The sequence below is a fragment of the Scomber japonicus genome, chromosome 10 (genome assembly GCF_027409825.1).
Source record: "Scomber japonicus isolate fScoJap1 chromosome 10, fScoJap1.pri, whole genome shotgun sequence".
Lineage (NCBI taxonomy): Eukaryota > Metazoa > Chordata > Actinopteri > Scombriformes > Scombridae > Scomber > Scomber japonicus.
The window spans coordinates 3,353,847-3,495,747 of NC_070587.1; the positions used below are offsets into that span (position 1 = coordinate 3,353,847).

Below are 141,901 nucleotides of genomic sequence, written 5' to 3' on the forward strand. Positions count from 1 at the left end.
TTTTCTTGTCAAAAAAAGCTCCCTTTTCAACCTACCTGAGTGTGTATAGAGATGACGAGCAGCACTATGAGCCCACTTTTCTCTGCTTCTATTTGTATTTACAGTTTAGACAGCTCAGGTTCAGCTGATAGCCAGCTTTGCTTCATTTCAAAGGAGCTGTATACAAGGTTTCAGCTCAGGTTTTGATGGCTCATGCTGATATTTTTTGCAAAGAGGTTGCCCATAGAAAACATTTTACACCCAGACAGAGTCAATAAATGTTAGAGTTTTCTCAGTGTAATGGTGGAAAAGTACCCGGAGCAGCTTTAAGACTGGGCACAAAAACTCTCTATTGCGAGGCAGAAAGGTGCTTTTTAGATGTGTTGACAGCTTTTAAAGGCTGAATTTAAGATTGAGTCAGTAAATAATATATGTCATGTCAACAAAAACAAATATTGTCCCCAATGTGAACAGGTTAGGTGAATAATACTGCTTAAGTCCACCTGCATATCAGGGATGGTAAAATAACACTTACCTGTCATACTGACGGCCTAACATGCAGATTTCACAAGTACAGAATGAGTGTGCTATGCAAACCAGCAAAAAGTCAAAAAGACCCTTGTGTCCCGTGAGCCTCAGCACCTCGAGTGCTGGCAGGCAGGGAAACACACACACACACACACACACACACACACACAAACCGTACACGACAGTATCGACGATAAACAAACTATATTTAGCTGCTCATTTGCAGTTTTGAATAATAAATGTTGCTTTATGAGGCTGTCACACATGCACAAACATAAGCACATCCATACACCCTCACACTTAACAAGTCGGTAATGGGGTGGAGTGTGTGTGTGTGTGTGTGTGTGTGTGTGTGTGTGTGTCTTTTGGGGGGGTGGGGGGGCACCAAAGCAAAGTACCACAATGAGAGACAGATGGTAGCGGAGCTCGCTTGTGGAAGACAGACAGAAGACTCTGCTGGATACTCCATTAGCATTATCCAGTGTATTTTAGAGTTCACTGACAAGAAGCATGCAGGAGGTAGACACCACCACTACAATGTGTGTGTGTGTATGTGTGTGTGTCTGTGCGTGTTTGTACGTCGTGTTGGCAATGTACAGTGGTGTGCAATCATCCTGTGTAGGAAGGAGGGAGGGGAGCCAGTGGAGAGAAAAGAGGGAGAAAGAAGGACAGCCCAGCGGGAGTCATAAATATTAGCGATCACACACTGAGCCGGATGAAAGCAAACGACGTGAGTGAGTGTAGCACGGATGAGGCAGCCTAACCAGCACAAAGCCAGCTAAGTCCATCAGCAATGTGGCTGCAATGGCACTGAGCAGACAGGAGAAGGGGGCCCGTCAACTAGCCTCAAGCTTTAAATGCAATTAAGGCTTCAGCACCACGGACAGCGCCTTCACTGCTCCAAAACATTGCAGTTGCTGCAAGAAAAAAAATCCACCTCCACCTAGATTGTTACATACACACTGTCTACTTCTTGGTGTGTTTTTATTGCCGGAAGCTGCAATGGAAAGGATTCATCTGATCCATTCCCACACCAAACACAGGACACACACTTCATTTTTTCTGATGCTATTTTAAGCTCTTTGCAGGGCCACACGGGGCACATGCACACATAGACTCAGATGCTGTATTTTGTGCATGGCTGAGCATGAACTATTGAGACGTGAGGGTCACAGTAAGGGTGCCACCAACCGTATGCTGCCGGTAGTTACTTGTCGGCTGTTGACGAGGGAATCCGTGATGGCCTGTAGAGGAAGGCCGACCAGAAGACGCTCGCCCGTTTAGTCCCCATCTCAATGGGTCTCAAAAGTAGCGTCTAGAATATAACATGTCACCTCCTTACACCGGCTGGATGCTGTTTTAAAAAGGTGCACATTATCCTCCTGGTATTCTCTCTTTCTGAAGCGTAAAAAGGTTTAAGTGCTGACAGGATTGTGGTGGTTTCTTACAAGAGGGAACTCAAAACAAATCTGGCCTGTGCCCATCGCCAATGAATGGCCCATGCATACATAATGTGGAACGAATTTGGCATCCGTCTAGATTATCTACATGGCAAATGGAGCAATTTCTGAATAGATGTAGTCTAACATTGCGACCTACAGTAATAGTAGCATATAGCCCCCCTGAAGCAAAGCTGTAGCATGTGTACTTACTATTAGTTTCGATGCGCTCAGTCAAGATAACAGTACGTCCTCCGGGTGGAAAGATCAGTGACGGATTATTTGGTAGAAAATATGCATCTTTGCAACGATTTTTTTTATGGCTGTATTAATATGGCTATAAATGTGCAAGCTGCTCCGTGCGTAAACAGACTGTTAGAAAAACCAAAACGTATCTTATTCGGGATCTTTCCACGTATTGCAGTTACGCATGGCAAAGGTAAGAAATGACAAAAATCCATACAAAAAATATACATGCACTATATACAAACGCATCCCCGTAAACGACGAAACACCGATTCACCACACTCTCCTCCTTTTTTTCCTCGTCCCCCCCTCCCTCTCTACAATCTTGGGCTAATTCACGACGTCATGATGGAGACGCACCGTGCGTAACAGTCCCTTGCTCACGCATTTATCTGTTTTTTTTCTCTCTCTCTCTCTCCCCCTCCTCCTCCTCCTCCCTTCTTCTTCTTCCCCAAGATGAAACACGCACAGGTCTAAGCTCACAACAGCGGAATATCATAATGAATCTGAAGGAGTGGAAGCTTTGGATTTATGATAAGCTTGTGGATTGATCCCACCGTGAATAATTATATCACGGCAGGAAGACTAGACACGGGTGGAGGTGCAGATATGGCGTTGTAGTATTAACAGTTACTACATTGCAAAGCCCTTTTCTAAAGCCCTTTGGAGCTTAAGTCAACGAAGCAGCAATCAGTCATTTCTACAACACTGTTCATCTATTAATTCAAAGCCTATCTACTCTTTTATCTCCTCTTCCTGTCTTTACCACCATTCTGCTGCTCTGCCATCTATTGAGATCAGCATCCTGCTTCATATTTATATATCTGCTGAATAATTGAAACAAGGCTGAGGAATACATAACCTCTCCCTCTGCCTCTCACCAGTCTTCTTCCACCTAAATCCTGACTCTTGAAAGAACACTACAGATTTTTTTTTTTTAAACATGTGAATCGCACACCAAAAAGAAGTATGATCTGTTTTATTGATTATAGTTATGACAATGCATTAATTGGTAAACAGTTATGTGACACCGACTACCTCACAGATGTCCTTAAAAGGGTGACGACATATCATTAAGACAGCAGTGAAATGTGAAGTGTTTCAGATCAACTGCAACAATTAATGATTTAAATACAGAGGAGAAACTTGTGTTCTTCTGTACAACAAAAATGTTAAATATTCAAATCAGCAACACGTGTAACTGTACATGTCAATATTTTCCAGCTTTGTAATAATTACATACATTTACAAGTCATTTCTCGACTTTGTTTTTGTTTTGCATCTCACACTTTGACAAGCAAAGTACAATTAAAAAAAGAAAAGAAAATACAGAAATCAAAATAAAAAAATAAACTAAATCTTAAAGACTGCTTGGATGATTCAGGTTTTTCCATATATATATTTATATATGTATTTTAATGAGTTTACAGCAAAGTAAAACTCAGGATTCATTTGTTATTTGTTCTGTGGCAAGGCACACTTCAAATTACAACTAGGGCTAAAGAAAAAGAAAAAAAGAAGATTAAAAAAGGCCAAAGAAATGCACTTCAACAAATGTAAACAATGTCCAAATAATACACATTTGGGAAAAGGCTTTTGCGTCTTAAGACTACAGCATATAACAGCTAAAATAAGACATGGCAGAGCTTCGTCATCTAGCTTTAATGCTGTCAATGTTCACTTTCATCACATAGCCCTACATACTCGTCATAAACTGTCTATTTAAATAGCTAGCAGGAGTGCATGCTGTCAGAGTGGAAAACAGTCAAATGGAGTCGGAGGCTCTCTGTCATCTACAGACTCCGCTCGCTGTATTCGTGGTTTCAGGAATTCTCAAAAAACGCATTCTCTTGTGCCAAAATAAACGACTTGCAGCATTTTTACAGGACAAAAAAAATAAATATATACGGAGTGTGAACGCCAGCATGCTTTCACTCTGCGCCGACAGAGAATCGTTTTTGTCATTTCTTCCCTTAACACTAACTTGATGAGAGCGGATAGCGGGGGGGGGGGGGGGGGGGGTGGACCTGGTGATCCTCTACCTTGGAGGAATCGCTGATGAGACTCGACATGACTTGGAAGGAGGAGGGGACAACAACAACGACAGAGGGTTTTGTTTTCACTGCTCTCGCCAAATTAGATCAACATCTAGCCTGGGAAAGGAAGAAGTGATGCCTTTCTAAATATGTCAGTTCAAACAAGGCTTTAAACTTTCTCCCCTGTTCCTTCATGCTCAAGAACAATTTCTTCCCAGTTCCCTCAGAAGGAGTAAATATACAATATACTTGTCCTGGAGGGATGTAAGCTCAGTAGATTCCTTTAGTGTTCTAACTAGGTTGCAATAACTGTGCTCAGTGTCAGCCTTAGAATAATAAGTTGTCAGTCAACGTACGTGTGCTTATTTACACCAAATATCATACACCTACGACTGGATCACTCCAGTTTTACATTTGCAGCTAATTCATGGTCTTATACTTTGGTCAGTACCGATGAGGTAGGGATGCTTACCCTACTTGGACTCATTTAAAACTCACATTTTACTTTTATAAATGTTATACAGCTGTTGTATCTATGACAACCTCACAAACTGAAGCTTCGGTGGTGCTGCTTGCAGAACTGCTGCTGGCGCTCTTTGGAGCTTGCTTCTGTCAGCTTGTCTCTTCGATCCATCACTCCACCTTTCTCTTTCTCTACCTCATCCCCAGTTACGCTCCCGACATCACTGAGGTCCCCGAGGTGCTCGATGGAGTCATATTTCTCCAAGTCGGAAGCGATGGTCTGCAGGCTGAAGACTGAAAGGGAATCCGACCCCGCCCGCTCCCTCTCCTTTTCGTTCTCCTTCTCCTTGTATTTCTCCACCAGATTGATGGTTGCATCCGTTCGATCTTTCTCCGTCACACCACCGCCGCAGGCTCCGCCTTCCTCCTGAACCCTGATGTCAGACTCTGCTCCTACAGGGGGACTCCGCCCAGCGCATACGGTGGGGCGGCCCCCCTCGACCTGGTCCTTCCCCCTCTGAGCGTGGATCTGCTCGCTGATTTGCTCCAAGTTTCGCAGGGCGATGGAATAGCGGGTCTTCACTTTGGCCACGTGCTGTTCCAGCTCCAGCACTTTGGTCTTGTTCTCCTGGAGTCACACAGAGGGCAGAAAAACTTTCGTCGTCAATTTCAACATTGATTTTATGCCAGACAGGAAAATAACCCCCTGGTGACCTTGAGTAAATCCATAAATTTCAGAATATATTACAGCCTTTTTTGCCAAGTCAGCAGTGTATTTACAACTGTACTAGACACAGATTTCTTTTTGTCAGAATGGGGAACTAGGAATGAAAGAAAAACAGCATGTTCCTCCTATGTGCTCATGGTTTTACAAACACAGATATTACTGGGCTTTGAATGTCTGAATTACCTCCAGAATGTGGTTGAACTGCGCCTTGAGCTCAAAGTAAGGTTTGGACTTCACAATGACTCTTTTGAGGGACTTCTGCAGCATCTGAACCCGAGCCTCGGCCTCCTGACAGGCGTGGGTGACGCGCATGTGCTCCCTCTCACTGCGGAGTCGCTCCTCCTCAGCTTCGTTCACCTGTGAGAGACACACAGCAGCAGAGTGTAAACACACACACTAACCAGCGATGCATTAATGAATACAAGACATAGAAACTCTCCTTTCTTTAAAATATTGCATCTACTCATTCACATATCTGACAAATCCTATGAAGTTTGTAACAAAAACCCCCAACAATGAGTCAGTCCCTTTAGATCCCTGACCATCATTTTCCTCTCAAACTATTGAAATTAAAAGTTGCTTCTTCATCTAATACATGTAAAAATGCTCAAATAAACCACAAGCTGACATTCATTGTTTAAGCTTCCTTGTTTTATTCATATGTCACTTGCTGCTGTGTTTTGAAACCGTGTTTTAGATGCACTCTCATTTTTTTCTCCTTTCTACTTTACAGTTCCAACGTTTTACCTCACCGGAAGAAGAGCATCATCCCATTTGAGACGCCCACTCAACCCTGCTCTGTGTTGTAGCAGCATGTGTACCTCCTCCTCGTTACCTTGGAGGTAGCGTGGTTGAGCATCTCCTGCCAGGTGGGATCCAGTGTGTTCTTTCCATCAGCCATCAGGCCCTGTTCCGCCACATAGACCATCTCCCTGGCAGCTGTGTGCATAGAAACCGCTCTCTCGTAGCTCAACGCTGCTTTCTGAGTCTCCTGCTGAGCCTGTAGAGAGAGCAGACAACCACTTACAGCTTAAAGTAGTGAAATACGACACGGACATGACCTCTTGTTCTGTTCTGCTCAATAACAACCAGATCTCTATCAGAGAACAGATAAGGACAATTTCTTACATCCTCTGGTTTCCATTTTTACGGGTCATACCTCTTTCGCAAGGCGGCGAGCTTCATAGTATGGTCTTGCTTTTTCAATGCAGCCACCAAGCTGAGAGCTCTGAGCATTCAGTTTCCTGGCAGACTCTGTGAGGATCTTCCGGTACCCTGACCTAGCATCCTAGATGGGGAATGCATGAAAACGACAAGATAAGATTCATCTGTAATGGAATGACTGATTATATTTTACGCAGAAGTGAAGATGAAAGTGAGCGATCGATTCCCAGCGGACTTCAAACTACCAGCACCAATACAATTTCCATTTTACCAGCTTTCCCTTTTTTCCAGACCTGATGCCTTAAAAAGATTTTAAAAACAAAATTAACATACAGATTAGCACCTCCTGGGTAGACTGATAAAATATTTAGCAGGAGAAACAGACTCTCAAGCAATTCCCAGGGTGATAGTACATGTTTTTCACAGTTCTCCTGAGTCAAAATCAAAGTGTTTCATGTGATCCGTGAAGGAAGACTGAACAAACCTCCTTAATTGGATGGAAAGTGTCTCTTCTTTTAAAAACTTACATCCAACTGCAGTTCAAGCCTGTTGATTTCTGCACTGGCTTCATTGAGGTGCTCCAACTCTTCCTGTGGGGGGGAAAAGTAAAAAAAATAATGTACTGCTATTCTGTCTTATTAACAACTGTGAAGAAATAAACTGTATAATGTACCCTTACTCATAAAGTGTCAGATCCCACTTGTGTGTGTGTCTCTTTCTTTTAAATTGAATGTAACAAAGCAGACATCATTTGAATGTAATAGTTAAAGATTAAAAGCGCAAACCAGTACAGTATGTATTTAACAGGTATTTTATTTGAGCTGCAATGAATAGACTAATCGATTAGTTGCCAACTAAGTAAGCAGAAACTATTTTGATAATCACTTGTTTTGAGTCTTTTTTTTAAACAAAGAAAAATGTCCAAATTCTCTGATCGCAGCCTCTTGAATGTGAATATTTTCTGAGGGAAACAGCGATGGACATTTCCCACCATTTTCTGACTTTTAATGGACCAAACAACTAATCGTCAAAAGTGGGATAATAATCATCATCATTTTCACTTTTGAGCTAACAACAGACTTTGTGCAGATTATAGCATTTATTATGAAGTGAACAATCAACTAAACACAGGAAAAAACATCATAAAAATGTAGAAATTCCAGCACACAGCTACCTTCTCACTTTGGGATTTAACACAGTAATCCAGTATTACCCACACAAGTACCAACAACACTAATTACAACCTGACAGATTAATATGCCTACCTAGCTGAATTTAAATAACTATTACACTTACATAAATAGACGGCTGTTTAACCCTCCTATTGTGCTCAGGTCGAGGAAGGAAGGAAGGAAGGAAATGAGACAGGAAGGAAGGAAATGAGGAAGGAACGAAGGAAGGGAGGAAATGAGGAAGGAACGAAGGAAGGGAGGAAATGAGGAAGGAACGAAGGAAGGGAGGAAAGAGGAAGGAAGGAAGTGGGGAAAGAAGGAAATGAGGAAGGGAGGAAAGAAGGAAGGAAGGAAGTGAGAAAAAAGGAAATGAGGAAGGAAGGAAGAAAGGAAGGAAGGAAGGAAGGAGGAAAAGAGGAAGGAAGTAAGGAGAGGAAAGAAAGAATGAGGAAGGAAGGAGGAGGAAAAGACGAAGGAAGTAAGGAGAGAAAGAAGGCAGTGAGGAAGAGAGATGGGGTCAATTTGACCCGAGAGCACAACAGGAGGGTTAAGAGAAACCTGGCAGGGAGAGTGGTTGAGAAAAGGCCCAAAAACACCTTTGTCTCTCTTCAGTGTGGACCAGACAGTTCAAGATAGGCTTACACAGACCACACCTATTAAAACTGAGACTCTCCGGGATGTTTCCGACAGTAAATCTATCCAGTGACTGATGCCTGGGACAGATGTCGGCTTCATTTCACACATTTTTTGGAACCACTCAAACTCGGTTAACTATTAATTATAAAATATTCAAAACGATTGAGCTACGATGACTGTTTTCAGTGTTAAAGAGGTTACAGTAGAGCTGTCAGGTAACCAATATAATTTGATATGAGTTGTAACAATGTTAGCACTAGTGCTGCTAACCTTTAAGGTATTGACCTAAATAAATCGATACCAAGTAGTATTTAAAAAATCTCCCATCAAACGATACCTGTAATCAATCCTTTTTGCACCCAGAGCTAAGAAATATGATTATTTGTATGGACTTGCTCACAGCCAATCAACGCAAGCAAATGAATACATCATACTTTATGTAAAAATCAAAAAAATGTAGATGTGGAGGAGTAGTGGAGGTATTTTTAATTTACATTTTGTAAATACCTCCGGAGGAAGTGTTCGGCAGACAGCACATATTAGATGATATTAAAATATTGGTTTGATGACTAATTCAGAGCCATCTCTAATAATAAACACTCATTGTTTATTTAAACTTCAGGAACTCTTTATACTTGCATGCAATTGCAAGTATAAATTGCCTGTTTTGGTTTTTAAAGTTATCTTATCTAAACCAGACTTCTTTAAGGGAGAAAGTAAGGCAAAGTATCAACAAACTTTACTGTACAATCATAACTGAAGCAACTGATTGACTGATTAATAATAATAATTGTTATACCTGTGACATCCCTTTTAATCTTTTGCCGTTTATGTTTTTATCTTTTTCCTTTGCAAAAATAAATGTACAACATATACTTACATTAATATATGTAATTGTATTTACACAATTCAAATAAACTTAAGTTAGAAATGAGAAATAAATCAGTGATATGCCTCCTAAAAGACAGGCATCATCCTTTTAGGTGTTATACCTGTATCCTAGGGTCCAGTTCCTCCTCGTAAGGGCTGTGTAGTTGTTCTCCCATGTTTTTTTGTCTTTCACTCTCGCCTTCCTCACGGCTGTGCCCCGAGTCAAGTGTTGCTCCATTGGTTTCTGCAGCTTTGACCTCCTCAGCCTCACCGGGAATGTCCTCCCTCCAATCCCCGCCGTCAGACTCCCCTGACCCGGCGGGGCTCTCACGCAAGTCCCCCGGCTCCATCCCGGGCCCAGATAGTTCCGCTAGCAGCAGCGTTAGCTAAGGTTAGCTTCGCCTGCAGACGTGATGGCTATTTTACCCCCGCTTTTTAGTCCAGCCCTTAATTATAACATATACGTGTAATGAAATATGAGTTAATTAAAGATGATCCCCGCAGAGTTTTGTTGAGTGTACAATCTGCCATAATAAAAATCACACCGTAAACACACGAGCCCGCTGGAGCTAGCCTAGCATGCTAAGTGGCTAACGCAGTCAGCAAGAAAATAAACAGCAAACAGGTGAGAAGAAATATCTGTCACGGGAGTAAAGGAAAAAAAGGAAACCCATCACTATGCCACTCCTGTCAAGCATGTTATTCCATCAATCTTTTTTTTTATCAGAGTTTAATCCATCATTTTAGCCAGGCTAGGCTAGGCTAGGCTAGGCTAGCTGTTCCAGTCTCACATCATCACTTAAAATGAAGTAAACAGCAGAATACGCGGCACACGATTTAGACCTGGGCGGCTGCCGTAGACAAGCACCGCACCTCAGACTATATATTATGAACTCCTCAGACACTCTTTCTCTTTCCTCAGATCCCTTTTAATGCAGGTATGATCGATCACTCTGACTTAAAATGGACTATAAATGCAGAATACATCCGTTCACTTCCCGGTTTCCTACTTTGAGTCAATACATTAAAACAAACACAAAAAAACCACAGCAATGTTGTTGTGGTGTTTACTGTTGCCATGACGATGAATGATGTCTCAAGGAAGTAGGCTACTAACCAAGTTTCCAATGATAATAATAATGAGCCCAAACCATAAATGATGTTACTGTAACTCTAACCAAGTGGGTTTTTTTTAATGCCTGAACTAAACCAGATCTTAACCACAGTGCTGCTGTCACATCATAAAACATATAGGAGTTGACAAGATAGCCCAGAGCACCCAGAGCCAGGGCCATTAAAAAGCTTTTTTTTTGATGGTTCACATTTACATGATTTATTTTTTTGGATTTCAGGGGAGATTGGGGTTTTTTTTCAAAAAAAACATTTTTTATACAACTTTAATTATTTTTGTGAGCCTATCTATTAGAGATGGGATAAGCACTTGTGCTACATGTTCAAATGGTTTTATTTTAATAGGTTTAATGTACTTTAGGTAGTTCTGTCATTATCTTTCCCTCAGGGTTCATTAACTATCTTAGAGTCCTCTCTGTAGAAATCTGTCATTGTTTATTCTGAACCATTATTAATATTATAGTAGACCACTTAACTTATGTATTATTATTTATTGTTGTAGTTTACGTTATCCACTGAAATGACTCCAGCCGGGGGTTTGAACACTTGCAGGGTATTGTATGTCAAATTCTCATTAGGAGCTGAGCCCCTCTAAAGGTCTGATCCTTGAATCGCCCCTGCTGCATTGTATTACTGCTGCAGACATTATTAGTGGTAGTGATTTATTTTGGTCCTTATTAAAAATGTTCCAAAAAGAATGTACAAATAAATAAATGAATAACAAAAGGCAGAGGTGGAAGTAACAAATTGCAAGTACTCACATTACTGTAATTGAGTAGATTTTTGTTTACTTGTACAGTAATTTTACTTTTATGGTTAAAGTATGGTTTGAATGAAGTTCTATTTGTTCAGTCATTCATTATCATTACTGAGTAAATTATTTATGTGCTTTAAAATGATCGATTGATATTGCGAGCTTGAAAAGAAACTGTCTTGGACCACACACCAATCAACTACATTGCATCAAAAACAGGCCAATCGGATCAAAATGTCATTATGAAACAAAGCTGCCAACACCACATGATTCAGTTTTTAAGAAAACATTTGGGGCTGCAACCCCAACCCTCAGAAGTGGGGGCCTCAGGAGGAGGTCTGGCTTCGGACCCTTGTTGCCATAGACACAGCCAACACAGTCACAGTTAAATAATATAGTTGCTAATTTAAATTAAATGTGTTTCATTCAGCAGAGAGATAAATGTTCAGATCCTTAAGTAAAAAATACTGTATTACAAGTAAAAGTCCTGCATGAAAAAAACAACTTAAGTAAAAGTACAGAAATATCAGCAGCAAAATGTAGTTGAAGTATTAAAGTAGAAGTAATGGTTTGGTCCCTCTGACTGATATATTTTTATATATGATTAATAAGATTATTAATACTGAAGCATCAGAGTGTGTAAGCAGCAGGTTACTGCTGTAGCTGCTGGAAGTGGAACTAGTCTGAACTACTTTATACAGTATGCAGTTTAGTCCAGTGGTTCCCAACCTAGGGGTGGAGCACCTCCTAAGGGTCACTTGATAAACTGATGAGTCACTAGATGATTAATGGGAAATGAAAGTGGAGGAAAAAGGTTCTGATACATAAATCTGTTTTCAGTTTTTGGACTTTTCCCTTTTATCTTTGATTTTTGGTGAAATATTGGATCATTTTAACATTTGTTGAAATGAAACCATGTAGAAATTTAAGAGGGAAAAATCATTATTTGGTGGAGCTGATAACAACTCAGACATCTGAAATGTGACACAGACTACACACTGTTTTTTATAAGACATCAAAAGTCAAGAAGGTTGGAAATCACTGGTTTCATTTTTAATAAATGTATTTTAAAAGGTACATTATCCATTGTGTCAAATCATCTGGAAAGTAATTAAAGCTGTCAGAAAATGTAGTGGAGTAGAAAGTGCAATATTGAACATGCAAACTGAAAATGAATCACTCATTAAAAATATGGATTGTATATTGTTTTTTATTCCAAAAATATATAAACACACACAATGTAATTTGCAAGGTGACAACCAAGTAGTACTATATTGAAGAATCATCAAGAATCAAAAGTATTTGACATTAAAGTGTGTTCAGGAAGAACTGATTTTCATAGAGGACACAAACAATGAGTAACAACTGACGTATTATACTGCATCTATGACCAGTGACCACCACCATGAGCAACCGTACCACAGATTATGTTTTCATACTTGTACTGGACATAAATACCAGAAATTGAAAATAATTCAAACAAACCTGGTAAATTGCATTGAATGCATTGATGAATGTCATGTGCACAATCAGCATCGTATAAAAATAGATCTCTGGTGAATTACAGCAGTTTTGTCTGACAAACTGTTTAGGCTACACTGTAAGAAATGCATTTTGGAATAATGAAAAAAGACCTGAGTGGCATTGGCAAAAGCCCTACACCAGAAAGAGGGACAATCCATTCTGTATTATTGGGGACAATTAACTCACATACATATCATTGAAAGAAAAACTTTATAGACATCAGTCTTTGGTCTGGAATGTTCTCCCATACGGCCTTTTAGAGATCACAAAAAGGCAACGACAAAGAGGATTTTTTCTGGATCATCAGCTCCAGGTGGTATCATACTGGGTCCATCCTGGAGGAGGGGCTAAGAAGACTCTCTTTCCTCTTGAGATGAAACTGACAACCCCTCTGTATCCTGCTCTTGGGACTCCAGATTTCAAGTCATCCATTATCCCCAGGTTTTTGGCCATCACTTTGAAACTGTCCTTGGTAGAGTACTGAAGGCGAAAGGGCCCTGTTCCTTTTAGCTGCCCCTGCTTGACATCTTCATATGTAACCACAGGAGCGCTATAAACTTCCTTCTCAAACTTCTCTCTGTACGTCTCCTCCTTCAAGTAACTCAAGTCTAACTTGGTAAAAGGCACAAATTCGGTATTCAGTTTAATGTATCTCAGGTATTTGTCAAAAAATTGACCCAGACTCACGCCTTGTCGCCCAAAGGTTATAGTACGTGAGATCTCTGGGCGGATGCAGGCACGGTTACGGCGCTGCTCTGGCTGACGCATCCAGTCGTCCCAGAAAGAAGCAGGCCACTTAGGCTCTAGCTCCTCCCACACTTCTTTAAGGAGCATCCACCCGAGCCCAGGGAAGAAGTCTGTCCGGTAGAGCAGGTTTGCCTTCCCCGGATCCACGTAGCCATCTCTGCCATTGTCATTCCAGGCTGATGCACACCACAGACTAGGGTCAGATTTCAGAAGTGGCAGCAAGGATCGGAAGTACTCAAAGAAGTCTGGTGCCACCTAGAGTAGGAGATGAATAATTTAGGTTCAGTTTACATGAGCCATGTTAAGAAGCGAAATCAGTTATTTTAAGTAGAGTCAAAAATATTCCACCTCCTCAAATTTCATGTCTATCTTTGGGTTATGGACTATTGGACGGTACAAAACAAGTAATTTGAGGATGTCTTCTTGTACTTTGGGGAACACTGACCAAAACTTTTCACAATTTTCTGACATTTTATAGACCAAACAACTCATCGATTAATCAAGGAAATAATAAACAGATGAATCAATAAGAAAGATAACCATTAATTGTATCCTTAGTTTTAAGGATAACTTATATGGAACTTGCATTGTGCACTTATTCATATGTTTAAACAAAACAAACTGTAATTTAGTGACACAAGTTAACACAATGATTACCTCCAGGTCATCCTCTACAATCACAACAGAGGAGTGAGACAGGGTTTTGAACACTTGGTTGAGAGCCCAGCGGTAATGCCTGGAGATTTTGTAGTAACCCTGAAACTTCTTGTGGGCTGGTGGCACTGCGATATCTGACAAGTCCGGCTGTTTAAGGTGAGTTACTTGATTTCCATAAGAACGAATCACTTCCGCTGTCTCAGCATGTCCACAGTCCTGACTCACTAAAATTGGATAAAGCTCTGCTGAAGGACGGTGCTGCAGGAGTTTGTCCAAGCAGCGCCTCACGGTGACCCTATTACAGGCGATAACCAGGATAGGAATGACAGGCTGATGGGGGATGTCTCCGTTTCTGTTGGATGGCTCCCACAGTGACTGATGATTCTGGATCTGCAGCAGGATTTGTTTTTGCCTTTCAAGCTCTACTTCAAACGTGTCTGCCATGCGGAGCACATCTCCCACCACATCATTACTCTGACTTCCAGCCTGTTCGCTGTGCTCCCTGCCAGGCTCGCCCGGCTGGCCAGGCGGGGGTCTGCCCCACAGCAGAAGCACCAGTATGGCGTTCCAGGTGATAAACAGGAACGTACCACAAATAATGAGAGAGCCTCTCTTGCGGAGCATGGCCCAGAAACTCAAAGGGAGGGAGGAGGGATCAGGAGGACAGGTTCTGAATAGAAAGACCTGTCCTTGTTGCAGACAATAGGAACAGGATATGGGAAGGGCAGCCTGTCTATCATCACAAGAGTATGATCAGAGATCTGGAGTTGCACCTTATTGGCTCACTGTTACTCAGACACAATATAGTGTCAACGTAGGTAAAGACTGACAAACTATGATGGAGGGCAGAGCTCATTTTGAGGTAAAGTTGTGCTTCTGGCAGATCCTCAGCTACGAATATCCACCAGCATCTGTAATAATAAGAACACACACTTGACATAAAACAATGTGCAGACCTTTATTCATCACCAAGAATTGGTTCTGTTGCATTAGTGATAAAAAACACAAGGCGAGACACACAATGAAAATAAAAAACACATACGTAACCACACATCATAAAAACAAATGCAATACAAACACAGGAGTAAAAGGAGAACACATAAAAGAACAATGTGCAGTGTGTGCTGATGCCACCTGTACTTTACAGAGAGGAACAATTAAATGGCACAGATTATGACACAGAATTTACATCTCTGAGTTTCAAGCGACGTTATCTGAGGCAGGAACCAAGTGGCAGAGAGAAGTGGCTACTAGGTGACAACCGATACTGGATTTTTGGGGGCCATGCCAATACTGATACTAGACAGTAAAAAAAATCTAATATCAAATGTGGTTTGTGACAAAGATAGCTAATGTAGGCTTGATATTTTACAGCTTATCAATAAAATGATATTAATGCATTGAGACAAACTTCACTGGGAATTTTTATAATAAGAAATAACTATAAATAAACAATTAAAAAAACATGTATGTATTAACCTTACATTAAGAAAAAGGATCAAATGTGTACAAAATGCTGTCTATATAAAAAAAATATTGGTTTAACCTGAACCATTATCGTTATTATACACTATAGTAGACCACTCAACTATGTATTGATAATTGATCATTTACGTTATCCAGTGAAATGAGTCATTTAGCAGGGGCATAGTGTATTAAATTATCATTAGGAGCTGAGCCACCCCTGAAGGTCTGAGAGATTCATGCCAGCATAAGAAAAAGTGAAACTGAGTCAATTAATGATTAATAAAAATACAATGTCATCAACTGTCGACCTGGATTACGACTATATAGCTTCAGTGAAAACCAGGAAATCAGGCAAACCATCAAACATATGGTAATGTTGTATTTCGCAGGGTTAGAGTTGCTGTGTGTAAACTTGAGTGATGATTCAGCCCAAACTGTCTCTTATCGATTTCCTCGTATCACCTGTGGCTGCCTCGACGAAACGACAACGCAATAAACGAAGAATAAAGGCGGAAAAACAACAACAACCATGAACCTTTGTGCTGCTCGACCCTGTTCATGTCCTCTCCTGCTGCTGCTCGAGTCGACATACAGGTTAAAGACTGTAAATACTGTAGCTGGAGGAAGGAGCGTGTTGAAATTAGCCCCCCTTACCGCGACAATGTGACCACTTCTTCCTCCTTTTGTAGCCATTTCTCCGGCGTTTCTTCGATGACAGCCCTCCGAGGGAAACCGACGGGGGCCCGGGGGTCGTCTGGGGCCGGTGTAGGGTTGCTACTCTCGGTAGTTTCCCGGCTATCAGGGCAAACTTAACGCTCGTTAGTTTCTTGTCGTTTCTCGCAAGACTGGAGGAAGAGGAGGAGGGGGGAAGGGGAGGAGAAAAAAAAAAGTACAACGACGACTTCCTGGGTATAGAGTGCATTGATGGGAAGTCCCGCCCTTAGCTGTCACCTTGAGAAATTACACAACACTTTGGCGGCTGGCTGCTGCTGCTCTCTGTGGAGCTAATTAAGACACTGCAGCCTTTCATGTCTTTGTGGAGATGTATTGTCTGCTCTCATGCACACTGCAGCTCCAAAAACATGGTAACAACAAGGAGAGAAAGAGAGAGTGGGAGTGAGAGAGAGAAGGAGGCCACCAATCAGCAAATGTGGATTTTAATTGAATATAGAGCGGGTTCCCCCTCTCCACTAAGAGCTGCATTTTCTCAAGAGAAAACGCACATGTGTATTGGCCTGGTGACATACACACAGCATATATAACAGCATTGCAATGATGTCTGTTAGGCTTTTCAGCAGCAGCAGTGGAAGAAGCATTCAGATCTTTTACTTTAGTAAATATAGGATAGATTAAGGATAACTAGTAAATGCACACTGTGTAAGTTATACTGTTTAACATTACACATGAACATTCAGGCTTCTAGTTTTTTTTTAACCTATTTAATTAACACAGAAAGCAAAAAAAAACAAAACATTAAGGCCAACAAAATTAAAAGACCAAATATGGGTATGTGCATTTCAGAAAGTTTGGGCAGATAAGGTTGCTTTGTATAAATCAAACTATTTCTAAGCCAAAAAAAAAAATAGTGTCCCAGATTACAAAATCTACAAATTCTGAAACCATTTGACACAAGGAACGTTAATACTGTATGTGCAATTTTCCTTTTGAATACAATATCTAAAAATTGTCTTCTGATTAAACAAGGAAACATCTCAGGGATTTCATAATTATATTATGTGTTGATATAATGTGTTGGATTCATATGTAAATATGTTGAACAAGTCTGAATTGCAAAAAGTAGGCTACAGTATACTGTAAAAAACAAATGCATTAAAATTAAGTAGAAATGTACACATATTAGGAGCAAAATATAGTTAAAGTAATAAAGTACTAATTTTGTTCCTCTGACTGATATATTATTAGCTATGGCATCATAGATCATTGATACTGTAGCATCAGTGTTAGAGCAGCATGTTACTGTTGTAGCTGCTGGAGGTGGAGCTAGTTTGAACTACTTACAGTTATCTAGTTTAGTCCTGTGGTTCCCAACCTAGGGGTGGAGGCCCTCCAATGCGTCACCTTATAAATCTGAGATGATTAATGGGAGAGGAAAGAACAATTTTCTTTTTCATTTTTTGGACTTTTTTTTTCTAATCTTTGATTTTTAGTGAAATATTGGATTATTTGATCATTTCCTGAAATGAAACCATGTGAGAGGTTTAGAGGGAAAAATCACTGTTTGGTGGAGCTGCTAACAACTCATAGACATCTGAAATGTGAGCCGACTACACACTGCTTTTTGTAAGACGTCAAAAGCCAAAAGGGTTATGAACCACTGGTTTCATCTTTACCAGTGTTGTATTTTAAGTGCTACATTATTATTTGTGTCAAATCTTCATCTGTAAAGTAAGTAAAGTTGTCAAATAAATGTAGTGGAGATATATTCTCCCTATACCACATTTGAATGATTGTGCATAGTTTCCACCACCGCGTTTACTTAAGTAAAGGATTGAATTACTCCTTTCACCATGTATTTCAGTGATAGCAGTCATGACTTTCCACATCCTTCAATCACGTGTGGAAAGTCAACTAAAAATAGGCTATGCAAGTGACCTTATATCTGTGAGGCTCTATAATTTTAGTTTGATATATTTCACAGTGAAATATCAAGCAGCCATTTTCAAAACACAAGTGGAAGATTAAGAACAATTTCTCAATCAACCCACCACATTCATACAGTTTTGAGGTATTCAGCATTGATTTGAATATTTCTATTTTGTTAGATTTACTTTGACTCCAATCCAAAGTGAGGTATACTTTTTATTCCACCTTTTTTGCGAAAATAGGCTTTTGTGCAAAACATACAGGATAAGCTCAAAGATGAAATGTATTGCCAATATTTCACATACCCACCACGAAACCTAGACTAGGACTACAAACAATGCTGTTTCACATGACTCTTCTTGTTGCAGTAGCCTACTTTTCCTAAAGTAGAGCAAAAGCTGCTCTAAAAACAGCCGGTTGTTTTCTTAATCGCTGGGTTGAAGTCCATGTGTGCATTGTGTATCATGAAAGAAAAGTAAAAGTCAATAAATAGGGTTCATCACAGTGTGTATTTTTGGTGCTGAGGCCTTGGACTCTCAGTCAGGTCTGTCCTCTGTGATCTTTTGTAACGAGTCCTTGGAGGAGTTGAGGTCTGTGGGACTGTGGATTTGTCCATTTGTCTAAAAGAAGGGAGACAAAGAGAATGAATTGAGTGATGAACCAAAATGAGCTTTTCTGTTGCATTTACTTTTAAATCTTAAATCAGTCAGACAGCTTTAACACTCACCTGCAGGGCGTCGTTTTGGAAGTTCTTCGCATCCTGTCGGTGCAATAGATGCTCTGGTGCACCATCAGGGGTGCAGCTGGACCTACACAACACTGCCAGCTTGCGAAACATCATTTCTGACATAAGAGTAGTCAAAGATAAGCAGGTACTCTTCACTGATAACCAACCAGTTAACACGAAAGAGGGTATTTGTCCTGAGTTTTCCACCAACCAAGAAGAAGTTATGGACACTTTTAAAATGTCTTTTGGGATGTCACTAATATCCTGAACAAATACTATTTTACAGATGTGCGCGGCATACTTTTCACATTTAATCATTTGAACTATTTGAGAGCATGTATCTGATCCAGGCAGGTTAGGTATCAGTTTGAGCGCCAGATGACGCACCGGTGCGTTTTGGGCATCACACGCAGCTGAGTGCACGTCCAGTGTGGCATGCGCTCTTGATTGCGAAAGTTTTGGATGACACAATTTATTTCTCTCCCTTGAATCTTTCTCTCTCAATATTTTCACATCCACCCGGGACGAATTATGAGTCACAGTAGGTCGTCTTCCCACCACAACACGCTCTCCTTGGAGAAACGTCTCCCACGTTGGTGCCTGTTGTGACCGGGAGCGCTCATCTGGCAAGTCACGCACAGCCCCACCGGCCAGTCCGAGGCTGTAAGCAGAGGTGGCAGGCCGCTTGGTCGGCGGATTCCTGGTCCAGATATTTCCCCGGCACCGGAGAACAGCAGTCAAGGCGGAGGCTGAAGGGGTGGAAGCCATAATGGTCAATAATGTCCACAACAGACAATCTCTGTTTTGGGACTCTCTCCTTCAGGTTTCTAGTGTCAAGCTTCTCTCCCGGCAGTCACATATAAGGTTCATTTGCGTAAGAAGTAGATCAGAGGAGGAGGGGGGTCGTTTCTAGTCTGGTCCACCCAACCATATTTGCCCGTACAGTCCTAGAGGGGGGCTCAGGTGGGTGTGTCTTTAGGCAGTGCTGTACAGGAGTCTAGAAAGGTCACACTGTAAAGTACAGCAGCTAGTGTATTATCAGCAGAATCTTAAAGTATTAAAAGTTGAGTATGAGACAATATTGCCCCTTTCAGTGTTATAGCCATACAGTATATAGTAGGCTGATATTAGGTCTACTATATTAATGGTTGATGTGGAGTTAATTAATACTATTTTATATACAAAGAACAAACTACATTTACAAGTACTGTGGTAAGACTTTGATTAACTTTACTTGCTACTTTCTATACTTCTACTCCACTATATGTCAGAGATAGTTTTCTTTTTTACTCTGCTGCATTAAGTGGTTATGTTTCAGATCAAGACTTTACTTATGCATACTACTGTATATGCATTGATAAAATACAATTTGCAATCTTTTTGGTGTTTTTGGCTCCAATACAAACAACAACAACAACAACAAATCAGTGACACGTTGAGGTCTCTGGGCTTCACGTTTCACACTTATGTCTACAGCTCCAGTTTCCCCTCCACTAGTCTCATTGAGATAAAGGTTTGAGCCCCAAAGAGGTAAAACTCTCCAACATGTCACAGAAAAGGAAAGGTCAGTGAAAAGTCCAAGTACTACTTATTAATGACTCCATACTAATGAGTTGTTTTTCTTCTGCAGTCACCATAATCATCGCAAGACCACTCAGGTTTACCTTTTAACCCTTAGGAGACTGATTGAACTATCAAACTGTACAAAGTAGTTCAAAGTAGCTCCATGGGGATGAGCTACAACTGTAAAATGATGTTTATGCATCAACAACTAAGTATTAATAATCTCATAATGTTATTTACAGTAATACAGTAATATAACACTCATACGGACACATTTATGAGGAACCAGTAACTCTACTTTTTATACTTTGAAAACAGGTTGATGGATTTGATATGTTAATGCATTATATATATATACGCCATACTTTTGAATTCATCACTCAAAGTAAAATGTATCCTTGTTATTTTTGCTAACACTCAGATAAGCTACTGATCTCTAGTCAGGTCAGCAACATTACAATGAACAGAGCTATTTTTGTCTCTTGTAATTCTTCTAGTGTTTGTTGAGGACTTCCATTATTGTTAAAAGAACCAGGTATTCTGCTCACCAGCATTCAAGTGTTTCAAGTGATTGCTTATCTTATCCCATTGTCAACACTCACAGCTGACCTCCCTTAAGAAAGCCATAAAAAAAAAATAGCACAAAGGTACAGACAATACATGCTGTTGAACAGGTTTGTCAGCCTCAAAGCAAAGAGGAAATTCAGTGTCCAAGCTGCCCTGTCAACTAGTGTGTTGACACCACTAGAGGGGATCAGGTGTCTAAAGAAGCTATGCAGGTTTCAAAAAGGCAATATGCAACAACAAAAACAATGCTTTGACTCAGCAAAGGTCAGGCATCGAGGCAACATGCAGGAATTTGTGATTATGATCAGACATGGAACAACATGAAATCAAATCTGAAGGGGAAATTAAGAATTCAGAGGAAGTTAAAAGCAAATTAACCATTGTTTAATATTAAAATGTCTCCAGACTGGCATTTAAAAAAGTGACATTTTTTGTCTGAGCAATGAGCTTTAAATGCCTCAAGAATGCTTCATTTAATGGATACATCATAACCATTCTTATGAGGAAAAAGAGTAAATACAAATATATACATTATCTATAATTATGTACAATGAGTTGGACTATATACAACATGTATAAGAACTATAGAAACCCTGAAGTGGATACTGATATCAGCCTAGCATAAACAAAACAAAGCAAGACTTGTCATCACAGAGTTTAGTGCATCATTTTAACATTTACAGCTTATTAATCACGTTGGACAGTTTCCTTGGCTTTCACAGTAATCACAAACGTTAAAAAAAAAGGTTTGCCCTGTTTTCTTCATGTGCAACTTTGAGCCTGTTTTCCTTTGTTTAAAAAAATGCTGCTGTCCTTGTTTTCCTTCATTTTTTCACCTCATTGTATGTGAATGAGTGTGAATGTCTACCAGTGCTTAGTTCTTCTGCCACCATTACTCTCTGTATAGCTCACACAGTAGAAAAGGAGGCATAAGGACCACTGAGAATCACAACATCAAGTTATTCCCTCCCTCCACCTAAGTCTCATCCTCCTCTGCCCCTTCAGGGTCTTGTCGGAGTATCTGTTCCCGGGAATGTTTGGTTTCCTGGATAAAGGGGTCTGTGGTGAATGACCACGTTCGGTATGATCACAAAGGCCAAAATCCCCACCAGCATGAGCGCCACAGTGATGGTGATGATGGACGCCACCACGGTGTAGTAGCACTGATCAGAGCGGAACAACCTGCGCAGGCGACCTCTGACCCTGTTTGGAGGCCTGCCTACATCCACCACAGTGGTTGGGGCTATTCCCTGCTCCATTGCATTCAAGTGAGGGTCTCCAGCTGCTGTCACCTGGCCATCCTGTTTCTTTTTAGGCAGGGTGAGGATGTTAGTCTTGGTCGGGCTGGTGGGAGGAGGATTCTTCAGGAGCAGTTTGCCCTTGTTACGCTTGAAGCGGATAGACAGTGCTCTGTGCATCTCTGGTGGGAGTTTGCCTATGATGTCCTGATTGTTGCCCAGTCGGGGCAAATCCTGGCCGTGGGGGAGGTCGGTCAGTTCACGGCACACTGGGCAGGACAGAGTCTTGAGCTCAGGAGAGGTCACATTGATGCGAGCAAGGCACTCCAGACAGAAAGTGTGCCCACACGCCAGCAGCTTTGGGGTCTTGAAAATGTTATCATAGGAGCAGAAGCACACAGCACACTCAGTGTCCTCCACATCGTCTTCAGGGCGCTTCACCTTCCTCCTGCTGCTCTCTCCCTCTTTCCTGTCTCGTCTCCGGGCCTCCTCACTTCTCCCACGCTGGCTCCTCTCACCCTGGTGCCTGTCTCGTTCTCTTCTCCTCCCTCTTTCGGTCCTCTCTGAGTCAGTACTCCTTGATCTCCTGACTTTTGCAGGCTTCTCCTTCTTCCACTCTTTCTGGCTGAGTTTGGGTTTGACATTGGGTGCCTGTCTGTCTCTGTGGCTCTGGCTGCGGCTCCCTTCAGGCCTGTCTCTCTCTCTGTCGTCGCTCATGTTGCCGTGATGATGTTAGAGGTAGAGTGCAGGCTGGTTTCTGATGAACGTTTTGCAACAACTGCGGAAGATTAAAGCTGGGTTAAGGGTTTAGCAGAAGAGGAAATAGAGTTTAGGAATTTAACTGCAAAGTCAACACTTCTCTGTCATGATGATGAAGCAATAATGCCTCATATGTTGCTATCAAACTCTGTACACATTGAATTAAAATGCTATCTATTGATTTTTTTCATTTACGCAACATGCACGTGGCACTTCTGCGTGATAATGAGCTGCTGTATTTGTTTAACAGGCTTTCCTGCACTGAAGTCATCAGTAACCTGGAACTGCAGTGCTTTAAATAGATTTTAGTTAAAGGGGATTTTTATGACCCTGCAGCTTTAATAGGTTGAAACCTGTAAAACTAAAAGGATTTTAAAAAAATTGTGACACTGCTCCATTGTTTTGCAGGTTCATAGCAAACATTCCATCATACCTGTGTGGCTTACATAGTCAGTCATTAATCTTAAGATTGCAACCAGCAGTGAGCACACGATTAACATTTCAGTTGTTAAATTCTTGAAATATTTTTTGAAAAGCCACAATGACATTTGCAGAAAGTTTAGATTTAGTTACAAGTTACTGTTAATTAAAGATTTAGAGTGGGTTAAAAGTTTCCCACCTATGCACAGCAAAGAAAAAATAGTTTCTCTGATGTCAAGAGAAGAAGAAAGTTAATAATTGAGCAGAATTTGTATGTTCACACTCACCTGCTGAGGTAGATGAATGTCGTATCACGTCAGAGGTGATCTAACAAGGAAATCAATCCCAGTAAAAACTTGCACATCACCAAAATTCATAGCAAAAAAAAATGCTTTAGAGTAAGTTTAAATAGACAGAGAGGTGGTCTCTCTCTGCTGCTCCTGTTATCCTCCTCTGTTAGTCTTTTACCTCTCATACCTTGTTTTCTAATTGTAACACAGCACTGCCTCCTCTAAACCCTCCTCCTTGCCGCCGTGCCTCGCTGGCTCCCACCTCTTTCTCTTTGCTTGTCAGACCAGTTGGACCAGCTGCAGTGAGCCAGTGTTTTTTTTTTTAGTGTGTGTGTGGAATATGTAGATAATCAGGCCATTTACTTAGATAACCCTCACGTTTTTCCACTCATACAGCAGAATATACTGTATATCACACTGGTATCAAAGTATTACTTAGAGGGAGCAGTGATTACAGCTGACTTCTCTTCATTGCGTGTGTTCACCTGAAGAATCAAACCAGCCTTTGTAGTTCAGCTGAGCGCCCAGTATCAGATATGGTGCCAGTGTCATGACGTGTCACATGGCATACACACACATGAATATTTTCTTGCTCTATGTGACAGTATGTGTGATACGAATCAAGAAAAAACAATAGAGACCGTCAGGAAAATTCCACTGTCGCTGCATAAGAAGACAAGTGTACAGTACTGTCAACACTTTGCCTATCAGCAGCTCATACCTGTCAAACCTTCACTGCTGTTTGTCACTTTATGGATATACCAACCAAACAAGAATAGCTATGTAGCTTACTCATAGTTCATGTATGAATTTTGAATATTGGAGAAAACAACACAGTCATTACAACTAAGGCCAAACGTATTTAAATATTTTCCATCAGCATTTAAAACATGCAGAATATTTACTTAGTGAAACAACTCGTCTTGCAACTGAATGATGCGTCACAAAAACAAGGTGCTGAATGATGGCCTCTGAAGGAAGTGAGAAAGCAGTATTATTATAAAGGGTGCATGCAGTGTGACATATTTTGCATTGGCTTAGAAGTTGTAAATGAACACCTGTCTGAAAAAAAAGCATCTAATTATAACTTGCAAATATAAAGACAGTAAATGCTAATGTCATGATTAATTACTGAGCTGCAAAACAAATGACAAACTTCTATTCTGGGAAACCATGTAGCACAAAAACATTATGGTTGCAAAACTTTATTGCCATAGAAAAAGGATAATAAACAATGTAGGCAGCCTCTCACACAACTGAAACTCATTATTAGTCTTTACAGCTTGGTGGAGACTTCTCAGTAATGGTCCATTTACACAATTTAACAGCGTGCTGCTTTCACAAATGAAGAATCTGACAAAGCCCTCTATTCAAAAGTATGTCAACAAACGGTCCAGTGAGCGCTCAAAAAGCACCTGCAGAATAAACCAAGAGTCTCACCTTCATTAATGAAACTGAAAAACCCCCACCCGCTGAGTCTGCACTGCTGCTGTTGATGCAGGAAACTCAGATCCAAGAGCATTAATGTTTCCCTGTTGCTGCCCAGCTGACACAGCTGGTGTGTGTTAGTGACACACTTCTTTACGGACCCGTGTGTCTGTCAGAGTGTGAATGTCTGCCATTCACAATTTACCAAATGTCCTGTGTCCAATCTGGTAGAAACTCAATGCTGACGCTGTTGTGGGCACTGTTAAAAATGCCCTATCAAGCTACAGCAGAAACATTTTAACAACAATTTCACATTGTGAAAGACAGGCCATTTATGTGCCGAACTGGTACCAAACAGCTACATTTTCAACACTTTTCCACTTTATTTTTATGCAATTTCAAAACTTTCAACATCATTTCTCCTCCTACTTTTAACCCTGCCCTGAGAAAAGGACGGAGTGTGCCCCTGTACTTTTTATTTTTGCCATCTGTCCCCTGAGTGATGGTTTTCCCTTCAGCCCAGCTCCTCTTTTGTTTTGCCCTGCTTGCGAGGCATCTTCTTGCTGCTGCTGTCCTCCAGCTCTTTGCTCTTGTAGTAGTGAGGAGCCACTTCCAGCAGCCAGCCGCTCTCTATCTCAATCACCTGTGTGCGGGGGAGAGAGATTAGTCAATCTGATGTCGATACGAAGCGGGATGCAGGTTAAATATCACACAGGACCACTTGTCACACTTCCTCATTGTGTGCTGTGTCATTCTCACATGCAGTTATTCTGTGAAAGCCTTCATATTAGACTCAATGAAAGACGTGATTAGCTTTCCTGCAGTTTAATGTGTGTTGATGATTATCTTTTGAAAAACATTAAACAAAAAACAAAAAAAACCTACTACCTATCTTCTCTTAATGCTGCAAATATTAGAGAGAAGTTTAGAAAAAGTGTGACATCAGAGCAAGCAGACCTGTCTCATGAACTCCTTGGTGGTGAAGACCAGCTCGTGGTAGATGAGCCAGCGCGGCTGCTCTTCAAACAGAGAGCTGTTGGGATGAACGTAGACTGTCTGCTGATGCTTCACTGTCTTGTAGCCGCCTTTACTCAGTCGTGCCGTGTGATAGAAATATCCTGCAGTCACGGCCTGGAAGAGGGACGAGAACGAGGAGGAATTTATAGTCAGCTGATTCTTCTTGTATGACTACAGCAGCATTATAGAGAAAGGAGCAACGCAAGAATAAAAATAGAAACAAGAATATGCAAAAGCAAAAGATTAGTGGATGTGTCGGATAAAAAAAACAAAAAAACAATCATACCAATAATGGAGTCTATTTTTAGTTCCCATGGACAAGTGCATTGCAGGAAGGTTGAAAGTAATTATAGTCATAATAATAAAAAAGAACCTAACCTAACCTGAACCACCATGGAGTAACTGGCACTGCCACAGTTTTGGTGTTTTTGGAGTCTAAAGTATTCCAAGAAAAATTAAATGACAGTTTCAAAAGATACATATTTGCACATTTTTAACTCCATTCAGGTAATGTTAGAGCGGTATGAAAGGTGGCTGGCTGACTCAACTCAATGAGGCTACAGGCTAAAGTCCAACACAGTGTGAATAATGAACTACTTGCTTGAAAAGGAAGGTAAGTAAGAGAAGGAGCGAATTCAGACTAAATGTTATTTTATCAGAAATTATTTTAGCATTAAAAAGTAATAATAAATAAATAAAGTAAATCTTTCCTAGTTTTAGTTTTCTGTCAAGCAGTAAGAGCACTGATGATATCTTACTGATGGGCCTGATTTGTCTCACACAGCATCTTATGTACATTAAACAATTATTCTATTATATTCTTGTTTATTCTAAAGCAGGAACAGCAGGAATATTATTATTGAGCAGTGTCTTGCTCAAGGGAACTACAGCAGGGTACTAGAAGCAGATAATTCACATTTAAACATAATTCATTAACATGTTGAGGAAAAGGTTCTGTTTGGCTCCTATCCTAAAGTATGTTTCGTGTGGGAAACCACACAGATACCATCCGAGTACCACCCCAAACAGTCAGACCTGCTTTTCCAATCCTCTTTTCACCGATGCATATGAACTGTTCACACCTGTTAATCTAGGCCAGAAGGTACTGGGTGTGTTCACTAAAGTAATGCTTATAAAACGAAAACATGACAATGAAATCTAACTGACAGACAAAACAGGAAATAAACACGCTGCTATACAAGCCTGGTTATTGGGAGTTTCATTTACAATAACTTAATAAATTAATTATGAATTAATTATTATTCTTTAGCTGCTACAGGATGATTTTGGACACAGGTAAAGGCAGTATCTAATGAGAATAGGTGTAACCCAACCAATAAAACAAACGCCCTTGCTTATCTCAAGTGGTTTAGGGGTGCGTTCACAAAATACATGGACCCTGATATGAGAGGGCAGAAAGCACAGCCTGCACAGACGGAGGTTTTACAGCCTCTGTTCAGTCAAGATTTACAGGTTTCCTCTTTTTAATTTTTTTTTTAGAGAGCCCAGTTTCTTTATAAAACTTTTTGTGACAACAAACATCCACCCAGCTTCAGAAAAAAGACCAAAAAATGAAATTTAACTTAAAGCTGCAGTTTGTAGTTTTGAAAAAATAGTGGACCAGAAAATTTGAACGAGTACAGCCTCCAGGTCCAGGTCCCTTCTCCTTCCTCTCTGCTGTGCTGCAGTTCTGCCTTCAAAGCCCCTCCCCACAGAGGAACCTGCCGTGCACGCTGCATGCACGTGAAGGCTCGTCCCACAGTAAGAGAGGAAGCCTGTTTGACCAGTGAGAGCACGCGCTGCACAGGGGAGGGGGGCTGCAGAGTGAGAGCACTCGCTGTGCGGGGGAGGGGGGCTGCCAGTAGTGTGTGTACAGTGTCACTGACACTCGGGAGCGAATAGATTCTCATTCAATCATTTTACGACCATTGAGTGGACCCAGAGACACTGAATTATGTCACAGCTTATCTGTGTCTTATTCTACTGTCAGATCATAATGATAATTTTAGCAAATATAAACACAAAAATAGTTACAGACTGCAGCTTTAAGGAAACTAGTATATTTTTAAAAAGAGCTCCTTTAGATAGCAGCCTGTCAAAACTTTTCGAGTTGTGGCCGAGAGCAAATCATTAGTCCTGCCCTTTGGCTTAATGTGTCATTAATCTTGAGTTGTTTATCTGGAACTAGTATTTACCCTGAGGTCTTTACAGCATTCTGTAAAGTCACCACAGAAGCAAACACTGAACGTGAGTAATGCATTCGTTTTAGTAAAGGCACAATCTTGTTTTCTTAACTTTGTAGTGGATCTTCTTTAACTCTTCAGTGCTTTTATTTTTCATTATAAATTAATTGTCTATAAAACTTGAAAAAATCATGAAAATGCACATCACAATTTCCTACAGCAGAATACAACATCTTAAAATGTCCAAATAGTCCAAAATCCCCCCAAATTCAATTTACTATAATGGAAATACCCAGAAATGCAGTTAATTCTTACACTGAGTAAATAAAGAATCTGGAGCTGTCAAATATTCAACTTCTTTGACTTTGACAATCGATCAAAATAGTTTCTGTCGATCAACTAATCTTTGCAGTCTAAATAACAGGACGGCCTCGGGTCACACTGGGCCACAGACAGTCTGGTAAAGTATAATTTATCCATTTTATTAAGACCACGAACCAAAGTTGATATTCCAGGATTCCAGTTTTTGGAGCACTGACCTTGCGAATTGGCACGCTGTCTCCGTCGGAGCTGACCACCTCCACCTCGATGCGATCCATTAGACCCTCCAGCTGGTCCCTGACGTCTCGGGCTCTTCTCATGGAGCGGAACTGGATGAAGTTCTCGTAGCACCACTGTGTAGAGTAGCCGCTCTCTAACCACTGAGGCAGAAAGACATGAACATCACAGTTAGCACAATACCCAATAAAGTTCTAGTTAGAAATGAGCTACAAACCACAGATGTACAATCATTTCATTTGGACAAAATGCAGCAAATTAATCATTTTAAGTCACCATTTATTCATATCACCATTTAAATATGTAGAGCTGCAACGATTAGCTGATTCATCAATCGACAGAACGTAAATCTTTAACTACTATAAATCCGATGAATCATTTTGAGATTGTGTGATTCAATCTCCTCTAATATATATGTCCTTGGATGTATTTAGTCTTCTGTATTAGTAAATAAATTAGAGGAAAACAATCATTAGTTTAAAATAATTGCAAATTAAATGAAGCCCAAAAATAATAGTCATCCTGCCCTTTTAGTATGCAAATATGTAACAGGTTATTATAGTTCATATGCCACTGTTCAGTAGGTCTACTCTGAAAATAAAGACAAGTCAAACACAGATTTTACTGTGCATACACCAAGCCATTTGCATAGCAGGTCACAGAAAACCTGAAATATGTGGTGGTTGGCTGGTTGGCTGTTACATGAACACTACTGCAACACTACTACTACTACAGTGACCCAGTAATGAATCCTACCTTATAATGTTCAGTTTGAGTTTTTTTTTAGATCAAAGTTAGTTGCATTGTTGTATTGCATTATATTGAAAGGATTATAATATTCTGTCCAACTTGTGTTAATAAAAACTGCAGAATATTAGAAACATTGCTTAAGAACATTTTGAACACCAGCACTGCCACTAGTCACGGCCTAATAAATGTATGTAGAGTTAATTAGTAGTGAATAAACACCTCTCTGACACAATGCCAACACAAGTCATCATTATTAACTTCACAATCACATAATCTATTGAATATCTATTGAACTTCATTCAACTGTATATGTGTAAATATTTAACTGTCCACTCAATGCTGAGGATGAGTTAATAATATGCTACTGGCTGCTCTTCTGCTGTCCATATGTAGGTACCTGCTTGTAGACGTTGAGCAGCACCAGGTGGTCTCCTCCTGGCACCACAAAGTTCATCCTGGCATTGTCGGCGTGCACCACTTTGTCTTTGGGCCGGTAGAAAATAGAGTTGTTCACCGACAGCATGGCCGCTATTGACAACACCTCCTCTGAACACTTGTACCTTAAGGAAGAAGAGACGTATAAATGAGATGAAATATGGTGACACATAGAATAGAAACCTAAATTATACTTTCTGAAAAGAAACTGTAATGACTGCTCTGTGACTATTTGCTTCTTTCATTTTTTTCGATGTGCAGTTATGCCAACGTCTCCGAGTCTCAAATTCAAATTTCATAACTGTGGTAGATTGATGATTATTTTCATTATCAATTCAGCTGTTGATTAGGTTCTTCATTTATCGTACGGTCTATGAAAAAATGCAGATATAGTGAAGTAGGGCTGGGCAATTAATCGAAACCGACATTTAGAAACTGTAATCGACTTAATCTTGCTCATGTAAATTAATGGCGGTGTTCACTGTTGCCATGACAACAAAGGTTGCATATCTTTAAGGAATTTGAAAACTTGTCTCCAGTGATCATTTTAACCCAAACCATGATCTTTACATAGTTCTAATCAAGTAAATTAACCACAGCGTCACACCTTAAAACATCTTTATTTTTACTCCCTAAAGATTCGTGTGCCAAAATATCGTGTGAGAAGAAAAATACATAACTGTTCATCATGTGTGGAGATAATCTTTCATTAATCGTAATCAAGATTAAAAGTTCAATTAAACGTGATTTTGATTTTTGCCATAATCACCCAGCCCTATAGTGAAGGCTTACATTAGTATCAGAACTTACTGCTCAGAGGCCAGAATCATCTTGCTCAGCATGGGATCCACTGGCAGCTCAGCCATCCTGCGTCCCAGCTGAACTCCAAAAAAATAACAAGAACAGAATACATTAAGCGACTTTACCAATTCACCAATAACAGTTTGTCCATTTAATAAACAATAATTTTTGTGCTATTTTGCAATGACACAGTCAGCCAGACTTGGTCTTACATTGTTGATAATCACTGATTAACTAACGTGGCTTAGTAAGCACAGCCCTAAATTATAAATACCACGAGTCATCCCTTCTATGTATCAGCACTTTTAATCAAGGAAGTGAGTGACAATTTGGCGCTGGAGGGCATGTCACAGCATCAGAAGCATCAGGTATGCACAGTGCCTCATGCAAATATGCAGACCAACCAAGTGGAGATGGACATAGATTATGCTTGTCAAATAAAAGGATTACGCATCTCTTTCCTGTGATTAAAGTTAGGAATGTAAAACATCTTCACATTACTTAAGCTTCACTGTTTACTTATAACCCTCTGCAGCAAAGAGGATGAGTGTGTGGAGTTATTCACCCACCGCTTGTTATGCGTGCTTGATTGTATAATAACTAACATTAAAAAAGATTCTTAGAGACGTCTGAATTCCGGCAACTGTGAAATAAATGGAGTCTACTGATCCGCTGGCAACTTACAAATCACAGGGGGGTTTCTTGCTACCTATACTGTTTAAATGTTTAATCTCTGTTCAACACAAGCCGAAGCAAACCTGGGATCATGCTCCATGTAAGACCGAGTAGCAAAACAAACTCTGAATCACATAAAAATGTGAATTACTGTATTTCTGTTTGTTCAACTACCTTTGTGAGCTCTCCCAGATGGTTGAGTGCTCCGAGGGCATAGAGCTGCTCCAGTGCCAACACCAGAGTCTCATGAGGAGGGGGGTCCATGAAGTCAAAATGAATGAGGTCGTTGATACCTGCAGGCACAAAAGTATAACCCTGAAATTAAAAACCACCTGAGTGATCTACTCTATTCCACCTTCATGACTGAATGTATGAAATGAAACCAATCTGTTACACTTTAAAGCAAAAATTAGAGATGAATTATTGTAGTTTTATCCAAAATGATATCTTTAACCTCACAGCCCACAGGGCTTCCGATCCTCACCTAAACTCTTAAGCAGCAGGACGACATTGCCCAAGTTGGTCCTCTGAATCTCAGGCACAGTCGTTTCTTCCATCTCATGTTTAAAAGCCCACGCTGTGTAAAGCCTGAAACACTTCCCTGCAGCCACTCTGCCTGCACGGCCTGCTCTCTGATTGGCTGAAGCCTGAAACAGAAACGCACAGCATGAGATGGCGAAACAGATTGAGCCCATGTAGAGGCTGAGAAAGAAACTGTTAGCATACACACTAAGTAATAATATTGGTGAATTACGGTACTTGGAAAAATATGTGCATTCACTTCTGAATACATTGACTTGCTGCCTGTTAAGCATGAAGAGGACCAGGGAGCAGTTACCCGAGAGCAGGGCGTGACAATGAGTGACTCCATGCCGGTGCGGGCGTTGTAACTCTTCTGTTTGCAGAAGCCTGGGTCAATGACATAGATGATGCCATCTATGGTCAGCGAGGTTTCTGCGATATTCGTAGCCACCACCACCTTCAATTGATAGTGAGCAAACACACGGTGCAAAGAGATAAAAAAGTGACTAAGAGATAAAGCACTGCACAAAAAAAGAATAAAGATTAAATCCAGCAGAGAAACAATGCAATCAAAAATGTGATAAAACCTACCTAACAAGGCATTGAAAGGAAAAGGCGGATTACATAACCTGATGTATTTCTCATAAATGCAGCCATTGTGGATCTATGGGTCACGCCAGCTGGGCCTCTACTAGCTCAATTAAAGAGATCCAGGATAATGAGGACTCACACAAAATTATGATGACTCACACAAAATGATCTACTGAGACTCCTACAGCTTTCAAAATGTTTATCTCTGAGTCAGTCGGAAAGCAAACACAGAAACTAGCTGCCTGTAGCAGCCATTATGGATAACTGCAAAGGGATCTATATCTAGGGGAAGTTGCTGGTTAACCTAACCACCCACATATTCTTCCATGCACGCTAGTTTATTTCTTGTAAATTATAATCCTTATAGCATATCCTGTCGACTGTTATAAGGATGACAAACTGTATTTACTTGAATTGGAGTCCACAGAGAGGAGCTAAAACAAATGAAAGAGGCAGAAAGGTGACATCCAGCACTTCAAAGAAGCTGGTGGTGTTCCTGTTTAGCAAAGAGAAAAACTTCTGCATGCCCACAGATGTGAGTAATCCCAGCTATGTACCTAGTTCAAATATTTTTTTCCGGCACTTAGCAACATTGTCCTGGAGACCGTTTCACCTACACAAAATAAACTGAATGGCCAGTTCACCTCTACGAAAAAAAAAAAAAAAAGCGATTACAACATGCAACATCTTATACGACTGATTACAGTGAGCAAGTCACCGTCATCTAGAGGCAGCCCATAAAAACTGCATTTACATTTAATTTCAGTTACTACTACAACTTACTAAGTTACTTTCCCTAGCAGGAACAGACTCTACGCTATCCACAGCCTCCACATGCGAAAAGACAGACGTACAAATTACCCTGGCGGCTAGTTTCTGTGGTCACATTTGTTCAGACACAAATGTTTGAATGGTTTATGTAAAAATTGCGTTTATTTGGAAAGCCGTAGGCGGCTCGCTTCCCCTTATAAACGTTTTGTCTGAGCCCTCGTTTCCAAGAATTTCTGTAATGGAAAGTGCAAACTTAGTGTGACATATCGAGCCACAATGGCCTTATTTATGGGAAATACATCAGGTTGATATGAACCGTAACTTCCTTTAATCTGTCAAACAGTGTTAACGTCAAAACTGGAACACTGTAACTGTCTGTATTCAGTCTCACTGCACTACAGCAGCCTCTAATGGTAAATAACTGCATGGACGTTTAATCTGGGTAAGTCTGAGAAGGCTCTTGCTCACTACACAGCTGATACAATAAACAGATGACACAAGAGTTACTGTCTTATTGTGTCTCTAATAGTCATAAACTAAAAGGAACAGCACTGGAGCACAGCCAGAAAGAGGAAAAGCTTTGTTGTCATATTCTAGTGATAATTTTATATTTTCCAAGTTGAAATATTAATCCTACATCCTGCTACCTCCACTGTGGGTCTATTAGTCAACAATAAGTTTGCCAAGTATTCTGAATAGAAACACAACTTTGTCTCACCTTACGGGCACCGGGTGGAGTAGGGTTGAAGATTTTTGCCTGCATGTCTGACGGCAGGTTGGCGTAAATCGGCAGCACCAGCAACTCTGCAATCTTTGATCCAAGCCGCCTGCATCTCTCCTGGAGAAGCTCACAACACGCCTCAATCTCTTCCTGCAAGACACACATACAAAGAGATTAAAGAGTTAACCCACATGAGGATAAATAATGGGAATTGTCCCTTTGACTTAATTGCTGAATACTAAACCTATAGTGGACTTCCTGTACAGACTTTACACACAAAAACCAGGACCCCAAAATTGTTGATATATAAACTATACCTGTCCAGTGAGGAAGACCAGAACGTCTCCAGGAGACTGGGTGACGTGGATCTGTAGCACTGACACCACACACGCCTCCAAATAGTCTGCCTCAGGAGCCTTGACAACACAACATACAGATCAACACATGTTTTATTATTGTCTTGGAATCACATCTCACCTAGAAGCAATGAAACAACATGGAAAATAGTATTTTAACTCACTATTTAAAAGTTTAAAAATGTTTTATCTCCATCTTTTTTTGTGGAGATTCTTCTTGGGTGGAGTAAAGTTAGAGGGTGTCATATGTCATATAGACTGTAAAGCCCTCGGAGACAAACTTGTGATTTAAGGCTATGTAAATTAACTTTAATAGAGCTGCATTAGTTGATTGACAGAAAATTAATCACCAACTATTTTATTTTGGTAATCAGAGTATTTTTTTAAAGAAAGAAATGTCCAAAGTCTTTAGCTTCTCAAATGTGAATAATTTCTGGTTTATTTAGTCTTTTATGACAGTAATCTAAATATCTTTGGGTATGGCTGTTGGTCGGGACAAAAGAAAAGATTAGAGGATGTCACTTTGGGCTTAGTTTTTTCACCATGTTCTGACATTTAATAGAGCAAAAGAGTAAATGAGAAAATAATCAACAGATTAACTAATAACAAAAATAACTTAGTTGCAGCATAAAACTTTGACATACATAGTGTAAAATACAGATTTGAGTAATGATGATAACATACTGAAACTGCATTAAGAAGTTAATTAAGTTATTTAATTTTATTAAAGATCTGTACAAAATGCTTGTTCTTACTTTAGTGTAGAAGATATCAACAGGGAATCTCCTGCCAGGGATCCTGAAGACGGGTGCGTCGTCAAAGAAACAGGAGAAGCGCTCAGTGTCCAGAGTGGCGCTGGCCACCAGCACCTTCAAGTCTGGTCTGAACCTGGCGATGTCCTTAATCAAACCGAACAGGATGTCTGTGTGGAGCGTTCGCTCGTGGGCCTCATCTATGATGATCACACTAAAGGGACAGGATAATGAATACAGCGATACCTAGAGCTGCTCAATAATGCTAAGTTTAATGTGCATCTCCAAAAACAACATGTTAAGTAAGTCCTGTGGTGAATTCATCAGCAGCATCATTAATATAGATGAATGTTGAAAGTGTGATGAGATCAAGAACACAAAAAAGAAACATACATAATTTAAGAAACCGACATATGCCAAGAAAATAATGGTTTAAGTTGTTAGAGACAGTATTTTGTTCTAATGTTTGAATGAAAGAAGTCATTCAATAAGTGCAGGGGTATGATAATATTTAAATGGTTACTTCCAATAAAAAGCACCTCTAAGTGTTACCTGTAACTGGCCAGATCGGGCTCTGTGAGAAACTCTCGGAGCAGCATGCCGTCTGTCATGTACTTGAGCACCGTTCTCTCAGATGTGCAGTCCTCAAAGCGGATACTATAACCCACCTGGATTAAGTAACAGTGAAGATGAAGAATTAAGACCTTTCATTTACACCAAATAATAGTGAATACCTTTATTTAAAAGAGAAAAAACATATAATAGATAAATAAAGAATTCAAGAAAGGATAATAAATATTTAATTACATAATGTAATTATTGTTCAGATCTTAAATTGAAACCATCAGTCTTGGAATTAATTACACTGTTTTTGCAATAAAGAGAAAATGACATAATATCATGGTGATAATACACCAAACTCACCTCATTACCAAGCTTGACGCTCATTTCCTGTGCCACTCTTGCAGCCACTGACATTGCTGCAACTCTGCGAGGCTGTGTGCATCCGATCTTCATGCCTCCTTTAGTGTATCCCTGAGAGGAAATATAGGTTAAGGGGTCGACTCCACCACATCATATAAAAACATTTTCCCCAATTACCACTGGTGGTGTTTTATAATTTTAGTTTTGTTCTGCCACCATGCCTAAACAGAGGTGACAATGAGAATTTCCTTTGAGCTGTGCTACTGAAAAAAAAAGTGATTATGTGAGCACTGTCAAATAGAGGAATCGGTGGAGCTACTACTGTTAATACGCTTGAGAACAAGAAACATCTCTAAAAGATATTATGATCCTTTGCATTACTTTGGCAAAGGAGGGCAAAATAAAAAAAAACCCTGTGGGAAACACTGTCCTGGTAGCTTTGATCTTGCTGGCAAAAGTTTTAGAGAGCTTAGAGTGAGCATTAAAGTGTTGTATAATTCAGTTTCACATGATCTAATATGGCTTTAAACCTGCATTAACTGAATTTTTTGGCCACTTGGGGGCAGCAGAAACAAGTCGTGAACACAACACTGAAAAATCAGTTGACATGTTGGAACTTATTAGCAAACACCTGTTTATTTACACATCCAGCAGTTATGGAGCAACACTATAATTTATTTAGAGTCATGTCTCTGTCCACCTGGTGAATGTAAGTCCAATATTCACTCTGCTTTTTCATCTCTACCAACTCCTAATGGAAAGATCCGTCTCTTTAGCAACCAAATGCTCCACTACGTTCACCAACTAGTCTACAACTAGTGGTAGTGGGTTTTAGAGCTTTTTGGAGCTTTTTAGATGCTATAAGAGCTCTGTAAAGCTGAAGGAAGCTGCAGAGTTAAGTGATAATCCTGCAGGTCCTACGAGCAACTTCGTGGTGGGAAGCTGTTTCAACTGAATTTTGTTTACGTTCAAGATTCTATATGTGAGTATATTGTGCTATTATTAGATTATGTAGTTACATCTTCCAGGAGGTACTGTGGGATCTGGGTGGTCTTGCCAGAGCCCGTCTCCCCCTCAATGACCAGGATCTGGTGTTCGTGGATGGCAGCTAGCAGGTCCTCTCTGTAGGGGAAGATGGGCAAGCTGCGTCGGACCTCCTGCATGGACTGTTTGTTCATCTCAGCCTGGGAGACAGATGGAGCCTCCTCTTCCTGAACACAATAGGAGTTCACTTAAATTTTAGGTTTTTTTTAGAATTAGATTTTTCAGTGTGATATGCAACGAATGGAAAAGGGAGTTTTTTCTCGCCACTGTTGCTCATGTGGGAATGTTGGGTCTCTTTAAAGTTAAAACCTGAAGAGTTCGGTTTAGAACCTGCTCTATGTGTAAAGTGCCTTGAGATAACTTTGTTGTGATTTGGCGCTATACAAATAAAGATTGATTGAGATTGACTGAACGAATGAGCAAAAATAAGATTAAACTGTGACACAAATAATAACGAACAGGTAAAATACACCAAATGAACCCCTACCTGCTCTTTTCGAGTTCCCTTCATGGTAATGGCAGTGCTGACAAAGTTGATCATCTCGTCCTCCTCCAGGATCAGCTGGTATTTCTCCTGTTCGTGTCTCAACCCTAGTTCTCGCTCCTTTTTGGCGCCGAAGCTGAGGGAGGCCGTCTTCAGCCTCTCCTCCTCCCAGCGGCCCTGCTCTCCTCCCAGTTCCATAGGAGTTTCCTCCAGCTCCAGGTCCCTCTGGGGCACCTCCTGGTCAGTGAGGAGGGAGGAAGGGGAAGGAGATGAAGAAAGAAACGGTGAGAGAAAGACAGAGGAGGCAAACCCAAAGCCAGAAATGATGGCTTTAGAAAAACAGTTCTACCTTGCTTCTATTCTCTTCAGGCATGTAGTATCTGTTCTTCCTTTCTTCGTGTTCCTTGGCACCAGCCTTTTTGTAATCTTTAGCTAAGTCGCGGAGGGTGCGTTTGTATTCCAACTCCTTTTTCTCCCTCTCAGTCATGTTGTCTGTAGCGAAAAGGTACTCCTCGTCAGCGATTTCTGCCTCTAGGTCCTCCAGCTTCTCTGCTTCTCTCTTCTTTAGATAGTCCCAGCGAGATCGTTTCCTCAACTCTGGCAACTAGCGAGGGAGCAAAGAAGGCAAAGGGTCAACAAACTTTATTGTACATTCATAACTGAAGCAACAGGTTTTTTTCCAATATCAAAAGGAAAGTGTGTCTGTTCTCCTAAATAATTCAGAGTGAGTACTCACTACATTCTTCTGGTCCTCTTCAGCCATCTTCAGTCTCTTCTGAGCCTCCTCATATGCCTGGAGACAGACAATCAAAATGTAAGTTGTTTACCTGCATCACATAGTGGATCATTTTTGAAAGACTTTTGAGCTGTGTTGTAACTCCACAGTCTCCCACCTTTTTATCAGTCCTCTCTGCAATGTTGCGGGTCTTGTCTTTGTCTTTCAGCTTCATTCGCTCAGCAAACGCATCTCTTTCTTCGATATCCTGCAGTCGCTCTCTCTCTTCCTTCTCCCACTCTTCCTCTTCATCTTCTACTTTCTGGGCAGACTTATGGTCTGAATTACTCCTGATATTAGAAAAATTGATAACATTTTGAGTTTTTAAGCTACTCACATTAAGGCTAAGAAAATGTCAGAAAATGTTTAAATCTACAGCATAAAGTGCATAATAAATACAATCATTTCATTAAGACTGACCAATTGTGACGAAGTTGGTAGAAAATATCTGGATTACCTTTTAGGCACTTCCTCTTCGCTTGATGACTCGCTCTGTTTTTTCTGCCTTAAGTGTTTCCTCTTGTTTCCTCTGTCCTTGTCTTTGCTTTTCTTCTTCCCTTTCTGCTTGTCTTTGACAGCATCTCCATCACTGTCACTGTCCTCCAGTAAGGTGTACGTGCGGTTTTTCCTATCCATTTCAATGGCTTCCCGCTCCATCGCCCGGGCTGGTTTTTCAACAACCTGCTTGCGAGGAATCTGTAACGCAAAATGGTAAAAGATGTCATGGTTCGAGGTTTCAGTCCTACCAAATGTTCCCCTGCTGAAAATTTATGCAACTACCGCTTTATGTGAGGCTTTTCAAATGCATGTTAATATGTTGTGGCAAGTTCAAACAAGGAATGAATATAGATTTACCTTGTCGAAGAGTTCCTCCGCAAAGGCAATGACACTCTGGTCAATGTCAATCGTGCCTGTCTGTTGAAGACGAGACACAAAGTCTTGAGAGCTCGATGCTCTCCGAGCAGTCCCAATCATGAATTGAGACACATATCTGTCACTCAACCCGAGGATGTCATGGAGACGGTCATTCACCCACTGCTCCAAATTGGCCATGGTGCCTGTTTGGGGAGAAGTCACAAGACAAGAACAAAGTCATCTGTAATCAGGTGTAGATATAAGCCACATAGTTACAGAACCTGCTGCCCACAACCAAACTTCCAGTGTTATGTTCATTCACCATTAACTTTGCACAAGCGTGTGCAGATTAAAACACCTATCAAGCATCAAATACATTTCATGTTTTCTCACAATAAAGCACCTGAACAGCTTCCTTTTGTAATTTCATCATTGAATATGCTGGGGTTATTTGCAATTTTCAGACTGTGTACGAAATTGTGACACATTATATTAGATATTATGTGGATATCACTTTGGATGGTCATGTGTTATTCTAGACAACATTTGATAGAGAAATAAATTGGACAGCCTGATTTAAAACCAGACATGTGCACATACATATATGCTATATATGTTAACTACTAATTTGAGTTTTTTTCCCCAAATTATAAGTGAGAGCAGAGATTTTTTTATATATATCTTAAAACATGTCTGAAAGGGGAGCTTTAAATGTTCAGCAGACTTTGCAAGGTAATCTCTGCTTTGAGATAATAGTAAAGTTAATGTTAGTCTGCAAGAAAAGACAAAAAAGAAACTAGAAGGAGATGTATTTCTGTTGTTGGGGTTAAACTTTGGAATAAGACTGACATAAATGTGAGAATGTGTAACTCACTATTGATTTTCAAACGAAGGGCTTACAGGGCTATTTTTGAGAGTTACACTTTGAAATGTTTTTGGTGGGTAGCTTAATTTAATGTGGGTTTTTATGCAGGATAAGCTAAAACACACTACTACTACTACAAGATGTTAACAGGTGAGCCACAAAGTTAATCATGCTTTTTGCCTCCATGTGTAGTGACACGGTAAGTCATATAGTGAGCTGCTCTGCTTCAGGTTTACAGGAAGTCTTACGTTAGACTGAAAGCTTAAGAGTAACATATATCCAAAGCTTTGCTAATGTTTCTTTGAGGTAAAACAACCCATGAATCTCTACTTACCGCTTTTCAAAGTGCTGAAACAACGTTGTTGTTATGCTGGAAGTCGGAACTTCAGCTACAAATAAGATGTTTGCTTTGATTGTAGTTTGTAAACTCCAAGTGAGAAAACGATATTAAGAGCAGCCCAACACGAACATTTTAAACTATTTGTGACTTCATTTATGAAAAACGTCCAAAGGGATAAAAACATATCCAAATATATATTTTTTGCTAACTTCGCTGCATGCACGTTAAGTCGGAAGCGGAAATACGTCACACAAGCAGATCTGGATCAGTGGCTGCGCTTACTGCCCCCCTGTGGTCATATGGAGAACAACAATAACTATGTTTTTCTTTTCAGAGACACTGCAAGGAATTATCTTTTATTAATCATAAATTAGTCTTAAATTACTTAATTGAATTAATTAGTACTATTAAATAGTTTTAAATTCTGACAAAAACTAAATGTATGTTATTCTCCAGGTCACCTAAGAGCAACCAGCCCCTTCAATGGTCACTTAATGAATTTGTTGATTGATATAAATACTTTGGGCTCTGGTTGGATGCTAAACTCACTTTCAAGGTCCATGTGGGGAAATTATGAAGCAAACTAAAAGTTTGGATTTCTACATAGAAACAAATCTTATTTCTCTTTTGCTCGTCTCAAAACAATAGTGCAATGTACAATTGTATGTCTGTAAAGAGGAAAGTCTCAGTTTCATGACACCAGCACAACTTCAGAAGTCAGTTCTTGAAAACAAGGCCTCCAGAAAGCGGCCATGACCCTGTGTCCGTGGCATGTGGGTCTGCCTGCAGCAGTACACCTGTCAAATGCTTGTGCCTTAAGGTGAACTCAGGGAGGACAGAAACCTCCTGTGGCTCAGAAGACAAAAATGTACTTGATCTTGATTTACAGTATTAATATTGAATGAGAATGTGGACTATTATGATTCCTCTTTTGGGTTTGAAGCATGAGGTAAAAACATATTATAACAAAACTGGAGGTATGGTGGTAAAGCGATGTTGCTCATTTTTCCTATTCTATCATCTGGTGTATGGCTTTTTGTTTCCTTTAGGTGGCATCACCTAGTATGGAGAACCAGGGGCATGATGAAGTATATGACGTACCTTGAGTTTTTAAATATACTTTATTACATTTCTACACAGGGAGAATACATACATACAAAAGTAAAAGCAATAAAATACATCTGAAAAATAATACATCATTAATTAATCTTGACAACAAAAATAATAATAATCTTTTCAGTTCAGTTATTTTTTGTTTAAAGTTTGTCTTGTAGCACTTTGAGTTTTGTTTTGTGAATGTAAAGTACTTTATAAATAAAATGTGTTCTTCTTCTTCTTTTTATTAGTCTTACTCTTAAAAGTTTTTAAAAGTTTGTCTGAACCTTACAAGAGGTTTCAGTGGTCTGAGTGGAAGTCATATGAATTGGATATCTTTAACATTTACACTTTTTCATAGCATCAAATTCCTTGTTTGTGTTTCCCCAGGCAGTTAACTTTGGCATTAAAAGACTGTAATAAATCTACTTGATTTGACTCACGTGGACAGCTGAAGCTTCATATCGAGCTAGAGTTTTAAATTATTATTGTTTTTGCAGAATGAGTACTGTGGACTGTGGCCTCCACTTAGACTAAATTGTAGGTGCTTTATGGAGGTATTTTCTAATGATCTAAATAGTAATACAAATCGATTCAAATTTGTATTTGTTCTCCTGATTATTGTTTTAAGACAGGCATGGCAATTGTGAACCCGCCCTATCATAGCCTTTACTGATAACTAAAAACGGATGTGACACTACACTCAAATAACCGTATATTACAGTCAGAACAGCAGTGATGAAGAATGAGGAAGCGCACGTGTCTACAAACAAGACTACAAACAAAAACGTTTATCAGTTAATCAGTCATCACCATCACTGTTAAAGACCTGCACCCCAGGGCAAAGTCTCTCTCTGCCAGGGGTCTCCTCTCTGGATCCTCCATGTGCTCGGCTAGAGGTCTCACCTGTGACCGGCTGAAGATGAAGACTCCTCAGGTCATCCGAGACGCACCGACACCGCTGCTGCTGCTGCTTCTGCTGCTGCTGCGGCTGACAGGGGTTTGCATTGACGCGTACAAGCCTGTCGTCATCGTGCATGGTATTTTTGATGGACCAAAGCAGTTCACAACGCTGTCTAGTTACATAACCAAGGTAGGACATCTGAAATGCAAGAGGTAATATGTAAATAAGAAGATTTACTCAAGCATAGGCTACCGTTACTTATTTTCATTTCATGCTACTTTCTACTCCACCACAATTCAGAGGGAAATGTAGTAATATTTGCATACTACCTTTAGGCTACTAGATAGATATAGTTATTTTTCAGGTCGCAAAATTGTATTAAATAATATATGATAAACTTATAGAATACAAACAACGATTAGGCTAAAGATCATAAAAAGTAATAGTAACTTTTTTTTGTACCCAGCTGATTTATTATATCTGTCACGTGGCTTAATTTAATGCAAAAGGAATACTTTTAATTTGAATACCTTAAGTAACTTTATAGCTGGTAATAGATCTTGAATGCAGTGGAGGACCAAATATTTAGATCTTATAGCAAACATGTACCAATGTAGGAATGCAAAAATACTCCATTACAAGTAAAAGCGGTCCAGGAAAAATCAAGTAAGAAAGTACATTAGTATTAGTAGCAAAATGTAGTTAAAGTATTGCAGTAAAAGTGACAGTTTGGTCCTTCTGACTGATTATTATATATGACATAATTACATTATTAATACTGAAGCATCAGTGTTAGAGCAGCATGTTACTGTTGTAGCTGCTGGAGGTGGAAACTATAGTTTGAAGTACTTTATATACACTGATCCAGTTTAATCCAGTGGTTCCCAGGTGGGGTGGAAGTGTCAAGTATAGCATCAAAATGGACATCAGCACAAATATATTCAAAGATTTAGTCCATTCAAGTTCTCAAAGATGATAAAGTTTGGTGCTTGCTGTGTCACTTTTGTCACTTTGTCTGCCACGATGGGAATGATGAACTAATTCTCAAATGATGACTTGAGATCCACAGTGAGCATTACTGATTATTTTAAAGACAGTAATCATATAACCCAGATGATGTGTGAGTCGGCAAGTAGTTTCGAGATAATATTTTCTGTTCCCCTTTCATTTTCTGTTCTTCAAGATAAGTACCATTTTGGGGGAACCACACAGCCCACATGACCCAGTTGGCTGACAACATTATCAATTATCACAGCAACAACAATGATAAAAATAAAAACTATGATAATAAAAATAAAAATATGAATATAGATGCGGTGGGCATCAAGCAGGACTACAGAGCAGCAAGTAGTCTGCAACCATGATCCATAGAAACCTGACTGATTACATTAGTTGATTTAATCAGTTATTACTGTGCTTCTGTTACTCTGTCCCTTCTTTTATATCAATATTTCACAGCTCCTTTTTTAATGTTTATTTTACTCCAAGGTGCATCCAGGCACTGAGGTGAACGTGATTGACCTGTATGACAACATGGCCAGTCTGAAGCCATTGTGGAAGCAGGTCCGAGACTTCAGGAAAGCCATCAACCCCATCATGCAAAAGGCTCCTGGTGGCATTCATCTTCTGTGCTTTTCACAAGGTCTTTTCTCACACACACACACACACACACACAGACACACACACACACACACACACACACACAAACACACAAACACACACACACACATAAAAAGCCATGTAACAGAGTCACAGTCTCCAGGACTAGTATGGGATGCTGAATTCTTATTAAAACTCACTAATAATAAACAGTTTAAGCTTTAGAGTTGAAATGTTCCTGGAGAGCTTAGATGAAAAAAGTGCTGAGGTAGAAAACAATTGTATTAATGATTAAAGGAAGCTGGAGGGGGGCCACTTCATTAATTGCAAATTTGCTCTACTTGAGTATAACATCAACTAATCCATGCATTATTAAGTGATCAGGCATGACTTCGTTAAGATAACAGAGATGGGTCTTTATACAGGTTTTAAAGATATCAATGGAGGGGGAAGATCTAATCATCCGTGTCAGACTATTCCATAATATCCAGCCTCATGAATGGACCATCATGTTTGGGGGCCCATTGACTACAGTTCATCCATAGCACACTTTAGAAAGCTGTGTTATATGTTGAAACCCAGAAGCCAACCATTACTGGAACACTGAAATACTAGTTTGCAGTAAATTGATGAAACTTTATTTCGAAAATTGCCCCCTGTGAGCTCTAAAATTGAGAAAGGTTAGGACACTTCTACAAGATAGATAGAAAATATATTACACAAACATTAGTGCGCAAACAAATACAAATACAGCCCTGTTTTCCTCCCACAGCCCAAAGACATGTAAGTCAGATCAAAATAAACGGATATTGGAATTGTCTCTGAATAAGAGATTTAGATTAAGCTAAGAGGCTACTTTTCATTTGTATTGTACTGCAAAGTAACAGTCGTTACTCTTGCTCCTTATGAATATATTTACAAAACCTAGCTAGTATACATCCAGCCATACTCAGTAAGACTCAATACCTAACACTAAAACAAAAACATGACTCAAAGCATATCTAGTACCTAAAAGAGTGTTAAGTGAAATGGAGCAGGTGGATCCAAATGCAGGAGACTGCAGGCTGAGTGAGGAAGAATAACTTCAAGGTTTGTGCAGAAGCAAAAGCTGGTGGGTCAAAGCAAAACTGAACAAAGCAGAACGAAGGACCAACAAAGACTGAACTGAAACAGTGACAATTACTAACTGAACCAGCAAGGAGATGAAGTACAGGTGTAGAAATGGATGGAGAAACTCGAGTGAGGGGAATTGAGATAAGAGAATTGGAAAGAAGCTAATATGTAAAAATAGCTGATTCATTTTCTGTCAATTGTTGTAGCTCTATGTGACACAATGTCTAAACCAAATCACAAATAAAAGTCTAATGGATAGCGATCTGTATTACAAAGAAAACCCCAAAGATAACATTCATTTTTATCAGTTAACTTTACACTTTTCAGTAAACAAGAAACCCAAATGAATTCATTTGCTGTGAGCACACTTTGCCTTTAAAAACAGCACCAGTTCTTTGGTGCACGCATCATTTTGCAAGGTACTAGGAAGGCAGGTTTTCCACATTGTGGGCTAATGTGTGTCAATTGCTTCTGTCTCATGTAATCCCAAACTGACTTGATCTTGAGGTCTCTGTGGAGGCCAAACCATCTGTTGCAGGACTGTTGCTGTATGTTTTGCATTGTAATGCTAGCACCTTTGCACAGTACTGTGTGTGGTCCATCTAAAAACCAAGAATTTAAGTGTGGCACACTTTTCTATCATAGCACCAAATGGATTCAACAGTGACCCAAGAGAAGTTTGGTTACTTGAGAAATGTTAGCTGTCTCTTCATAGAAAAGAGGGTGTGTTGAATGAAAGCAGTTAGTCTATCAGAGACTGAGATACACTCAGACAAAACGGTATAATTTAAACATACTGAACCAAGGACAACAGCTGAAATGGCACTGTTTGGTTAAAGGTCAAATGAACCAAAATTGAATCTAAAAATATAGTAAAAATGGCACAGTTTATTTTCTTTTGATAAGGTCTCCTACTCTGTAGGCAAACATGCAGTACAATGCATTAAAAACAAAAACAAATGTTCATTCACAAAGACTGCACATCTACACACAATAGCTGAATGAAAATATTTAATCCACACAAGTTACTGATTCTCTATGAATTGCTGCTGGGACACGTCAAATGAATAACTAAACTATGAAAGTCAAAGTGACACTTTCTGCTAACAGTGAACGGAGGACAGACTGGCTGTGGCTGATAGTGATAAGCACACACTTTGTAGGTCATAAATCAGTCATTTCTTTTTCCTTGGGTTTAGAAACCCAAACAAAATAATCAGTATTAACACTTCAGTAACCTTTAATCACACCACTTTTCTCAAGACTAGGGCTTTAAACATTTGTTATGACTGTAAAGTAGGAGGTTCAAAGAAGGTTGACTATCATGGGCACCAGTCAGGATGCGTGGAAAAGGAAGGCCATGTGACTTGACTCAAGATTTATTTCAATAATCAGGAGTGTATTGATGCAGCAGTAAATGAAAGGGGGGAAAGGGACACACATGGGTCTAAAATGTCTGAAAGAAAAGACACAAGATTAGATAAACACAAATTGAATTATCCCTATATCTTAGTTCTCAATTAAACTAAATGTACATAGGATAAAATATTCTATAAAACCTTATATCAGATCTGCTACTCTGTGTGAAGGTGTAAAAGAATGAGTGAGAGGGAGTGCACTCTTTAACTAAGGCTTGAGTGCACCAGATGAACTTAATCAGGACAATTAGGGGTGTCAAAGGGTGAACCAAACCGCCAATTAGTGAGAAGGAAAGGAGAAGAAAGGAAGTGAGGTAAATGAGGAAAAGGGAAGTGAATCTTTACTACAATGATATTTGAATATTTTAGCTGAAATTATGTGGCTATATACTTTTCTTAAAATGTGGCCAGATCTGTGACAACTCCCATAAAGACATTACAAAGCTCTGCATTTTAACTTGCTGTCATCATCATCATCATCATCATCATCATCATCATCATCATCATAATATCCTGTAGGCTAGACTACTGTAATGATCTTATCTGGTGTGAAATCAGAAATAATTAACTGAGACCAGAAGTATTTGTTTTTAAAACTCTTCATGACCTACTTATCTGACATGCTCGTAATGTATGAACCAGTATAGTCCACAAAAGACTTTACACTCTGAGCTGTTGAAAGTCTGCCTAAGGATCTGAAAGCAGACTTATGTCCTCTTTTTTCCCCTCAGGTGGTCTAATTTGTCGAGCACTTCTCTCTACGGCTTCAAACCACAATGTCCACTCCTTCATCTCGCTGTCATCACCACAGGCTGGGCAGTATGGAGGTAAAGTAACTTCATTTCATGTCCAATATGTGTCTAGATCCCAATTACGTCTGATGAAAATGTACCTCTGATGATGGATGTTGAATTTAGGATTCTCAGCTGAGTCAAAATGTGTTGATTTGTAGTGAATAATGTCAATACTGCTTTTTCTAACTGGCTCACTCCACAGACACGGACTACCTGAATTGGGTATTTCCTGACTGTGTCAAGAAAACGGTCTTTCGTATTTGCTACAACAGACTGGGACAGAAAGTGTCTATCTGCGACTACTGGAATGGTGAGAATAAGGGAAGGGGGTATTTACCTTTTAACTGAAGATAACATGCACATTGGCATTAAATTCCTCCTTGAAAAGACACTGCAACAGATATATATTTATCTTTTCTCCACAGACCCTCACCACAGGTCCCGCTACTTGCAGAGCAACACCTTTCTGCCGCTGATCAATGGTGACAAACCTCACAGTGAGATGAAATGTAATGGAATAAGTGGCTGTCGTGGGCATTATGTACTGTACAGTTATACATAGACATATTGTATCAGTATAAAAAAAAAACATCCATTTCTCATTTTCATTCCCTCAGTATGGAGAGAAAACTTCCTGCGCATCAAGAAGCTTGTGCTGATTGGAGGACCAGATGATGGCGTCATCACACCGTGGGAGTCCAGGTTTATATCTCATTAAAATGTTCCAATCATTGCTGACACTGCTGAAGCTCTTTCATTTGACTGTAAGCCCTATGATTGATATTATAGCCTTCCTATTTCATATTCCACATATTTGATGTAGTTTTCTTTTAACAATAATAACACAGCGTGTACTATAAAGACAATAATTAGGGAAAAATAAAATTCACATTTACATTTAGCTTTTTCTTCAGGTCAATAATAATTTCCCAAATTAGATATTAGATATTTTTGTGTGTTAAATAAATATGTTATTTTTGGCAAACCAGTAGGATGGAATTTGAGTAACGTAAGAATAAGATTTAAAATGATAAAACTAAAACATGGCAAGAAAAAAATAAAAGATAATTTTTGGTGGTTTAAGTTGGTCTTCTATCTATCTTTCTTGGGCCTGTTTAGACCTGGCAGTAACATGCATCTCAGGTGATCCGATCAGAAGTGGACAGCTGAGACACATTGCTGTTCACGTCTTTATTATGCATCTTGTGCTGATTTTGTTATCTCCAATTTTTTCAACCACTGGTGCACTTTTACCAAAATAGCCACCACGTCCTGCATATTTTCCTGTTATGTTCTTTCCAGGGATGCATCAGGATTCATTACTGTTTACAATCACAGATCACAATGCATCTTGGTGGTCATTTACACTTGCATTTAGTGCAGTTCACCCAATATGCAGGTTGATTGCCAGGTGTAAATGGGGTCTTACTGTCCACAGACTACAGAAAGACCCCAAAATGTTTATGTCTCTAAGAAGTAACTCTCTAAGTAGTCTCGAAGTAAAGAGTTTTTCTGCAAAGCCAATCAAACCTCAAACAGTTTTCCTCACTCAGGTTCTAAGGGTTGAACTAAAAACATAATCACTTCTCAAACTAATCCCAACACGTGCCAGTTTAAAGAAAAAAGGGAGATATTAATTTGGACGCTCCTCGAATCAGCTTAGATAAATACTCAAGTGTAAGACAATTTTAAAACTAACAGAGCATTTCAAACAAGTGTTGAGTGTTTGTGGTCAAATAGCAGCAGAGGTTTGGCTCCTGCTTACCTGGACTGACTTATTCGTCTTTCTGATACAGCCACTTTGGATTCTATGACAGCAAGGAAACTGTTCTGCAAATGGGGAACCAGGAGGTGAGTTGGAAACTAACATACTGTACATGTTTCTTTGCAACTCAGTCCAATTCTACACCTTTGGTAAATTGTATTAGCTGGAAACTGATGTTTAGTTTTACTTTATTCTGTCAAGACCTTCTGTCCAACTACATCTCTCTTTTCTCCTTTTCTCTCCCTTTTTAAAGTATTACAAGAACGACACGTTTGGACTGAAGACGCTGAGCGCTCGTGGAGACGTGTCGGTGTGTGTTCAGTCTGGTGTGAAGCACGTTCAGTGGCACTCCAACTTCACGGTGTTCAGGAGCTGCATAGAGAAGTGGCTTACATGAAAACAACACACTGACAGAGGGTGAGAGTTCGCCTGTAAACTATTACTACACAACATTATGCATACTTTGGAAACTGCTCATGCTTGTGCAAAGATGTGCAGATGATTTTATAAAGACACGCTATCATTTATTTCCCTAATTTTTTATATCTGCTTATGTTCTTTTCAGGGTCACGGGGGGGCTGGAGCCTTTCAAAGCTCAGGTCCAGTCTGTCACAGACAGGCTGACACATACAAAGAGAAAACCATTCATACTCAGATTTACACATACACAGTACAGGCAGTTTCACATAGATCAAATTCCACACAGAAAGGTCCCAGCTGACACCTTCTACCACCACCGTGCCACCCCTAATTCCTTCTTTTCTATATATTTTAGTAATACAGACAGTAACCACAGGCAACACTCATTTACACACAAACACAGATCTGTAGTTTCATCTTCTTTAAGACATACCCCATGAAAAAATCATCATAGTATTGTGTTGTATAATTCTGCCATACCCATCATCTTGTAAAATTATATTCCATATTTTGTCATATAAAAAGGATCTTAATAGATTGATAATGTATAGTTTACTTGCTACACAATATTTTTATTCTTTTCTTATGAAGCACACCTGTGGCGAGTGAATTCAACTAGTGTTTAATTAATACGAGTGCATCTGTGTTTTATGCCTTCAAAAGACTTTTTACAAGAACCATGTCAAATTGTAGCGGTACATTTATAAATTTTAAGTGAAAATCAAAACATTTCTCATTTGTATGAATATATTTTTTATATATGTTCAAATTTCATATTTTAAGCTGCTTTTGAATTTTAAGTGAAAATCTGCCTGTTTTTGCTACACTTGCAACTAAAGCCTTCAATACACACACATAACCAATTATCAGTGGTCATTGTTATTTCCATCATGGCCACTAAATAATAAACAAATAATCTCAGTGAGAATATTCTCAAATTGTTCTTCATACTACAAGTAATAGTAATAATAGTAATAGAAGTGTCTAATAAAAGGCATTTATTCTAATGAATCCCATTGGCCTGCATCCATGGACTGATTGAACACTGCCCTCTGGTGGATGTTTAAAGTAATTTGGAGTATTTTAAAGGGTAAATACACAACTCCATCACAGATTTGTTTGTTTTCTGCTTCATGAGATTTGTTGTAAATGAATCCTTTTGGACTATATTAAAGATTGTACTTTATATCTCTATTAAATCTCCACATGATTTTTTGTTTTATTCATTTATTGTTTACATAAACACTTTGATAGAGATCAAGTTGTTTCAACAGCATGATCAGAAAAATGTGAATTGTTTCCACTGTTTAATTTCTCTTTTGGGTGCTAATCACAGCACCATAAAATATTGGGGGTGTAACTGTCATATATTAGATGACCCTCTATTATACACATGAGCATTTTAAGCCTGGATTCAACACAACTTTATGTATGTAGCATTTTACACATACCATGTGATCCAATTTGTTCTTTACAGCACATAGAAGAAGAAAAAATACAAAAGAAATTGTGATAGAAGCAAAGAGAAAAGTACAAAAGCAAGAGTGACCACAAAGGTGGAAACAAAGGCTTTTTTTGACACTGTTGTGTTGTTGCTGTACCAGAATGCAGTCTATTGTTGCAAGGGTCTGTGCCTCCATTTAGTTAAATCAACACAAAATTAGAAGCATCTTTGAATATAATGTAATCCACTAGAACAAAATACAATGAAGTACAGCCTCCAAATTGACCACATAATTGAGCCAACACACAAACTGAGGTAGAAGTGAAAATGGAGTTAGTATTAGTTACAGGAATAATGTATCAGCTCATACAGACATGTTCATTTTGTTATATTAGATCCTCAATATTTAACTATTGTAGTTAACTGCACACCAGGAGGTTAGATTAAAGTAGAAATGCAACAGTTTGCCCTCAGTCACTTTTAGTAATAGTCTGGTTCCTTCTTTAAAAACAATGTTGAAATGTCTTTTAACAATTTCTATCTCATGACATTGTTGAGTGTACATTGTTTCTGCATCCTGTCCTGAGATACAGATAAGCCTATATCCATGTATCTTCTATTTGGCCCCTGACTGTGGGCACGTGTGGGCTACTCTTTTGTCCTTTACACATGATTAGATCAAAGCAATAGGCTGTGTGGCTGATCAATCATGCCAATTGATTTTCTTTTTAATTAACTTATTCAGAGGAGTTGACTCATGGATTTTGAATTAATAGAAAAAAGCAAACTTATCTAATCAGTTCACTTTTTAAGACTCTTATCCAACTATGTTTCAGTTTTACCAATATGGATCTTTTGGCTACACAGAGGTTGTTTCCTCTGTTTCCAATGGTATAATATCCACCTAATCAAGTACTGTACTTCATTACAATTTTGAGGTACTTGTACTTTGCTTGAGCATTTCTTTTTTTATGCTACTTTATGCTTCTACCTTACTAAATTTTAGTGGGAAATGTTATATAATACATATAAAACAATTGCTGCAATATCGCTATCATGGTATGTGGTATGTGGTCAAAAATATTGTAATATTTGATTTTGTCCATATTGTTTAGCCTTAGGTCTACAGTAACATTGTGTGCCTATCTGACGTTTGCTAGAATGAAATGGGGTTGAATACTTTTGCTAACAGCATAACCTTTTCCACTTTTCATTTTTCTAGAAAAATATTTTGTGGTGTAAAACATGTTACTTAGGCTACTGGTAATTCATTAAAAGTGTTAGGCTATTGTTGAAAATCAAAATCAAAATCATATGAAATACAAAAGACAAAATATGATCATATTAATACAGGCTCTTAATTGTTAACCAGTGAGGGTGGTTTAGCAGGGTGGTTGAACACTTATGCAAGGTGTTGCACACATGTTTAACCCTTAGATGCATAAGTGGGTGAGATTGTTTTCCTACAATATCTTCATAATGAAAAGTTGTTCCTGCTATTCCTCAAAAACATATTGGTATCATGCCACTTACATTTTTAACTTACCTTTTATACATTTTACGAAACTCTAGTTTTTGTATTACTACTCCAAGCTTCCATTGGTGGGTCAATCAACAGTGACTGTCAGGAATATATATTTTGTTGGCCACACAGATTATGTTAAAAAAGTGACAAATAAAAATATTTCAAACATGAAATCATTCTTGTGTTGACCAAAATATAATACAAATGATAATTATTAACCAAAATGACAAAAGTGGCAAAAAACACATTATTCTAACACAGGTCATTTTTACCCACTTTTGGAAGAGTGTCGGGTCCATCTAAGGGTTAAATAAATAATTTTTTCTAGGTTTTTTCTACTTTTTAAATACTTTATTCCATTTTAATTAGTTTTATTTGAATTATTTGATTCAACTCTCTAACAGCACTTACATGTTTTACCCTTATAAAGCATTGTCACTGTGTTATTAGAAGTGCTGTTTAAATCAAGTTGATTATTACTTCCTCTCTCTGTGTGCTCGCGCGGCTCTAAACAGGTATGACCGGTGACGTCAGCAAGGTGACACCCACCTCTCTTCCTCCGTGCTGGTGCAACGAGACTCCCGGTCCAGTTCCCGGTGGAGATTTCACCAGGAAACTTTTTACCGACTTTAACAGTGTGGCGTTTTTTTGTAACTTCGCTTCATTCAAGAGACGACGATGAAGATTTCTTCCTCGCTCGCGTGACGACGGACTTTATCACGGTCAGCGCGTGAAGCCGGGAGGACTCAAACGTGAGGCTTTTACACAGATATGAAAGCTATAATTTGTGCATGTGTTTGTGAAGCCGACTGTGAACTATAGCCTGAACTGAATCGAGGCTGCTGGTGAATGTGCTCAGTGATATAACACAGGAGCTCCTCTTTCACAGGCTGACGTTAGTTTCACATTGAATCGCTGCACCTCACTAGCTTAAAATAGATCAGATAGAGGATAGTTCAACTGTTTTCCACTGGATGGTTGAAGAGTTCCCCTTTGGGAAAATGTTACACGGTGTTAGTGTGAGTCAAAAGTCCAAAAACTATTACACGGTGTTAAGCTGCTACAACAAGCAGTCAAAATGTCGAGGGGTAATTATCGCGTTTTGGTTTTAATTCCAAATTATGAGATTTTAATGTCACTTCATGGCAAACGGTTTGTTTTGGGGGGTATTTTGGGAAGGGTTAGGGCGTCTCAATGAGCTTTAAAAAAAGTCTTGGGCATCCTGTCAGGGGGCAACACGTTCACCGAGAGACTGAATGCTGAAGAGAAAGTTTCATTCATGGACAGTCAGACTGTCAGCGTGGCTCAAGGTCGACGTGTCCCGCCCTGTGGGAAGCTTCTGTAAACACCCACCAGCTGTATGCTGCAATAAACCGGCTGACCAAAACATTCATGGAGGAAAAAGATACAGAACATGACTAAAAACATAGATTTGAAGCCCAAGGGAGACATAAAAGTGGTGAGATTAGAGGGATCAAACTGCCCACTGGTTTATTCAGTCTGGAAACTTAGTTTATCAGCATCCAGCTGTTGGAGCAGCTTTTAAAGCTCAGTGTGAGTCGCTTAGGTTACATGCCAGATTTAAATGAATTCAGGACTCCTTCTTCACTGTTTTTTAGTTACGATAAAGTAGTTTGTAAATCACTGTTTCACAATCTGATGTTGCTTGTGAACCCTGAAGACAAAACCATACAAGTTAGTGTGAACCTGGTGAGTTGTAACCACTTCAATTTGAGATGAGAGCAGCTGTGAACTATCAAGTTAATCACCAACTAGTTTTATACTTATTTTGAGTCTTTTTTTTTTTATTGAATATTTTCTGGTTTATTTAGTCTTCTATGACAGTAAATTGAATATCTTTGGGTTGAACAACGAATCAGTTAATCGAGAATATAATCATTATTTGTAGCCCTATTTGAGTGATTTCTGATTATTTTGTTTTGGCCCCAAAAAAGTAAAACTATTCAGTGCTTCATAAGAAATAACAATTGATAATATAAAAGTAGAAATGCAACTAGCAGTTATGTTCTTTATAGATTAATCTGTTGATAATTTTCTCAATAAATGGGTCAAAATGGTAAAAAATGCCCATCACTGTTTCCCAAAGTCCAAGTTGACATCGTCAGCTATCTAGAATTTTGGACTTTGGACATTGGACATTTGGACATTGTCACTTCATTGACCTGTCGTTGCAATAATCATCTTGCGGACCCTTGTGTGCTCCTGATCCCTGAATGGGAACAAACTGCTGTAATTGGATCTCTGTTTTAATTCACAGTGAATTCCCAACACATCAAGGTGGATCGTATCAGCCCTCTGTCCATGATGTCCTACAGAGGTAAAAATGACTTGTGCCGAATATGTGGAGGCGGTCTCCAGGGAAACCAAAGGCGGTGGCTGTTTCAAGGCCAAAACAAGAAGACTGGTCAGCCTCAGACCCCGACAGAGTCCCTGAGAGGAGGAAGCCTGTCCAGATCCTCGCAGAGCAGCCCCTGGGGTAAGTCTGGAGGAAAAAAGAAAATCTAAAAGTTTGTCTGAATTATATCCACAAATATCTTTCATAAACTGTTTCTTTTACTCTTCACAGGCAGCACTTTATCCCTGGGATCCTCCGTCTCTCTGTCAAAGTCCCAGCTATCCCTGAGCTCACCCTCTAAAGGAATGGATCTGCTCTCTGTGTTGACCCACATACTGGGGCAGTCTGTTTCACGGGGCAATGGGCAGGGGGAGTTTGTGTGTGGCAAATGCATGTGCGCCCTCGAGCGGGTGTTCAAGTTCGACTCGGTGATAGCCAGGGTGAGGGTGCTTTCATCTGAGAGGCTTCAGAAGCTGACCCAGGAGAGGGACAAGATCAGGCAGTGGGTTCGCCAAAATTACCGCCAGAGACACCCACAGGACTTCCAGAGCAGGGGCAGCACCAGTGAGGAGGATGGCGACGTGGAGAAGGAGGGCTACAGGGAGATGCTCAAAGAGAATATGGCTCTTTCAGAGTATGAGTGCTGGTCCGAGAAGTGGGACTCATGTCCGTATTTTATAAGAACGGGTAAAAGATGCAGCAAGGGTAAAGGATGTGAAGGCTGTGATTCCTTGCGAGTGTCAGACTCGGATTATGAGTCAGTTTGTGGAGTTCCCCGCCGTATGCCTTTCCAACCTTTCTCTCCTTTAGCATTGTCCCGGGATAAATCCCAGAGCATGCCGCTCCACTGGCAGAAGGTGCCCTCCATCTACTCCAGTCCTGCTTCGCTGGCGGGGTCCAGCCTCTCCTTACGGGCGTCTTCCCGCACAGAGTCCATTCAGTCTCTGGACTCTCTTGATGCCAATGACCCCTTTGATTCACCAGGTGATCAGGCAGTCAACTTTGTGCTCAAGGAGCTGAGATGTATTGAAGGAAAGCATGTCATTTCGCCATCAGGGAGCAAAATCCCAGTTCTGGGCAGGAGGAATGGAAAGTATTCAAGAGAAACCGGAGAGAAGCTGTTACCGACTATTAATCGGGTGCTGAACTTTGGGGATGGGGAGAACGGAGGGGATGAAACTGATGAAGAGTACGGAGACATCCTGACAGAGCTGAGGGACGAGTTCATGCCTCTTCATCGAGAGGTGAGTGTTTCTATTCGTGCAGATAACTGAAATGCACTTTGTAAAGGAATAGAAGAACTCTGACCAAATGCTGTGTGAGCTAGTGACTGTAAATATTGACACAGTGTGCTGCAATAGGTAATCCGGGAGTAGCTGGGGCCTGTCCAGCAGTACAACATGATCAGAATTTCAAATTTTTGTAATGTTTTTACTGAAAATACCACAACCCACATATAATATTTAATCATTTGACACTTCAGAGCACCACAGGGAGGGTTCACCATGCTGTCAGGCACTTGCAAGGTCAGCTGGACCAAGCTGCGGCCCGCATCAGGACTCTGGAGGCTGAGCTGAAACATGGGAAGAGTAAACCAACAGAAGTCAATGGATCAGAGGAGTGGACCTCTGTAAGCATTCATGTTTTTTCTCAGACTGACCCCATTTTGAGACCATTACGGGTTTTTTAAAAAGTCTCTGGACACCTGAATATGTGACCGGTGCTTTTTATGATCAACAGTCCAAAATCCAAAGATACTTAGTTTACAATCATGTATATGTATATGTATGTGATAGTTAATGTATGACAACGAAAAGCCTCAAATCCTCACATATCAGAAGCTACAACCAGCACATTTTTTCTCATTTTCATTCAAGACTATTATTATTATAGTTAAAAAGGTTATCGTGGTCAGTGGACTGGTTAATATATAAAGTGATTCATAATATAAACACTTAAAGTTCATCAATGTATGAAATAATAAATAAGGAAGACTAAAAATATAAAAAGAAAATACAAAAACTCTAAATTAGTAACTCAATCATAATCTAAATGTGAATATAATCAGATGATTTGAGACATCAGTGAAGTAACAGAGTAACAGATATTTACCCATGCAGTTGTTACATTTTGTTTAGTCAAGAAAAACAAGTTTGTAACTTTGTACGACCTCATGTCACATGTCCAAACAGCTCCAGATATAGTTTCTACAACACTCCACAAACTTCCCTGAGAATTTGGTGTTGACTGAGAACAAATATAGCACTATGAAAGGAGTAGAGGGTGGGTGTACTGTTTTATGCCTATGGAAGGGTGTGTCTGTTTCCTCATTTACAGGTGCAGATAACGACACGCACACATGCACACACACATGCACACCCGGCCTCTCTGGAATCTTCCCCAACCAGTGAAGTTTGCCCAGGGCTCAGTAGTCTTATGATAGAGGATATCATTAACCAGCCTCCCAGCTCCTGTTCACATGACCTGATCTTTGGCAGAATCAGAGACACTTTATTCACATGATGAACACAGTTTAATATTAGTAAGAATTAATGTGAGATGTGTGCAAGGAGCCGCAGGTTTAAACACATAGAGCTAATGGAGACAAAAATGTTGGCAGGGCCGCAGCTAACGATGATTTTTCTTTATCAATCTGTGTTTTATAGTAATAACTCAATCAAATGTGAGCACACAGACACAGTACATATAATGCACAATATATTTTTAGATTCAGTATGACTCAAACTTAGGATATAATTATCTGTGATGAACATTGTGAAAATAAGCATCTAGAAAAATCTGCTTAGAAATCAATAGAATTTTTTAAAGTATCAAAGTAAAACAGTGAATATCATCCAAACGTCAAAGTGTTAAAGTATCAAAAATCGTCATGGTATTCTTGGTCAGATTACCTACAGTATCCTTTGTTCACATATTTTATCAGATAGATGTCAATCATGAAACATATCCAAATTTAGACCTTATAATATTCAAGCAATCTGTTATTTAAAACCAATGTACTGAACAGTTTGGGGGCTTTTGTTAAATGAAACAAAGGGATATTTATAATGCCCCAAACTGAGATATCAAAAAAAAAAAAGTTTTGCGTTGTCAGAAGTGAAACTTTGATCATAAAACACCACAACTTCTGCTCTGATTTGTAAAAGAAACTATTGCCACCTGTCCTCTCCTCTTCCCTGCAGCTGGCCCAGGAGGAAGGTGGCAGTTTCCTGCTGCAGAGTCTCGGTCACTCCCTGCACAGCCGGGAGCGTTTGATTCAGGTGGGTGAAGTGATGAGTGCAGACAGGACTCGGTCATGCACACAGCAGTGGGATCTTCTCCTACTGCTCAGGCTTGGGCTCGAAGCTCACTGGAATGTTGTTTGTCTTTGAAGTCGCTGTACGCCCTTAAAGCGACAGTGCCAAAAATACTTTCCTTTTGTCTGTTAGCCACGTACACGATTGTGCCAGTGACGCTGACTTATGTTTTTCTGGCGCTTTGATCACGACTGCTGTTGATTTCAGTTGCTTGTAATGTTGATGAGTAACAGTGGGGATTTCAGTGGATTGCTGCTAAACCGCTTTAAATCACTCTGCATGAATGTGAAATAGTACATAGATTGACAGATAGGGAACTTAAAGGGAGATTGGATGAATTACAGCCCATTAAAAGATTATCAATAATTGACAATATTAAAAAAATAGTAATAGTAAAATAAGCTGTTTATATGCTTTAAACTTTGAATTAGAAAGCTGTAAAAACCAGTATACATACTAATCCTTACTATGGCAGCCCTATTGTCAGAACAAATGCATGAATGACATTATTAGTAGTTTTTAATTGTGTTCTTTTAAAAACCGGTACAATGAGTCTTATGGGTTTAAAGAGATCTGAGCAGGTTTTGACAGATTTGAGTTTCGGGGTGAGTAGATAAGTGATACATGTGGCTGCCTGTTGGATTGAGCTGTACACTAATGATGAGATGAGACTCCCTGATGTTTGCCGTGGTTCTAATTTGCATTCATATTAACATGGCTCTGGGCTCTATAGGAAGACTTAGCGTGGGTTGTTCTGACACGTCATGGGATTTAAAGCCTTGAAGTTTAAAGATTCAAACATAATTAAGACATGAAAACTGATAAACTGCAGTTAAAACGTCCCATGTGTTGTTCATTTTTCACTAAGCAGACAGATATTTTCTCTCTTTCAGGAGTGTATGGGTCTGATCAGAAGACTGTGTGTGGAGGAGGGGGCAGGGTCTGAGCTGGCCGACAAGCTGACTGAGAATCTGGGCGAGAATCTGAAAGAAATTCTCTCCAACAACAAGGTTAGAGCTGACATTGTGCTTTATGATCCTCAGCATTGACGGTAAATGCTTTGTTTCCTTATGATGACACATAATTCCCCCACACTGAAGATAGCTGTTCGACTAACTCTGCAACTATTTTGATAAGAGAATAATCTTTTAAATAATGTTTTCATGTGTCATACATGATAGTAAACTTGAATATTTGGGGGGTTTTGACTGTTGATCAGACAAAACAAGGCATCTTCAAGTCGTCATCATGGGCTTTAAGAAGTTATAACAGCCTTTTTTTCTCTGTTTTCTGACATTTTATAGACCAAATATAACTGATTAATCAAAAGAATAATCTGGATATTAATACATATTAATAATGGTTAGTTCCAGCATTGGTTGGCAGATAAACAGACCTTTTGCTGATAGATGATTTACAGAGCAGTGTAGGTCTTTGGTCCTGGATGGGTAAGTTTTACCTCAGGCCTGAAGGAAGTTAAACCAGTCCAGCACTATATAGCCTGTCAGGGACTTTCTGTGGCTCTGTGTAAAAGAAGTTGACTCTGTTGTGTCTGTCATTTAGTTATAGATATAGATTATTCATTTATCTGCTTTCTTTGAGATTTCAAGGAATATTTAATTAACATGGCAGAGTTACAGTATGGACAAAAAGACAATATAACTAACAGTATCTGTGCTTTAGCTGATGATTATGATGTCCGTGGATTATCGCCGTCCACCAGTTATGTATTTTACTGTCTGGATGAAAACACAGATATTGTTTACTTATGCGAAGTGGCTGCTGTCACACTGCAGTTCCCCTTTTTTTTAATAAAGTACTGAATCTGTTTATCTCTCTGTCTGAATGGAGAAAAACAAATTACTGATGTCCCCTTGTGTTACTAATTATGTCCAGATAGGGAAGTTGGTTCCATTTTGCTTGTTAAAGTATGACTTGAAGTATAAATCATTAGATTAGAAATGAAATGTGCTTCTGACATACTTGACATCTTGCCTCGTATTCATGTTCTTAATTGTAAGTTTATTTTAATGTAAATTCTATGTTTTACGGTCAATTTTCAATCTCGTTTCAATGCAGTTTTGACGATCTTTGTGTTCTCCTGCTTCAGATTGGCACTCTAATAACTTTGAACACATTTGTGCACAGTCATTGTAGTTAAATCCAAATTTAGAAGTGTCAAATCTCTTGATGTAACATTGCTTTGTGATCTTTAGACTGCTCTGAAGAGTTTGATGTCTGAAATAACTGCCAAAGAAAAGGCCACGGAAAATGAGATCGAGGCACTGAGGAAGGCTGGAAGAGACAGAGAGAGAGACCTCGACACACTCAACACTGTGCTGCAGTGCAACCAGTATATTATCAATGTAAGAGCACACACACACACACACACACACACACACACACACACACACACACACACACACACACACACACACACGCAAAAGGAAGCAGTGGTGGAATTTCACGCTTCGTATTTCAAAAACACACACACCCATTTGCTTTCTATATTGAAGCACTATTACACACGGTCAGTTCACTCTACCAGTTTTATCTAAGTTGATTTTTGCCCTTCCTCCAGGATCTGCAAGTGGCTCTGCGGGAGAAAGAACGACTGCTGGAGGAGGTGGAGAAAGAGAGGGAGGTGTGGAGACAGCGTGACAGGGCCCTCACTGCTGTCCTGCAGGAGAAGGAGACTCTGATCTGCTGCCTCAAAGAGGAGCTGGAGAGCTGTCAGAAAGCTGTGCAGGTACATAAATACATTCATACATACACTCACCTTCAAAACTACCTTGAGGGAAGAGGAGTAAAAACCTGGAAATCCATTATATAACTTGGAGAACTAGCTACGGTGCTGCTCCTCTTCCCCTTCTATCCTGAGATTTTTCTAGTTCAGTTCTGTGCTTTTGGCAAGTTTAATGCCCAGAATATGTTATTTTAACATGCCAGTTAACTGGCATTAATCTTGACTGAGCATGTGATATTAGCAATTGTGTAAATTTGAGTATCCTTCAGTTACTTTTTACTGTGAGGTAGCTGTGATTCAGTATGTAGAGCTCCCACCAAACCATCGATTGGCAGCTCAATTCCTCTCTCCTCCAATTCATATGTCGAAGTGTCCTTAGGCAAGATACCGTACTTCCTATTGCTCTCAGTGGCTGCACCAGCAGAGTGTGAATAATTAAATCCTCCCAATGAGCAGGTTGCCACCTTGCATGGCAGCCCCCGTCATATGTGATTGGGTGAATGTCGCTTGGAGCATTTTGCGTGTCACTCACTAGACAAGAAAGGCATCACCATTTACTACTGACTTCATCCTCATGATGATCAGATTGTTTGCACATGCCCACAATTTGTCATCTGTTCTGTAGCATTTGTTGCTAAGGCTGTTCCACAGTTTGTTTCTATTGTCCACTCACATTTGAATCAGATTCGGACAGGAACGTGTATGAATGTTTTTGAAAAGTTTCAGTAAGGAATAAGAAAAAGAACTGACATCCTACTGTTTACTTCCCTTGAAGATATAGCCCAAAAGAGACAGAAGCTAAAACAGCCTGAGATAGAGGATGAACCGAGTGGCTGCATAAAAGGGCCAATATATGATAAATAAGTAGTAGTAGTAAAGTGCATGCAAACATATTCCAGTAGAGCCACAGAATATAAATATACCTGTAAATGTGCATGACACGTTTCCTCTAAGGGCCAAACACTGTCTGGCATCACGCTGTCTTACACTTGTCTGTCAGCAGTAAAATGAAAACATGAGTCAGCCCAAATGAAAGCCAGTTTAAGTTTCCTTGCTGTAAGAATGGCAGAGCTGAGTGTTATTGTACATGTAGATATATTTCAGAGAGGAGCAGTAGTTTGTGGTTAAACTCTTGTTGGTCTGTATAAATTTAAAAAAAACTGGGAAAAGAAGCATTTCTGTGTGCTTATTGTTTTTGTTGTGCAGTCAGAGAATATCTTTGTCTGCCATCTGTCACAGCATCAAAAAACTCGCAGTGCAAATGTTATCAGGATATTTTGGTTTGAACCATCTTCACTGATTATTAAAAAAGCAGCTGGATGCTTTTTCAGATGACTCATGAAGTACTATTGTTGTCTCTACTCACATACCACACATAGACTGGCCCTCACAGCACTGTGTTAAAATTAAAAATAGGCCTTTTATTAGATAGCCTTTTATAATGATATTATTGCTATTGCAGTTACTGTTGGCTGACAGTAAAAGGAGACAAAACAAGAAGAAGAAACCCAACACGAAACACTTAACACAAAAATCATCCTTTTTGATTTGCTGCCAGGCCGTACATTTTTGATGTTGTACTCAGTGAAGGTTCAAGTACTCATAAATTCACATGTTTACGACTGTTTATCAGCATTTAAATGAAAACATGAGTCAGCCCAAATGAAAGCCAGGCAAGGTTTCATTGCTATAAAACGTGTGTTACTGAAGATGTCTGATACTCTTCACTGTGCTATAGTTCTGCTTGGATAGAAATATTTCAGCTTGAGAGAGGAGCTTTATAAAATGCTGCAGTATAAATTGGATACAAAGTGCCTCAATTGTTCATTGAACTACTTTCACCTTAAAACAAAGTTTCATTCTCGCTGTTATTGAATGAAGAGCCTGTTCTACAGCGCTCAGCCCTCCCGGCCTCTTGTGGGTGATGAGGTTTGTCAGTAAATATTGGCTTCAGTGACCACAGGGAAAGCTTTACTCACAACTTGTCGTTTTCTTCCAGACGCTCTCCGACTCTGTGATTGGTCAAGGACCGACGGGGGGAAGAGCTGAGGCGGCTCTTGCCTCTCAGCTGAAGGAGAAGGAGAGTCAGCTGGCAGCCTTGTTGAAGGAAAGAGAGGGAAACAGCACCACCATGTGCCAAGAGGTCACCAAACTCACCGCGGCCCTGCAGGAGTCCCAGACTATTATTCAGGTGAGGTATCAGAATTGAAAAGATGATTACACATTGCCAAAAAAAAACCTAAACAACAAAAGTAGCTGCTTGAATAGTGAGAAGGAACTGGAGATGTGATGCAAATTGAGACATGGTCAGAGATTTTAGGGCATCATGCAATCAGATCTATACTTTATATTCTCATTCAGTATTCAATGTCTGAGAAGAAAGACAATGTTCAGTTTTGTTTTTGTTAGGTTCATTTTCCATTTTTGCACCAGCATTGACTTTAGCATAGCAGCCAGAAACATGCATTGCAATGATTAGTCAATTAATTGATTCTATTTTGGTAACTTATTTAATAATTTTGGGTCACTTTTTTTTTTTTTTTAAGAAAAATGTCCAAATTCTCTACCAGCTTCTGACATGTGAAAATGTTGTTATTTTTCTTCTAATATATTAATAAAACAAAACAAGACATGTAAGGACATCACTTTGGGCTATTAGAAACCATGATTGACTTTTTTTTTTTAACCATTTTCTGATATTTTATAGACCAAACAACTAATCGATTAATCAACATATTCAGATCTGCTTTCACCACAAAAGGCTCATGTAAGAGACATTTTAGGAGACACTTTCTAACCATTTCTCCTGCCGTCACCAGAATCAGCAGGAGAGTCACAGCCAGAAAGTTTCCTCTCTGACGGATCAACTCAAAGACGTTCGGCAGGAGCTGAGGGAGAAACAGAAGCACAAGAAGGAGGCTGAACGAGTCCTGCAGAACGACCGTGAGGACAGAGACAGAGAAGAGAGGAAACTGAAGGACAGCCTAGAGAAGAGAGACAAACTCATAGAGGTACTACACAGAGCCGGATGAACAAGGAGGAAACAAAAAAAACCCCAAATAAATAAATCCTGGGAAGACTATTTTGATGTTCAAATTTGAATTAAAACTGAATTATGTTGTTTTATGGTTTGAGATGGTTGTGTTACATCTTAAAACAGCTGTAATGTATGAAATCACCATGTGTGATGTGGACTCTGCAGCTCCCCTCAACTAAAAAATAGCCTAAACTTGCACACCTCCAACTAAACCAGTGTAATAGTCTAAAAGCTGTGTTGGTGGTGGTTCTCTATGGCTGTAGCTCGCCCTCTAGTGGCTGGTCGGGACCGTTGCGGTGTCTAATGCTGCAGAGCTCCATGAAACATTACATTTTTTATGGTATTTCTAAATATCTGAATAAATAGAAACACATATTTAAATTGTCTTGTTCTTTTCCAAAACATTATGAGTTAGTGATACCACTTATTCTGAGTTGGTGATAAGAGTATTGTGATTGTTTGAGAGTTGAGTTTTACACACGCAGATGTGTAAAATGTCTCTTTGAGATCGTGTGATGTTCTGAGTTTCATTCATGCTTGTGGTGGTGACCGAGATCTTTTTGTTTCTTCAACAGCAAATCCTCTTGGATGCTGAGGAGCGGGACCATCTGTTCAGAGAGCTGCAGCAGAACCTACAGAAGAACCGCACACTGTGACAGATTATATAGCTAGGTGATAAACTGACAGGATGCAAACTTTCTGCACAAACGGAGGAATACTTTGCACTTTCTGCACCACCTTTCTGCCTCTTTGAAATATTTATCGTGGTGTATATTTATATTTATCTCCACATATTTGAGGTTTGCATTTACAGACCTGTTTTGTCCTGGCACAGGGCTGAAGGAAAGCTTAATTTTCCACAATTACTACTAAACTCTCTGCAATGAATAAGTCATTTCAGATGTAGAGAGTCAGATGTGGTCTGATTGTTCTCAGTATGGAGAGATGTCAGGCTCTTTCTTCCTATAGCTGGATGTTCAATACTTGACTTAAAAATCACCACATTTATTTAACTGTATAGACTTGATTTTTGAATGTAATGGGTTTAATGTTTAGGTAGTGATTAGGTTTCATTTCAGTGGGATGGTTGCGGATACAAACATTTCTGAATGGTGTGATTGTCAGTGAATCCGAGTGACATTTATTGTGTCCTTAAGGACAGGAGCGGGTACGGTATTGCTTTAAGTCTGGATTAGCATTACTCTATTCTATGAAGCTTCTGGCAAGTGTGTCTTATTGTGTTTATCTTTTTACTTTCTCTACTGCCTATTTTTGTTTACAGTGCTAGTTTGGCACTCATGGAGGGGAATATCTAGGACCAAAATAGCATTTTTAACTGCCTATTTTTTCTGCTTTTATAGTTTGTATATTTTTTTCTGAATGATGGTTTACATGTCTTGTGTTGTCTGACTGTGAGTTATCGCTGGAGGCGTTTTTTCGTTTAACTCAAGAGAATTAAACACTCTGATCCAAATTACTAATGTCTACAGACTCACTTATTTCATTATCCATCATGCATGCTTGTTGAGATGAAACATGACCTCAAACTACTGCAGTATAAGCCAGTGTTGAATGACAGTGCCCCCTGTCTTCTCCTCAGTGTCCAATCGCAGAACTGTTTAGAGTTTCTAGTTACTTCAGGAACTGTTGCTATGGAGCTGACTCCTCAACACCTCACACAAAGTTTTCACATGAGGTAGAACAGCCATTTCTCCTCGGAGGAATTCATCATCACAGTACTAAAAAGTTAAAATTGTGACTTTTGAGAGGGAACCGCGTGTGAAGGAATGCAGGTCCAGTCGGTCCCGCTCGGCTCCGTCACCATCGGACCGGAGTCTTGGCGCGATGGGACAGTCCGCTCTATCCGACGTGCGCAACGCCTGGTCCGGCAGACTCAGGCCGGTCGGTCGGGGAGCTGCAGCCAGACCCGGAGCTGCAGCGCCGCTCCTGGTTTCACCCCAAAGCGCACAGATGGCACCGCGGAAACAAACGAAGATAAGATCACAGGGGAGGAATGTGGAAGGAGTCGTGACTCCATCTGCAAAAGTAAGATGTCGAGGCCCCAAACTACAGGAGCGGTGGTGAGAGACACACACTTCCAGACAGTCCTGCGCGTGCATCTATTTGAAAGAGTTATTATCTGAGGAGAGATAGTACAGTTAATGATAATGGCCTGCCATTATTTGGTCAGTGTGATGAAGTTATAGGCTCAGTAAATCTCTGCAAATAATTCTTCTTCACAATGATTAAATAAAAACATGTGCCAAAACAGTAACCCACAGAAAAAGGCAAAGCATCAACATATAGTCAACATCCTAATAAAACATTTATGAACAGTGTTCCATAAGATATTAACATTGTGTTTTATCTTCTTTGAAACCACTGTTTCACTTTATTGCTCATCTTATATAACAAAATAGACTACTGAAAAACATAAATTATGGTTTAATAAGAAACTGATTGATTACACCCACAAAATCTTAAATTCTTGTGAATTAGGCTATAATACATTTCTGACTTTCTTTATTCTAAGGGCTTGGAATTTGCAGTGGTCAAAAATGCATTTCAATTTACTAAGTCAGTCTAACTTCCTCTGAAGCTCCCTCTTAATGGCACCCAGAAGACATCTGTTGCCCCGTTCCCACCTTCCAGCTTGCGTGAGCAGTGTGCGGGGGTCAGTGTTGCCATGGCAGGTGAGTACATGCGCAGGGTGCGGGAGGTGGAGGGCCAGCTGCGCAGACAGGCGGGCAGGGTGACCCAGGAGGGCATCAAACTGGAGAGGGAGAGGGGTCACTTGGAGAGGATGCTGCGTAGCCTCAGGGCTGATCTGATGGTGAACAGGAGGAGCTCTGAAGGAAGAACCAGAAGGCCTTCCACTGCAGAGATGGTGAGCGTATAGCCACTCAGCAGACAGTTTGGTCACACTCATTTTTTATACTCCTGTACTGCAAACTTAATGACATGCATTCGCTGACAGGTCTGCTGTGTTGCAGGAGAGAGATGGTGCTGATTACTTGCTGACCTGTGAGAAAGGAGAGCTGGCCGAGTTGAAACAGGATCTGGAGGGAGCACTGAGAAACACACTGACCCAGCTACAGGTGATTTACAACATTACTGCTCTGTCTTCTTCGGTTCACTAATTTACCTTTAAAGCACCCCACTGCCCCCACCTCTCTGTCTTTCTCTCTCTTTTATTCCATTTGTCCCTCCACGGCGAGAGTGTTTGTTTTTATTTATCTATAAAATAAACCCACGAGAGATTACAGGTGAAAGCTATAACTGCTTGGCATTTGGGAATATTTTAACTGTCTGCATGTTGCCAATGTAAAGTAAAATCTTAAATCTAGGATTAAGACACTGTAGAGCATTAAAAACAATGTAAAGAACAAACAACAACTGTTGAACAGTGAAAATATTACTTATGAAAAACTACAAAACTTTAAATAATAATAATAATGCATTTCATTTAAAGGCGCCTTTCAAAGCACTCAAGGACACCTTACAAAGCACATACAGTATAACACAACAACAGTACATCAAACAAATATAAATCAGGTAACATTCAAAGATAATTAAATAAATACATGAATATGAGGATACAAGGACCTCATCAGGGTCTTACAGTCGCCTTATCAGCATCAATACACACTTCTTTGTAAGTTTTCCCTCTATCTCTTCCAGGCTCTGGGTGAGAGTAGCAGACGGCTGCTTAACTGTGCCAGTGAGAGGGCTCGTGTCCTGGAGCTGCTGCCTCACAGCGGCTCTGCTGGAGGACATGGCACCGCTGTTCAGACCTTCACCAAGACGCACCCCGTCAGCCCCTTTACACCAGGTACGCTGTGGTCACATGATAAGACTGTATCAGTCCGTGCAGATAGATCAGGCTGCTTCAACAAGACAACAGGAAATAGAAGAAAAAAAACACAAGGACACAAATACAGAATCAAATTACAAAACATACATCAGGAACATCATCCTACTAATACTCACTTTAAATTTAAAGCTTGTTTATGTAGCTTCCTACGCTGCTTGAAGTCTGCTGATGTAAAGCGGCCAATCAAAACAGAGTGGGTTCATCGGGAGAGGGGCTTAAAGAGACAGGAGCTAAAACAGCCTGTTTCAAACAGAGGCTGAACTAGTGGCTACATTAAAGGCCAGTATGAGATAAGTTTTTGAACTGTGAATCATGCAAAGATATTCCAGCAGAGCCCCAGATTATAAATATAGACATGGGAATGTACATATGTCCTCTTTAAATAAAATAAATTACTTTTTTACTGGTTTGTCTTGCAGAATGTAAACAGGTTTTGGAGACGTCCACTTTAATGGTCAACCAGTCGCAGCAACTGAGGAAAAATATCAGACAGATGCTTACCTGCGCTATCACTAGGCAGAAAGATATTCATCGTACTGTCAATGACGGCCTGGTGAAGAAAATTGCAGAGACAGTCAGTCTGCAGGTAGACACAAACAAAACAAGGTGTAAAACATTTGATTGCAGTACAGATATACATCAGGAACATCATTTTGATTTTCTGTCTTTCAAAGCAAAACTTGACTTTAGCGTCTGCAGCCACCAGGCAGGCAATGTTTCGCAAGCAGAGGGAAATCAACTGTATTCGCCACAGCCACGACAGAGCGCAGGTTGGTGTGCATGTGGAAAAGCATCAGTGAGTTTGTTTGATGGTTAATATGCACAAGATGACCTTTCCACTCATCATCGTGATGTTTACAGGGTCCAGAGTACAGCGGAGACATACTGTCCAGAGAAAAACTGAACAGACCTCTGGTGCAGGTTTACCACAGACATCCGGGGACACAGTTACCTGAGGCTGCTCAGCTCATACAGGTGCTTTCAATAAGTGTGAATAGAAATGCAGAAATGAGTTATTAGTTGTAACTAAATGTGTTATTAATGGCTATTAAACCATTTATTAGGTCTTTATAGATCAATAATCCATTACAAAAAAAATTAAGACAGTTTGTCCACTTGAACTGGATTACTTATAAACAGCTTATTTACAACTGAAATAGATTTTTTTGCAACCAAATTTTCTCCCAAGTGGGCTACTACTGGTCAATAATTGTTTGTTTTTTAAACATTGATAAGGTCATAAGTTACAAATGATAAAGACTGAGGTACATAAAACGAGCATAAAATGTGACAAACCATGCATATATCAAATGACATGTCAAATGACAGAGTGTGCTCAGCCATCACAATTAAATCCAAGGTTTCAAAAACATCAACACACCTCAGTAGTTACATGAAAAACTCACCATGGCCGAAACCATCATGAATAACTTAAACTTAGTAATGTAACATGTTCTGAAAACGTTATCTATGATGAATCTAAACCAAACCAAAACTAGGACTAGCAGATGGAGGGGAAGCCCCACTGACCTAAATACAGGGGACAAAAACAGACAAAACAAAATTGTAGTGAGTACAAGTTCATCCTTTCACTCTCTCTTCAGTTTTAGAAGATCACATGTTAGGCTACAGTGAATAGCTTATAAAAGATAGGCTTTTATAAAAGGTAGTATACGTTTACCAACATGTAAGCATACAAACTAGAGAAGCACGCATACTGAATTATATATGGAAACTATGTTCACACCATATATTAAAAGCATGCAGTGGTTTAACACCTAGTAACTGTCTCTAAGAAACCGGGTTAAAGGTGCTTCCTGTCCATTTTTCAGGGCAGTGCAGTGCTGAGACGATGTGTTATGTCCTCTGAGGGCGAGCTGTTGCAGCTACAGCGTGCTTGTTTGCACCTGCTGGACAACCTACATAGCAAGAGAGCAGCAGCTCAGGTGGACGCAGCCGTCGTCCGCATGAGGCGTCAGCAGGTGGACAAGCGAGCCATGCCCACTTTCCTCCAGCAGGGGGCATGCCGAAGCCAACTCTCCTTGTCTTGTGTTCAGTAGAGCTGCAGGGAGCATGCAAGTGGAGAATACATAACATAACAACATTAGTATCCACATACACTTGGCCATATGGTGTACATTGCTGCAGGACATTTTTGGCACTAACATTTAAAACAGTTAAGTTTAATAAAAGTTAAAACTAATTATTATAAGTTGCAAAACATTTCGCAATACTCGCACTTTCAGCAAAATCTGATGATTTGTCTCATATGACTCAAGACAGCTCAGACAAATGCAGGAAAATAATACAAAATCAGGTTTATTGGCCTGTACAATGAACACTGACAAGATCTCAGTTTCCCTGATGAAGCAAACCCCAGTCAACTGTTACTGATGAATTTAAAGAAACACTAAGATTTATTTGCTGTAACTAATTAATTTTAGTCTAATCTGATTATCTTTATTGGAATAAAAACAAGACGACTGTAGGAGTGTCTGTATATAGCTCACTCAGACTACAAGGGTGTAGTATATGTTCTGTTCACGTGATGATTGGCAGCACAGTGACAAACAACAGGTGTTTTGAATTATCAGCACTGTTTTTGTAAATATTCAACTGTTGCAATAAATGGGAACATCACCCAGAGAAGTACAGTTTTTGACAGTTTATTTTAAGTGGATACCTTCCCTTAGAACATTCCCTAAGCCACCTACGTTAAGTGACTAATTTAGCTTGGTTTTTGGATAGTCACTACACAAGTAAGAAACGTCCTGTACGGAGGAATGTACAACACTATTGGAAGGATGCTGCTGGTTGGATTGGCCTCACATGGGTCAAAAGGAACTGTGATCAACTACTCTCTTCACCAAACAGTGCTGCACATAAGAAAAGGCAAGGTAAGCAAAATAATCTGGATCATTTTATCACTGCCTGTTGTTTGAAGTGGAACTAAACTGCTTGAAATCTGTACCTATTTGAATGAATACTGACTTGCCAGTGTGTGGAATAGAAAGACCTCACGCAATTGACAGTTTTGGAAATGGATGAAAGTGCTGATGCTGAAGATGTCATGTTTATTGTTCTTGATGGGGTGCTGTAATATGGTGGGAAGAGATGAATGTACTAATAAACATCATGAAACTTCAGTGCAAGTTAAGAGAAAGATGGAGAGCAGCTGCCTGTGACTTACGGGAGAGAAGAGGATGCAGACTGCTACCTCTAAAGGAACAGCTCTATCAAAAGGTTAAGGTTAGGGTCATAGTGGTCATATCTTCAAAAAATTAATGTTCCCAAGATTGATACAGAGGTGGATTTGTTGATTGGCACAAATGCTGAAGTGTTTTCTGAACCTTAGGAAATTGTCAATATTCATGGCGATGGACCGAATACTTTCAGAACCCTATTGGGGTGAGCTGTGAATGGTCCACTTAGAGGAGGTGGAAGTGACACGGAAGAGTGGCTGCCCTGGTGTCACTGTCAATAGGATTTCCACTGACAAAGTATTTAGTGACGATATGAGGTTTCTGCAACGCATTGAAGAAACAACTGATCTTGAAACCCACCACTACTGTATTGACTTACCTTGTAAGGTTGACAATATCATCATGCCAAACAATGCTGTAGAATCATGTTGGTGGTTAAGCCCATCTATGACCGTCTTGGATTCTTATCACCATCACACTGCCTCCCAAGCTAATGCTACAAGAGATCTGCAAAAGAAAGGTTGGTTAGGTTAACATGATATCACAAATATTTTTACAAGAATGGCCACAAATTTGACAAATTTGCTTTGATGTGGAGGTGGAACAATGCATCAAGCCCAAGGGCTTTGGACAATTAAACTGTTTCTTATTTGAGATTGGAAAACAGCTTTAAGAAAGCATTCCTTTCATGGCTGGAAAGTCCAGAGTTGCTCCAGTAAAGAAAGAACAATAATACTGATACCAATAACTTACAGCTGCTATATTAGCTTTTCAAGTGACAACATGATCAGGAAAAAGGAGCTTCAACTAGAATTGGACCAGTCAGTTTTCTGGACAGACAGCACAACTGTGCTTAATTACTTTACAAGTGAAAAAAGAGATTCCACATGCAAACAGAGTGGCTGTTGTATGTGAGTGGAGTGACATAGGAATCCTGCATATGAGGCCTCAAGAGGATTTTCAGCTGATGATTTTCTAAGCTGTGAGTGATGGCAACATTTTCTGCTGAAACTCGCCACTGTCAGATTTCAAAAGAATATCTTTTTCATCATCTGCAAAAAGCTGTGACATTTACAAGTTGGATCTGGTACTCCAAGATGGGCTGTTAAGAGTAAGAAGATGCTGACAGGCATTTATACCTGAGGAGATAAAACCTGTCAAATTCTGTCAAAGGTTCAACCCATATCTTAACTTATGCTATTAAACATTAACAAACAAGTGGAGAATCTTGGACGTAATCAGATGCTATCTGTTCTTTGAAAAACCTATTGGATTACCAGTGCAAACTCAGCCTGCAGAAAAAAACATTGCTGAATATGTTAAGGGGAGGTTGGAGTATGAAAAATGGCCAACCTGCCAGTTGAAAGAATCTCAACAGACTTGCCGCCATTCACTCATATGGTAGTAGATTATTTAGGACTGATTGAGTTAGGAGAAGTTGTGATCTAGTCGAGGTATGGCGTGGTCTTCACATGCAAGACTAGCCAAGCTGTGCATCTGGAGGTAGCCTACTCACTAATCACTGATTGACGCATAACTGCTGTTTGACAGTTTATGTGTGGACATGAATCCAACCTCAGATCAAACAATGGGACGCATTTTATTGCAGATAACTGAGGGTAGTTCTCAGAAACCACAGAAAGGAATAGAAAAGGACATTCAACCTCTCATCATGGTGGAATGTGGGGACGGACCATTCACCTCGATTCACCTAAAGAAGGTATTGCACTTCTTGTACATCCCTGTAGTTTTGTACTATTCCCTGTGAGGTTGAAACTGCTTAATAGCTGTCCCATCACAAAACTTTCTAGTGACCTTAATGACTCAAATGCACCTATTATAAATCACATTCTGCTGTTAAAATCCAAACCACCTCTTCCTTCTGACCACCACTTCCTTTTGACCACCTCTTCCTTCTGACCACCTCTTCCTTCTGACCACCACTTCCTTCTGACCACCTCTTCCTTCTGACCACCACTTCCTTTTGGGCTTTTTGAAGAAAATGATTTATGAATTAGACAGAGAGGGAAACAGGTCCACTATCTTTCAGATCTGTTCTGGAAGTGGTGGGTAAGTAAGAGGAGGAAAGGTCAGACCCGTCACAAAGCTCTGCATGCTAAGGGAAGCAAGTATTTGAGGACTGGTGGTAAAGACCAGGCCCCAGACAAAAACACACACATACTTTTTTGGCTCATTTTGACCAATTATGCAATTGTAATTGCATACTAACACAATTATGGGGTAGGTGTGCAGTGGCCAAACCCAACATAAAACAAGACTTCATAAGTGGTAAAAGTAATGTTTTTATAAATATTTAGCTGTTGACATTTTAAATGGATACATGGGAAAAACATTCCTTAAGCCACCTATGCTGGCTGGCTAAATTTGTTTTTTGGATAGTGACTACAATGACCATGATAGGAACAAGGGCTTGTTTTATATGGTCACAAATAGAAACATAATAAAAGAGGATAGAGGTAGTGAGTGGTGCCCAATATGATTATCTTATCTGATAACATTATTACATTAATCACTGAAAACTATTTATTTACTTATTAAACTGAAGCATGAGGGTTAGACATTCAGACATGAAACCAACAAACAGCTTTTTTTTTAGAACCAAAGCAGCCCCACCAGAGCTGTGAATTTAACATCTGTTCTATATAGCTAAAACGGCTGCTACTCCTGTCCAGTCATGGGACTGCAGGTCACTTGACAACGGTTCCACCAAACGCAACGTCTTTCATTAAGAAATAAGACATGATTTAATAAACCTTCCCTGCTTTAACTCAGTACATGCCAAATATTGTCATTCTGTAAAAAATTACAAGATTATTGGATATAAAATGACAAACTTTATACAGATTTTAACCTAAACTGGAGTGTGGTTTTCTAACAGAGCACTATTTATTCTCTCACATCTGAATGGGGCTATTCTCTGCAGGACAGTGAGTCCAGGCAGCACTGGAACATCATGGCTATCACTAGGATGCTAACAGCCTAATTGAATCATAAGCACTGGGCTGTGGAGATTCTTGGAGTTAATTAACACAATATTAAGCGCAACCAGAGGAGATTTACCTTCAGATCTCTGCAGCTCGCTCTGCCTGCATAGGAACCAAGTAGTCCGGACAAAGTTAATCGAAAACTGACGTTGAGTTGTAAAAGACAGAGACTCCAACAGCCTTCTTTTGTTCAAGATGAAAACAGCTGGTTTGTTCTAGAAAATAACAAGACGGAGGCGACGTTAAGAGCTCTCGAATCAGACTGCAAGAATATTTACTCCCTCTGAGACAGAAACAGTCCGTGATGATGTCGCAGCTGGTTTGTGCTCTGCTTTTCCTGTGTTTACTTCCAGCTGTGGGTAAGAGAACAAAACATTTACTGTATGTGTGTTTATGGGCTGGTTTGTGTGTATGAATGTACAAAACATGTATATGTTACTGCCAACAGACATACTTTGACTTTTACAACAAAAGTTATTATTAAAACTGAAATTAATGATTGTTTGTATACTTAGTTAATGTGCTGATTATTTTCTTGGTTCATTTACCAATTGTTTTGTCTATAAAATATCAGAAAATAGTGAGAATTTTCCAGTTTTCCAGTTTTCCAGTCTTCAGATGACTTAAATTTTATTGTAGTTTAAGAAACAAAAAAAAGCAGAAACATTTTTCAATTATCAAAAGTTGCTAATTCATTTTCTGAAGCTCAACTAAAGATTTAATAAACTTATCGTTTCAGTTTGTGCTCATACCTTTTCTATCAACACTGCAGCTTTGTGTCATGAAATTTACAAAACTAATGACACAATAATGTTTTAGACGTAACACTTATCATTTTCAAAATTCAGAGCAATGGATATCAGGTACTGTTTTTCATTCTGTTTTTCATCAAAATGATCTCTTCAGTCCTGTTCTGCAAAACTGGATTATTCAAAGACATTTTGTGATTTGTCTGTCCCTCAGTTCCCCTCTTCTGTTACACCTGTGTGTTCCCCGCCATCTCACCTCTGGACTGCATTAGATACCCTATGAAGTGTCCTCCTGGGCAGCTCTGTCTGTCCAGCAGAGCTGTGGGCCAGAAAGGTAAGGGCGCTTCAAGTCACTGAACTGCATTTAAATGAATCAAAACTGAGAAATAGAACCGAGAAAGGCCTTGCCGAGCACAGATGTGTGTGACGATTTCCTGAACTGATGTTTATGATGAACTCTGGTTTTCAGGGGACTACCGTGTGGTGTTGTATGAGAAGAGCTGCATCCTGCCTCCTCTGTGTGGCATCACTGGTGAAAAGTACGCCATGGGACTCAACTTCACCTTCACCAATGAATGCTGCAACACACACCTATGCAACGGAGCTGCAACACCTGCTGCCCCCTACTGGACCAGTACACTATTTACACTAATTTTGTCCTATGTAGTTTGGTGAACAGAAGAATATTGACATAGTTTAAAGGAGAGCTTGTTCCACACATGTGCAGTGGAGTTACCTCTTCTAGCATCTTACAGTCTCATATTGTACTCTGCAAGTAACTGTTTAACAAAGGTTTGTTTTACCACGACTGGAAAATATTGTTTTTTTTCTCTGATGACTGCTAACAACATCTGAAAATGTGTTTATAGTTGCAGAGCTGTTTTTGGAATAGAGCAAGGACATGACAGTAGTATCTTTAGCTTCTGTTCTCATGATTATAAGTACTGTATAAGTATTCTTATACAATTTACATAAGTCCTACTAATTAGCATTTATACAAACAAACATTTTAAATGTTTATAAGTGTATAGTATTTGTGAGGAACTATTACTTTTGTAAGGTTGCAACTAATGATGCAACTAATTTTAATTATCGATTAACATACCGATTGTCATCATGATTAATCATTTTCAGATGTCAATATCCAAAGAAATTCAATTCAGTACTATCATATATAACACACAAAAGCTTCAAATCCTCACATTTGAGAAGTTGCAACAGCACATATTAACAAACTGACAAAAATTAGTGTACAATAATAAAAAAAAATAGCTGCTGATTCATTTCCTGTTGATCAACTAAATAAATCATTGCAGCTCTAAAGTTACAAATACATTAATAAACATGTTTATTTGCTTACAGCTACATTATAATGTGTTATAAACATTTCTTTAATTTTATATACTGCTTACAAATGCTGCATACAAACATTTAGTTGCAATGTCATGTAGAATGTATTACAGGCAACATAAAGTGTTGTCTTTTTTTAAACACCCTGTCCACACACTCATCAGTCAAGTTTACTTATACAGTCTAAATTTTAAGATGGACTCGTGGTCCCCCCCCCCCCCCCCCCCCCCCAAAAAAAAGGTACATGTTCAGAAGAGACAGGAGCAGCGGTGGTAGAATTCAGTACAGGATTATAGTATCACATACTGTAGGTTTCAGTCAAATAATTATCTTCAGTGGTTTTACACAAATGAAATGAAATGCTATTTTAGTTTAATAAAGTGACCAAAGTCACATGTTTCAATAAGAAAAAAAGCCAAGTTCTTTAATAGATGCATCAGCTTTATATGCATGATGACCAGTTGGCTTATGTGTTTAGATTGACAAGTAAAGGTGGGACAAAGTCATTCTTTTGCAAGTTACAGGTCAGTCTCATATCTGGCCATCAAGTCCAAGTCCTAAGGTATGTGATTCCAGTCCTAAACAAAGTCATTATGCACCTGTCACCACATTATATCCTGTTTAAAAATGGTTGAGTGTAACCACAAAAATGACAGAAATCATTCATATCAAGTCATTCCAAGTCCAAGTGCGTCATTGATACTGAGATACATGATGCACTAGATAAAATCTGAACATGACTCAAATTATCTTTAGTTTACTTACAGGCACAGGTCAGACAGTCTCATTATGTTGCATACTTGCTTTAACCAGAGAATATGATAATTTTATCTATGTGTTGCACAGACTTGTAATATGTTTTTATTTTCATCTTGTAAGTATGTTTTGTGTGCTTAAGCCAAAAGACAACTAACTATGATACAGCCTGTCAGGACTTTTCTTTAAATAAAACCACAATAAATAAATGAAATATGTGCAATATAAAAAACTTTTAAAAAGGTAATTGTTTGGTTTTTTACATATGAAAAATAGTTTATTAGTATTTTACTTTCACGGCAGACATGTTGACTTGCCACAGCAGGAAAAGCAAATGTTAACAATAATAATAGCTCTGTTCCATTAAATGTCTATACTGTATAATATTGGCACACAAGGTTGTAATAGAAAAGAGTCATAATTGGTGTTATTGGTCCAATCTCTGTTTTTCCAGATATGAAATTGGTGAATATGGGTTTTTAAAGAGTAAAACACGATCAACCTATACCTACTGTTTTATACATTCAAATCATTTTAAAGGCAGGACATTTTGTGCTATAAAGTTCATTTAGTAACCTGTGCGTGGCGCCATTGAGTTCATTTCTCCTACTTTTTCCAACACCAGGTGCTTTTAAATTGGCTCCAATCAGGGTGAAGAACACATTATCATACTCGTTCATTTAGAAGTCAAACATTTGCTTTAATTACAGTCTAACACGTGTGACATTTGACCAGGAGTTCTGGGCATGGTTTACCTTTCACTGTGTCTGTTTTTGCCGCTGTTGTGCTCCACTGACGGGGGGGCACTGCAGAAGTTTGGGGCCTTCAATCAAACCACCTGGGTGATGAAGAAAGTTTCCAGGAGAGAAAGCCCGACCCTGCCGCCACCGTACCTGCACCTCCCGGTGTTTGTGGACTCCAGGCTGCCGCTGGTGGAGAAGGAGCATTTCTCTCCGGCCAGAGGCACCGGGCATGAACCTTTACCTGAACCCGTCCGAGAGGTTCTGCTTCCGCCGGTGCGGCCCAACACGAGTCCGCCTAGCGCTTCGGGTGTTTCCGTGAAGACTTCGTGCACATTTAACAAAATGCGTGTGCTGGTGCCGAGGAGCGTTTTGGGCGCCAGTGAAAGACAGTCTCAGCTCAAACTGGGGACATGCAAAGCCACTAAATCTACAATGAATTATATTTATTTTGAATATGAGCTCGATTTGTGTGGCACCAAACGCAAGGTGAGTTTAAGTAAAAGTACCGAGGTGAAGTTGGTTTGATATTGGATATTTGGATATTCGGATATTCGACAGATATTCAAAATAAGGAACTGTCTTTTGTTTTTTTTTCAATACCTCCCAAGCCATGTGACCTACTGACTCCAAACCAATGCAGAATAGTTCCCCTATGTAGTACCAATCACACACACCTTTTTTTTTTTTTACACGCATTGTATGGACACTTTATTTTATGATTTTTTTAAAGGAAAAGTATTGAAAAAAAGAGACAATTTCTTATAGGAAATAATGTCTTTTCCTTAAAAAATCATATAATCATAATCAATATCAAACCAACTTCACCTCAGTAGTAAAAGTAGCCTACCAATGCAGCAATGTAAAATACTCCACTACAAGTAATAAAAACAAATGTAAATATTAGCAGCGTGATGCAGTTAAAGTATTTGCAGTAAAAGAAGTTGTTTAGTCCCTGTGACTGATATATGACAGTTGCTCATTAATACTGAGTCATCAGTGTGTAAGCAGCATGTTAGTGTTGTAGCTGCAGGAGGTTTGAACTACTTCATATACAGTTTACTTTAGGTCAGTGGTTCACAATCCAGGGGTCGGGCTCCTCCAAAGGGTCACCAGATATTTGCTACAGTGATGGTAAACTCAACATCTTTTGGTTTTTGACTGTTGGTCAGTGATCATTTTATGCATCAAACAATCGATTATTAAGAAAATGAGTTTGTTGCAGTAGTCCTCTGATGGAAGAAGACCCTCTGCCAGGTTTTCTATGCGCAATTTGATCAAACATAACTATACATATCAGAAAAGGAACTAAAATTACAACAATTAAGGTCTTAAAATTTGGTTTTGACACAGTCTTGAGGACCATCACAGGCTTGTCGTAGTTCATAATTTACCTAAGTGATCTAAATGATGTGGAGGAATCTATTTCCTCCACATCATTAAATACTGAGAGAAGACTTAGTTGATTGTTTCTTTGCAGATGATTAATAACCGAGTGGCCTATTCAAACACATTACAATATGACCCACCGATGCTACAAGGACAAATCAGACGAGCTGTGCCCTTTGTCCTACCTGTTGGATGCTATTATAACAGGTGAGACTGGTTCAAGATCCACACCAAAAAGACTCTGCACCATGTTATTTAAACTATTTTTAATCCTGTCAATGTATTTAACTTCTTAGGTACCAATACTCCTACCAAATCGGCTACACACCAAAGATGCGGATGCGCAAGGTCTTCAAACCAATGAAGAACAGAGTCAAATTCATTCTGACTCCACACAATGGTAAAAACATGCCTTATTATCCACCTCCTATTTATTTTTGGGGTTCCCAAAGTGCCTGACAAGCCTTATTAGAGTCTGAGAATTTACGAAATAATGAATTTAACATTTTTGGAAAATCGGCTGGTGGCCTTTTAATGGTAAAGTAAAAATGTCTTAATACTTTTGGCCTTTAAAACCATATAGACAACTCGATTTATGTTGTCTTCCAAATGGTTGAGTGTAAATTTTGAAACATTTTTTAAGGATGAATAACTAACATGCGTAGTGCATTCTTTGGGCAATTTATCTTGTAGTTTTCCACAAGCCATTGCAGAAAAAGGAAGTATTTTTTAGTCACGCTTTTTAGTCTACACTCAACTGTTTGTTGCTTAAATATGTCTTTGTTGTATCACTCTAAATTTACCCAATTAGAAAACTTTATTCTTTAACAATATTCTGCTTTTCATTAAAAAGGAAATATTAGCAACAATTTTACCATTCTGTCTAAAAGGACAACTATATCAATTTTGATCAGTATCATGTGTCTTAATCTTTTGAGTTTCACCAAACTCATCTCTCTAAAATCACTGGATGATCGTGTGTTTAAATGTGAGAAAACTGTATCATTGGTAGTGAAGAATGACAGCGAGTCATGCAGCTGCTGCACTTGTTGCCACACTGTTCTTCTCTGTTTTGCAGCTCAGTGGGAGAGGCTTTCTCCATCAGATCACTACGTGCTTGGAAAGCCCATGTACTTTGAGGCCAATGCTCCAACCATGTCCCAAGACCAAAGACTTTACGTGCATTCCTGTTATGTTACTACTGAGAAGTCCCACACCTCCATGCCACAGTTTCAGCTTGTGAACAACTTTGGGTAAAACATCTCACTTCCTCACAAATTGAAGGTCATTGAATTGTGCATTTAACATTGTTTTGGTCTTCATCTAGTTTCTTTCTGATTTTTAAAGGTGTATGGTTGAAAGCAAAGAAGGTTATTCCAGATTCATCCCATACAAAAACAATGCTGTGAGATTCTCCATGGATGCTTTCCTGTTCAAGGGAATGACAGGCCAGGTGCTTTAGCTAATTATAACTCATTTTATCAACATTGTTTTTCTGCAGCTTCTTGGTTGCACATTATCTAGATTGAATACAATGCTAAAAGATTATGAAGCATTTAACTGATGGGGAAAATCAATTCTCTTGTGTAGCAGCTCTACATGCACTGCACCATGTCTGCTGGCAGTTCTGTCCCCACTCCTACAGCCAAGTCCTGCAACTACGACACAAAAGCAGAAAGGTTTGTTTTTGATTACAATTTTTAGGAGTAAAAACATCTCAAATAAGCATTTCTTTAACACACTAATACTGAGGTGAGTCATATCTATAACCACTCAATATTTTTCCTCAGATGGGTTGAATTGTACGGATCAGACTCAGTGTGCGCCTGCTGCGACTCCAGTTGTAGCTCTACTGTCTCCACTGGTGAGTCAACACCTCCTTCCAGTTTATACTAAAACACATCGTATTACCATTAGAGGATAATGCCATTTTATATTTTCCTCATTGTCAACAAATCGCATAGAATTTTTTTTTTTTTTTTTTTTTTTTTAAACCCACACTGTTACTCTGGGTGACATGTGCCTTTTGTAATATACTGTATGACCGCTGTAGTTCATTCTGAGTCAACCCTACATTTACAGTTGTGGTGCTGGACATGTGTGTGTGTGCACCAAAAGATGTAAATAGTCCCCAATGAATGCAGCATTTACTCCAGCTACAGTACCCAACTGTTTTAAGGACATTACGTTTTAAAAGATAAAATTATGTACTTGTGACCTGTTTTTAAAGATTTAAGGCATTTATTATTTTGGTCTTTTTATTACATTTGTTAGCAATACAAAACATATGTTTAAAAAGCATAATTTTCTGAAGGTGAACAGACTTCGCTTCTTTTTTTATCTCCATTATGTGGCCTTCTTTTGTCCCCTTTTTGTTTCTTGCCATGCTGTGTTACTTAAGGTACAGCATATTTAAGTTTTTCTTGTTTTAAGTACATTGCAACTTATCTAAGGGCTCTATAAATACAACTTGTTGCTATTGATAAGAACAACTTAAACTGAAATGACCTTACTGAATCATCAACATTTAGCCTGATGTTAACTATTATTAATCAAGTCCTTCCTTGCCTCCAAAAATGCACCACATGATTCATGACCCTTAGTATTAATCCACAATGAGTGTAATTTTATATAGAATTTTTACAGTGGATATCTGTAACTTTGCAACAAATGATATTCTGATTATACAAACAATTCCTTTCCAGTAACCAAAATAATCAGCAGCCAACCATGGACAATAGAGCCTATAGTGAAATCAACCACAACCCCAACCCCAAAGAGGAAGATGGTTTCCACCACAACAATAACAAAAACAACAACTCCCCTGATGAAGACGACCAAACAGGTGACTGAACGGAAGACCTCTTCAAAGCCTGAAGCAACAGCAGCGACACTGAAGGGTAAGGTGGAGGACACAGTGAGGGAGTTGGAGTGGCCGTTCGGAGGTGGAGGAGTAACGTGGGTCGAGGTGGAAGGTGAGGAGAAGCAGGTGAAGGGCTCTGCTGTTGTGGTGGAGGAGGAGGAGGAGGTAGAGGAGAAGGAGGAGGAGGAGGAGGAGGAGGAGGAGGAGGAGGAGGAGGAGGAGGTGATAGAGCCTCACAGAACATTTGAAGATGTGTTTGATTTTGGCAAATAAAGCTGCCATTTGAACCATAATATGTTCAGTCCGGTTGGTTTCATTACACGACTACTAACAAGCCCAAAGAAATGATGTAGTGTTGCACTTCAATTTCAGAAAGCTGTTGTTGGTACAGATTGCGCAACTGGATTCCCTTTATTTGTCATTTGCAAGTCACAACATGACCTTTTGAGAAAAACTTATCAATCACCTTGTTAACAATATAGTGTGACATTTTTGGAAATAAATGTATTTTGTTTTCTTGCTGAGAGTTGAATTAAAAGATTGATACCACTCATGTCTGTCCACTCAGTGTCAGTTGGTTATCTTAGTGTAGCATAAAGACTAGAAATGGGGAAACAGCTATCCTGCCTTATTTGAAACAAAATCACACATCCGTAAAACTCACTAATCAACACGTTATATTTTGCTTGTTTAATCTGACCTTCTGAGTCAAGCCAATTTATTCCCCTGGTTTCTAGTCATTATGCTAAGCTAAGCTAACCATCTGCTAGCTATAGCCTTATGTTGAATAGACAGGAGAATGGTAATGATCTTCTCATCTAACTCTGGCAAGAAAGTTAACAAAAAGCTGCAAAAGCAAGTTTAAATTCAGAATCTATTAATGATCATGTTCACAGGAGTCCATTTGTAGGTACAAGCATCATTTATTAACTTTACATCGGGAGTAAATGTGTTATTGCTACATGACAAACATTCTGTACAATTTCTTTTACAAATGTCAGGTCACTGAATATGATAACTGCAGATTCGACCTATGAAGTGAAAAGTTACAAAACCGTTACGCTACTCATACAGTTAAGGCTATGACTTCTGTCTTCACAACAAGTTACCATCACACAAGGTACTTACAAATAGGAGAGAAAAAAACTTGGTTCCATAACAATTGAAACACTGTAAATAGTGAGTCATCAGTATATTCATACAAAATCTTGAAAGGGTAATATATCAGTCCTTTCCATTCATCACAGAGTTGATTGATCCTTGCATTTCTTGTCCATCTTTAAGAAGGAATGTGACAAAGACAGCATCATAATGCCCTTATAAAAACCATAGCGTCATATCACCTTCATTTCAAGCAGGGTTCAGCTCAGGTGTATCCTGGATGGACTGTGCATTTTTACTGTTGCACATTTGGGTTACTTTCCCACGTTTCACCGCTCAGGTGTGAAATGCGTTGTCCTCAGTAGTATGAACTCAGGTGGGAGTGGGTGCCTGGATGTCTGGTCATGGCTGACCCAGGGTAGATGGGGCTGTTGGGTGAGTTCCAATATGTCGTCGGAGGAGCGAAAAAGTTGCCAGGGGAGACGGGCATAGGTGCCGGATGGCCACCCATGAAGTTCATTTTGGGTTGGTGGCTGTGGTAGGGCTGGACGTATGACATCTCAGTCTGGTACTTAATCCCCCCATCAGCTCCATGATTCTGGTGCGCCTGCGAGATGCCTTGGAAGTCAAATTTGTAGGCGTAGCGCTTGCCGTGCACCTTAGTCATGATGTTCTTGTCATAGTAGTAGCGCAGAGCACGGCTCAGCTTGTCATAGTTCATGTTGGGCTTGCTCTTGCGCTCACCCCAACGCTTCGCCACCTCGTCTGGGTCGGTCATCTTGAACTCACCGTTGTTGCCCTCCCAGGTGATGATGCTGGAATTGCCTTGGTCAGAAAGCAGCTCCAGCAGGAACTGCCACAGCTGGATCTGCCCCGAACCTGGGAGGACAATTTTAAAAGTTAGAATTAAGGGAATGTGTACTGAATGTCATTCACACAAAACAAGGCAGGAGTATGTTTGTGTATTTGTTCAACAATGTGATCTAAAATATTTGATCTTTAATCTTTCACATATACTATTGGAACACAGAATGTAATATGTAATGTATGTCAATATCAAGCAATTAACTTCAGTAAGCTTCCAAAGTCAGCATTATTATTTTGAATAAATGAAAATCCCTGATACATTGGGTTGTTCCAGGACCTTGGATAGCACCCACATTTTTTCAAAAAGTACAGGAGTACTGAAAGAGTTTTGTTGTGGAGGAGCATCTTTTCTGACAGTAATAGGACATGTAACTAAAATCTGAGATCCTATTATTTCACCAAATGTGACCTTTTCACTGTGTGGCTTGGAAGAAGTGACATCGGGGCAGAAACCTACCCACAGGCCTGTGAGCGCTGGGGTCAGGGAGCTTGTATGGACTGTGTTTGCCTGTTCGGTTCTTGGATGAGCTGAGGGCTTGGCCTTCTGTGAGGAAACAGCAGGGCAAACAGTCATTTTGGTGAGAGGGAAGCCAGATTTTGTCTCTGCGTAAGCGTGGTGCAATTATGCTGACACAACAGGTGTTGCTTGATGATTACTTCATTTTGGAAAGTAAGTGCCTGTGTGCCAGCTCTTGCTTGCTTTTGCCAAAGCAGACAGTGTAAAGGCCTCATTTGTGTCATCCTCATTTGTTTATTTTGTGGAGGTTTACATTCTTACCTGGATTGGCTAGTCGACTGCTTAGGGGCCCTAATGTCTGATACGGGTCTGTAAAGAAGAAAACATTATGTTTTACATATTCTTTCTAGTAGATGACACTTACATTACTGTTCTACATAGACTGCTAGCTACATCCATGGAAAATGGCCACAAGCAGCGGTGACGAGCATAGAATAGATAGACACAGCTGTACAGGGTGTTGTCCAGATATTTCAGTCTGCACCAGGCATTCATGGTTTCCTGAGGAGAAATCCTCCTTACTTTGGTGATCCACTGACATTTCCTTTTAGAATGACTATTGGATAGACTGCCATGACATTAAGAACAAACATTCATGTCCACTTCAAGATGAATAGTTATAATTTTGGTGACCCTGAACTGTTAGGCCCTGAAGATGCCTTTTAAACTTGGCAACAACAATCATGTATTCCCTGTCTCTTTGTGGGAGACACCAATGATTGTGGTCACAATCTGTACCAGACTACACTATCAATTTGTGGCACATTTTGTGTGTGAGTTGAAACGGATGTTATATTTAAAATTTAGCAACTTTGCTTCAGGCTGGTGGACGTGTCTCACAGCATGCTCTAGGACACCACTTTTTGATTTTTACCACATTTGTCATAATTGTAAATGTCAACTTTTCAGCCCAAAATCTGTCAGTGTAAAAGGGGCCCCTAGTCTTGTTTACTATATCCGTCTTTGGAAACATTGGGATCTCAACTGGAAATTAAAAACAAGCTCTTGCATTTGCCAGTACAATGTGAGATTGTAATGATGAACCATCTTAAAGGACCATGAGTTTGAATATGATATTTGATATGAATGGCCTTCACACCTTGGATAAGTCTTGGAGCAGGCTCTGTAACTCTTGTGCTGTGTTGGTGCTCCATGGTGGACCCTACAAATGAGAAAGAAAATTACAATATGTTTGAAGGTCAGCTGTAGTCTAGTTTTGATCCGTCAATTTATATGTAAAACCAGAATTTGTTTATGCATGAAAAATTAATCATAATCACTGGTTTCAGATCATCCTGTGATTCTGGTGTCATACCTTTTGGCACTGCAGTCATGGTATTTGCAGGCCAGCTGTTCCTGCGGCTGATCTCATCAAAACCGCTCTCTGCGTGCACAAAAAAACAAGGAATGAGACTAGACTTTGACAAGCATGTAGCATAAAAAGGCTTTGAAGTGACCAGTTAAACTATAGTGGGAAGGAAGTCAGTAAATGAAGACCAAGAAGATAAGAATTGGACAACAGGCATGGGAGGTCTGAAGATGACCCACGGTTTCTTGGGTGAATACTCTTTTGTTCAGGCCACCCCTGTCACCACAAGATTGTGTGTTTGTGTCCCAGGAGTGAGACCCATACCCCCCATTTCCTACACTGATGCAGCTGTTTCCTGTCTGAAACTGGCTGTTGAATTTTGGACTCATTAAGGTTTTGTCAACTGCAGCCAATGTTGTGTAAAGCACCTTTTCGACTCTTGAAACTCTGTGGTTCTGAAACTCATCACATTTTCAAATCCCTAAATAATTAATGTAGTTTTTCTCACAGCTAAGATTGTCGCTCTGAATTTTTTCATTAACACTGAGGCAGACTTGGACAATATGACTAAAAAGACATGACAGCAAGTAGACTTAAAATACTGAATGACACTGTTACTTTGAGAAAAAGCCATCTTGGATATACCGGTGTTCTCTAAATGATGTAATCAAATTTGCTTAACTGATGATTATTATAAAGAGGTAATTTTATCAGCTACAACTAACTATCTTTTAATAATAATTTAATCTGCCAATTAACTCCTTTTTTTTAAAAATTATTTTGTTTATAAAATGTCAAGTAGCGAAAATGCCCACTTTGGTTTCTTATAGCTCACAGGGATTTTCTGTCATTTGACTAATTACAGTAGTACGAATTGGGTTGACTAAGACTTATCTATGCATATGCAGCCTCACCATCACTGGTCACTAACCTATACCTTTTTGAAGTTTTACATTCACACTCAAAATGTATTCTCCTTTATGTCTCTTACACATTTTAAAGAATACAAACAAAATAACAGCTGTCTACTTGTGACTCAAATATTCAGTATTTCTCTACAACTCTTAATGTCGAAGGCTAAACAAGCAGCAAGCATTATTTATTAAGAGTTCAACACTAGCTAATCTGCTTGTGTGGATGTGGTTTGATCTGATTTGACTGATGATGCTGCCAACACAGGCAAACAAAGCCACAACTTCATCAGATTCAAATGTTGCTCAACTGTGATTGGTATACAGAGATATGTTTTCTAACTGAATCCGCCCACTCAAACGCAGTGAGAAAAGAAAGGGGGGAAAAAAAACAAAACACAACTACAGAAATCTCATGTGAAGTTACCAAAACTAGAGCAGAAAATGGTGTGCTGTTGTAAGGGTGTGCCCTGTCACTCTAAAATAGGTTTTTAGCACTTTTTTTTTAAAGAAAAGGAGGTGATGGAAAGTGGAGAACCTCACCTGCTTTCACCTGTAGTCTGGGTTGTTGTGGTGGTGTGTTGTTGGTGGGAGTTGTTGTGGAGTAAGAGAACGTAGGGCTACCTGAAGCAAAGACCAAAAAAGTCAAGATTATAGTCTGTCACTACAAAGATAATAAATCAATACCTGAGTATTATGAGTCTTTTGAGGTGAGGAAGAGGCACTGAAGATTCTGATTAAAGATTAAAGAGGTGCGAACTGTGTTGAGGACGTTTTAGGAAACACTTTGTAATGTCAGACTCTATTGTAAGATGTTCCTGTCATTCTGTCAACACCCTGCATGTTGTGTAATATGACTTTTAAAAACTCCAATAAACCTGGTGACTTTAAGACCTCTGTTAAAGCTGGCAAATGCTACAACTTGTACAAATCAACATAAATCTCTTCATTCGTAACAAGTGATTTGCAGAACCTAAATTGCTGGTGCATTAGTCGCACAAAAAATCTGCAAAATGATGTAATGTAGGAAGTATCAGAAATTATGAATATAGATTGTATTATAAACACATGAAACCGAGCATTTGCAAAGAGGGAAAAGTGGTCACAACAATTATTGAAGACCACACATTTGGTTAACACCAGCCCTGAAAACACTGATTTCCTATATTGCAAGGTGTGTCTATTGTTTGGTCCACATCCTCAATTGGTCTTAATCCTTAAGTGGAATTTGGATGCCCTGAATTTAAAATGAAATTAAAGGATAGTGTTAAAGTAATTGCACCTAAATTTGTTACATTTGAGCAATGACGACATATTTTTACCGTTGCAGTTAATGATCGTTTTCATTAATTATTTTTTACCAGTAATGGATTCATCAAAATCATTTGCTTTTATCCGGTCACCAGTTAAAACCTAAAGATATTGGCTTTACATGATGTAAAACTGACACTAAAGAAGCAGGGTTCAACGATTGTTTGGCATTTTCTTTTGATTAATGACTAAAAGAGATAATTCATTATAAAATGTGTTGATCAGTTATCTGTTGAATGACTGGCTGGTAATTGTGCCTGTTAGTTGTTTCTGTACTATCTATTTCAGTCCAGAGAGTGTTAGCTCTGATTTTCTTCGTGTTCCTGCTTCTCTGTTAAATACTTGTGACCACAGAACAATGAAATCTTTGCATTGGCAAAACGTAAAACAAGCGAGGAGAACCAAACAATGTTATCAGCTGGAGTGATATCTCAGACACGAGGCCAGCCTTACTCTGCCGGAGGTAATTGAGGTGCGAGAGCAGGATGTCTGCGTTGTAGGGGGACGTGAGACGTGTCATGTCGTCCTTGGTCATCTTGCACAAGGCCTTGCCGTCCAGCGCTTGAAAGAGCATAACGTCCACCTCCTCCAGGACGTACTCCTTTATTGCCCAGTCCAGCCACTGCCGCACGTGGTCTTGTGTCCAAACCTCAGGATCTGGCATCAGAGGTTGGGAGGAGAACAGTCACTCAGAAATGATCAGAAAAGATGATTTAAATAATGTGGTGTAAATAACTGGAAATGTCTTAGAGGAGGACATGTTTGATTTTTATAAGACAGTGGCTAGAGTTTGCAATAGCTGCTGTTGTGCTTTTCTTAACTAAAACATTTAAATATACTTTAGCAAGATGTTGTAGAGATTGCAGGAAAATTAACACGAGCAACTCTGAGCAAATATTTAAATTTACATCATGATTTTCCAGCAAATAAACTTAATACACCGGATGTGATTGTTAAAATAAGATTCAGATAAGACTTCATATGATTAAATAATATTAATTATCGGAGTGTTTGGACATATAATCTTTTACATTGAAGCTGTTGGTTTTCGTTATAGAAGTGCTTTATAAAAGACAGAAGAACAGAGGGGGAGGGGGAGGGGTGGGCGTCATATAGAAATACCCTGTAAAGCCTCTGGGCAAACATGATTTGTTTGTAAGGCATGAAAGTGCTGAATAACTCCGGAAACAACTCAGTACCAGTTGTGATACTTGTGATTTTGATACTCATTGCAAAATGTGTGGTTGGGTGTGTGCAAAAAAAAAAAAAAAAAAAAAAACAGAAAAAAAGATGGTTGAGTCAAACTCAAAACATGATTATCAGTTATCATTAACAGGTGTGCTGTTCACATTGAGTTAAAAACAGTTGAAGCAGTTGTTATAGACAAGTGGAAATAAGTGCAGTTAGTCATTATAATTGTATTTTAATGAAACATTTTTATAATGCAAATAGAGAAGATTTTGTGCATACTGTCTTTAAAGTCTTAAAATGCCTGTAAACAATCTTATTTCATATATTAGTCACATTATAATATATATTTCATATTCTGTATCATATTACATTGTGTTTTTATATTTTCACCTTTCTGTACTATACTTATTATGATTATTATTATTATTAGTAGTAGTAGTAGTAGTAGTAGTTATTATTATTATTATTATTATTATTATTATTTATTTTATTATTATCATCTTTAGTCCTGGTTTACTTTGCTCAAGAATAGAATGAAACTTAATGGTTTTGTACATAATTACATTTATGTACACTGGTCTTATCTTTGTGTACTTTTATGTATCAGATATTTACTTTTATATTATTTTACACATCTTAAAATGTATCTTGATTTTCTTCTACAATACTTAAATATATTTTGATAGTGATTCAAGATGTTAATCTCATTTCCAGTAGCTAACAATGACTGTGTGCCATGAGTTGCCCGTAATATTAGGCAGGAGCCTTTAGCGGTGAACAGAGTCTACCACACCCTTGGGCCCTGATTGTCCTTGGATAACACATGCTACTGTGATGCAATATCCGTGTATTATTAAGCAGAATAACCCAGCGCTGGTGACTCATCGGTGAATCTCGTTGGACTCCACAGAGCTGAATTAAAAAACCATTCACTTCACCTCTCTGCCGTCTAAAGTGGGATTCCTCCAATACTGACTCACTGAAACGTGCACACAAACAAACTGCTCTGCTAATATCACGAGTCTCATAGGATACGAACAGTATGGGAACTGTGGAATCATAACAGCGTGAAGTATGTCATAGTATTAGATGGCTTGACCAGTGACTCAAAGACACCATGGACTAGTGTATAAGAACAATAGATGGTATAAACCTAAACTATGAATAGTCAGATAGTAATGACTCGTCACTGTCTTTACAACACCATGACTGTCTGTGATTTACCTCTCTATATATAGCTGATTGCCATTTTTTCAGGATTTAACTGCAGCAGAAGTTAGAAAGACATTATTGAAGTTTGACTGACTGAATACATTACAATAATTATGAGACAACATGACTATACAAACAGCTCAGTGGAAACACACAGGTGCAGTTTGGAGAGTTTTTAGTGACATTTACCCCAGATATCTATATAAAGCAAAGTTGCCCCCGTGTCTTAGACTATCTTTATACTTTCTGACTTCCCTACTCTGTGGCACTCAGAACCAAGCCTACTGGTTCTTGCTGAAGATGTATAGCTTATCAAATGAGATACAAATGTATAGTTTAATTTTTTATAAAGCTAAATAATTCTCTTTAACAGCGGGGCACTATTGTCTTTAGTGCATTGTCTTCAGCTGTTGGTGAGTAACATTTCTGGAAACAGGAAATTTCAGTCCAGTCATAAAGTATTTGGTTATTTACACATATGTCTATGAGCAAAAAAAAAAAAGTGCCACCTCTCATCTTATAATCTGAGTAGGTTTACATCAATATAGAAATAACTGTGTGAGAGGTAACTGTCCAACTACTTATGGTCTGGACTGTTGTAGGATTAAGTCAAGTTAAACTACAGTGCCCATGTTCTTCATAATGAAAAAAACATGTCACCCAGTGCAATGGTATGGCTCATTTATGGTTGCCTAATAGCTTTTGGACAACGATGGAGCTTTATGGCACAGGAATAAGCTATGTCAAGCTTTGGGTACACAGAGGATACTTGTAAGAAGAATCAGTTAATAGTTGATTTTGGTCTTTTCATAAGATTAGTTGACAAAGAATAATAAAGGAATATCACCAGCTTGTTAGAGAAAGTAAAAATGTGCATAGTGGCCAATCTGAAATCATCTGAAGTCATATTTATAATAGAGAATTAATGAACTAATTATCAATAATGTCTCTTGCAATGTAGCCACTGATTATTTATTATATTCATGTTGAAATGAGAGGCAGGAGGATTAAAATAAGAAAGTCCAACACTGCCTGATCATACATCTATTCCTGCTCTCTTGTTAACATCACAGTCCTTGGTGCTCATTTAAACTTTACACTTTTTTTAAATAGCATTGATTTTAAACCCTGATATGATACTCAACCACACACTGTGAACAGAAACCTGCTATTGTTTGTCAGTGGCACTGGGGATTAGCAGTTGGTAGTGGATGTATTTTGGGGAAGAAGGGTTAGATGCACGAACACATGCCGTGCCCATATCTGATTGGGTTATTATCATTGCACAAGGCCAATGTGTGCCAGCTCTTGGGAAACTGTCTTGTGACGGCGATGGTGTTGAGTGAGGGATGGAGGGTGATTTCCAGCTCATATGATGCGAGTCAGCTTACCTGCAGGCACAATGACCCTCTTCTCCTCTGTGGCATTGCTGGGTGGGGTGGTGGTGGTCTGGGGGCTAACGCGAGGCTCTGGGTATGAGGCCTGGTACGGCATTGGAGCACCATCGTTGCTCATGTGCCTGGAGCGCTTGGTGACGCTGCAGTCCACAGGGGACTCACGGCTAGAACACACAGAAGCGAGAGGTCGAGGTCAAGGGGTAAAACTTTACTATAAGCCCCCCTTTTCAGCACTTACAAAAAGCATACAACATTTAATAAATGACATTTAATAAACACACTTAATTTTATTAATGCACAACAACTAACAGTATCTTCCTGTGGGTTCACGTCTGTGTTCACTGCTGTAAAAACACATTTGAAATAATATAAAATACGCTTCATATAGTTATAATTGTATAGTTCTAGAGAATGCTAAATCGTGGGACTTAAAGGTTAAAGGAAAAGTTTAGAGGATTAATGTGATCGTTAAAGTGAATTTGTGCTGTGTCGATTTATCGAACTCCAAGAGCACGTCATTTTCAAATATTTAGATATTAATTACTGTGGTTAACGATATCTGGAAAACATTATTAAACATTATCCTGACTGCTTTCCTCACTCAAGTTTCAGAGACATGATCTTTAAAGAGTTCACCATAATGTTTTTCATGAAGCAAAAATAAACCACATCTGACTACATATACTTTCTAAGGTGTCCATGTGTTAAAATGGAAAGTTCTTTGACATCTTTTCTTTCATGTTATTAATGTTTCTGAGTGACAATCTGTAATCAGAGTGGATGAAGAATGAGTGTACTTATGTTAAAGTACATATGAATTATCATAGAGAAGAAAATGTAAAAGATAATTTTTCAAGCTAAACTCAAATATGCTTCACTTGAATTCTGAATATTAGTTATAACCAGCTTAGTTAATAGAAGATAAACTGAGAAGTAAATCTAGTATTAAAAGTATTTGTTCCAGAAATGACTCATGTATGCAGATCTCATCAAGTTCTTGTGGAGAACGTGAGTTTTCTTGAGATGACAGATTTCGTTAGTATTTTCTGGAAATACCTTTCTCAGAAAAAAACAATTGAAACAAATGAATCACCTAAGAATTTGTTAAGCAACCACATATTAAAACTATAACCTGGTGCTCCTAGATTACACAAACAAATGATCTTTTTCAGTAAAAGCTTTGATTAAAAAAACTAAAACAATCAAAGAGCAGAGCTTCTGTTTGATTAATGAAGCAGGCGTGGTTATATAAACATCTTTAAATGTTTTTCTTGACATCTTGCTCATTTCCTGTCAAAGAGCTTGAGTAGTCGATAAGTTGGCACCTTAACAATACTGCTAGATAAATAAAACTGAGGTCAGGTCAGCACACTTGGATGACTTCCACAGGATGTGGCTTTTTAAATCATATATTAGTATCCAAACTATAAGTGCACATGTGAATAATAAACATATATACGCTGTTATGAAATATCTTTACAGCTGTTTGTGAGTTTTCAAAAATTGCTCCAGTATTTATTTCACTATAAGACTAATTGTATCTGTTTTGTTCTCAATTGTTCAAGCCTGTGTTAATCATAAAACATTAATAATTGGACATTAATCCTTCACAATGTGCTCTCAATGTATTCAAATGTTTATCCAAAGCTTACATGAAGCTGCAGCTGTTCCAATAAGTCGAATCAAGTGGATATCTTGGATAGTTTCTGCCTTTTTTGTACAAATGTCCATGTTTTTGTTACTGTTCTTCCACTGTCACTCAACAGGAAGACACAGCCCAGGAAATACAAAGAGTGATTTCACTTTAGAAGATATTCACTGGACTTGACTTATTTCAGTGGCTGACGCTTCATTTTAGCTTCAGGTAGACTTTTGATGACTTTTAGATTTCCATAAAACAAGGACTATGAATTTTGCTCCATTATATTTAACCTGCATTATGAAGCCATATTCTGGTCAGTATGAACAGGAGGAATGATTACAGCCATAAAAATATCTTTCAGTGTTCATTTGGGTACCTCACAATTGTTTTATGACAGACTTTTAAAAAAATTAACCCATTCTTTAATAAACATAGATTTTCTTTTTTGCTGAGTTGGTGAAAGAAGAATAAAATGAAATTCTTCAGTTTAAGTTAAAAGTACCAAAAGTGACCATATCTGGAATTCAAATGTTTCACCTATCAGTGGAGATCTATATTTGGTAAATGAACAATAAATAAACATTTTTTTTGGATTCTGGAAAAACCCAGTATGTTGACCTGGATGGTGACAAAGCCTCAGTCAGGTGTAATACGGGAATGAGTGCTCCCCTGTGGCCTCGTCCTATCCTGACTCACCTGGTTCCATTGACGTGCTCGCCTCTTTTCCCAGGATTTTGCGTCGCTGACCCCACCCACTCAGGCTCAGTGGGTTCGGGACTCTGCTTGGAGGCCTGGCTGTAACCGCCGGGTGATGTCATCTCCGCCTTCATGTGCATAGCTGGGGCTGTTGGGTAGGGCGGCTCAAATATGGGCTGATCCTCACTCACCACGGACAGCGCTTCCTGTCCAACAGAGCCATAGTCAGTCAGTGTCTGCGGTCACAACCTGTTCACACTGTTTTTTACATGCAAACTCAAGTTTATTGCAACAAATATGAAGTTTTATCTAATTTTTTTAAATCAAATCAATCAATTTTACAACAGCAGGGTAACGGATATAACCATCTTTTAACCCAAGCTCTTTTTTAGTAGCAAAGAAAAATACCATCTCAAATATCTAAGTGCTAAACTTTGTCCTTTTTGTCTGAAACTTGATAGTAAATCAGCGGTATCAGTAATCATAGTTTGCAGGAGATATACCTCCTGAGAAGACAACAAACAACAAACAACTAAAATGTAAACTGTAACATATAATTGGCTTTTATAAATTGTTAAAAAGTTCATGAAATGTAAAGATTGACTTTAATGCTTTGAGAAATAATCTGTTTTTTATCCCCCTATTTTCAATCACCTGTTTTACCCATTTTTAAACACATAGATCATTTCAGTATTTAACTCATTTCCTTCAACAAACCCATATCTTCTGTACATTGTATATTATAAATATGTTTATCTACATCAAGATTTTCATAGTTTTCAGTGACCATAACTACTGGTATGTTCTGGTTGTTTTTATTTTCCTTTGTTTTATTTGGATGTAATTATTGGATACACAGGTCTTTACAGTAAAGTCACTTGCTTAGTTAAAAATTCAAATTCCTTTTTTCTCCAACCTCTACCTTTCCCTGCCTCTGTTCTGATTTAAATAGACAATCACAGGCTTTCTTTTCTAGCCTCCAAACTATTACTGCCACACACACACACACACACACACACACACAAAAATGCTAATTCAAATGCTTAAACTTCAGTGTTGCTCCCTTTATGTTTCATCTACACAACGAGAGTTTATCAAACCACTGAGAAAAAAATACTCAGAAGTGAAATGACAAGTAAACTGTTCAGAAATCGTCTGAAAGGTGTCATACAGTCTAATCTTAAAAAACAATCAGTAACCTTAACCACAGTCTTAGTTTTTCGTTAGGATTGGGGTTGCAGGGGGGGAGGGTTGCGAGCTCAAGGTGGAGACTAATCGAGATGTAAGACCTTCTTCCTGTGTTGAGCACCTATGACGAGGCCTCAAAACCACGCCAAGATGGCACTTTTCATCCCACGCACCCGCCGGACCTGTTGTTCAGTCTGCTGCTCAAATTAAGTGTGTGCATGTGCGATGCAACTGCAAGCGTCTAAGTGGGTGCAAGTGCGTGTTTGTTTAGAGGAGCTGAGCATTGTCTTTGGGCCTTGTACGTCAGTGCCGTGCTTTTTCAGTGGCCTACAGGAAACCTGGCCGCCATGTGCAGAGGAACCTTTTGGCACAGGCCAAGGGAGAGGAAATGGTGGAGGAGGGGGGCACAGTGTAAAAAAAATGTGGGTCATTTTAAAGCTGGAAAACAACCCTAAAGCCTGTGGTCAGGAGATGAGTGGGGGTCGGGTTCACTGGACAGCAAGAGGAGTATAGCCTTGATTGAAGTGCCGCCTTTGCATTGTTTTTGCTTTGGTGTATGTGTGTGTGTGTGTGTGTGTGTGTGTGTGTTTTTTTTTAGCTCAATTGTTATCCAAGCATTGTAAACCACATCTTAATGCATGCCACACAGTTTGGCATTTCCTCCAGGCCTGCAGACAAACTGATACAGAAGTGAGCAGTGTTTGGGATTTTAGCAACCTGCTGCTGCTTCTGCTGCACAGACTGAGACTTTGGTGCTGTGTAATGGAAACGCCCTTTTTTGAAGTAAGCATAGACTAAACGTTTCAGTTACGAAAATACTCCATTTTGATTTCACAGCAAGCAAATATCACCTGATAAATGTTGCTCAAGTTAAAAGATACAGATAATAAAAAAACCTTAAATGTAGCCTCTAAATAAAATAGGCTTCAGTTTTTTAGATGATTTTAAACTCTTAAAAGTCTTACAATAAAAAAAAACATTTACTAGTGCATGCACTTTTGCATGTGACTGCAGTGTTTATCAGGCCTTCATGTTGCCCTGCTCAGCTTTCTTTTGACCGCACTCCCTGTTTTCTTCTTCAGCTGATTGCTTTGTTTTACTTCTGTTGTGTTCTCTTTCCTCTCTCTCGGAGGCCCTTCACTTTGTGCAGAAGTGAAACAGAAGGCTGAAGGCGGGATAAAACCGACTGCTGACAGCAAGTTCTCATGAGAAGAGATGATAGTGAACAGTTGTATGCAGTGGTTACACCTCATACAACCAATATGTTTTAACATACAGGTGCTGGGGTCCAAGAATAAGTTAGAAAATGTAATGTCACCTGAAAAAGATTGCCACAAAGCCTTCAAAATGACTGACAGAGTGCCCCAACCCCCCAGGACCCCTATACATTGGTATTATTAAAAAAACTGAAACTGAAAAAAAAATGATATGAAGTTATTTGGAACCAACTGTTTGACAAAGTCATGAAAAATTGGATGGATAGAATAAAGCACCTGTGAGATATGATAAAAAAGTATATCTCTGGGCTCTCTGCACGTACACCAGTCAGTAGGATTAAGATTAGATTTTTCTGTGCTCAACACTCAAACTGTTGATATGATCATGACTCGCAGTCGCTGTTCATGCTCAGTTTTGAGCAGAGCAGCCTACATTCAGTTCAAGTTCACGCTTTCACAACCGCAAACGCACACTCCCGCTCTTTCTTTATCTTCCCTCCCTCTTTCTATGTCTCTCTGTCTCTCTCTCTCTCTCATCTGAACACTGATACAAATATACCAAAATGTGGCCTGACCGCTAGTGCCACAACTGACTTCCTGTTCACTGTGTTTCATAGAACAGCTTGTTGCTCAGTGACACAAAACAACTCTTTAAAAAACATGACCTTCTTGAGCTTGACGTTGCCTCGTGCCTCCATGCCCTTAAAAATTAGACCATTGGTGTTTGGTTTGAGAGTAAAACATGTCAACTGTTTTCACTTGCTGCATGAGCGCAGACATCAAGTCCTGCATGGAAACTTTGACATGACTGTAAGTCAGCAAGTTTGCGTGTTGCATCATGATGCAGTCTTGCCCAAACTGAGAAGAGCTTGATCACAGGCTGTTTACGACATGGGCAGTAATACTTCTTACATCTATTATAATGTAAACATTTTAGATGAGCAGTTTAACTGCAGGAAGTACAATACCCCCACATCTGACCTGGATTCACTCATATTCTGATCTAAGATGCACTTTAAAACAGTGGTTCTCAGACTTTTTCATGCCTGGGGCCCCTAAACTGTCACAGGTTTGACCACAGACCCAATCTGATTTGATTTTTTGCTTTTAGATGTTTTATTACAGAACGTGTATATGATAAAAAAAATGTAATATATTATGTCACTGTGTTCCTTATTAATGAAATTATAGTGAAATTATGTTTTCCCTTAAGGACCTCTGGCTTCCAAGACACCACTTTGAGAACTACTGGTTTAAAATCTCAGGTTTGCTCCTAAAAACACTTTTTTTTTTTGCTGTTACATATGTTTTTAAAATAAACGTGGGTGGAGTCTAACAGGTCACACCAACATCCAGGAAGTGACAAATAATTAAACCATTTCACATTTTCTTGGTAATGCCTGACTAGAGCTTGCTTTGGGAGCCACTTTTGGTGCCCTAAACTGCAACCAAGGATGTGGTTACAGCACCCTTCCTGCATGCACTTAGAAAATGCTTTTTTTAATTTTTAGTAATTTTATGACTAGATGTGTAAGGTGCCACCTCCACACCTCTTCAGCTTTCAGTTCAGTGAATGTATCTGTTTTGCTTATGTGTAATGTGTTAAATGAATCAAGTATCAAGTCACTTTTTGATCTTCTCAAAACATTTAAAACGTTTTATGTTATGTTGTTTTTATATCTGCACGTGTTGTTTGTCTGAACATCCTGAGAGTAACCTTTCATCCACACATTAAATAATAATAATATATAATAATAATATATATATATATATATATATATATATATATATATATATATATATTATATAACAAATGAGAAAGGTAATTATTTACTTCGAAAAGTTTGTATGTATTTAATATTTGTGTTTAGTTAGTGTTTTAAAATGCTACTTTCACAAATTTCCTCCAGAAACTTAAAGAAAAATGTTAACACACACAATAAATGGGGGTCAACATCTATTAAAGGCTGGTAGGATATTAAAAAGGATTTAAACTCCACACTCCCACACAACAAGGTGTAGCCTACAATAAAAGGCCAAGTTGTGTAAACAGCCCTCTGTGCTCTCTGTGTCTGAGGCAAGTGGAAGAAAGCAGAAGTAAAAGTTAAGGCAAGCTGATTTTGCAAAGGCCTGAGCAGCTGCGCTTTCTGTCACACAAACAACAATGCGGTTTTCACAGCTCGGAGCCTGGCAGCAAGCAGCCAGGCCTCTGCAGGCCGCAGCCTCAGGCCCAGGCCCGGTTCGCCTTCGCCTCACAGCCTGAGTGAGAGGACAATGCAAAGTTACAACAATGCAACGCCTCAGTTTGTCCAGTCGTTTCTCTCTGGCGAGGCTTTGCCTTTTTCACTTTTTTTTTTCCGAGTCCAGGGAGCGGAAATGTGTGCGGAAAGTCTGAGGTTTGAGACAGGAAGCCTGCTGAGTTCAGATAACGACACCTGACAAGTGCTCCCGTTTGCAGCTATAAATTATACTTAAAATAACCTCAAACACACAATCTACTGCAACAGAGTGCGAGAGAATAAATATATGAACACTAACAGTTAAGTTTGATGGGTTAAAAATACTGTATGTGAAACTATTACAACAACACTATTATTTTAAATGTAAGATGAAAATATTTTTAAAGTACTAAAATAAAGATTTAGGCTTTCGTTCAAGATGTCTTCCTGGTCATTTCCTGTATAGGCCCTTTAATTATCTGATTACTTTTTCAAGTCAACAAAAACAAAGTAAACTGATCGAGTTTAGCAACTAAATGCTTCAATCACATGTAGACTTTTTGGTAACGATACAAGAGATAAATTAGTACAATTATTACTGTAGTTACTCAATGTGTCGAGGCCCTTTTTTCCAAATACCATTTTTTGCAAACAAGTTTGACTGAACGAAGCATATTATGTGTTAAAATATAAAATCATTCTTGTTTTCAAATTAGGAAGTAATTGCGTCGAAATTAGGAGATTATTCGAAAGTTTGCGATAATATTTATTGCAAAAATAAAAATGAAAGCCTACAACCCTGTTATTGACCCAAATTCGTTAAAAAGAGAATGAATTTCCATGTTTGTGGTCCACATCATTAGATAAAAATATTTGCATTGTCCTCATTTCGTAATAATCAAATGTCAGTTTTCATTTTCGATATGAAATCCTGACATGAAGGCCTTTTAATTCTACATTTCTAATAATTTGAAACAATCACGACGTTGCGCTCGTCAGAAGAAGACACACATGTTCTGCAGTAGTATGAAATGTGAAATACCAGTCATCTGATGGAAATGGATCCTCCTGCTCTTTGAAAAGGGCTCTGAAGTTGATCCATGGCATCTGCAGAGACACCTGCCTTGTGCGCATAAATAAAGTCCTGCATTCCTTCATTGAAAATTATTCGTTTAAGAAAAAACCGGGTTTATCAGCCCTTATAAATGGACAGTCATTTCACTGTCCGTACGCTATTTTTTTGTTGTTTTGTGGCTCCGTGGATGCTGCCAATGAGCTTGATTAAAAACAGCAATCACGAAAAAAAACGAAACGCGCGCATTTGGAAATCCTCTTTTACGCGTGTAACCGGCCACCAATTAGTGTTTTTATCTGAGTGTAAAGATGTAGTGGTTAGTTGTGTTATTATAGAGCCGACATACAACCACGAACGGGAAGGAAGAGGAAATTTTGTACAAGAAGGAAAGAGTGGGGAGCTCGCATCACCGCCTTGATTCTCTCACTCAGCAGACCAAGGCTGGTGTGGGTGGCCGCCTGTCATTTTTCACCACCAGCAGCAGCATTAAAAGCGCATCAAACACCTACCTTTATCGTACAGTCCATTGCAGAAGCCTCGCAGTCTTTGTCATTTAGTCGTTTTGGTAAAAGTTACAGCTAATTTAGCCTTCTAACCTCTCTTCAATTCATGCAGTGGTGCATTGGTTCTATGGCGCAAACCATTGCAGTTACAATTTTTTTTGCTCACAGACCATAACCGGATGGCAAGTTTTTTTTCTCCCCCTCGCTCTCTCTCTTGCTCTCTCTCTCTCTGTCTCTCTCTCTCTCTTGCTCGCTCTCGCTCTCTCGCTCTCTCTCTCTCTCTGTCTCTCTCACTCTCTAAATTGGGAAGTGAAGTCACTCTTAACACTGAAAACACTGAAGCTGCGTCTTGTGAAAACAACACTTAGTACTCAGCAGGAAAAACAATAAGCTTCCATGTTCGTGTATGGGATTCATGTGTAGACTCAACCTGGAGGATATTAGGAAGTCACAGCTTATAAATGCACCAAACAATAGATTTGAGTGTTTTGCAGTAGTTTAACCAGAGTGAAAATGAAAGAGGACAATGAGAGCTGAATGTCAAAGTGTTGATGAAGCACAAAAGTACTTCTGTGGCCCTTTCTATGAATGCCTATAAACTATTTAAAGGGATAAGATGAGGTAAAATTCTGTCTAAGTTCATCATTACTTTGGATCTAAATGCTTTGACTATATGAGGGCAAAACTGTTAAAACATCTAATGAGATGTGAGACACTCTAACTCTATACAGTTACGAGAAACAAGTGTGAAAACATTTTATTAAAGGAAATGGAAAGCAGAGATATGTGTGAATGTTCTGAAAATACAAACTATAATTAAATCTGCATACCATGACTTTCACATAAGAACAAAAGTCATTTATATCCTGTTTAATGCTTCAGTGTTTTGGTTAACATACTTTATATTACTTGCATTTACCACTTCCAGGTATCTGATTGTATATATATATATATATATATATCTATCAACTATATCTATATCTATATATCTATATATATATATATATATATCAACTATATAACTGAGTGTTTGTTTTCTTGTTATATTTTTTATGTTGTGAAATGTGGACAAGCGTGTCATGTTATTTATCACGGAGATGAATAAAATCAAATCAGACCTTGACAGACAGAAATGAACTCTGGTGATGTTTTTCCTTCGCAGACTAAAATGAAAAAGTCCTGGCTGACCAGCTGTTGAACAGAGGACCATCATGTTTATACCACAAACATCAAAGGAAATACATGTGTGTATTACTTCTTATACCATGTAAGACAAAAGTGTTTGTGCCATCACTTCAACTTTGAATGTGATCATGTGTTATGAGTTTGCAATCTGAATTTGCTCTGTTTTTGCTTAAGGTTTTAGATTAGATGTTAGGCATGACTATGATCATATAGTGTATAAGTGTATAAGTATAAGTATAAGGCACATGCACCAAGATCAGTGTGTGTGTTTGTTGGAGATATGAATGATAACTAAGCAGGCCAGTTTACAGTATATGATGATTGCAGGTATCTCAGTAATTCATTAGTAATGTTTCCACACCGAGTTCCCACTCAGCACAGATCTTCAGCTCAGTTCTTTAAAACGACTAATTCATGGGATCATTATCAAAAATGTTTGTGTTCATGGACATCAGATTTGGTATCAGCCTCAAACATCTAGTATGAATTGGGCGTTAGCATAAAAACAGTTGATGTGTTTCCATCCGCCTGTTTTTATTTGCAAAAAAATATTTCAAAATACTTCAAAAAAGTGAAATTGAAACTTATTCTGCAAGTAAACTGAACTGAAAACATCACATCTATGCTGAGCTATGAGGAGACACATGAAACAAACATCACAACATCACATTTCCATCATGTTTTTTTTTCACAGTTTGAGGTTTGACTGGCACTCTTTTTAAAACACTTGTTGTACCCTCTTCCTCTCAAATGGTTTAATAGCAGCTGACTGCAAAATTAGCACCACCAGCTGTTTGTCTTGATGAACAAAACTCCTTTTCATTTGAATTTACATTTACATTTATTTTTACCAATTTTATGGCAATTCGGTTAAAATGTGTGTTAGGCTACAATTAGATAGAAATATTCCAGGAATAGATTCCCACAGTCCCAAATCCAGCCCAAAAATCCTCAAATACTCACCTGGTCTGAGAGGTTAGTGGTCCCAAACCTGGAGTTTTGTGGGTCTGGGCATAATGAAGAGTATAACTTAACCTAATGAGGGATTAAGCTCAATATTTTACTACCTCATTTATAATAATGCACGTTTACAGCTTTTTGTAAATCTGCCCAAAATCAAATGGATTATGGGTAAAAAAATGTCTCAACTGTAGGATCATTTAGGCAGACTGCAACTGTATTTTTAGAGCTATACACCTTTTTTTTTTAAACTTCCAGTAGACCTGCATTTAAATGAACAGAAATAGCACATATCCGGTCAGTCACTGTAAAGCCTTTGATAATGAAGCATGATCATCACAGAAAATTTCCATGTGGATTATTTTTTCCGAACGTCGTTCAGAGATTTCCTGGATGTGCCCCTGGCGTCAGTGAAGCACAAAGTAATAATATGACACATGAGAAGGCCTTGAGGGGAAAATGTACAAATTCTCCTCAATATACAAATAAATAAACACTTATGCAGGACTGTAAGTACAATTTAAGATGATTTATAATTCAACATTTCTACATCTCAGAGGAAAATGATTTGATTGACAAACTATTGACAACTAGTGATTTTTCCCTCTAAACTTCTCACATGGTTTTATTTGAGTAAATGTTCCAATATCTCACCAAAAATCAAACTTGGAAGAAAAAGTCCAAAAACCTCAAAACAGATTTGTGTATCAGAACTTTGTTTTTTCTTCTTTCCTCTCCCATTAATCATCTAACGACACCTCCCATTTATCTAGTGACCCTATGTACAGGCCGACCCCTAGATTGGGAACCACTGGACTAAACTAGCTAACAGTATATAAAGTAGTTAAAACTAGCTAACTGTATATAGAGTAGTATAAACTAGCTAACTGTATATAGAGTAGTATAAACTAGCTAACTGTATATAAAGTAGTATAAACTAGCTAACTGTATATAAAGTAGCGTAAACTAGCTAACTGTATATAAAGTAGTGTAAACTAGCTAATTGTATATAAAGTAGTATAAACTAGCTAACTGTATATAAAGTAGTATAAACTAGCTAACTGTATATAAAGTAGTATAAACTAGCTAACAGTATATAAAGTAGTATAAACTAGCTAACTGTATATAAAGTAGTATAAACTAGCTAACTGTATATAAAGTAGCGTAAACTAGCTAACCGTATATAAAGTAGCGTAAACTAGCTAACTGTATATAAAGTAGCGTAAACTAGCTAACTGTATATAAAGTAGCGTAAACTAGCTAACTGTATATAAAGTAGCGTAAACTAGCTAACTGTATATAAAGTAGTATAAACTAGCTAACTGTATATAAAGTAGTATAAACTAGCTAACTGTATATAAAGTAGTATAAACTAGCTAACTGTATATAAAGTAGTATAAACTAACTAACAGTATATAAAGTAGTATAAACTAACTAACTGTATATAAAGTAGTATAAACTAGCTAACTGTATATAAAGTAGTATAAACTAGCTAACTGTATATAAAGTAGTATAAACTAGCTAACTGTATATAAAGTAGTATAAACTAACTAACTGTATATAAAGTAGTATAAACTAGCTCCACCTCCAGCAGCTACAACAGTAACATGAACACTGATGCTTCACTATTAATAATCAGTCAGACAGATGAAGTCACTATTTTTACAGCAATACTGAAACCACATCAAGCAGTTAATATTTAAATAGAATCTTTCATGCAGGACTTTTATTAGTAAAATTGTTTTTTTTCTTTTATAGGCCCACATATTGCTGAATTAATACATTTAATTAAGGCTCTGAACACTTAGAGCAATTTGATATCAGTCATTACCAACATGCTTACATTGAAAACTGGATCAATCTAATTGATTTCTCAAACTCCTGATACTTTAATGCTGTCTAAACTTTAAACTAACCTAATAAAAAATCATTTCTGGCTCATTTGGCTCAATTAACTTTATAAAAACTCCTCACAGTGTCACTAGACTAAAGGTGAATTCCCTGATAGTTGAGGCTGCAGACGGTTGTTAATCACCTCATGTGTTGTGTAACTTTATCCCAGTTGTGTCCTTGTTGTGTTGAGGTGGGGCTCCCAATCACGACTCTCGTCTCCCACCGACGCGCACGATTTCACCACGCTCCACTTTTCCAGATGGAGTTGGCCCTCCGTGTGTGTGTGTGTGTGTGTGTGTGTGTGTGTGTGTGTGTTTTCTTCCCAGTCGAAGGAGAATAGCAGAGATGTTTGTTTATACAAGACCCTGGGCTCGGCCTTATCTGCTGCAGCCACTCACGCCGTGATTTCAGACTTTCTTCGGCGAGTACTTGTGTGTGTGTGTGTGTGTGCGTGCGTGCGTGCATGAATGTGTGCGTGCGTGCGTGTATGTGTGTGTGTGTGTGTGCGTGTATGTGTGTGTGTGTTTACGGGCCATTGTTTGGTCGAATGGTTTCTAAAGATACAGATTTTTTTCTTCTTCTTCATCCTCCTGCCTCATTAGAAACCGACTGGCAATGCTCTGATTTCAAAAGCCTGCACTTCGTCCCCACCCAGTTATTTAGTCCCGCCTGTCAGACAATCAGACTGACCGCAGCTTTGAAATATGTTAAGGTCATTTCAGTGATAGAATAAAAATACACTTCTTGTTTCTGTTGCCAATTATTCACCTACATTATCTACATTCTTGTAGCCTAGTTTAGGCCTATTCTTTGTCTCGTTTGTATTTCATCCTCAATATAACCTAGGCCTTGTGGACATTGTTTAGACTATAAAAAAAACGACTCTAATATCTATAAAAGCAAAACAATAAATGGTTTGATGAAGTTATGTGATCTTTTAAAACTATCAGAGGTTACTATGGCGTTATTTATTTTTGAATTTGTACCATTGTGTGCATGTTTATGATGATGTTTTATAGTCTTATGTGAGATAGGATGTTTTTGGAGCTGCAATTATCAGATATTTTCATTATCGAGTAATCTGACGATTATATTTTTCAATTAATCGATAATGGTTTGCCAAAAAATACAAAAAAATAAATCAAATCGAAATCAGTGAATAGCTATAAATATCCAGACTTATGTTCAAATGTCTTGTTTTGGGCGGAACAACAGAGAGACTGAAAGGAAACAAACCAAGTATTCACATCTCAGACCGTGGAATCACTCAGTTTAGGTTATTTTCAATTGAGGACTTATACCATTAAACCATTTTCAGAGTTGTTGCTGATTACTTTTCTGTCTTATTAATTGTTTCAACTTGGTGCCATTTAAAAAAAACATTTGGACAGGGACTACAGATGCAAATTAGCCTCATTTACATGTTTTCTGTTTTCAATTCAACAGCAATTAGTCTAATAAAGTAGGCTAAATAGAATAATAGACTTACATGTTCTGCTATAGTTTTATTTTTCGGCATTATTATGCTGTTTGGGATAAGATATGTTAAATCTAGAGTATATCCTAATAATAAAAAAAACTTCCATTAATAGATGTAAGATAGTGACTGTGGTAGAATACTGTGCGTTTAATCTATAATAATATTAGATAACTTTAACTATGCTTATTGTCTGTTTTTTATTAATACATTTTGATGTTTTTCTTCTTTTAATCTTTTTTTTTGTGTGTGTCATAAATAATCCTACATCTTGTGTTTATCTAACTTTAAAAATACAGTTTTATCTTCAAGTTATCTTTAAGTTATCTGTATCAAAAACAGATTCTTCATGATAGTTTTTACCGGAGCGTTACAATGTGTGAGAGAGAGACGGACTTTTATGAATGAGTTGTTGTCTGATCGGTGCTGCGGGGGTGTCTGATGTCTGACGTCACGCCCTTTTAAACAACCTTGGTCACGACACAGAGCTGGCAGGCGCGCGCTCCTCCCACCTCCGCTGTACGCTTATAACGGGACCGGTCCGACCGCGAAATGACCACTCTGGTGTAGTGAATCCTGTCTGTGAAACTGGGAAGGAGCCACCAATTAAAAGAAAAAAGAAAGAATTAAAAGAAAGAAAAGAGATAAAGGGAAGAAAGAAAGAAAAAAAGAAATGTACTGGGACACTATCATCAAACCTGGAGACAGCAAAGAGACGAAAATAAAGGTAGGATGACATTTCTGGCTTAGTTTTATATCTTTATTTGAATTAATATGAAGGAAAGAGACTAGAAAATCACAACATTCATTCATTATCTAACATATAGGTGAGTTCTAATAATGGGGTAAATAAATATTTGGTATTTATATGACTAGAAATCGTATATTCACGAAAGTTTGGTTGCAAAAACATCATATTTCAAGTTTTGTCCTTCCTCTATTTTTCACTGGTTATTGCAAACAAGCAACACGTTACATCTGCTTCTAGCTGTTGCTCAACAATGAGAGTTAGAGTTTAATTGCTGTCATACTAAGTTGTAATCACACGCTCTTTCAACACAGATGGAGATTTGCCAGACTGGATATTACACAGAGGACTTTAGGACACAGGAAGTGCCCGCAGGCTTTGACTTTGCATCTTATGGTGAGTTTTACAGAATCACTTGACTCATGTTTGCTCCATCACATGAGGCAGCAAGGAAAGCAAAAAAAAAAAAGCGCCTCTCCTGGTGATGATACAAGCTTTTATCTCTCAGTGATGAGCTTTTTATTTTTTTTATATATATATATATATATTTTTATGTTTGCACAATCTGTTTCCTCTGAATCTGAGCAACTGAAGGACAGAGGAAATATTTTCGCAGTCAGTATCATCACATCTGTCAGAGCTTTCTCAATGAGACCTTGACACCAGGGGGGCTCTAACTCAGGGGCTGTGTCAGGATTATGGGGTGCAGCTGTGTGTGTGTGTGTGTGTGTGTGTGTGTGTGTGTGTGTGTGATTATGCTTGAATGGGCTGAGGTAGGCAAAGACAGAGAGAAACAGGGTGGTCAGGTTAAAGATACTCTCCGTGTTGCACTCCCCTCTCTGTCTCCCCTAATCCTTTCCTCCAGACTTCCTCCTCCAACAGATTTAGAGTCCCCCTCCCCATCCCTCCATCACTACTCTGTCACACTCCCTCCGCTGGCGTTTCCTCCTCTGTCTTCCTCCCCCTCCCTCCCTTGTTTCCTCCGGGCTGCCTCCATCCATTGAGGCTGAAAAAGCCTGAGGTGGTCTTGAGTGCCTGGTGCTGATTCAACAGTAAACAAATGGCTTTTTTTTCTTGAGTCAACATCCACCACCAGGAAAATAACCTAAACTGTTGAGTCTAACTTAAAGATTCACCCTACTTTTTCCCTGAGCTGTGATTAACCTTCTGGTTAAAGGGCCATACCAATAATATCATGCATTTTAGCACATTAACTACCCAGCATACATTTTTAAGTGTATTTCCACCAAATCACAGAGACTTAAAACTTGCTTAAATTACTATAGATATTTGCTTTAATTGCCAATCTAAGTTGTCCAAAGTTTTACTGGCAGGAAATCCAGCTAGAAAGGAATCAAACATCCTAAAAAAAAAATAAAAAATGATGTAACGGTGCTTACTGACACTCTTATGTTGAATGTCAGACTGTCCTCGTAGCACCTAAATGCATCAAAACTTAGGAGTTTTGCTGCTCACTGCTGACAAGAACATGTATGTCACCATAAATCCTTAAAAAAACCCAATTGTTTAATACAATGTATTATTTCAAGTCTCTACGAGCACATTCTCATAGTGTGCTGAGATAAATGTGCTTTGCAAAATGATAAGCATTCTGGTAAAGTATATAAGATATAATCATTGGTGTGGTCCTTTAGCTGCATGAGCATCATCATCATCATCATCATCACCATCATCATTAACTGACTCCATCTTTCTACACTGTGTTTAACCTCCAGACTACCTTGGTGAAGAACTGTCTTTTCTGTTAGACAGTAAAGCACTGGGACAGCAGCAGTATCCGGCAGAGAGCAGCTATCCAGAGTCACTGAAAGCTTCTCACCCATACGACCCTAAAGGTGAAACCTCGAAATACATAAAAACATGCTCTCATGGTTGCTAGCGAGTCATATGTTGTTGGTGTTTTTCTCTTATCTCACATTTTTCACCTTTTTTTCCCTCAGTGAACGTCAGCGACGCTGGCCTCTTCAACCTGGAGTCGTACCAAGACTTCAACTGGTGGACTTCTTACCCTCATGGTGAGCCTCTGACTTTTCAGTCTCACTCATAATTAAAATACCCCCTTTAAGGAGTTTCTTTTTTTAACTAGCTTGCTTTTTAATCAGCAGATGGTCTAACAGTCGACCAGTCACAAACTGCATACCAGGAACCTCCGCAGACGTACCAGACCGTAGTGCCCCAGAATGGGCAGTTCAGCCCGGCCATGGAGGGCAGCCACAGCCCCTTCCTCACTGCAAAAGGATCAAACACATTACAAAGTAAGATATTTCACCTACTAATGTATAAATGAACACTCTCTCAGTAGACTTAATTTGCAGCTCAGTGCCTAATTTGCCTCTTTGTTCCAGGTGAGACAGATCAGAGCTTCTCCCGTCACTCGGCTGAACTGTACGAATCAGACAGACAGAGGCAGCCGTCTTCTTTCTGGCCTGAATACTCCTCTCCCAGCTTTACTGCCCCTCTACCACACCCGTCTCCGGCCTCCTGCTCCACAAACTCCAGTACTCCAGTACAATCTTCAGATCAATACTGCCCCCGTGTGACCAAACGCAAAAACACACTCCCCCAGAGGCCAGACAGGGAGGGACAGATGACGGGGATGTCTGCTTATCCAGGTTAGAATTTGATTTCTTATCTGTGCTGCAACTTTAACTCTGATTTTTATTTTAAGGCTGACACATTTATATGTAGATCATAGAAACATATTAAAATCCCAACTGGAGTATTTTAAAAATGCATGTCCACACATGTAATCTTATGATTAAAATAAAGTTAAGAGTTAAATGAAATGTCATAAACTCAATAAGATCAACTGATTTGTTGAAAAATGTATTTTCCATCTGTAATTACATTATTAGGCATTTCCTCCTCATTTAAATGTTATTTGACCAAATAAATATTTCTGATTCTTTTAATTCTCTAAATGACATGCAACGTGAAACATGTTCAAAATAACTCTAAACCTGCTCCACTGACTGGTAACAGATAGAAGACATAAGGCATGGCTCTTCTGATAAAATCAAAAGTATTTGGTCAGAATGAAAACCTGTGGATGCTCTGTCTCTGCAATCTGTGGCAAATGATTAGAAATCACTGAATCTGATTTTTTTTTTTGACCTGAAAATGGCCTTCTCAGAGTTATGTACCAACTCCAACAAGATCTAATACTTTTGGTTATGAAAATACTTCTGGTTGTTCAACCTCGTGGAGGAGGAGTAAACCTGAAAGGCTCAAGAGCAAAAAAAGTTCCTCATTTTGATTTAAGAGTTACTATAATTACTATAATGTGAAATTATTATTGGCTATCATTATCTTTACCAGAGCTTCAGGATTTCAATTTGGATACCACTTTAGCTTCAACTACAGATCAGAATGATATATTGTAGTTTTTACTCCACAATCAGCTGTAGTAAGATTTTACACACGTAATATGATGATCATAATATGAAACTTGTTGCATTAAAATGCTACTAACCTATTAATAATATAAAATATGGGGCTTCTACAATTTTTGATACTTTCAGTACATTTTGCTAATAATATTTACTTTAACTTCAATAAGGACATTTATATGTAAAGATGTATTTTCACTCTGTTATATTGCTTCTTTCATATCATTTCCATGCAGATTATGACAGGATAATAAAAATAGGATAAAATAAGGGCTGCAACTAACAATTACTTTCGTTATTGATTAATTTGTCAATGATTTTCTCAATTTCTATTAGTTGTTTAGTCTATAAAATATCAGAAAATAGTGAAATATGTCACTTTCTAAAGCCTCCAATGTCTTCTTTTATCCCAGTCAACAACACACAACCCAAAGATATTCAGTTTACTGTCATAGAGGATTCATAAACCAGAAAATATTCACACTAGAGAAACATTTTCTTCTTAAAAAATGACTTAAAACCATTATTGAAATAGTTGAACTTCAAGAGTTGGCAGCTAATTCATTGATTGACTAATTATGTGCAGCTGTAGTCGCCATTATAACTTCAGTTACTTTCTGTCATTCAAATAATCAATGTTTTTTTTGTCATTCAGGTTCTGGGCCAATCCAGCTGTGGCAGTTTTTACTGGAGCTACTTCTGGACTCTACCTGCCGTACCTTCATCTGCTGGACGGGAGACGGCTGGGAGTTTAAGATGTCAGACCCCACGGAGGTAAGGAAATATCCAGTTTAGGGATAGGGCACCTGTAAATACTACATGCAGGGTTTTTCTAAGGTTTAAACACACCTGAGTTTAACTCTTACATGGTTTTGGTCCCACAGGTGGCTAAGCGTTGGGGTCAGTGCAAGAACAAACCCAAGATGAACTACGAGAAGTTGAGCCGTGGCCTGCGCTACTACTACCACAAGAACATCATCCACAAGACGGCAGGCAAACGCTACGTCTACCGCTTCGTCTGTGACATGCAGGGCATGCTGGGGAAGACAGCGCAGGAGGTCCTGACCAGTCTGAACGTTTTGCCCACAAACACAGAGTCATGGCAGTGCCCTGTGGTACCGGCGGCGGTGGCGGTGACGTCGGAGCACAGCAGTGACAGATGGCCGTCACAGTAGGGGAAGGATCCTGTGGCTCTTGGTGCTGCTGGCTGAGAGAGACCAGCACATTTTAACTGAGTACTGTGGCCTGCAAAGTAAACACTGCCTCCTCGAACTCTGGCTTAACTATCCTCATTGAGTGATGTCATCGCAGGCGCCGGAGGCCAATTTAATACATGTTGCATTTCAGGGAAAAAACCAAAAGACTAAATTCACTATGTAATTAGTTTTAAGGACAGTGTGGGACTTTTTCTTAAGTAGACCCAGGAACAAATAGCCTCTTAACCTCAGGGCAAAATAACTGCAGCACAGAGGGAGTTTAAGCACTATAAATAAGAGCTGCAACCATTCGTTAATTTTCGATTGACAGAAAATTAATCTGTAAGCAATGATGCCAAAAACATAAATGGTTTCATGTTCTCAAATTTCTGAATTTGCTGCTTTTCTTTGTCTTACTTTACAATCATGAATATATTTGGGTTTTGTATTGTTGGTCAGACAAAATAAGATATTTGATGATGTCACCTTAGGCTCCAGGAAATAAAAAAAGTTTTATATGCAAAAGGCTAATCAATTAATTGAAAAATTAGTTGAAAGATTAACAAATAATGAAAATAATCTTATATTGTATTATAAATACAACTAATGCAGTATTTTAATTTGATGTGTGTCTAATAAGGAATAGATTTGTAAATAGTGTTCATAGATTGCTATGTAGAGTTTTGTGCATTTAATTTCCTTTTTTGAAAAATACAAAACTCATGTCTACCTCTGTTTCTAATGATTTTCAGGCACTCACTGTGAAACTTGTAGCGATGATTGTCTTGTGTAAATAAACTTTATATAAATATAGATTTGTGTGAAGAGTTTCAGTCCATGCAGGTAGGTGCAGAAAATTAATATAGTATTACATCTGGATTCTGCTTCTTCTTTTCTTTTTTTTTTGAAATTTATTGCCTTAAATGCACATTAACAGGTCATTAATATCACAAAGGAATACAAAAAAAAGAAAAAAAGAAAACATCTTGAGGTTGGGTCTCATCTGTCACACAGAGATAGCACTGTAAAGGGTATAGCACACATCTTATCTAGTTCTGTACTCCAAAAAAGGTATATTTTAGATAATAAAAAAAAAATAATAATAGTAAATGAATAGAGTATAAGAGTCCTAAGCCAGATAGTCAGTAACTGGTACTTTTAGCTGTAATTGGGCAGTCATATATTCCATCATGTAGACATGTTTTACTTTCTGTAACCACTGAGTGATCATGGGAGGGTCAGGCTTCATCCAGTTGATAGTAATAATTTTTTTTGCAGTCATCAACAAAATATGTAATATATAACATTGTTCTGTGGTTAACAGGTGATCAGGAAACACATCTAATAAAAATATGGATTCTGCTTTTAATTAAGAAAATATTCAAGTATGTGTCTCATGTACTCAGTGTGACTTGTGACTGAATGGTTTTTGTCACACTGTTGCAACTGTATAGTTTAAGCTTTATATTGGGCACTTTAATGATGAAGAAAAATAATAGGACTGGACAAATTTATACATTTTTGAAAGATTTTTATAGTAGAAATTAGGCCTACACTAAAAAATAATATCTGGGGGGTTTTGGTTATTTGAGGGTTAAGAAATCCACTTTCCAGTTAACTGTTTATCCTCTAATATACAGGCTGTGGACTTTACTTCCCTATGTGATGCTGCTTTCAAGTGCTGCCTGTAAGTATATATGCCAGTGGTAGTGAATTCAATGTGTTGTCCTGAAACCTAGTGAGACATGGTTTAACTCTCTACATTCACTTTTTTGTTTTTCATTTTAGAGAATAGTAAGTCTCAAAATATTTCAGAACATAGTATTATTGATAAGTCAATTACTTCTGAGTCTGTAAAATGTTAGTTTTCTATTTTGTGTGTTAATGAGTTAAAACCTGAATGACTTATATGGTTAACACTTTTCCCTTTTAAAGTCCCACTTCAAGCATTTATAAGCAACATACACTTATTAAGTAAATGGGTTAAAACACACTATAATGTATAACTGTTTTATTAATGTAATTTTACTTATTAATCATATAATAATAATATTTAAAAGTATTTAAACCCATCCAATATGCACCCACATGTGGAGGCTGGTGTATAAACAGATAATGGACAACAATATAGTAAAGCACTGTGAGAGAATTATTTTTCTTATAAATACTTTGGACATTAATAAACACTTACAGCTACATAGCAAACCATTTATTAACTGTTTATATACTGATACATGCTAATTAAATGGGGGACTTGAGTAAAGTATTGCAAATTCTATGCATAGGTCTTGTTATGTGGAGAAGAATATATATGCATGTCTTCAACTTTAATTAAATAGAGATTTTTAATTTTAATTTTAAAACCCAGTAGGCCACAAAGTCCAATAATCAACACTATATAGTAAAACAATGATTTAAAGTTTCCCCTTGGATTGAATAGTGAGTCTTGAACTCTCTGCCCCATCTGCCAACTTAACCACCATGGGGTCAAGAGCTTTCAGCTGATCTGCCCCGTTTCTGACTCTGTCTCCACCTTTAAATCCCGCCTGAGAACGCACCTATTCAGAGTGGCATACGCAGTCTCACACTGACTATGCAATCTTTGTTCTTGTTTATTTATTGTACTAATGCACTTTGTAGTCACATTCATATTTATTCTTTATCTTTGCACTAAATGTCACCTGCTTTGTATTGTTTGATGTACTGGTGTTGTGTTATATGTGCCTTGTAAGGTGACATTGAGTGCTTTGAAAGGCTCTATATAGAGGGAGGCACCAACATGCAGCTAAACGTCGCACATTTATCCATTCATCATCGTTTATTAATTGAGCTGATGCCGTTTTCGATTATAGCTTTATATATTTGCTTCTGAATGCTTTCAATTAAAAAAAAACTGTACTGTCTTGAGCTTTATTTCCGTTTATATGTTTATCTATTATTCCCGTTGCCTCTCATAATTTCTTGTTTTTTCTAGGGTCATTAAATGCCTCCTTCCTGAATGCATGAAACCAGTTTTATGGGCAATAGGTCTCACTTGTATACAGGGAAGTGAAGTTGGGAAATAGGACAGCTTGTTATCCAAATTGTAATTTCGGATCCTTTCGATGTAGAAATGGCTTCTTCCAGAACAATTAGTTCGTCTATAGCTGACATGCTGTCGGACCTGAGGAAGCAGGACTTTGAGAAGTTCTGCCACCGGCTCCTGGACCGAAGAGAGGAGCCGCGGGTCAGACGGAACCAGGTGGAGGGGAAAAGCTTCTTGGAGATCACAGACGTCCTGGTTTCAACTTTTACCGAGCACAAAGCCCTCGATGTGTCTGTAGAGATTTTGAAACAGATTGGCTGCAACCAGGCGGCTCGTGAACTGGGTGAGAGTATAGAAACTACTGCAGATGTGTACAGTGGTTTACTGCAGTTTAAAGATGCACCGATTCGACTGATACTGATACCGAGTAGCCTACCGATTATTAGATACCAGTGTTTAATAAATCAGGTGTATAGGCAACATCACTGTGCGGAAGAGATTGGTCATTATTTTATGTGTGTGGCAAAATCAGACTTGACTTAGCCTACACACATTGCCCTCCTCACTTTAAAAAAAGGCTTGTAACAAATGACTACATTTACTTAATCAGCTGTGCAGCGATGAGATGGAGGGTAAACACAGGATCTGGCTTTAATTAAAAAAACGCAAATTGATTTGTGCTCAGATAGCCTCTATATACCTTTAAACACACATTAACTTCATTTTACTTTCACTTTTAAAACAGCTGAAAATGAAGTTTAAAGTTCTTAGTATTTTTCGGCATTGTTAATCATTCACGGCCGAATACATGGTGAAAGTTTCAATTAAGGGAGAAATTGATTATTTACATTATAGGAGTTCAACATGCAGGCAAGAAAATATGACTTTGTTTGAAACGTTGCGCAATCTTTACAGGCAATGAATTTATAATATAAGTTTCCAGTTTCCAGTTTCCAGCCCCGCCTACCTCAGACTCAGGCAAGAACAACAAGTACAGATAACATTGTATTCGTGTAAGCAACCATTACACATAGTTATTGGAGCTGGTGAGAAAATTAAAATGTTTTCATGGACTTTAAATTTGCCAATCTGCCCTTCACATGCACCATGACATTACTGGATCTTTGAGGCTAATATATAGATATTTGAAAGTTTAAAGGCTCTGATAATAACTTGCTACCATGCAGCGCCAATTAATTCATTAAACTTCACTAATAAATAAGTTATATCTCGTTTTGTTTTAATACAAAAATGTACAAACAAAAAAAGATAAAGAGGGGTGGGGGAGGTGGAGGTGGAGGTGGGGGAGGTGCAATAAATAGCGCTATGTTCATTTTGCCTTCTGACAGGATATTCAGTTGTAAGTTTCATTGCTAAATTGCTTGCTCACGTGGGAATGTTGGGTCATAACGTCTGACTGTTTCCTCAAATCTGGTGCATCAAGAATGGTGACAAAGATTTTGAACTCTCTCTCTGATGGTCAGACTTTCCAAATAACCCCAAACATATGTACGTTAAAGTCTTTCTTATTGGTGGACAGTGTATTTAAGCTACTGACAATTATGGCCTGGGTTATATTTCATTTCTTTTCTGTTCAGAGCAGCACCAGCAATTTCCATATGTAATAAAAAGCCTCTCTTTAAAATCCTTTTAACCCTTAAACAGGCAGCGTGCACCAGGAGATACAGACTCTTTAAGGAGCATGATGGGTTAAGGTGGTTGTTTAATTGTATATGTGTCTTTAATTGGTAGAATTGAAGCTTGTGGTAGGTTTATACTTTGATAGAAATGATAAAAAATCAGTTTAGAAACTAGTATGTGTGATATTAATGAGCAGAATGTATCACTTTAACTTTACTATGTTAAATAACACATTTAAGTGTTTTTACCATTATGACCATTTTATACCTTAATAAGGGCAACGCATCCTGGTGGAGATACAACTCATAAAATCCAAAATATATTAAAAATATGAGTGGACATGTTTTACTTTAGGTGCAAATGACATAACTAGTGACATCAAATTAGGATTTTTTACATCTAATTTCCCACTCCTGCCTGTTTAAGGGTTAAGGAGAACAGAGTCTTTGCACAACAGGTTGACATATATCATGGCTGGCTCTCTCTCTCTCTCTCTCTCTCTCTCTCTCTCTCTCTCTCTCTCTCTCTCTCTCTCTCTCTCTCTCTCTCTCTCTCTCTCTCTCTCTCTCTCTCTCTCTCTCTCTCTCTCTCTCTCTCTCTCTCTCTCTCTCTCTCTCTCTCTCTCTCTCTCTCTCTCTCTCTCTCTCTCTCTCTCTCTCTCTCTCTCTCTCTCTCTCTCTCTCTCTGGCGTGTGCTGACTTGTTGTTCTGCATCTTAATTTAGTTCTGTGGAAGTTGCAACACTAAACTGCCAGCACATACTGGAGCTACTACTAGAGTAAATACAATTTAGTTTGAAGAACAGTTTAAATGAAGTTGAATGACATTAATTTATCTTCTTTGGCCATCATACAAAATTATGTTACAAAAATGATAAAATATAAGCAACACAGCTGAGAGTGAATGACAATTACAGTACATAGCTCATCTTCTATCAGTCCACTGAGAGACTGCAGGTGTGATAAAGCCCATATCCACTAAAAAAACATAAATTGAGCCTTTGAATTCTCATTTTTACACATGTTTATTATCAGGTATCTTTTCATCCCAAGATAATCACAAGCGTTCCCCTGTTCCCATAAATCACACCCAGCCTGAGGTCTAGATGAATGTTTACTAATGTTTCTGTTTGTGTGTTTTTTTTTACAGTCAGAGAGACAACTGGAACAAATTAGACATCATGTGACAGTGAGTTGGCCTGTGAAGAATTCAACACGTCTAAATGTAAAACAGTGTGAACGTAGTAGAGATGCAATATACATTTCATTTTTTTGTGTGTTTAACAGCTGCAAGACCGTCACCAGGAGCCATTTTGGTGGGAAAGGTAACACTGGTTGATTATTACAACCTCTTAAAACACATTTCAGTGCAGCTATCTGCTTCATGTTCCTAAAAATATAAAAATAATCACTGGTATCAAATGAAATGACTTCATGGCTCTGTATTCATGTTCATATAACATACTTAATCCTTTTTTAGATTATAAAAATATTCATATTAAATAAACCTTGACATACTGTTCATGTCAAAAACACCCTAAACACAGTCCTTCATTCTTTTAACCTGACAGTATGTGACTTATTGTATTGTGCAGCTGTAATAGAGATTATTTATTTGAAAGTCACTTTTCAATCGGACATGAACAGATTGTGTAAAACATGAAGAATACACTTCTTCTGCTCTCTGAAAGCTTCATTAAGGATTAATCAAACATCCATCAAAGCCCAGAGTGACACCCCTAGCACTTGAGTCTGGCCTCTTCTCTTTCCTTCTGTCGAATTTGTTTTGTACACAATGTTGACTATCATCTAGTCCTTTATCTCATACTGGCTTTTTTCTTTTCTTTTCTTTCTTTCTTTTGGTTTTGGTTGGGTTTGGCCTTGTTGTTGTAAAAAATAATCAGAAAACCTGAAGGAGAACCTCTGTACTGCTATCATGTATAACCCTTTAGTCCTTCAATAAATATATTTATATATATAAAAAAAAGGATTAATCACACATTTACGAATGGCTAATGAAGTTTTATGAATGAAAAACTGATTTGTAGTTTAGCAGTTTGGAATAGAGACTAATCATAAGAGGATGAAGAGTCAGAATATGAACAGTATGTAAAAGTTGATTATTTGATCTTATTTATGGTCTTCAATGTATTTGCATTTATGTCATTACTTCAACTTTTTCACATGTTTTGCTACATACACAGACAGTAAAGCTTAAGGCGGTGCTTCAAACAGACACCAGTAGCTGAAGTGTTTACTGAAAGCAGAACTGTGAGATCTGCTGCTGTTACAAACACTAACTAACACAATACAGGTGTTGCCAAATCAAAAACAACCACTTTCTACAATCTAAAGGATTATGACTTGAAACTTCTTTGTTACTAAGGTAAACAGTTCAAAATATTTGCATTTGCTTTTTAAAAAACAAAATGTAAAAGCTGAGCTGCTGGCTGTAAGAGTCATTATAGCATGTATGATAAAGTCCGCACTGCCCCCGTCAAGCACCCGAACCCAAGCTCACCCGCAAAGTGCCAGGTAGGCAGAAAATATAAATATAATTATAAACAAAGGGACTAATTCACTAATAAATACATAGAAATGTTCTTTTTGCACAAAGTAAGTGTGTACACAAAATTAACCTCCACGTAGGTCTGGGCAATTAATCGAAAAATAATGGAAACCGACATTTAGAAACTCTAATTGACTTAATCTTGCTCATGTCAATTAATGGTGGTGTTCACTGTTGCCATGACAGCAAAGGTTGCATATCTTTCAAGAATTTGAAAACTTGTCTCCAGTGATGATTTGAACCCAAACCATGATCTTTACATAGTTCTAATCAAGTAAACTAGACATTAACCACAGCGTCACACCTTAAAACATCATTACTTTCTCTCCCTAAAGATCCTCATGTGTGAGGGCAGCAGTGGAAAATACTAAACTAAAGAAACTGTGAAAATACATTATTGTTCATCAAGGGTGGAGATAATCTTTCATTAATCGTAATCGAGGTTAAAAGTTCAATTAATCCTGATTTTGATTTTTGCCATAATCGCCCAGCCCTACCTCCACATGTTTCTTAGTGTATCAAAATCATTTTAAATTGTGCTCTTTATAAACTCCAGCTCTATTCTGAGTCTGTATTTTTGACAGTGCAGAAAATCGTACCTTCAGGATTTCTAAGTACCCTGGTATACCATGATACCACCCAATTCTATTTTTAGCACATCGGAATATTGAATGAAGAACTTTACAATCTCAGTTACAGGCGATGTCACTTCCTTTCTCCTCAGGGAAACGTCCGGTGTACTACAACACGAGTGCTCTCATCCAGCAAGTGAACACTGTTACTCCATATTGGATGAAGTGCCCAGGAAGAATACCGTCATGTAGGAGGATTATCTGAGAGACTATGCTTTGATTTTCCTTTGTGGTTGGCGGTTTAGTAAATGAATGGACTCTAGATATTTAAAACATGCACATGTACCATATATTGCCTTCATTGGTGTGTGTATTGATCTCTTAAATCTTGTCTATATAATAATACCAGATGTATAAACCAAAACACAAGCAGGTTTTCACTGAGATGATGTAATGGTTTCCATGAGCACTTAATTAACCGTATCCACGCTGTAATTGGGCCCTGACACGTTGATCTGGCTTAACCACTAATGAATTTTCATAAAATGCATGTCCCGAGAAAATGATCCTTAAATAAATACATTTGTAAAATGTTGAAATGTTATCTCATAAGGAATCAGTTGCAACATAAACTGTTCATAAGTAGCAGGTTTTTAATTTTGATGAATGATTTATGAATGCTTTATTGACAATAGGGCTGGGCAATATATCAATATATTGATATTGTGATATAAGACTTAATATCATCTAATATCAAGATATGTGTGTTTACTATTATTGGGTTTTATTTTTATTTCTCAAATTGCATGTTTTTATGGGTTTTTTTATTTCCAATTCTTACTGTTAAATGTTTGTTTTATGTAAAGCACATTGAGTTGTGTATGAAATGCTCTATATAAATAAAACTGCCTTGTCTTGCCTAAAGTCATGCCATTTTCTGATCTTACCAGACTGCTCTAGCTGTATGTTTGTACTTTTACCATAGACTGTATATAAGAAATGGACGTAGCATCCGTGACGTCACCCATTGGTCTGTGGACTGCTGCTCGGAAGCCAATAGTATCGAATCTAGGCAGCGCCATCTTGAAAATTTCAGGTGCATGCTGGGAAAAAAAGAACACGGATTCTACTTATATGGGCATGAGGCGGAGTCATGGACGGGCTTATGGGAGGGACCAACGGCGGAGTGGGGAGGCTGCGATTGGTTGCGAGGGCTGGATCTCAAGGACATTGGTCAATCAACCTGTCAATCACAACGTAGTCACGTAGCCTGTTTTATCATCAAATATAAAATCAGGGAGGCCACAATTTCACAAATGAACATCATACTGCATTGAAGAAGGCTTTAAACTAGCGATTGAGACCATAAACACATTTTGAAAACGTTTACTGAGGTTAGAAATCAAGTGAGAAGTTGGTGAATTCTCCATTGACTTGTATAGAGACGGTCGCCCCCTGGTGGCCTTTTGATAGAATGCAGCTCTAAGTTACTTCCACATTGGCTTCTTTTCAGACGACAGGAACTCCCCGCCTGACTTTTACCCACTTAGTTTTTATACACATCCACATTACCCATTATGTAAATATTTTGCACTAGCACCAATAGTCCTCCCTACTATATCATCAAAGTATTGACATCAACATATTTGGTCAAAAATATTGTGATGACTGATTTTGTCCAAAGTGTCCAGCTCTCATTAATACCTGACAAAACACATCTGTCACAGGAAGTCATGCTGTCATCTTCTCCAGGTCATTCTGTGATTCCTCTGTGTGGGCCTGGAGGGGAAAGCACAAAAGGCATGCACCGCCAAAGTATCCACACTGCTTTGGACACTCTGTAGACTACAAGTTGTAACACAAAGCTGCAGTGCTACAAAATGAAGGTGTAGAGTTTGAGCATTTACCAGACAAGGAGGTTTTAAGGAAAGAGGATATCACATTGCATTATGAGATATCCAGGATCAGTTTTTGAAGCTTGACCCATAATTGAAACCTCTACTGCTACAATTTTGACATTTTGATGGATGTACTTTAGGAAATTGTTATAGCACCCATCTAAAATACCCATCTGAAATAAAAGCACTATTGTGGCACTATGTAGAGTATTTAATCTGATGCAGTGAGATGGATCAAAGCCCCAGTCACAAGCCACCAATAAAAGACATTGAAACAGTACAACTTAACTTTTCCAAAATAAAACCTGTACCTTGAGACAGTGTAAGGCTTGCGTCTGGCACGTGTCCTCCTGGCCCGCTGTTGGTCACACCGTAAAATGGATTTGACAGCAGTCTCCATTCTGGACCCTGGCTCGTAGTCTGACTTGTTGCGGAGAAAGTTGACATAGCTGTGTACAAAAGGATAGAGTGGTGGCCTTTAATGTCAGCTGGTGCATCAACACAGAGATCCACTGCAAGTTATGACCTGTACAGGCTCTGCAGTGTCTCCTGTCAGTAGATACCAAAGCCAAAAAGTGTCCCCCCCCCCCCTTTGAACTCCATGGCTTTTTTTGCCAGCACGATGAAATCTGACTTCTTTCTGAATCTCAGGATGTTCAGTTGTGTAGCGAGTGAAGGAATCCTTCAAATAAAAAATAAATATCATCATTATTATTTATTATTATTATTAAAAGTGTGTTATTAACTCTCTCTCTGTGATTCATATTTAATTGCATTCAAAATACTTGCAATTTGAGGCGAGCAAGTGTGCAAAAACAGATGCACAAATGATTAATTCCCGTACAAACATGATCATTTCATTATCAAAATACTTCCAGATCAAATTACTGTCCACTGACCTAAGATTAATCAAGTAATCGCTTAAAATGTAAATTAAATAATTCAATATTATCTGATCTACTCCAAAAGAGTTCAGATGCTGCTACACAACTGACATCTGTATTACCATAAAATCTCCATCTGTCATCAACAAACTCAGTTCCCAAGTATTTACAATGGACGGACTCCAGATACATAGTTTAATAAAAACACAAGTTCATATTATGGTGGAAGAAGCTATTTGGTGGGATTATCAGGTGTAAAGTTATCTGTGGTGTGCAGGTTGAGTGGAGACAGTAGTACAGGGTGTGGTACCTTGCTCTGTGGTGTGCAGGTTGAGTGGAGACAGAAATACTGGGTGTGGTACCTTGCTGGCCATCATCGAGTCCTGACGCGTTACGTGCTTACATTAGGACCCTCCTGATAACCAGCCACAATGTGAGCTGTGTAGTCCACATAATTCTCCAGCAGCCATTTGAACGAGCCTCTTATTATTAAGGTCCCCACCCATACATACAATGGCACAAATAAATGGCACAAAGCCAAAGATGACCTTGTATTGAGCTTTTATAGGCAAAATATAGTGTGTCAACTACTTAGGGATCGGGGTCTCATGAAGTCCTGTAGTAAGGGTGCAGGGTGGGGCTCATAAAGTTCTGTAGCCCAGGGGCCTCCACTGATGTTAATGCGCCTCTGGCTCTGTGTTGCTGCTTATTAGACCGATACCAATCGCAACTCTCACCCTGAAATGACTTTTTACAGGTTGGAACTTGGGATGTCTGCATTATGGAGCTCACTGTTAGGCTATCAACTGGATAGTATGTACAGTGGATATTTTAATTATCCTCATTACTCATCCATCAGTGTTGAACTCACCCAGTTTATCTGCCTGCTCGTTGCAGCTCATCTGCCTCAGTATCACTCTTAGAGCTCCGTGCTCAGTGAAAGTGGAAACCAAGACATTTGTAAGCACATACAAGTCTTTCCCTTCAGGAGAGCCACGTCGACTCTCGGCTCCTCCCTGCGACCCTGCAGACAGACACGAAACCTCGAACTAGATCTTCCAGTATGTCCGGAGGCGCAGAGGAGTAGCCCCTAGCTGGAGTAGAGACCCAGCTGTGTCTTTCCGCGCCAAAAAAAAAAGATAGTGCTGCGTTCAGGTGCTATCGGGAAAACTACTACAGCCCCCTTGTACGCTCTCATTGATGTAGGGTTATTATAAGCCCCATATCGGTATAAATGCAGGTCTTATAATACATCCATGTTGAGTTTATATAAAGACAAACATTCCAGTAGTATGTCAGTATCATATAGGCTAGACTACTTTATTTGTTGTTTGTTGAGAAGGTTCACTGACCTAGTTTAAAAATTTCAGGCAGCGCATGAAGGCACCATAGCGCTATATATATGTATGTTGAGGAAGCTTAGCTTAGATCAGTCGGTGTCTCTCGGTGGGTCAGGGTAACCTCACCAGTCTAAAAAAAACACTTTTTACAACCAGATACGGGATCTCTCGGTAAAAAATGGCCCCTAAAACCATAAAAATGGCTTTGTCCAACATGCTGGCGGACCTGAAGAAGGAGGACTTGGCGAGGTTCTGCAGCCAGCTTGTGGACCGGAGAGAAGAGCCCCGAGTCAGGCGCAACAGGGTGGAGGGTAAAAGCTTCCTGGAGATCGCAGATGTCCTGGTTTCAACTTTTACCGAGGAGGGTGCTGTTGATGTGGCTAAAGAGATCCTGAACGACATCGACTGCCAAAACGACGCAAAAGACCTCGGTTAGCACTTTTACCCTAAATGGTTTGATACAGAGTAAAGGGGGAAAAGGAGAAGTAGTCCGGTGTCAGGCTGCAGAACATGAACATAAAATAGCCTACTTAAATGCTTTCATATCAATTCCTAACGATACTTGTCAGCGCTTAATCGAGAAAGAAAGTTATGTAGTAGTTTTTAATGAAGTTGAAAATTAAAGTGAAAACTGGCCCGCGTCCTAACTTTCACTTTCGATCACGTTTCCAGCTGCTGCCAGCTGTTTGTGGCATCGTTTCCCCTCCTGTCATTTAAAAATGGTGTAAAACACATTGAGACTATAAATGTAAGAAAAGGCTGGAAAAAGGTAAAGATCTAGCTTTGTTTTTGTGGTTAAAAAAAGTTAGTCTATGAAACTCCTCATGAACCAGTACGCATGCTGTTACATAACATTCAGCAGGCTTTCTTCAATTGAATGCGTCCTCCTAATACTGGCTGTTAAAAGATCCCACTCACACGTGTTTAATGTGAGACAAAATCAACACTAAGTCATTTTTTTGCAAAAGTAAAAGTTAATGTGAAAGTCATATGAGGCCTGAGATATCTGTCATATCTGGTGGACATTTACAGTCTTTTTAGCATCAAATTCCTTCCTTCCCTCTTGTTTCCTGTTTCAGTGGCAATCCTAGATCCTGGGTTGTCCTTGATTTTGACTTTATATTTTAACCCATCAGCAACATTAATACATACGGAAGCGCATTGCATTCACTGGATAAAAAAAATGCCTCGTAATTACGAGATAAGAAAAAGGTGCCACATTAGGTGTTACACTGTACAGTGGGGGTCGACTGATTATCACCCAAATTGATGATTGATTAATTAATTGATTGTTTTTATCAGTCAGTTGCTTTTATAAAAAGTGAACTCTGGACAAATAAAACCAAGATTACCTGTATAGAGTAAAAAAACCCAAAAAAACATTATATTCTGCCTTTGTGTTTCACAGCTATTGAAATGCATCCAAATGCTGCTTGTTTTCCTTACTGTCACTCATCTTTGTGTTTGCACACTCCTCTCTCTCTGCTCCTCTCTCCTGAGGAGCAGAGAGAGAGGAGAGAAATGGTCTTGTAATTACAAGATAAGGTGTCTAATTTTTTTTTATCCAGTGAATGCAATGCGCTTCTGTAAATACCTTAGGTAAAATAATATAATATGTAGAAAATATATAAAGAATTGTAATATACATAGTCAAAACAAACAGTTTTTATAAAAATGCATCATGCCTAATGGAAACATCTATACTGTATGTGGATTTCAATTAGCATGTCTATTTATACATTACTAATTAACAAACTATGTAATTTGGTTGTCCACTTGTAGGACTTCAATTAATGTCTAATTCTTCACAAATATTATCCCTTGACCCTGCCGTTATTGTTTTATCTAGATTTACACGCTTTCAAATTCAAAGTCCGTGGTCACTGATATGCTGTTGTCGATCCCACTGGACTGAGGCAGCAACCATATTCTAAATGCTGTGATTACAACACAGTTTTCTCCACATTCACTTCAGTGATGGAGGAGATACTTTTTTCCCTTTTTCTAACACATATTTGTTGTGAAATTAAGAACAGTATCTGTAATGAGTAGTTTGACCAGTTTCACTACAGACAAGTTTCCTGCTATCTATGGAGAAGATATGAATTAAACTTTGTTCTCTTCCTGGATACTCCTCAAGAAGCCTATCAGTCAACAGTAATATGCCTGCTGTGAATCAGAAAACACTGGTGACCGACCTTAACTGAGTATTATACTCAACTCAACTTTATTTATATAGCACTTTAAGACAACCACAGCTGAAACAAAGTGCTGTACATACATAGATAAAACAATTAACAGGAAATAAATACTAAAATAAGGAGCAGAGTCTCATGCTGGGTTGAAAGCCAAGGAATAAAAATGGGTTTTAAGAAATGACAAGTTTTAAAAATGGACAGTGAGGAGGCTTGTCGAATGTTTAAAGGAAGCTCATTCCATAGTTTAAGAGCAGCTACAGAAAAGGCTCTATCCCCTCTGAGCTTCCGCTTTGACCTCGGTACCTCCAGGAGCAGCAAGTCAGCTGACCTGAGGCACCGAGCAGGAGCGTAGAGCGGGGCCAGACCATTTAAAGATTTAAAAACAAATAAAAGAATCTTAAAATGGACTCTAAAGTGCTCAGGTAGCCGGTGGAGGGAGCACAGGATAGGTGTTATGTGCTCCCTCTTACGTACTCCAGTTAAGAGGCGAGCGGCTGCATTTTGCACCATTTTATACCTTTAATAAGTTCAAAACATGTAAACACCAGGACATTTATAATGGCTGTCTGTAGAGATTACCCTTCACTATGCAGAGTCTTGGCCATTAAAACGTTCACACCCATGAAGTAAAACTAACTAACTAACTTATATCACAGCTATGACTCAGTGATAATCATCTTGACTCTGTTGAAATGTTAGTCCAAAGGTAACGTGTCCTACATTTAGTGTGTCTCAGATTTTTATGCCATCATGTATTTTTCTTTACTGTAATTTAACACTGCTTTTCCTTGTTTTTGCAGATGAAGATACCAGGGAACTCCTTTCAAAATCTGTTTCTACTGGCAGTGAGTTGTTTCCTCTTTTTTCTTAACATGACAAACTACAGTTTAGTTAGTGTTAGAAACTAGAAACTGTGCTTTAAGGGTTATACTCTCCACAGTGCCTTGAATTGAACTCTAAGCCTAAAATATTAAAACAAATATAAAATACTGTGGAGCGAGATTTGTGGCTCAATTTTTTTTGTTTTATTAAAAATGCTGATTTTAGTTCAAAAACTACATTGTGTTTCTAAAGGTACCACATAATACTACTGAGAGTTTTGTCTCTCAAACTGAGAAAATGAAGGATAAAAACACTCAGCATGCAAACTGCTCTAGTCACTTCACTGCTAAGAATGAAGTTCAGCAGGATGGTGCAACGTGTGTGTGAGTTCAGGCATAGTTTTAGTTGGAACATTTTGGAGTTATGCCATAAAACAGTGAAAGAGAGGTATGTAACTTGACTTTGTAAACCTGTGAGTTTTTAAGAGACAGAGCCTGTAAATATATTAGCCTTCATTTCTTCCCCCAAGGCCTTGAAAGAAAGCAGGTTGTTTCTGTTTGTATGGAAAAACAGAAGTGTGCAAAAAATAATTAAATAACATTTTCCTTCCTTGTTTCAGCTGCAAGTTCCCCCGCTGGAGCAGCTAGTGGAAATACCAAGGCAGATGGTAAATTTTGTTTTATTCTCTTTGTGGTTTTACTGCATCATGGTGTTCAGATTGTCTAGAAACCCAGAATCTGACAATAAAACTTACTTTCCAGTTTACTGCATGGTTCGTTACATGGTTAAATTATGAGACTATCCAGCCAAGAAAAACACACAGTAGGTCGTCATGTCAGTTCTCCCCAAAAAAGTGGTTTATAGTGACGGATTAAGTTTGGAAAAAAAAAAGCTGACAGCTCAAGAAGCTCAGATCAAACTGTCAAACTAGGCAGTACTCATCAAATATGAATCCAGATTATGTTGCCTATTTCTTGTCTCAGATGTTTTCAGAAACATATCTTAGTGTGCTGTGTAGCTGTAATTTGACAAAGTTTATGATGCAGCCAGCAAAACAAAGAACAGAGAAGCTCATATAAGAACATACGTAGTGGTAGCAGCTTAATTAATGAATCCAGTCGTTATTATTTCACTATATCTATACCCACCAAGTCATTATTTGCCGACATCCAGTGAGGCTCAATGTCATTTATTGCATCTTTAAGTCCCAGAAAATTAATTAAAGGAATTAATTGTCTGTGTTTTTACTATTTTAGGAATTCATCTACACACAAAATATTGAAAGTAGTTGTTAAATAGCATTTTGTAATAAAACCCCTCTTCAAAAGAAATGTATCAAACTGGCTACAGTTTTATATCATCTCTAAACCATAATCAGTATTTTCTTTTCCTCTCTCCACAGAAAAGCACTTTGTGGATAAACACAAGGTCCAGCTGATCCAGAGAGTGAGCAACACTGATTGCATTTTGGATGGGCTCTTTGACCACGATGTCATCCCACAAGAAGTTTATGATAGGATCAGGGCTCTACCTACCAGTCAGGCGAGGGTGAGGGAGCTCTACTGTGGTCCCCTGAAAGCTGGTCAGGACTGCAAAAACGTCTTCTACCAACTTCTTGAGCAACATGAGAAATTTCTCGTGGACGACCTCAAGAAAAATCACTAAATGTTGTGGTGAAATCCATTTTTAAGACCAAACATACACAGTCTACCTGAACCTTTCTCTGTGTCGTTTACAACAAATTGCTGACATTTCCCATCAGGTTTCAGGAATACATGCAGCAAATGTTTCATAGATAATTATGGAAGAAATGAATTAAGAATCTGACCACACACTCCTTGTTTTATATTATGAGCATAAATGGAAACAGAAATCTTTTAATGTTTGTATGTCAGCTCACTTTTATTATGTGCCTTTGCTTTTTTAAATTTATAATAAAAATATTATGATTTCTGTGAATGGTTCTTACATTTTTGTCTGTATTGTAGATCCCAAGTATTACATTTTAAAACATTACAGGGGGGTTTATCCTTTAAGAAGGTGCTACCATATCATTCTATAGTGCTGCAGATTCTCTCTGAAATGTTATGAATGAGGAGTGGCTGAATGGGTGGGGGGACTTTGTGGTCTGTCCGTCTTCCTCTTTCTGATATTCGGCATGCTGTAAGCAAACAAGTGTTTAAACTGACTATTATCATGTAACTTATTATCATCTCGTAACAACTTTTTAATAATTAAAACATGCATATAATTTTTTTATTTTTTAAAGATATAAATTAAACTAAAAGAAATGTTTGACATTTCAAACTTGGCTTGTGAAGGCATTCACACTACCGGCTGCAATTCATTGTGAATGGAAGCCAGCAACTCTGGAGTTGCCACTTGTGAGGGGCGCTGGGCAGGTAAAAAACGACTTCTGGACGGCTTCGAACAGATTCTGGAGCACCATCCGGCGTCTCAGGAGGGGGAAGCAGTGCACCGTAAACACTGTGTACGGTGGGGACGGTGCACTGCTGACCTCAACTCGGGACGTTGTGGATCGGAAGACCTCCTCAATCCCACTGACACGCCTTCCGGTAAGGAAGCAGGGCCTGGAGAATCGGGTGTGGGCTCTCTTATTTCTGGGGCCGAGGTCGCCGATGTGGTCAAAAAGCTCCTCAGTGGCAGGGCCCCGGGGTTGGATGAGAGCCGCCCCGGGTTCCTCAAGGCCCTGGATGTTGTGGGGTTGTCATGGTTGACACGACTCTGCAGCATCACGTGGACATCGGGGGCAGTGCCTCTGGATTGGCAGACTGGGGTGGTGGTCCCTCTTCTTAAGAAGGAGGACCAGAGGGTGTGTTCCAACTATAGGGGGATCACACTCCTCAGCCTCCCTGGTAAGGTCTATTCGGGGGTGTTGGAGAGGAGGGTCCGTCATATAGTCGAACCTCGGATTCAGGAGGAGCAGTGTGGTTTTCGTCCAGGTTGTGGAACTGTGGACCAGCTCTACACCCTCTACAGGATCCTTGAGGGTGCATGGGAGTTTGCCCAACAAGTCCACGTGTGTTTTGTGGCATTCAACCGTGTCCCTCCTGGAGCCCTGTGGGGGGTTCTCCGGGAGTATGGGGTATCGGACCCCCTGATACAGGCCGTCCATTCCCTGTATGACCGGTGACAGAGCTTGGTCCCCAGCACCTCCAAATCCAAGTCCATGGTTCTCAACCGGAAAAGGGTGGAATGCACTCTCCGGGTTGGGGATGAGATCCTGCCCCAAGTGGAGGAGTTCAAGTACCTCAGGGTCTTGTTCACGAGTGAGGGAAGGATGGAGCGTGAGATCGACAGGCGGATCGGTGCGGCGTCTGCAGTAATGGGGACTCTACACAGATCCGTTGTGGTGAAGAGAGAGCTGAGCTGAAAGGCAAAGCTCTCGATTTACCAGTTGATCTTCGGTCCTATAAGACTTACCAACTGCAGCTTTAAGTAATGTTTGATAAAAAAACAATTTCACCATGGCACAGTCTTTAAAACTCATTCCCCTTGAGATCTTTGACAAGATATGGCTCATGCTCCTGAAGGAGTCTGTAGAAGATGTCTTTGCCTTTATCCCCACTTGCTTTCAGGGGACCACTGAAGAGTTTCCTCATCCTCTCCTGCTTGGTAGGGAGAGCCATGATTTGATCATATTTTTCTTGGTGGACTACACCCTCTGTCAGGAGATTATCCATGATTGGGCCTAAATTGTTCACCCTCCCGATCAGACTACACCAGTGTTTATCCACAAAGTCCTTTCCTGAGGGCAGAGGTGATGGGAATTACTTGTTGATTTAAAAAGTTTCAGTTTCTTGAACATTGCTGAAGGACAGGGTTGACACTCAAAAATGACACTCAAACCAAGACCTAAACCCAACACAGGCATAAATATTATTTTAAAAGAGACCTAATCTGAGGGGAAATGGGTAAAAGGATTAAAGTAGAATCTGGGCACGGTCTCTTGAGAACTGAGTTGACCCGTGAAGGCCTCTAACCAATCCAGTCATTAAATTGTGTCTTATTTCTTAAGAAATTAGCTCATTCTGATTTTGGACTATACATGCCACAGTTAGTGCACAACACAAAGATTTTTGGCATTTCTCAAGAAGGCCTTCCTTAAGGTTTTAATGCTGCTTGGTTCAACATTTTACTAAGATCAAAAGATATCCCTGAAAATTACAAATTATTTTTTTTAATCATTTGTCTCTGAAAGTTAATTTTAAATAATTTTATGGCTATAAAATCCAAAGAGTTTCCCCTTAATATTAAACATATTACACATCTTACCTTCTTGTTGTTGTTGTTGACCAGTGCTTTGGTATTCATCTGAAAAAGAGCAGCCATAAAGAAAATATAAATACATATCTGAGTTACTTTTATCAATACCACTATCATTCAACATCTGCTTCAATAATAACACATTTAATAAAACACCGACATAGACAGAGTAGATCTCAATCCTTGCAGTAGCCTATTATTTAAAACTGACCTTTTCGAATAGCACAGATCCAAACTGGTTCAAGCTCATTTTCTGGTGCAAGCTTGAGCTGAAAGTTTGTGTCTGGATTTTCAACAAACACTTCGAAGAAATTTGGGTTTCTGTTTTCATATCTGAGCTTTAGTGTCTGTGAAAGAAATATAAAGAGAAAGTCAGACTTTGTGCCAAGGTGTTTTCTTTTTCAGATGTTATCAAATGAAGTTCATCTACAGACAAGGGCCAACACTATCCATCCATTTATCTTAATATCTATCAATCTATCTAAAGAGAGAGAGGGAGAGGGAATTCAATAACAGGATATTGAAATAAAAATAGGGACACGTTATCTCCCTCCAAAAAATTGGACCATTAAGTCATAATTTTTACATAAAAGCCATAAAAACAATTTTAACCAGGGGTGTCAAGCAGTTAACTTTTTTGAAGGTGGCACAGTTTTACGTTGCATTTCCATTACTGTTTTAAGAATATTTGATGCCTTTAACTAGACTCTTTCAGAGTGGCTTAAGACTTTTAGATGGTATGGTTTGGGTAACATACCCAAATAAGTGACTAAAGGAACAAGTCCTCCAAATTAAATGAATTATTTGACCATGTGCACTCCATAGAGAAACATGGGGGAGTTTTTTCAATCTGACAGTATTTGGCAGGACAATATATTTTGTCTGTGCTTTCCAAAACTGTTACAAATCACCATTAAAAATGATTATGTTTTATGATGTGACAACTCTGTGGTTAAGATCTGGTTAGCTTTAGTATTTAGATTATTTCTGAACCACAATTCACTTCACTCCATATATTTAAAAGCTGTTCAAACCATACCTTAGGATAAATCTCTGCCTTGTCCAAGTCTGTTGTTAGGATGAAACGATCCTTGAGTTTCAGGGACCTCTCTGGATGTGGTTTTCGGATTACTTCATATCCATAGGATAATTCCCTCTTGTCTATTATCTGACAAAACAACAACAACATTGCTATGAGGTTACGTTGATCAACAGGTGCCATTCTGTGTGTTAAAATAATTAGTTTTGGTGACATTGAGAGATGCAATAACCTGTCCGAGTCCAGGATCACGTGGGATCAGATAAACGTGGAGTGTGAGGAACGCTGTGTTGGTCTTGTATATTAACACATTACAGTTTATTTTCACTGGAAAGCCGGCTTTCATCAGGGCTGCTCTTGGAGAGAAAACTGGTTCGGATATCTTGACATGGGATGATGTGACCTCAGCCGCGTCTTCAACAACATCTACACAGGAATCTATGTGCAGGACTGCAAACTCGTCAAGTATTTCAGGGTTGTCATCTGCATAAAATACAAGCACACACATTTAGTGAGGAGATATATATTATTCATAATTATTTATAATTCTTACATTTTTATACTTATTTTTTTATGTTTCCACCTACCTGTGCAGATCCAGTGAGGCAGGTACACTTCTTTTAACTTCCCAGCAGTGACTGTGATGTCCATTAGGGGACCTGCAGGCATGTATTGTAAGCTTTCCATTCTCTCCATGTGTTCTTCCCAAGAGCAGAACTGGTACTTAAAGCTGACTCTTTTGTCACAGACCCATCGCAGGCCAGATACACTGCATTCAAACTTTCCAGCATCACACAGTAGACTGAAAGAAAAAAAACAAAAACAAATTATTGTTCCGTAGACGGAACAGCGTGCGTTAAATGTTTGATATTGGGACTGTATTGGAGTTTTTTTCACACAGCTTACCTTTGAATGCTGAGCTGGTGTCTGATAGATTCCACACCAGATCCATCCTGTTCATCTCCTTTAAAACCTCCCTGGTCACCTCCACAGACCGTTGACCGCAGATCTCCACCATCAGCTCCACTAGGTCAACCCTGTCTACCATTTCTATTCGGTCTCTTGGGATTTTTGAGAGATCTTTTCTTTGAAGGTGCTGCGTCCTGATGGGATCAAAGTGATCAGAGGGGATTTATGTAAAATTTCCACTGTAATGGTTGCACATCAATATCTTTTCATCACTGTAAACATCTAAATCATGTGACTAATATTAACCACATCAGGCAAAATTGTATATGTAGTGAAACTGGACTTCTGCACAAGAGGGCAATCACTCTTCAATCACTTTAGGAAATAAGTGAAATTGCTCCTCTTTAAATGACTAATTTCGCAAAATCACACAAATGTCCAAAGAAATAAATGACAAATGAACAAATGAGAAAAACTGATGAATGAAAGATATTACCGTAATGCCTCCATAAGCTCCAAACTCCAAACTTCTTGCAGGCCCTTGTTAAGACACATCAGAAAAATGTTTCAATGATGTTGTTTATATAGAATCATACAGTAACTTTCAAAATGTTTCCATTGCATATCTGTCTGTTATAGCTTTGCTCCAATATGAGAACAATATGTCATGCAGGATTTACTGCTGAGTCAAATCTCAGTTTATGAAAGGTGGCAGCACCTCACAGGTCGACTGTTATGTACAATGTACAGGCTAAATACATGTAGCTGTTGTATTCACAATGGATACTGTTGAAGAAATTCACTCAAGTCCTTGGTCAAAGTTTGCTGTGGTGTTGGATGTGTATTGATACCCCAGGATATCGGTGAGCACACTGACACAGAGTGGGTCTGAGACGGTGGACTGACCCAGAGCAAATGAAATGGAGGCATTTTATACAGTAAGACCAAGGCAGTGATGAGCAAAGAAACAAAAGGCAGGAAGGGAGAGCATTTGCATTCAGACCTTACAGTGTGACACAGAGGCAAGATCATATGATAACTTGGTGGGGGGATAAGTGGTTATTAGGTGGACAGTTGACAATATTAACTGTAAGGAGTCACCACAGGAGGAGGGTCTACATTCAGACAAAAGTCATAGATGAAATAATCAGGGGGCAGTAATGATCAAGGGCTGTGACGTCATTAGCTCAAGGTGTTGTTCTCAGACGTCACTTGATTACATCACATTTCTGGCCATATGTGCATTTCTTCTTCAATACTGTATAATGTATAATAATGTATAGTAGCCAACTCCAACAATGTCCAGTAATGGGTGTTGCTGTTGTGCTATAAAGTCAATGTCCTGTATTATGCTGTCGAAGTTTGGAGGTACCAAAAACCAACAACTTAATGATGGTGTAAGAGGAGCTTGATCCACACAAATAATACATTAATATATATTATATATTAGTTTGTATAATTATATCTTTTTCTGCCAAAATAGCAAAAAATAAATAAAAAATCACTTTACCTGAGTGGTATGTAGCTACGCAGATATTTGTTGTTTTATCTTTCCAGAAACTTTCAGCTCAAGCTTGCACTAGAAAATGAGCTTGAACCAGTTTGGATCTGTGCTCAGATATGTATTTATATTTTCTTTATGGCTGCTCTTTTGTCAGATGAATACCAAAGCACTGGTCAACAACAACAACAAGAAGGTAAGATGTGTAATATGCTTAATATTAAGGGGATTTTATAGTCATAAAATTGTTTAAAATTAAGTTTCAGAGACAAATGATTAAAAAAAAAAATGTAATTGTCAGGGATATCTTTTGATCTTAGTAAAATGTTGAACCAAGCAGCATTAAAACCTTAAGGAAGGCCTTCTTGAGAAATGCCAAAAATCTTTGTGTTGTGCACTAACTGTGGCCTGTATAGTCCAAAATCAGAATGAGCTAATTTCTTAAGAAATAAGACACAATTTAATGACTGAATTCATCATTTATTTTCAACATGTGATGTTTGTTCAGTTAGAGGCCTTCACGGGTCAGCTCAGTTCTCAAGAGACCGTACCCAGATTCTACTTTAATCCTTTTACCCATTTCCCCTCAGATTAAGTCCCTTTTAAAATAATATTTATGCCTGTGTTGGGTTTAGGTATTGGTTTGAGTGTCATTTTTGAGTGTCAACCCTGTCCTTCAGCAATGTTCAAGAAACTGAAACTTTTTAAATCAACAAGTAATTCTCATCACCTCTGCCCTCAGGAAAGGACTTTGTGGATGAACACTGGTGTAGTCTGATAGGGAGGGTGAACAACTTAGGCCCAATCATGGATAATCTGCGGACAGAGGGTGTAGTCCACCAAGAAAAATATGATCAAATCATGGCTCTCCCTACCAAGCAGGAGAATGAGGACACTCTTTAGCGGTCCCCTGAAAGCAAGTGGGGATAAAGGCAAAGACATCTTCTACAGACTCCTTCAGACGCATGAGCCATATCTTGTCAAAGATCTCCAGGGGAATGAGTTTTAAAGACTGTGCCATGGTGAAATTGTTTTATTATTATTATTATTATTATTATTATTATTATTTAATCAATCTCACTTAAACCTGATATTACAAACATTAACAGAACATTTTAATAACCTACATTTATGAAAATATTCACCATAGTGTTTCTACTTTCTTAATTCTGTGATAATGTATTACTATTCCATTATATATACTATTATTCCATTTATAGGGATTGGGGCGCCAATAGCAAATACACTAGAGTATTGACAGAAACATGTTGCTTCAGTGTGTTCAGTGAGTCAAACACAGACACAGCGGCTGTGAGAGAGAGAGAGAGAAAGAGAGACAGAGAGAGAGAGAGAAAGAAAGAGAGAGAGAGAAATACGACCTTTGAGATTTATTTCATCTATCAGCACAACTACTGGAGGAACTAGGAAGCAGTTTATACCGCACCCAGACAGCATAACACAGTCACAGTGAAGTTCGATCATGGACACAAAGCAATGAGGGATTTACCGCATTTAATTGAAAGCACAAAGTCGATGCATTTCACTCCTTGAAGGTCGGAGCGACAAGCTATTAAAACGGTAAAACTTTTTTATTTTTTATCGCTTTTTTACTTTCACTTTCATCGTCCTGTATGTGTATGAGTGAGTGTGTTTGAGAGAGAGCGAGAGATCGATTCATCATGATGAGGGTAAAGCAGTCCTCATAATGTGATTAATTAATTGTTATGGTTTAAGTTGAGGTTTTGGTTAAGGTTAGGTAAGTAGTTAAAAATTGAAAGAGGTCTAGCACAAAATGTGCCAGCCCCTGCTGGGGATGATTGATTGATGATTTTTTTATTAACGTGTCGTGCACCAGAAGTGCCCAACCCAAATGGGCTTACAAGACACCAAAGCAAAAAAAGCAACAAATAATAAAAAATGAAAACCAGATAAGAGACATTAGAGCAATTAAACATATAAACCATCCTGACGCTTTTGCCAGACTTCAGATACATATTTAGCAAACTTAAAGACATTAAAGTTAAACAGCCAGTCTTTTCTATCCTCATCGGAGCACCAGAAAATCTGCAGGAAATGAGTGCTTGAAAGTTTGAGTTGAAAATTTTCTCTGTAACTGCATAAATATGACACGTGATCAGATGTTCACACGAGTTAAAAAAAACAGTCTAAAGGAACTCTATTAAACAAATGAGACAAAAACATTAACTTTTATTAATTTACTAAAGTAAATTATCCAGCCCTACAAATTAGTGTGAGGCAGAACTATGTGAAGCCTTGCTTTCATTGACTGGTGTGACCCTCTTTTGCAGCAAAAACTAACTATGAATCAGCTACTAAAGTAACTATGAATCAGCTTGGTAGAATTTCAGCCTGTTCCTCCTCACACAATAGTCTCAACTCAGGGATATTGGTGGACTTCCTTGCATAAACCAGGTGCCATGAAAAAATATTGCATTTGGCCCCACCACCAGGCACAGGCTGCACCAACCATGCCCAATTACTGTAACCACACCTCTAGAACCAAACTGACCCATTCAATTTAAATTACTCTGCCTGTGCATGCTTGCAACTCTTATGTAGTCCAGTACTAACTGTTCAATATTAACTGATATTGAGCTGATGCCCTCTGTAAGTAAAGTGCTTTAGACTGTTTAACAGTCTGATGGATTTTTTTTATTTTCCAGGTAGATGCAACGATGGATAAGAAGCTGCTTATTGAAATACTGAATGAGTTGAGCTCTGAGGAGTTTGAGAAATTCAAGTCGCTCATTGAATTGGAGAAAGATTTCCCACCCATCTCAAGGAGACGACTGAATGTGGCAGACATGCAGGAAACTGTGGAGCTGATGCTGGAGACGTACAGTCGGGAGTGTGTGACAGTGACCAAAAAGGTTTTAAAGGAGATGAACAGGACTGATCTGGTACAGATGTTATCAGATATTATCTCAAGAAATAAAGGTAAGAAAAAGACCACAAAGATATGATCAGTCACATCAGTCTGATTTTACACTGCGCAGCTTACAAACAGATAAGATAAGATAACTATACTTTCTCTCACAGCACTGAAGCTAGCTGGTGCAGCATCTGTTTGTATTTGTTGTGTGGTCCGGTGGTGCAGTCGCCTGACAGCAAGAGGGGTTTTGGGGTCAAATCCACCAGCTGGCTGGGGCCCTTCTGTGTGGAGTTTACATGTTCTCCTCGTGCCTGCAAGAGATCTCTCAGGGTACTTCGACTTCCTCCTACAGATCAAAAACATGCATTGGAGACTCTAAATTTGCCCGTAGGTGTGAATGTGTGCGTGAATGGTTGTTTGTCTAATCTATGTTATCCTGCGATTGGACTGGCGACCTGTCTAGGGTGTACCCCGCCTCTCGCCCAATGACAGTTGGGATTGGCTCCAGCCCTGCCGCAACCCTCTAGAGAGGTCAAGCCGTTTGGAAAAAATGAATGAAAGAACTGAAACTATTTTCAGGCTTTGATGTGACCGTATGAGGTCTGAAGCAAGAGTGTTATTGATGGTGTAACCATAAAAAGTTGAACCAAATAATAAAACTTTCTGAAAAACCCTCAAATTCTAACTAAAACTCCGCACCAACTAGTTTGGCATAATCTTACATTATAGCATTTCAACCATATTTTCTTTTTAATTTAATATTAAATAAAGGTTAATGGAATACAGGTAGAAACAATGACGTCTGTAATAGAGCTGCTTTTGGAAACACTGGCTGATTTGAGCAACAGGGAGCTCAAGGAGCATCTGGTGTACAAAATATATTTGATTACTTATGTGAAATGTGATCACTTGATCACTTACTTTTATTTCCTTTCTTTCTCCTCAGAAAAACAAAAACTCTCTGTGGATGAACACTCGTCTGCACTGATCCATAAAGTGAGCAATGTCACATCGACCTGACCTCATACAGTTTAATTCAATTAGATGCAAGTTTAAAATCATACTTATCATCACATTAGTGGTGATTAATGAAAAAACAGTTTCTCATAATTGCCATAACCACCACATTTTTTATAGTTACTTCACCAAGAATATGTAATGTTAAGATTAGGTTAGGTTAAGTTTATAGATATTAAAAAATATAAAGTAAGACAAATCATAATTAGCAGATGTATCATGTAGTGCAGGTGATTTGACAGAAAAAAATCTTAAAACATCCAAATGTCAAAACATTCATACATATGTACTGTTGATGCAAAAAGATACATTTTTATTATTTCTAGGGGAGAAATAACATATTTTCTCTTTGAACATACTCTTCATATTTTGCAGGTAGCAACAAAAACAGCTGTAAGAGAGCTGCTTTTAGAAACACTGAATGATTTGAGTTATCAGGAGATAGAGAAATTCAAGTGCCTCCTGCCGTTCACTTACTTCAAGAAGGGCCGTCCATCCATCCCATTGATCCAACTCGAGCTGGCAAACAAGACAAAAGTAGTGAGTCTGATGATGGAGACATGTGGCCAACAGTCTGTGGAGGTGATCAGGGAGGTTTTCATGGACATGAAGAGGACTAATCTGGCTCAGAGGCTGCCAGAGACGAGCTCAGGACCCAAAGGTGAGATAAACTCTCATATCAAATTAATTTATAATATTCATAAATCTGCAGGGGTTCAAATCAACACTTCCCTGACAGATTCAACAAAACCTAAATGAGTTTCACAAAGTACTTAATTTCATTGTTGAAGTGATTAATTTAAATGTACTTGTATGTATAAAATAATAAGACAAAGATCATGTCAGAGGGAAATGTTATATCTCATTATTACCAGTTTTGTGTTGTATATAGTCAGATAGGAACTAATGTTGTCTTCATCATTTCACTTGAATATGTTGTATTTTACTATTATTTGACTTAAATTTCGCTCCACTATGGACTCTCATTCTCATTTCTCCCCTCTGTGATTTCTGTAACCGAGGCCTCCTCCTGTCTTCCATCCACACCTGTAATCCATCTGTGTCATGTGACATGTGCAGTGTTTGCATTTTATTTTAACACACTGACTAAATGTTTTTTTCAATCCACATTGGTCTCAGCCATGAAGCGTTAAAGGGTTTTTTATTATATTTAAGAGTCAGTGTAATGTACTGAGGAAAAGTACATAAAGGTTACACACAGTGTATTTATTATGCAATTACAGTGTTCATTAAATGTGTTTCAGCTGCAGGATCAGTAGTTGAAGAGTTTGGTGTAAAAAACACAGAGGGAGGTAGGTACCATAAAAGAATTGAAACACTAATAACAAAATTACAAATATTATTCCTTTACAAAGGACTAAAAATGACAGATTTGGTTCCTTTCATCAAAGCCCTGTAGTTATTTTAATCTACATTCAATCAATCTTTATTTGTATAGCGCCAAATCACAACAAAGTTATCTCAAGGCACTTAACACATAGAGCAGGTTCTAAACCGAACTCTTCAGGTTTTAACTTTAAAGAGACCCAACATTACCACATGAGCAACAGTGGCAAGAAAAAACTCCCTTTTAACAGGAAGAACCCTCAGAACCAGACTCAGAAGTGGGCGGACATCTGCCTTGACCGGTTGGGGTAGAGAGGAGAGAGAGTGCTAACTGATTTTTAGGATGTTACTATTTTTCAGTTCCTTTTGCAATTAATCCCTAATATTTGAATTATTTTAAAACTGATAGTGTCTGATTTTATCACCTGATGGTAAACAGACATTCATGAGTCTTGTTTTCTTTCTTTCTCTTCAGAGAAACAGTCTGTGGATGAACAGTGGCCTGCACTGATCCAGAAAGTGAGTAATGTCACATCTGTCTGACTTTACAGATACAGCTTTCATTCAACAGATGTAGAAAAAAACATGTTCAACATTATAAATTCAGGTTGCATCATGTACACATGAGTAAAGTCCAGGCCCAACAATTAATAATGTTAAAAATCAGTGTTACCTCGACCACTGGAGAAATGTTTACTGTATATAACCACATTTCTAAAAACACACGTGTTGATGAGATGTAAATAGAAACATCTGCAATCATCCTAGCTGAGAGATTGCACATTTACCTGAATGAATATTTTCTTTGTATTTACCAGGTAGAAACAACAACGTCTGTTATAGAGCTGCTTTTGGAAACACTGGCTGATTTGAGTGACAGGGAGCTTGAGAAGTTCAGGCATGTTCTCCAGAGTCAACATGATGTCTCCAGCCCTTACTTAGAGATCCCATGGGGGCTGTTTATGACGGCAGACAGACAGGACACAGTTTTTCTTATGGTACAGATCTTCGGCCAACAGTTTCTGGAGAAGACCAAGGACATTTTAAGTGAGATGAACAGGACAGATCTGGTGCAGAGACTGTCTGACAGCAGCTCAGGAGCTAAAAGTAAGACAATAAAGACAAAAACATATCAAAGTCATTAAACTGGCCTAAATGTGTGATTCACAATTGTATTGTCCCTGTTATAAACAATTTTTCTTTTTCTAAATATTATGGTTTATGATATAGAGACAGTAAAACAATATCATATGTTTATGTATCAACTGTTCAGAAAGCTTCAGTGCTATTTTATGTTGAACTCTTTACATTGTAATGTTTAAAGAGCAATACAGCCTGATATTGATCACTTAATTTTATTTCCTTTCTTCCTCCTCAGATAAACAAAATCTCTCAGTGGATGAACACTTGTCTGCACTGATCCACAAAGTGAGCAATGTCACATCGACCTGACCTCATACAGTGTTAATTCAATTAGATGCAAGTTTAAAATCATACTTACATTAGTGGTGAATAATGAAACTACACTCTTTATCACATAATTGTGAGACAAGTAACTGAGAGTTACAGCCAGCCTGGAATTTAAAATAAAAAACTTAAGAAGTTTACAGATATTAAAGAATAGAAATTAGCAGATGTACCAGCAGTTCAGGTGGTCTTATAGGAAAAACACATCTTGAAACATCCAAATGTCAGAGTAAACATACATGCTGTAAATGCAAAGAGATGCATTTGTTAACTTCCAGGGAAGAAATAACATATTTTCTCTTTGAACATACTCTTCATATTTTCCAGGTAGCAACAATGGGAGCTGTGAGAGAGCTGCTTTTAGAAACACTGAATTACTTGAGTGATCAGGAGTTACAGAAACTCAAGTGGCTCCTGCAGTTCACTTACTTCAAGAAGGGCCGTCCATCCATCTCACGGATCCGACTGAAGCGGGCAGACAGGACAGTAGTAGTGAATCTGATGATAAAGACATGTGGCCAAAAGTCTGTGGAGGTGATCAGGGAGGTTTTCATGGACATGAAGAGGACTGATCTGGTGCAGAGTCTGCCAGAGACCAGCTCAGGACCCAAAGGTGAGATAAACTGTCATGTCACATTAATTTATAATAATTCATAAATTTGCAGGGTTGACATAAATTACATAAAGCAATGGAGCAACATCATATAGACCCACCATAACAGCAGAAATATAGATTTGAATCAACACCTCTCTGACAGACTCAACACAGCTTCTCAAAGTTAGTTGGTACTTCATTTAATTTTTTAAATGGATACATTTATTTAATTAAATGTACTTTGTCTTAATAATAAGACAAAGATCATGTCAGAGGGAAATTTTAGAGCTCATTATTACCAGTGTTGAGTTGTGTATGGTCAGATAGGAAATTGACTAATGATGTCTTCATCATTTCACTTGAACTCATCATGATACAGGTTGATGGTCTACCTGCTGGGCATTTCTGCCTGACCTCCTCTGGTGCCTTTTATGCAGGTGTGCTCCTAAGAACACCTCTGAGGACCTAAGCGGGTCATCAGCTGGGGACCACCAGTCATAGATGTTTCGCTCCTTTAACCCCAGTACATCTCCTGGTGGCAGAGCAATGGCAGGGATCTCTCCCTGCCATCCCCTGCTGACGCGCTAGGTGTTGTTCGGCCCCCAACTCCTATGCTTCCTCCTTAGCCACAGCCAGAAGCTGCCTCTCTCCATCTCCT

General features: G+C 38.8%; 13 protein-coding genes across 16 annotated transcripts; 7 read left to right on the plus strand and 6 right to left on the minus strand.

Moving 5' to 3' along the window:
* Positions 1-3,174: 3,174 nt before the first annotated feature.
* sh3bp5la (SH3-binding domain protein 5-like, a) lies at positions 3,175-10,016 on the minus strand. The gene is made up of 6 exons (XM_053327239.1): positions 9,382-10,016; positions 7,109-7,171; positions 6,577-6,705; positions 6,253-6,417; positions 5,601-5,774; positions 3,175-5,318 (listed from the first exon to the last, which is right to left on the minus strand). Exons 1-6 carry the CDS (start codon positions 9,607-9,609, stop codon positions 4,773-4,775), a joined length of 1,305 nt encoding a protein of 434 aa, XP_053183214.1. The 5' UTR covers positions 9,610-10,016; the 3' UTR covers positions 3,175-4,772.
* Positions 10,017-12,336: 2,320 nt separating this feature from the next.
* Positions 12,337-16,404, minus strand: mgat1a (alpha-1,3-mannosyl-glycoprotein 2-beta-N-acetylglucosaminyltransferase a). The gene is made up of 3 exons (XM_053327276.1): positions 16,194-16,404; positions 14,073-14,983; positions 12,337-13,670 (listed from the first exon to the last, which is right to left on the minus strand). Exons 2-3 carry the CDS (start codon positions 14,694-14,696, stop codon positions 12,972-12,974), a joined length of 1,323 nt encoding a protein of 440 aa, XP_053183251.1. The 5' UTR covers positions 14,697-14,983; positions 16,194-16,404; the 3' UTR covers positions 12,337-12,971.
* A 1,952-nt stretch (positions 16,405-18,356) lies between these two features.
* On the minus strand, positions 18,357-19,750 carry LOC128366397 (uncharacterized). Its single transcript, XM_053327094.1, has 2 exons — positions 18,871-19,750; positions 18,357-18,763 (listed from the first exon to the last, which is right to left on the minus strand). Exons 1-2 carry the CDS (start codon positions 19,636-19,638, stop codon positions 18,680-18,682), a joined length of 852 nt encoding a protein of 283 aa, XP_053183069.1. The 5' UTR covers positions 19,639-19,750; the 3' UTR covers positions 18,357-18,679.
* Positions 19,751-22,001: 2,251 nt separating this feature from the next.
* Positions 22,002-22,955, minus strand: rnf183 (ring finger protein 183). Its single transcript, XM_053326855.1, has one exon. The coding sequence runs from the start codon at positions 22,953-22,955 to the stop codon at positions 22,002-22,004; it is 954 nt and encodes a 317-aa protein (XP_053182830.1).
* Positions 22,956-24,896: 1,941 nt separating this feature from the next.
* Positions 24,897-40,767, minus strand: dhx16 (DEAH (Asp-Glu-Ala-His) box polypeptide 16). 2 transcript variants are annotated; one of them, XM_053326805.1, is made up of 21 exons: positions 40,549-40,767; positions 39,350-39,552; positions 38,952-39,190; positions 38,613-38,784; positions 38,456-38,512; positions 38,069-38,323; positions 37,723-37,956; positions 37,211-37,402; positions 36,192-36,302; positions 35,820-35,935; positions 35,271-35,481; positions 34,477-34,575; positions 34,157-34,309; positions 32,393-32,533; positions 32,039-32,201; positions 31,729-31,847; positions 30,889-30,956; positions 30,041-30,203; positions 28,875-29,036; positions 26,093-26,266; positions 24,897-25,778 (listed from the first exon to the last, which is right to left on the minus strand). In XM_053326805.1, exons 2-21 carry the CDS (start codon positions 39,545-39,547, stop codon positions 25,650-25,652), a joined length of 3,156 nt encoding a protein of 1,051 aa, XP_053182780.1. In that variant the 5' UTR covers positions 39,548-39,552; positions 40,549-40,767; the 3' UTR covers positions 24,897-25,649. The 2 variants fall into 2 exon arrangements, with proteins under 2 accessions (XP_053182780.1, XP_053182781.1); XM_053326806.1 differs by having other exon boundaries at positions 40,545-40,767.
* Positions 40,768-42,475: 1,708 nt separating this feature from the next.
* Positions 42,476-50,367, plus strand: LOC128366582 (lysosomal thioesterase PPT2-like). The gene is made up of 9 exons (XM_053327320.1): positions 42,476-42,742; positions 44,042-44,195; positions 47,415-47,510; positions 47,680-47,787; positions 47,903-47,986; positions 48,095-48,179; positions 49,274-49,328; positions 49,496-49,659; positions 49,808-50,367. The coding sequence occupies exons 1-8, from the start codon at positions 42,533-42,535 to the stop codon at positions 49,637-49,639; spliced, it is 936 nt and encodes a 311-aa protein (XP_053183295.1). The 5' UTR covers positions 42,476-42,532; the 3' UTR covers positions 49,640-49,659; positions 49,808-50,367.
* Positions 50,368-53,250: 2,883 nt separating this feature from the next.
* si:ch73-95l15.5 (uncharacterized) lies at positions 53,251-65,364 on the plus strand. The gene is made up of 11 exons (XM_053327319.1): positions 53,251-53,383; positions 54,910-55,128; positions 55,219-56,231; positions 56,471-56,617; positions 58,191-58,268; positions 59,198-59,314; positions 60,521-60,670; positions 60,886-61,053; positions 63,050-63,241; positions 63,870-64,061; positions 64,663-65,364. Exons 2-11 carry the CDS (start codon positions 54,954-54,956, stop codon positions 64,741-64,743), a joined length of 2,313 nt encoding a protein of 770 aa, XP_053183294.1. The 5' UTR covers positions 53,251-53,383; positions 54,910-54,953; the 3' UTR covers positions 64,744-65,364.
* A 510-nt stretch (positions 65,365-65,874) lies between these two features.
* Positions 65,875-70,117, plus strand: ccdc105 (coiled-coil domain containing 105). Its single transcript, XM_053327147.1, has 8 exons — positions 65,875-66,168; positions 66,687-66,974; positions 67,081-67,185; positions 67,769-67,919; positions 68,381-68,547; positions 68,636-68,731; positions 68,823-68,936; positions 69,794-70,117. Exons 1-8 carry the CDS (start codon positions 65,875-65,877, stop codon positions 70,019-70,021), a joined length of 1,443 nt encoding a protein of 480 aa, XP_053183122.1. The 3' UTR covers positions 70,022-70,117.
* Positions 70,118-74,449: 4,332 nt separating this feature from the next.
* LOC128366175 (sperm acrosome membrane-associated protein 4-like) lies at positions 74,450-75,593 on the plus strand. Its single transcript, XM_053326856.1, has 3 exons — positions 74,450-74,528; positions 75,133-75,252; positions 75,388-75,593. The coding sequence occupies exons 1-3, from the start codon at positions 74,474-74,476 to the stop codon at positions 75,591-75,593; spliced, it is 381 nt and encodes a 126-aa protein (XP_053182831.1). The 5' UTR covers positions 74,450-74,473.
* A 2,177-nt stretch (positions 75,594-77,770) lies between these two features.
* zp3d.2 (zona pellucida glycoprotein 3d tandem duplicate 2) lies at positions 77,771-83,463 on the plus strand. Its single transcript, XM_053326857.1, has 9 exons — positions 77,771-78,253; positions 79,245-79,360; positions 79,450-79,553; positions 80,232-80,406; positions 80,501-80,606; positions 80,747-80,832; positions 80,944-81,017; positions 81,859-82,181; positions 83,458-83,463. Exons 1-9 carry the CDS (start codon positions 77,771-77,773, stop codon positions 83,461-83,463), a joined length of 1,473 nt encoding a protein of 490 aa, XP_053182832.1.
* On the minus strand, positions 82,929-100,524 carry fli1rs (Fli-1 proto-oncogene, ETS transcription factor-related sequence). 3 transcript variants are annotated; one of them, XM_053327297.1, is made up of 10 exons: positions 100,379-100,524; positions 94,171-94,376; positions 91,827-91,996; positions 88,486-88,689; positions 87,265-87,345; positions 85,817-85,885; positions 85,601-85,663; positions 84,763-84,810; positions 84,442-84,528; positions 82,929-83,996 (listed from the first exon to the last, which is right to left on the minus strand). In XM_053327297.1, exons 1-10 carry the CDS (start codon positions 100,394-100,396, stop codon positions 83,476-83,478), a joined length of 1,467 nt encoding a protein of 488 aa, XP_053183272.1. In that variant the 5' UTR covers positions 100,397-100,524; the 3' UTR covers positions 82,929-83,475. The 3 variants fall into 3 exon arrangements, with proteins under 3 accessions (XP_053183272.1, XP_053183273.1, XP_053183274.1); XM_053327298.1 differs by lacking the exon at positions 100,379-100,524 and adding an exon at positions 99,837-100,006; XM_053327299.1 differs by lacking the exon at positions 84,442-84,528.
* Positions 100,525-106,526: 6,002 nt separating this feature from the next.
* Positions 106,527-111,722, plus strand: etsrp (ETS1-related protein). The gene is made up of 8 exons (XM_053326726.1): positions 106,527-106,614; positions 106,950-107,031; positions 108,372-108,491; positions 108,597-108,671; positions 108,762-108,911; positions 109,002-109,268; positions 110,701-110,819; positions 110,930-111,722. The coding sequence occupies exons 1-8, from the start codon at positions 106,561-106,563 to the stop codon at positions 111,218-111,220; spliced, it is 1,158 nt and encodes a 385-aa protein (XP_053182701.1). The 5' UTR covers positions 106,527-106,560; the 3' UTR covers positions 111,221-111,722.
* Positions 111,723-123,240: 11,518 nt separating this feature from the next.
* Positions 123,241-128,097, plus strand: LOC128366072 (apoptosis-associated speck-like protein containing a CARD). The gene is made up of 4 exons (XM_053326728.1): positions 123,241-123,599; positions 126,167-126,211; positions 126,808-126,855; positions 127,591-128,097. The coding sequence occupies exons 1-4, from the start codon at positions 123,347-123,349 to the stop codon at positions 127,851-127,853; spliced, it is 609 nt and encodes a 202-aa protein (XP_053182703.1). The 5' UTR covers positions 123,241-123,346; the 3' UTR covers positions 127,854-128,097.
* Positions 128,098-141,901: the final 13,804 nt, after the last annotated feature.

Coding starts and splice junctions, on each gene's coding strand:
- sh3bp5la (XM_053327239.1), bottom strand. CDS start 9,609: ATGGAGCCGGGGGACTTGCGTGAGAGCCCCGCCGGGTCAGGGGAGTCT. Junction 5,775..6,252: donor TCAACCACGCTACCTCCAAG/GTAACGAGGAGG, acceptor TGTCTCTCACAG/GTGAACGAAGCTGAGGAGGA. Junction 5,319..5,600: donor AGTTCAACCACATTCTGGAG/GTAATTCAGACA, acceptor GTGTGACTCCAG/GAGAACAAGACCAAAGTGCT.
- mgat1a (XM_053327276.1), bottom strand. CDS start 14,696: ATGCTCCGCAAGAGAGGCTCTCTCATTATTTGTGGTACGTTCCTGTTT. Junction 13,671..14,072: donor TTGTAGAGGATGACCTGGAG/GTAATCATTGTG, acceptor CTCCTACTCTAG/GTGGCACCAGACTTCTTTGA.
- LOC128366397 (XM_053327094.1), bottom strand. CDS start 19,638: ATGGCTTCCACCCCTTCAGCCTCCGCCTTGACTGCTGTTCTCCGGTGC. Junction 18,764..18,870: donor TCCAAAACGACGCCCTGCAG/GTGAGTGTTAAA, acceptor CCCTTCTTTTAG/ACAAATGGACAAATCCACAG.
- rnf183 (XM_053326855.1), bottom strand. CDS start 22,955: ATGAGCGACGACAGAGAGAGAGACAGGCCTGAAGGGAGCCGCAGCCAG.
- dhx16 (XM_053326805.1), bottom strand. CDS start 39,547: ATGGCCAATTTGGAGCAGTGGGTGAATGACCGTCTCCATGACATCCTC. Junction 30,957..31,728: donor ATCTGGGAGAGCTCACAAAG/GTAGTTGAACAA, acceptor TTTGGAGTTCAG/CTGGGACGCAGGATGGCTGA. Junction 30,204..30,888: donor ATGATTCTGGCCTCTGAGCA/GTAAGTTCTGAT, acceptor TTCTTCCTTAAG/GTACAAGTGTTCAGAGGAGG.
- LOC128366582 (XM_053327320.1), top strand. CDS start 42,533: ATGTGCTCGGCTAGAGGTCTCACCTGTGACCGGCTGAAGATGAAGACT. Junction 42,743..44,041: donor TGTCTAGTTACATAACCAAG/GTAGGACATCTG, acceptor TTTTACTCCAAG/GTGCATCCAGGCACTGAGGT. Junction 47,987..48,094: donor ACCTCACAGTGAGATGAAAT/GTAATGGAATAA, acceptor TCATTCCCTCAG/TATGGAGAGAAAACTTCCTG.
- si:ch73-95l15.5 (XM_053327319.1), top strand. CDS start 54,954: ATGATGTCCTACAGAGGTAAAAATGACTTGTGCCGAATATGTGGAGGC. Junction 56,618..58,190: donor GATCAGAGGAGTGGACCTCT/GTAAGCATTCAT, acceptor TCTTCCCTGCAG/CTGGCCCAGGAGGAAGGTGG. Junction 61,054..63,049: donor GCTGTCAGAAAGCTGTGCAG/GTACATAAATAC, acceptor GTTTTCTTCCAG/ACGCTCTCCGACTCTGTGAT.
- ccdc105 (XM_053327147.1), top strand. CDS start 65,875: ATGCAGGTCCAGTCGGTCCCGCTCGGCTCCGTCACCATCGGACCGGAG. Junction 68,548..68,635: donor CAGAGACAGTCAGTCTGCAG/GTAGACACAAAC, acceptor TGTCTTTCAAAG/CAAAACTTGACTTTAGCGTC. Junction 68,732..68,822: donor ACAGCCACGACAGAGCGCAG/GTTGGTGTGCAT, acceptor TGATGTTTACAG/GGTCCAGAGTACAGCGGAGA.
- LOC128366175 (XM_053326856.1), top strand. CDS start 74,474: ATGATGTCGCAGCTGGTTTGTGCTCTGCTTTTCCTGTGTTTACTTCCA. Junction 74,529..75,132: donor GTGTTTACTTCCAGCTGTGG/GTAAGAGAACAA, acceptor TCTGTCCCTCAG/TTCCCCTCTTCTGTTACACC. Junction 75,253..75,387: donor CAGAGCTGTGGGCCAGAAAG/GTAAGGGCGCTT, acceptor TCTGGTTTTCAG/GGGACTACCGTGTGGTGTTG.
- zp3d.2 (XM_053326857.1), top strand. CDS start 77,771: ATGGTTTACCTTTCACTGTGTCTGTTTTTGCCGCTGTTGTGCTCCACT. Junction 79,361..79,449: donor GTTGGATGCTATTATAACAG/GTGAGACTGGTT, acceptor TTAACTTCTTAG/GTACCAATACTCCTACCAAA. Junction 81,018..81,858: donor TAGCTCTACTGTCTCCACTG/GTGAGTCAACAC, acceptor ATTCCTTTCCAG/TAACCAAAATAATCAGCAGC.
- fli1rs (XM_053327297.1), bottom strand. Junction 91,997..94,170: donor GAGCACGTCAATGGAACCAG/GTGAGTCAGGAT, acceptor TGTGTGTTCTAG/CCGTGAGTCCCCTGTGGACT. Junction 84,529..84,762: donor CAGTCGACTAGCCAATCCAG/GTAAGAATGTAA, acceptor GTTTCCTCACAG/AAGGCCAAGCCCTCAGCTCA.
- etsrp (XM_053326726.1), top strand. CDS start 106,561: ATGTACTGGGACACTATCATCAAACCTGGAGACAGCAAAGAGACGAAA. Junction 108,672..108,761: donor GTGGACTTCTTACCCTCATG/GTGAGCCTCTGA, acceptor TTTAATCAGCAG/ATGGTCTAACAGTCGACCAG. Junction 109,269..110,700: donor GGGGATGTCTGCTTATCCAG/GTTAGAATTTGA, acceptor TTTGTCATTCAG/GTTCTGGGCCAATCCAGCTG.
- LOC128366072 (XM_053326728.1), top strand. CDS start 123,347: ATGGCCCCTAAAACCATAAAAATGGCTTTGTCCAACATGCTGGCGGAC. Junction 123,600..126,166: donor AAACGACGCAAAAGACCTCG/GTTAGCACTTTT, acceptor TTGTTTTTGCAG/ATGAAGATACCAGGGAACTC. Junction 126,212..126,807: donor AAAATCTGTTTCTACTGGCA/GTGAGTTGTTTC, acceptor TCCTTGTTTCAG/CTGCAAGTTCCCCCGCTGGA.